Here is a 124,094-nt window from a genome sequence, read left to right as displayed (position 1 = left end):
AAGATTGTGGTCTCAACTGTGAGCGCATGCAGTCATACCGGCCCTAGGAGGCTGGCATATGGAGTTACCAATCGGTTAGAAAATCATCCCTTCATATGTCAAAATGACCACTGTAAGTTCCATTTTCCTTCTATGCCATTTTTGACCGTCATTGCGGCTCGGTAACAAGATCATACTTAAAAAATCACGCATTGAAATTATTCTTTCAATATTTTGAGCTCCCACAACCATTATACATAATTTAATCATTTTTAAAGGATGTAAACCCTTCCCATTGCAAAGCCTTTCTGCTAGCTTACCAAACCCTCACTAACTAAAGTAGCATCATCAATTACTATGGGACAACCACATTAATTGTATTAATTTTCGTACATCCATTGTAAATCGTTAATGCTGGATTTCGAGATTTTAAACCCTTAGAAGACAACTTTCAAAAGCTTTAGAGTAAATAGAAAGGGCCTTTTAGCACCTCTTTCCAAGAGATAGGAGTATCGTTCACTCTTTGCTCAATAAGAAAATGGAAACACATATTCCTTTAATTAGAAAAGCATAGATCATTAGTGATGTTCTCTTGAGAATCTCTTGTGAGAACAACAAAGAAAACATGAAATACTGTTTTTGTCAAACAAGCATGAATTAATCGTGATATTCTACGAGGAGAATCATACGCTTACCGGAAAACCATGACTGAGAGTCGTCTTAAGCATGGTCGGCTGGTTCGTTTTGTCTCCATCAATCTAGTGTTGTCTTGTGTCGGAATGGAATCGCAATTCCATTGTCAGAAGAAGATATACTATGTTATTTAGATGAGAAGAAGAGAGTGGAAGAATTAGGTGTGTATACTGAAGATGGGCATCTCAACTATGAGCTAGCGGTCATGCGGGCCGTAGCAGGCTGGCATATGAAGTTACCAATCAGTTAGAAAATCATCCCTTCTTAGAAAGAAAGAAGCGAGACAAATGGTGTTCTACGAAGATGATGAGTTTATGATTATCGGATGAGTTTATGGTAATTATCGGATGTGCTGGGATTTGGCATGTGGCATCAAATCAAGAAGTTGTCGGTGTTGCGATTACCTATGGGTGATAATTTTACTGCTAATAATCACGCTGAGTCTTTTGCGGGTTCGTGTCGCCCGTGATTATGGTGCGGGTTGTTGGCTGATTGCATAAAGGGTGTTGTCTGATTGCATAAAGGGAATTAGAATGTGAAATTACATATATATATATATATATATATATATATATATATATATATATATATATATATATATATTATTGTGTTCGTGGTAAAGCCTATTTGTAAGGCTGCTTCATATGAGTTGGAAAAAGTTGCGTATAATTTTGTAGTGGAATCGATTCTACCATGAAAGATTATAGCACTGAAATGTTTTTTTTTGTCTCTCTGTGTGTCCTATCCATTGTTGTTTAAATACATATACATCTATTGGTATGTTAATATATGTATAACATAGCATATGTATATATGGGTTTTAATGGATTGGTGCTGATAAGTTTGGTGTGAACCTCTAGTTATTAGTATATATAGTTACATCAATACCTTTACAGATTAATATCTTTGAAATGAGTTTTCTCATGCTAGTTTGGTTGTTTCAGTTGCAGACCTACCATCTTGTTTATCTTACTAGACGTGATATATAAAGTAAATCTTGCTTAATTTGAATCTATCTCGTGATATATAAAGTAATGCTTTTAGTACATTGTAATTTGTCTAGATAGTCTCAAAACCTTACCACCCCCAACCCCCACCCCGTGCGCACGACAAAATTCAACCTAAACGTGAGACAGAGAAGTTTCACATAGACATCGGAATTCTCACGCAAAGCAAACTAAGATGAACGCATCGTTTGTCAAAATGACCACTCCAAGTTCCATTTTTCTTTTACGCCATTTTTAATGGCCATTACAGTTCCATAACAACATCATACTTGAAAAATCACGCCATGAAATTATTCTTTCAAGATTATGAGCTCCCACAATCATCGTACAAAAGGTTATCATTTTTAATGGATGTAAAACATTCCCATTACAAAGCCTTTCTACTAGCTGACCAAACCCTCACTAACTAAAGTAGCGTCATCAATTACTATGGGACAACCGCATTAACTGTTTTCGTACATAAATTTTAAATCGTTAATGCCGGTTTTCGAGATTTAAAACCCTTAGAATACAACTTTCACAAGCTTTTGATTAAAGAGAAATGGCGTTTAGCACCTCTTTCCGGAAAATGGTGTTGAGCGACGATGATGAGTTTATGATTATCAGATGTGGTATCAAATCAAGAAGCTGTTGGTGTTGTGAATTCATATGGGTGTATTTTAATCTTTATGGTTTCATGATGGAAGGCTTGTTATGGAGAGCATTTGATACATTCCAGTTGAATGTTAGATAATTTTGTTTAATTGAGCCTCAACACTTTGAAACCATTAGAAATAATGGGATCTCCCCTGGTTAGTTATTTTTACAAAGACAATTGATATCTTTGAAATGAGTTTACACATGTTAGTTTGGTTGTTTCAGTTGCATACCTACTATCTTGTTTAGCCTACTAGACATGATATATAGAGTCAGTCTTGCGTGATTTGCATGTATCTCGTAGACGAATGCATACATATTCACTCTTTTATACATTGTAGGCTGTATACACCATCTCAAAACCATACTCCCCCCACGGAGAATGATTCAACCCAAACAAGAGATCAACAAGTCTCACAAAGACATGGGAACCCTCATGAAAAGCGAACTAAGATGAACGCATCATATGTCAAAATGAGCACTCAAAGTTCCATTTTCCTTCTATGTCCTTTTTGACGGCCATTGCGGCTCCGTAACAGCATCATACTTGAAAAATCATGCCATGAAATTATTCTTTCAAGATTATAATCATTATGCATAATTTAACCATTTTTAAAGGATGTAAAACCTTCCCATTGCAAAGCCTTTCTACTGGCCGACCAAACCCTCACTAACTAAAGCAACATTATCAATTACTATAGGACAATCATATTAACTGTTTTCATCCTTGTACATCAACTGTAAATCGTTAATGTCAGTTTTGAGATTTTAAACCCTTTGAATATAACTTTCTCAAGCTTTAGAGTAAGGAGAAAGGCCCCTTTAGCACCTCTTTCCAAGAGATAGGAGTATCACTCATTCTTTGCTCAATAAGGAAGTTTAAACACATATTGCTTTAATAAGAAAAGCATCGATCATTAGTGATGCTCTCCCGAGAATCTCCTGTGAGAACAACAAAGAAATCATGAAATACTATTTTTGTAAAACAAGCAATAATCAATCGTGATATTCCACGACGTGAATCACACTCTTACCGGAAAATCATGACCGAGAGACTTCTTAAGCATGGTCGACTAGCTTTCGTTTTTGTCTCCATAAATCTAGTGCAGTCTTGTGTCGGGATTGAATCGCAATTCCATTGTCACAAGAAGATATGCCATGTTATTTAGATGAAAAGAAGAGAGTGGAACAATTAGGTGTGTATACTGAAGATTGTGGTCTCAACTGTGAGCGCAGGCAGTCATACCGGCCCTAGGAGGCTGGCATATGGAGTTACCAATCGGTTAGAAAATCATCCCTTCATATGTCAAAATGACCACTGTAAGTTCCATTTTCCTTCTATGCCATTTTTGACGGTCATTGCGGCTCGGTAACAAGATCATACTTAAAAAATCACGCATTGAAATTATTCTTTCAATATTTTGAGCTCCCACAACCATTATACATAATCTAATCATTTTTAAAGGATGTAAACCCTTCCCATTGCAAAGCCTTTCTGCTAGCTTACCAAACCCTCACTAACTAAAGTAGCATCATCAATTACTATGGGACAACCACATTAATTGTATTAATTTTCGTACATCCATTGTAAATCGTTAATGCTGGATTTCGAGATTTTAAACCCTTAGAAGACAACTTTCAAAAGCTTTAGAGTAAATAGAAAGGGCCTTTTAGCACCTCTTTCCAAGAGATAGGAGTATCGTTCACTCTTTGCTCAATAAGAAAATGGAAACACATATTCCTTTAATTAGAAAAGCATAGATCATTAGTGATGTTCTCTTGAGAATCTCTTGTGAGAACAACAAAGAAAACATGAAATACTGTTTTTGTAAGACAAGCATGAATTAATTGTGATATTCTACAAGGAGAATCATACGCTTACCGGAAAACCATGACTGAGAGTCTTCTTAAGCATGGTCGGCTGGATTTCGTTTTGTCTACGTCAATCTAGTGCTGTCTTGTGTCGGAATGGAATCGCAATTCCATTGTCAGAAGAAGATATGCCATGTTATTTAGATGAGAAGAAGAGAGTGGAAGAATTAGGTGTGTATACTGAAGATGGGCATCTCAACTATGAGCTAGCGGTCATGCGGGCCGTAGGAGGCTGGCATATGAAGCTACCAATCAGTTAGAAAATCATCCCTTCTTAGAAAAAAAGAAGCGAGACAAATGGTGTTCTACGAAGATGATGAGTTTATGATTATCGGATGAGTTTATGATAATTATCGGATGTGCTGGGATTTGGCATGTGGCATCAAATCAAGAAGTTGTCGGTGTTGCGATTACCTATGGGTGATAATTTTACTGCTAATAATCACGCCGAGTCTTTTACGGGTTATGTTGCCCGTGATTATGGTGCGGGGTGTTGTCTGATTGCATAAAGGGTGTTGTCTGATTGCATAAAGGGAATTAGAATGTGAAATTACATATATATATATATTTTTTATTATTATTGTGTTCGTGGTAAAGTCTATTTGTAAGGCTGCTTCATATGAGTTGGAAAAAGTAGCGTATAATTTTGTAGTGGAATCGATTCTACCATGAAAGATTATAGCACTTAAATGTTTTTTTTTGTCTCTCTGTGTGTCCTATCCATTGTTGTTTGAATACATATACATCTATTGGTATGTTAATATCTGTATAACATAGCATATGTATATATGGGTTTTAATGGATTGGTGCTGATAAGTTTGGTGTGAACCTCTAGTCATTAGTATATATAGTTACATCAATACCTTTACAGATTAATATCTTTGAAATGAGTTTTCTCATGCTAGTTTGGTTGTTTCAGTTGCAGACCTACTATCTTGTTTATCTTACTAGACGTGATATATAAAGTAAATCTTGCTTAATTTGAATCTATCTCGTGATATATAAAGTAATGCATACATATTCAGCTTTTAGTACATTGTAATTTGTCTAGATAGTCTGAAAACCTTACCACCCCCAACCCCCACCCCGCGCGCACGACAAAATTCAACGAAACATGAGACAGAGAAGTTTCACATAGACATCGGAATTCTCACGCAAAGCAAACTAAAATGAACGCATCGTATGTCAAAATGACCACTCCCAGTTCCATTTTTCTTCTATGCCATTTTTGATGGCCATTACGGTTCCGTAACAACATCATACTTGAAAAATCACGCCATGAAATTATTCTTTCAAGATTATGAGCTCCCACAATCATCGTACAAAAGGTTATCATTTTTAAAGGATGTAAAACATTCCCATTACAAAGCCTTTCTACTAGCTGACCAAACCCTCACTAACTAAAGTAGCGTCATCAATTACTATGGGACAACCGCATTAACTGTTTTCGTACATAAATTTTAAATCGTTAATGCCGGTTTTCGAGATTTAAAACCCTTAGAATACAACTTTCACAAGCTTTTGATTAAAGAGAAATGGCGTTTAGCACCTCTTTCAGGAAAATGGTGTTGAGCGACGATGATGAGTTTATGATTATCAGATGTGCTGGGATTTGGGATGTGGTATCAAATCAAGAAGCTGTCGGTGTTGCGAATTCATATGGGTGATAATTTTACTGCTATTGTGGTTTTGTTTTGATAATAATCAGGTAGAGTCTGTTAAAGGTTCGGTTTGCCTGTGATTACGGTGCAGGGTATTGTCTGATTGCATAAAGGGAATTAGAATGTGAAAATACATAAATTTTTTTTATTGTGTTTGTGGTGAAGTCTATTTGTAGGGCTGCTTCATATGAGTAGGAAAAAGTAGTCTAAAATTTAGTAGTGGAATTGATTCTATCATGAAAGATTATACCACTGAATGGGTTTTGTGTGTCTTTGTGTGTCATATCAGTTGTTGTTTGAATCCATATACATCTAAAGGTATGTTAATATGTGTATAACGTAATATATCTGTATATGGGTTTGAATGGATAGTGGTGTTGATAAGTTTGGTGTGAACCTCTAGTCATTAGTATATATAGTTACATCAATAATTTTACAGATTAAAATATCCACAAAACACAGAAACAGAAATAGTATTTGATGTTTTAAAAGGAGAGCTAGATTAACATCACTCTGTCCAGGTAATATCCAAATCTCCCCAGTTATCCTCGGATACCCCTAAGGCCTTCCACACTGCTTTGGAAGCATCAACAATATTATTAGGGCAAGGGGGTTGATAGTCATGATCATCATCGCACCCCATAGTAGAGTCACACTCATCCACAACCATTGCCTTTACACTCCTCCCATTTCCATTGATGGTAATATACTTGTGGCACCTATCCCCTCCCTTGTACCATCCAGTTGACAGCGCCACAACTGGTGTGTCATCAGAGTGGTATTGGTTGTCACACTCCGACGGACCACCACCATCACCTCCCTTTTGGAAACTGTTTATTGTCAGTGTTGCTTTAGTATCGCCTGTCACTGGAGGCGAGCATGTATACGTGGTGTAAAACTTACCTTGGACACAACAATCCGAGTTGTTCTCACGGTTGCATTCTCCTGGAGGCGGTTTTCTTCCCCGGATACCACCACTTGGTTTGCATGTCTGAGCATTGATCTCCAATGAAGTTGTTGCCAGGAGAACCAAGAACAGAAAAAAACCCAAATTCTTCATTGCCTTTTAGATGTTGCTAGTTACTGTTTACAATGCTGTTGGATGAGTAGCAAGGCAAATGGGTTGTGCTAATATAGCCTTTTGCTTAACAAAGAGCCAAGATAATAGTCAACTCTGTTGTATTTTTTTTTTCAACTGAATGTTGTTCTACGCCAATAAAACATCCTTTGGATATTCACTTTCCCATTTAAGAAAACCAAGTTATTTTTAGTGCACGGACATACTACAATATTGTCCATTATGCTAGCTGCATGTTGTGTGTAATTTTGTCTCATTGTTGATTTATAAAGTATATCTAAAATTACAGCGACTATTATTTTATTTGGGGAAAATATTTTCCATTGATTCTGTAAAAATAATAGTTTCAAAATTTTACCAATCTAGCCGCATATTTGTCTTTTATATTAAACATGCAGGTAAAATCATGTTAGTATATATGATACTCCATATTGCTTAATTAGTACGTAACATTACTCATCATTCCACATAATTAACCATGACCTTATCATATTACGTTTTAACCTGGCCTTTGGTTCTTGCATCAAAGAAAATGTACTATATATCAAGCTGTACATATACATTTGGTACAAATATAGAAATACTGACATTAAGAGTCCTTTGGCTAGTATTCCACAGTTAATGTTCCACGCACGTAGGCTTTGATGCGGGTTGACACTTGCCGTTGAGATGGTGCGGTTTACTATTCAGTTTTCAATATTTGAAAATTTGATTCCAACTTGTTAGTTATCTTGTAATTATATTTTCTATCTCTATCATCTACGTTTGTTCTAGCAAATTTATAGATCTGAGTGTCTTTAAATATCACGGGCCGACACTAACTTAATACATAAAAACAGTGTATATAATTATCGTAATACTATTTCACCTTACGGTATACCATTTTTTGAACTAAAAATGTATCCCATAGTAAGTTCCCTTTTTTAGATTTATACGAATTGTCAAAAATATCCTATGAGTTATTAGCTTTCAATATATCTATTTACAATTTTTGGTTATATAAGCTTAATAAAATATTTTATAACAAAAATATAACCAACCACATTATTAATTCAAATTATGTTAATCTTTTAAAATGACAATTGCTAAATAGAATAATTATATTCGAAACATAAAGATCAGTTGGTGATGAGGGAGACACAAATAAATTATATTAATTTGTTTTAGAACGACATTGGATATATGGAAGAATTGTGTCGGGGTGAAGAACAAAATTGTCGCCAACGAATTGTTGTCGGTGCCATAGTGGGAGTAGGGTTGGTAGTGAATCTCATAATAAAATAAAAGATAATAAGAATTAGAAAAATACAAAATAATCTGTTAAGGACAATATACTATTTTAATGTCGGGTAGGAACGTATAGTGGTATAATAGAATATCAAAAAGATAGTCCAGGTGCAAAGGATAAAAAACATAATAGATATGAACAGATTACAAAAATAGAAATTTTGATCAAACCAATTAATATAATCTACTAAAATTTGAATACATGTTTATTTGGCATGGTTATTTAATACACACATGAGACCATTAACTATATACGCATGGTACAATCGAAAGCGTTAACTTATATAGACATACTTTCGCTGATCTACACTCCTACAATAAATTCTAACTTATTTAAATTTTGTTTAATATGATACAGAACCCTAAATTGAATCATAAAATTCTGACATGAAAGCCATGTTTTTTTTTTTCAAATTTCAAAATTAATATGCCAACTATCTTGTCTGAAATTTAGGAATACTTTTCAGGAGTTTATGTTCCGGTGTGATTCTCGATTTATTCAAATTTCGTTAAACTGATTATGTTTAAATTTCATTATCAATTCCCAACTATCCATGTGTGAATTTTGTTAATACCCTACAATACGTCAAGTTCCGTTTTTATTTTTGATTAATTCATAAGAATAAACTATATTTGACTGAATATGGTCGTGGCTCTTCTCTCTTTGTATGAGTATTTTAGTAGTAGTTTTTACTGGATTTAAGTTGTAGGCTGCTGTTTGAGGGTGAAGAACACTTCCGTGTTATTTTCTATAAAACAAAATGAACTTAAGGGTAATTCATTAAAAATAGGCAAACAAGTTTTCTATTTTAAATTGGATTGAATGTTTATATAATTAGACGATAGAACAATTAAGTTAGGTTATAGAGATCATATGTATAATTGTTAAAAGATGTATTTTAATCTTTATGGTTTCATGATGGAAGGCTTGTTGTGGAGAGCATTTGATACATTCCAGTTGAATGTTAGATAATTTTGTTTAATTGAGCCTCAACACTGTGAAACCATTAGAAATAATGGGATCTCCCTTGGTTAGTTATTTTTACAAACACAATTGATATCTTTGAAATGAGTTTACACATGTTAGTTTGGTTGTTTCAGTTGCATACCTACTATCTTGTTTAGCCAACTAGACATGATATATAGAGTCAGTCTTGCGTGATTTGCATGTATCTCGTAGACGAATGCGTACATATTCACTCTTTTATACATTGTAGGCTGTATACACCATCTCAAAACCATACTCCCCCCACGGAGAATGATTCAACCAAAACAAGAGATCAACAAGTCTCACAAAGACATGGGAACCCTCATGAAAAGCGAACTAAGATGAACGCATCATATGTCAAAATGAGCACTCAAAGTTCCATTTTCCTTCTATGTCCTTTTTGACGGCCATTGCGGCTCCGTAACAGCATCATACTTGAAAAATCATGCCATGAAATTATTCTTTCAAGATTATAATCATTATGCATAATTTAACCATTTTTAAAGGATGTAAAACCTTCCCATTGCAAAGCCTTTCTACTGGCCGACCAAACCCTCACTAACTAAAGCAACATTATCAATTACTATAGGACAATCATATTAACTGTTTTCATCCTTGTACATCAACTGTAAATCGTTAATGTCAGTTTTGAGATTTTAAACCCTTTGAATATAACTTTCTCAAGCTTTAGAGTAAGGAGAAAGGCCCCTTTAGCACCTCTTTCCAAGAGATAGGAGTATCACTCATTCTTTGCTCAATAAGGAAGTTTAAACACATATTGCTTTAATTAGAAAAGCATCGATCATTAGTGATGCTCTCCCGAGAATCTCCTGTGAGAACAACAAAGATATCATGAAATACTATTTTTGTAAAACAAGCAATAATCAATCGTGATATTCCACGACGTGAATCACACTCTTACCGGAAAATCATGACTGAGAGACTTCTTAAGCATGGTCGACTAGCTTTCGTTTTTGTCTACATAAATCTAGTGCAGTCTTGTGTCGGGATTGAATCGCAATTCCATTGTCACAAGAAGATATGCCATGTTATTAAGATGAAAAGAAGAGAGTGGAACAATTAGGTGTGTATACTGAAGATTGTGGTCTCAACTGTGAGCGCATGCAGTCATACCGGCCCTAGGAGGCTGGCATATGGAGTTACCAATCGGTTAGAAAATCATCCCTTCATATGTCAAAATGACCACTGTAAGTTCCATTTTCCTTCTATGCCATTTTTGACGGTCATTGCGGCTCGGTAACAAGATCATACTTAAAAAATCACGCATTGAAATTATTCTTTCAATATTTTGAGCTCCCACAACCATTATACATAATTTAATCATTTTTAAAGGATGTAAACCCTTCCCATTGCAAAGCCTTTCTGCTAGCTTACCAAACCCTCACTAACTAAAGTAGCATCATCAATTACTATGGGACAACCACATTAATTGTATTAATTTTCGTACATCCATTGTAAATCGTTAATGCTGGATTTCGAGATTTTAAACCCTTAGAAGACAACTTTCAAAAGCTTTAGAGTAAATAGAAAGGGCCTTTTAGCACCTCTTTCCAAGAGATAGGAGTATCGTTCACTCTTTGCTCAATAAGAAAATGGAAACACATATTCCTTTAATTAGAAAAGCATAGATCATTAGTGATGTTCTCTTGAGAATCTCTTGTGAGAACAACAAAGAAAACATGAAATACTGTTTTTGTAAAACAAGCATGAATTAATCGTGATATTCTACGAGGAGAATCATACGCTTACCGGAAAACCATGACTGAGAGTCGTCTTAAGCATGGTCGGCTGGATTTCGTTTTGTCTCCGTCAATCTAGTGCTGTCTTGTGTCGGAATGGAATCGCAATTCCATTGTCAGAAGAAGATATACCATGTTATTTAGTTGTCGGTGTTGCGATTACTTAAATGTTTTTTTTGTCTCTCTGTGTGTCCTATCCATTGTTGTTTGAATACATATACATCTATTGGTATGTTAATATCTGTATAACATAGCATATGTATATATGGGTTTTAATGGATTGGTGCTGATAAGTTTGGTGTGAACCTCTAGTCATTAGTATATATAGTTACATCAATACCTTTACAGATTAATATCTTTGAAATGAGTTTTCTCATGCTAGTTTGGTTGTTTCAGTTGCAGACCTACTATCTTGTTTATCTTACTAGACGTGATATATAAAGTAAATCTTGCTTAATTTGAGTTTATCTCGTGATATATAAAGTAATGCATACATATTCAGCTTTTAGTACATTGTAATTTGTCTAGATAGTCTGAAAACCTTACCACCCCCAACCCCCACCCCGCCGCACGACAAAATTCAACCGAAACATGAGACAGAGAAGTTTCACATAGACATCGGAATTCTCACGCAAAGCAAACTAAGATGAACGCATCGTATGTCAAAATGACCACTCCCAGTTCCATTTTTCTTCCATGCCATTTTTGATGGCCATTACGGTTCCGTAACAACATCATACTTGAAAAATCACGCCATGAAATTATTCTTTCAAGATTATGAGCTCCCACAATCATCGTACAAAAGGTTATCATTTTTAAAGGATGTAAAACATTCCCATTACAAAGCCTTTCTATTAGCTGACCAAACCCTCACTAACTAAAGTAGCGTCATCAATTACTATGGGACAACCGCATTAACTGTTTTCGTACATAAATTTTAAATCGTTAATGCCGGTTTTCGAGATTTAAAAGCCTTAGAATACAACTTTCACAAGCTTTTGATTAAAGAGAAATGGCGTTTAGCACCTCTTTCCGGAAAATGGTGTTGAGCGACGATGATGAGTTTATGATTATCAGATGTGCTGGGATTTGGGATGTGGTATCAAATCAAGAAGCTGTCGGTGTTGCGAATTCATATGGGTGATAATTTTACTGCTATTGTGGTTTTGTTTTGATAATAATCAGGTAGAGTCTGTTAAAGGTTCGGTTTGCCTGTGATTACGGTGCAGGGTATTGTCTGATTGCATAAAGGGAATTAGAATGTGAAAATACATAATTTTTTTTTATTGTGTTTGTGGTGAAGTCTATTTGTAGGGCTGCTTCATATGAGTAGGAAAAAGTAGTCTAAAATTTAGTAGTGGAATTGATTCTATCATGAAAGATTATACCACTGAATGGGTTTTGTGTGTCTTTGTGTGTCATATCAGTTGTTGTTTGAATCCATATACATCTAAAGGTATGTTAATATGTGTATAACGTAATATATCTGTATATGGGTTTGAATGGATAGTGGTGTTGATAAGTTTGGTGTGAACCTCTAGTCATTAGTATATATAGTTACATCAATAATTTTACAGATTAAAATATCCACAAAACACAGAAACAGAAATAGTATTTGATGTTTTAAAAGGAGAGCTAGATTAACATCACTCTGTCCAGGTAATATCCAAATCTCCCCAGTTATCCTCGGATACCCCTAAGGCCTTCCACACTGCTTTGGAAGCATCAACAATATTATTAGGGCAAGGGGGTTGATAGTCATGATCATCATCGCACCCCATAGTAGAGTCACACTCATCCACAACCATTGCCTTTACACTCCTCCCATTTCCATTGATGGTAATATACTTGTGGCACCTATCCCCTCCCTTGTACCATCCAGTTGACAGCGCCACAACTGGTGTGTCATCAGAGTGGTATTGGTTGTCACACTCCGACGGACCACCACCATCACCTCCCTTTTGGAAACTGTTTATTGTCAGTGTTGCTTTAGTATCGCCTGTCACTGGAGGCGAGCATGTATACGTGGTGTAAAACTTACCTTGGACACAACAATCCGAGTTGTTCTCACGGTTGCATTCTCCTGGAGGCGGTTTTCTTCCCCGGATACCACCACTTGGTTTGCATGTCTGAGCATTGATCTCCAATATAATGAAGTTGTTGCCAGGAGAACCAAGAACAGAAAAAAACCCAAATTCTTCATTGCCTTTTAGATGTTGCTAGTTACTGTTTACAATGCTGTTGGATGAGTAGCAAGGCAAATGGGTTGTGCTAATATAGCCTTTTGCTTAACAAAGAGCCAAGATAATAGTCAACCCTGTTGTATTTTTTTTCAACTGAATGTTGTTCTACGCCAATAAAACATCCTTTGGATATTCACTTTCCCATTTAAGAAAACCAAGTTATTTTTAGTGCACGGACATACTACAATATTGTCCATTAGTGCACGGACATACTACAATATTGTCCATTATGCTAGCTGCATGTTGTGTGTAATGTTGTCTCCTTGTTGATTTATAAAGTATATCTAAAATTACAGCGACTAGCCGCATATTTGTCTTTTATATTAAACATGCAGGTAAAATCATGTTAATATATATGATACTCCATATTGCTTAATTAGTACGTAACATTGCTCATCATTCCACATAATTAACCATGACCTTATCATATTACGTTTTAACCTGGCCTTTGGTTCTTGCATCAAAGTAAATGTACTATATATCAAGCTGTACATATACATTTTGTACAAATATAGAAATACTGACATCAAGAGTCCTTTGGCTAGTATTCCGCAGTTAATGTTCCACGCACATAGGCTTTGATGCGGGTTGACATGTGCCGTTGATATGGTGCGGTTTACTATTCAGTTTTCAATATTTGAAAATTTGATTCCAACTTGTTAGTTATCTTGTAATTATATTTCTATCTCTATCATCTACGTTTGTTCTAGCAAATTTATAGATTTGAGTGTCTTTAAATATCACGGGCCGACACTAACTTATTACATAAAAATAGTGTAAATAGTTATCCTAATACTATTTCACCTTACGGTACACCATTTTTTGAACTAAAAATGTATCCCATAGTAAGTTCCGTTTTTTAGATTTATATGGATTGTCAAAAATATCCTATGAGTTATTAGCTTTCAATATATCTATTTACAATATTTGGTTATATAAGCTTAATAAAATATTTTATAACAAAAATATAACCAACCACATTATTAATTCAAATTATGTTAATCTTTTAAAATGACAATTGCTAAATAAAATAATTATATTCGAAACATAAAGATAAGTTGGTGATGAGTGACACACAAATAAATTATATTAATTTGTTTTATAACGACATTGGATATATGGAAGAATTGTGTCAGGGTGAAGAACAAAATTGTCGCCAACGAATTGTTGTGGATGCCATAGTGGGAGTAGGGTTGGTAGTGAATCTCATAATAAAATAAAAGATAATAAGAATTAGAAAAATACAAAATAATCTGTTAAGGACAATATACTATTTTAATGTCGGGTAGGAACGTATAGTGGTATAATAGAATATCAAAAAGATAGTCCAGGTGCAAAGGATAAAAAACATAATAGATATGAACAGATTACAAAAATAGAAATTTTGACAAAACCAATTAATATAATCTACTAAAATTTGAATACATGTTTATTTGGCATGGTTATTTAATACACACATGAGACCGTTAACTATATACGCATGGTACACTCGAAAGCGTTAACTTATTATATATACATACTTTCGTTGATCTACACTCCTACAATAAATTCTAACTTATTTAAATTTTGTTTAATATGATACAGAACCCTAAATTGAATCATAAAATTCTGACTTGAAAGCCATGTTTTTTTTTTCAAATTTCAAAATTAATATCCCAACTATCTTGTCTGAAATTTAGGAATACTTTTCAGGAGTTTATGTTCCGGTGTGATTCTCGATTTATTCAAATTTCGTTAAACTGATTATGTTTAAATTTCATTATCAATTGCCAACTATCCATGTGTGAATTTTTTTAATACCCTACAATACATCAAGTTCCGTTTTTATTTTTGATTAATTCATAAGAATAAACTATATTTGACTGAATATGGTCGTGGCTCTTCTCTCTTTGTATGAGTATTTTAGTAGTAGTTTTTACTGGATTTAAGTTGTAGGCTGCTGTTTGAGGGTGAAGAACACTTCCGTGTTATTTTCTATAAAACAAAATGAACTTAAGGGTAATTCATTAAAAATAGGCAAACAAGTTTTCTATTTTAAATTGGATTGAAAGTTTATATAATAAGACGATAGAACAATTAAGTTAGGTTATAGGGATCATATGTATAATTGTTAAAAGATGTATTTTAATCTTTATGGTTTCATGATGGAAGGCTTGTTGTGGAGAGCATTTGATACATTCCAGTTGAATGTTAGATAATTTTGTTTAATTGAGCCCAACACTGTGAAACCATTAGAAATAATGGGATCTCCCTTGGTTAGTTATTTTTACAAACACAATTGATATCTTTGAAGTGAGTTTACACATGTTAGTTTGGTTGTTTCAGTTGCATACCTACTATCTTGTTTAACCTACTAGACATGATATATAGAGTCAGTCTTGCGTGATTTGCATGTATCTCGTAGACGAATGCATACATATTCACTCTTTTATACATTGTAGGCTGTATACACCGTCTCAAAACCATACTCCCCCCACGGAGAATGATTCAACCAAAACAAGAGATCAACAAGTCTCACAAAGACATGGGAACCCTCATGAAAAGCGAACTAAGATGAACGCATCATATGTCAAAATGACCACTCAAAGTTCCATTTTACTTCTATGTCCTTTTTGACGGCCATTGCGGCTCCGTAACAGCAAAATACTTGAAAAATGATTCCATGAAATTATTCTTTCAAGATTATAATCATTATGCATAATTTAACCATTTTTAAAGGATGTAAAACCTTCCCATTGCAAAGCCTTTCTACTAGCCGACCAAACCCTCACTAACTAAAGCAACATTATCAATTACTATAGGACAATCATATTAACTGTTTTCATCCTTCTACATCAACTGTAAAATCGTTAATGTCAATTTTGAGATTTTAAACCCTTAGAATATAAGTTTCTCAAGCTTTAGAATAAAGAGAAAGGCCCCTTTAGCACCTCTTTCCAAGAGATAGGAGTATCACTCATTCTTTGCTCAATAAGGAAGTTTAAACACATATTGCATTAATTAGAAAAGCATCGATCATTAGTGATGCTCTCCTGAGAATCTCCTGTGAGAACATGAAAGAAATCATGGAATACTATTTTTGTAAAACAAGCATGAATTAATCGTGATATTCCACGATGAGAATCACACGCTTACCGGAAAATCATGACTGAGAGACTTCTTAAGCATGGTCGACTAGCTTTCGTTTTTTTCTCCATAAATCTAGTGCAGTCTTGTGTCGGGATTGAATCGGAATTCCATTGTCACAAGAAGATATGCCATGTTATTTAGATGAAATGAAGAGAGTCACTACTAGAAAAACAGCCTTCAATGACGCGCAAACAATGACATACAGTGATTTACTATACGCAAAAGCGTGCGTCAAAAAAATAATGTCATCTCTTATAAAATTTGAAGGATATAAGACACGCATTTGTGCGTGCCCTGCAATTAGTGTTAGAAAAGAAAAAAAAAAAGAAATACGGAGGACGCCTATTATAAAATGTGTGTCATGTAAGTGTGTCGCTTTATATTTTTTTTAATGAAACGCGCGTTTTTAGCAGGAAATGAAATCCCCATAAATTAAAACCCCGCCTATGTGAAAAGTGAACCCCCCCCCCCCCCCTCCACTTCCAATCATCAAGAAAGAAGCCTAGGGTCTTCGTCTTCGTTCCTCTCTCTCTAACCTAAAACCCATCTTATTCCCTATAGCCTTTCTCGCCTTTACGTCTATTGGTGCCATCGCCACCACCATGTCGCTCTGTCTCCCTCTGTTTCTCAATCTGATGTCGCCGTGATACTTTATTCTTCCCGTACAACCAAATTGAGGATCTACGACTTCCCCAAAAATCCTTGTTGAATACATGCCTCTCGAATCAAATCAGGTAGAGGAGTTCTGTTGGTTCTGGCTCCGACGACTTTTATCAGGCGTTTGGTCTAGCATCTTTTATTACTTCATTTGAAATTGCAATCAACATTTGCCTCTTGTATTATTCACATAATACTTCATGAATGAAATTGATTGGTTGTAACAGTGGCTCCTATGGCCCTATTCAACCCTATATCGTCGGTTCTCCTAAAAAAATTAAAGTCCCCATCCTATCTGGAAGCAATAAACGAACAAGAACCTTTCTTCTTCCTTTTCATTGTGTGTTGTTTCTTCTGGATGCTTGGTTAATTCTGATAATCACGACTTCCATTTTTTTTCTCTCAGGTATCTTTATTTTCTCTTATTTCAATGACTGCACAATGATGCAACGCTACAAAGGAACATCATTTGGGGAGCTAGATCCTCATGTTTTGCAATTGCAGATTCTGCTTTTAGGTTATCTCCTCTCCCCACCTCTTCATTTTATAATGAATGTATCAGGGCAATGGTTAATGAAGGAAAAATCAATTCGATATTGGTCTGTGGTGAAAGTGGGGCAAACTACTAAAATACTTATGCATCAATCAGGTACTTTACATGTTAAGAGATTTCTTGGGCTTATGTATGTTTCAATTTCTATGCAACTTCCCAAAATTAATCTAGCGAAACTTCTAGGGTTTATATTTTTTAGGTTATTTGCAGTGATTAGGTTAATTTACTCAAAGTTTTGATTAAGTTTTTTTTATCATCATGTCCAGGTCCGTTCTCTACTGTGTTCATGTGATTCTTATAATCGGTAAATAAATATGTAATAAAGAGGAAACTAAATGAAAAAAATTCTTTTGGTTTCTGCATATATTTCAAGTAGAGCTCAATTTATGGATTTTATTTTGCACTTCCTGCATCTATTTCCAGTAGAGCTCAATCTATGGTAAAATCTATTTCATTTCAACTTTTACCCTCGTGAGTGAAAATGAGAATGTTGATTGATTCTTCAATGGATTCAGCTACAAAGTTCATGTCTAAATAGATTCTTGGATCCTTAATGACAATCACAGAAACAACGCATTTCAGATGTTTTACATAAATTATGACACAACTGCTTATTTATGAAAATGACCATTATGCCCTTGTCTCTTTCGTCTTCTTAATCTCCTTCATCTTCCTCCACAAGAAACCTGAAACCAAATGAAATCCTCAAAAGTCAAACCAACAAAATCAAAACTCAAATAAAAAAAGAACATAGCAAAAATAAAAAACAAATATTGGGATCTGTTATTGAAGAAGAAGTAGTACTCAAATGGATAAAATTACAAAAAGAAGAAAACTAGATGAATTCTCAAATGGACAGTAAATAGACTGTAGCTGGTATCTTTGTAGTGCAATTACCACTTTGAATTGTCTAGTCTAGTAATCAGATTGTCATGCTTAACCTTGTGTTTATCTTTTTCAGGCCAAACAACACCTTGCATTCTTCAAAGCATTCTGACCAATATACCCTTCACAACATTTACCTTTTTGTCCTTCGTCTTAAGACTTTATTTTGACTTATGTTTGAGTTACACACTAACCCATAAGCTTAAACTCCCTGCCTGATACCCTGTTAACTGTAAGCTTTACTAAAGTAATCAACTTTTTCACATATTTTGAGCTGGAAAGCATAATAGCTGCTATTGAGGACTTTTTAGAGAAAAATATGCTTGGACAAGGTGGGTTTGGGCCCGTTTACAAGGTAACAAAGAAACTATTTTTTTAGTTAATTTTCTTCACAAGAGGTCCCAAACAGCCAATTATAAGTGCTTTATTATAGGGTAAGCTTCCTAGAGGCGAAGAAATTGCAGTGAAGAGGTTGTCAAGCCTCTTTGGACAAGGTTTGCAAGAGTTCAAAAATGAGGTTATGCTTATTGCTAAACTTCGGCATTGAAATCTTGTTAGACTATTGGGATATTGCATCAGGGGAGAAGAACATATTCTTCTTTTCGAGTACATGCCAAATAGAAGCCTAGATACATTTATATTTGGTTAGTTCATTTCTCCATTCATATGCTTAATTATATTTGGTTATGCTTTAATTCTGAATTTGTCTGTCAGTGATGAGCTTGAATTGAATGGTTTCGCTCACCCCAACTTACTAAAACCCAAACGCACATTAATGTTTGAGAACGGCGATGTCAATCTTGTTGCAACATAGGTTATCACTCTCACTCTCATCTTTCTTAATAGGAGAAAACTTTATTACTGATAGTACACTGCTGACTGTTGTGCTGTAATACAAATAGAAATAGCTAATTTGTTTATTGTAAATCCTTGCTATTTGAAAAGTCTATAGCAATGTAATAGAAACACAAGGCAAATTTCACTGAAAAAAAAATTAGTTATTGCTCGTTTAAGGGGTAGGGAGTTCAAGTGTGGTGTGAATTCCATAAACTTTTTATATACTAATATTAAACTTAGAAGAAGTGTGGTGTGCACACTTCTAAATTAAAAATGGGCATGTATATATTACCTAAATCAATCATTCCTTGATGTGAGTGCTATCCTACAAAACTTTCCACCTTCGAGAGTGGTCTCTTTTGGTATTGTGTAATATAGTAAATTAGTTATTTAACCACTTGATTTATAAATGTTTTGTTAAGATATATCATTTGACTTATTTCAGCTTTGTTGTTTTTGCTTAAACATCTAAAATGTTTACCTTTACAATTAAATCTGCATACATGCATGATGATTTCCACCCTCCTTTCATATATTTATATTATTTTTCCACTACTTGTGGATTCCACACTCCCTTCCAGTTTTCTATTCGGGGCTTTTGGCTCCCACTCACCTTTCATATATTCTACTTATCTTTCCATCACTTGGGTTATGTTTTACTTATTTTAATTTCATTATATTGATAAAAATATAATATAGTGTTTGTAACAGTATAAGTATATTAATATATTAACCATCTTAACTTTTAGTTCTTATGATATGGGTTTGATTTTTTATAGGTTTTGACAGAAAAATTCAGAATTAAACATAACTAACTTTTTTTATATTAAGATAAAGAAAGGTCATCATGATGCTGAATTTTTCCAATATTGGTTTTGCATTGCAGACAGCATGGTACAAGGGAATGTAAAGAAGTTACATTGGAAGGGAGAGTTCAGTTTGATTTACTTCGGGTCATTTCTTCTAATAAATGTTATTGAACAACTAAGTTGATATGTGGGGATAACTATAAGGTTTTGATTCATTGTCTTATTTTCTGCAGGCTACGCAAAGAGATAATCTTATATACTATTTAGGTAGGTAAAGGTTCATATTTATCAATTGCATTTAACAACATATATATATATATATATATATATATATATATATATATATATATATATATATATATATTGTGAATTAGTGACTTAATGAGATGCACTATACATACAGGAACTTCCACTACAGTGCACACAATTCAAAACATGTAAGTAAGAGGTAAAATTCTAATTTTAGTTTTGTTTTTTTATACAAACATGGTCATGTTTAGTTACATCTGGTAGAGTGTTAGCCACATAATTAAGAGTCGCATGGGAAGGTGCTTTAAATAATTGTAAACCACACCACACGTTAAGGTCCAATTACATACTTCATCATATCAGGTGTTGTAATTATTAATTGTTTGTATGATGAGGCTAATTCATCTAGTTGAATGCAAGGGTGTTAAGGTTAAAATCATACGACCCTTCTTTTATTTGTTAGATAAATTGAGACAATATATAATCCCCTACTATCTATTCATATATATCTCCTATTGGGAATCAAAATGAATCTAATCAACATTTATGTTTGTTGGGCAGGAAAAAAAAGTTAAACAAATATAAGGAAGAAACATGTGCAGGTTCTGACAGCTCTAACAACCTCCTCCTTCCATGCCTTGCAGCCTCTGAAAGTTCCTGCATTCAGGTTATTCTCTTAGAAAGGAAATTGTCAAAGGAGAATTTAGTGATGAGTTTCTTTTAATGTTGTACATGTTTTGTTTTCTATAATAAATATTATGTAATGTTAGCAACATGTTACATTTACTTGCTATTGGAATGATTATTTGTATTTGACATATTAGGGCAATGAATAATCTTTATTGTTTATGATATTTTATTTTGTATGATGAGACTTTTAATGTGTTATTTAATTTGAAAACTAGTAAATCTATCAAAAATATATAATTTTAAAAACATTTAAAATTATGACACGCAAAAATGTGTGTCGTCCTTCTTTACGACAGGGACTTCCTTCATACGCATTGCGTGTCATAAACACGCGCGTCGTAAGGTTACGACACACAAATGCATGTCGTCCTCCTTTATGACAGGGCCTTCCTTGATACGCATTACGTGTCATAACTGCGCGTCGTAAATGCGTGTCATAAATGCGTGTCGTAAATGCGCGTCGTAAATAGGCGACGCACAAAAGCGTGTCGTCTCTACTCTCTCGTTATGACATGGCCTTCCTTGACACGCATTTGCGCGTCGTCTGAGCGTTTTACGACATGCATTGCGCGTCGTAAAAGGTTGTTTTCTAGTAGTGAGTGGAACAATTCGGTGTGTATACTAAAGATTGGGGTCTCAACTGTGAGCGCAGGCAGTCATACCGGCCCTAGGAGGCTGGCATATGGAGTTACCAATCGTTTAGAAAATCATGCCTTCATATGTCAAAATGACCACTGCAAGTTCCATTTTCCTTCTTTGCCATTATTGACGGTCATTGCAGCTCCGTAAAAAGATCATACTTAAAAAATCACGCATTGTAATTATTCTTTCAATATGATGAGCTCCCACAACCATTATACATAATTTAATCATTTTTAAAGGATGTAGCCCTTCCCATTGCAAAGCCTTTATGCTAGCTTACCAAACCCTCACTAACTAAAGTAGCATCATCAATTACTATGGGACAACCACATTAATTGTTTTAATTTTCGTACATCCATTGTAAATCGTTAAAGCCGGTTTTCGAGATTTTAAACCCTTAGAAGACAACTTTCACAAGCTTTAGAGTAAATAGAAAGGGCCTTTTAGCACCTGTTTCCAAGAGATAGGAGTATCGCTCACTCTTTGCTCAATAAGAAAGTGGATACACATATTCTTTAATTAGAAAAGCATAGATCATTAATAAAGAAAACATGAAATACTGTTTTTGTAAAACAAGCATGAATTAATCTTGATATTCTACGAGGAGAATCATACGGTTACCGGAAAACCATGACTGAGAGTCTTCTTAAGCATGGTCGACTGGATTTCGTTTTGTCTCCATCAATCTAGTGCTGTCTTGTGTCAGAATGGAATCACAATTCCATTGTCAGAAGAAGATATGCCATGTTATTTAGATGAGAAGAAGAGAGTGGAAGAATTAGGTGTGTATACTGAAGATGGGCATCTCAACTGTGAGCTAGCGTTCATGCGGGCCCTAGGAGGCTGGCATATGAAGTTACCAATCGGTTAGAAAGTCATCCCTTCTTAGAAAAAAAGAAGTGAGACAAATGGTGTTCAGCGAAGATGATGAGTTTATGATTATCGGATGTGCTGGGATTTGGCATGTGGTATCAAATCAAGACGTTGTCGGTGTTGCGAATACCTATGGGTGATAATTTTACTGCTATTCTGGTTTTGTTTTGATAATAATCACGCCGAGTCTTTTACGGGTTCGTGTCGCCCGTGATTATGGTGCGGGTGTTGTCTGATTGCATAAAGGGAATTAGAATGTGAATATATATATATATATATATATATATATATATATATATATATATATATATATATATATATATTTGTTATTGTGTTCGTGGTAAAGTCTATTTGTAAGGCTGCTTCATATGAGTTGGAAAAAGTAGTCTATAATTTTGTAGTGGAATTGATTCTAACATGAAAGATTATAGCACTGAATGTTTTTTTGTCTCTCTGTGTGTCATATCCGTTATTGTCTGAATAGATATCTAAAACATTCCCATTAGAAAGCCTTTCTACAAGCTGACCAAACCCTCACCCACTAACTAAAGTAGCGTCATCAATTACTATGGGACAACCGCATTAACTGTTTTCGTAGATAAATTTTAAATCGTTAACGCCAGTTTTCGAGATTTAAAACCGTTTGAATACAACCTTCACAAGCATTTGATTATAGAGAAATGGCATTTAGCACCTCTTTCCAAGAGATAGGAGTATCGCTCAATCTCTGCTCAATAAGAAAGTGGAATTACAAATTGCTTTAATTAGAAAAGCATCAATCATTACTAATGCTCTCCTGAGAATCTCTTGCAAGAACAACAAAGAGAACATGAATTACTGTTTTTGTAAAACAAGCATGAATCAATCGTGATATTCTAAGAGGAGAAAGACCCTTACCGGACAAGCATGACTGAGAGTCTTCTTAAGCATGGTCGACTAGCTTTCGTTTTGTCTCCATAAATCTTATGCGGTCTTGTGTCGGAATGGAATCTCAATTCCATTGTCACAAGAAAATATGTCGTGTTATTTAGATGAGAAGAAGAGAGTGGAAGAATTAGGTGTGTATACTGAAGATGGGCATCTCAACTGTGAGCTGGCGGTCATGCGGGCCCTAGGAGGCTGGCATATGAAGTTACCAATCGGTTAGAAAATCATCACTTCTTAAAAAACAAGAAGTGAGACAAATGGTGCGAAGATGATGAGTTTATGATTATCGGATGTGCTGGGATTTGGGATGTGGTATCTAATCAAGAAGCTGTCGGTGTTGCGATTACATATGGGTGATAATTTTACTGCTATTGTTGTTTTGTTTTGATAATAATCAGGTAGAGCCTGTTACGGGTTCGGGTTGCCCATGATTATGGTGGGGGGTGTTTTCTGATTTTATAAAGGGAATTAGAATGTGAAAATACATAATTATTTTTATTGTGTTTGTGGTATAGTCTATTTATAGGGCTGCTTCATATGAGTAGGAAAAAGTAGTCTAAAATTTAGTAGTGGAATTGATTCTATCATGAAAGATTATACCACTGAATGGGTTTTGTGTGTCTCTATGTGTCATATCAGTTGTTGTTTGAATCCATATACATCTAAAGGTATGTTAATAAGTGTATAACGTAATATATATTTATATGGGTTTGAATGGATAGTGGTGCTGATAAGTTTGGTGTGAACCTCTAGTCATTAGTATATATAGTTACATCAATAATTTTACAGATTACAATATCCACAAACACTACAAGAATAAGCATGTATAGGGACGAGATCTATAAGGACGACATTTGTCGTCGCTATTGGCTACCTATAGGGACGACATGTCGTTGTCAAAGAGTTGATGAATTTTTTTTGACTTTTGAGGCTACAGCGACGACTTCTCGTCTCAGTGTGTTAAGCGGGAAAGGATGTGGATTTGGCGCGTTCTTGAAACACCTGTACCCACGACTTGTCGTCCCCATAGCTTTCTATGCCCAAAATTAGGAGAGCATCCCCCTTCGTTTCATTCTTTCACGCTCAATCATCAGTCTCTTTTTCTCTCGATCGATCAATCAACATTTTTCTCCTGGCGACTTCCTGACCGACGATTAGCTTCAACACCGACGATTTTAACTACCGGCTTCATTTTCACCTCCGGTTATAAATTCTAACGAATACAAGCCCCACTCCAGCGACCTAGGTTAGTGCTTAGTGTTCAATTATTCAGAGCCTCTTCATTCCATCATCTACAAATCAGGCTTTCGGACTTGGGAGTACAGGTATTCTCCATTCATTTCTCATTATTTGTTATGTGTTTTTGAATTCGTTATGTTTTAATGTAGTCTGGAGTCATATGATCATCATAATCCCTGAATTTTTCTTTGTTGGACATATTAGAAGTACGTTTGGATTATGTTCGGTTGAGCTTAACAAATTAGAAACGTTTATGATTGAGCTTCATGAACATGACATGATTTGCCTGATAGAAATCACTCTCTGCTCGAATGATTCTTACTTCCTGATAATCAAGCTAACATGCATATAAAATTAAACTTGAAAAATTCATCTGGTATCTACATTAATATCAAATCAATTCGTGGAAATTCGAATAGCTCCAAGTCCTTTCTCTAACCCTAAAATGCGTGTCTTCTGGTAAGTCCACTGATTTAGTGTTTGAGTATTATCAAACAGTAAATTTCCCGTTGTTTTTCAACTCTTACCTGTTAACATTACAATGCTATGAAAAAGACACCAAATGTATTGGTAAAATTCTTTAACATGTTTTAGTTACTACCAAATATGATTCTAACTCTGAATTCCATGATTGTTGTCAAGATACATATAACTTCTAATACATCAAAGAGGAAGCAATCAGTTTGATAGATTGGTTCACTCCATATCATGTAAGTCCTGCTTTATATTTATCCAATCCTCCTGTAAATTATACATAAACGATAAAACAATCAGTTTGATAGATTGTTTGTTTAACCAGGAGAGGGGTAAAATTGGAACTTCGGTGTCCCCAATGTGTTCATGGGATCATAGCTGATCCACAAATTGGCTGGAGTTTTGATGAACTTCTATCAGGGGATTAATGTTGTCGATCACAAACTTCAAGCATTCTCATTGGTCCCTTTACTACCTTTCTCCAAAACACATTCAAGGTACTATGTTATATCATCTTATGAGGTCATTTGTAACTTCTTATAAATGGTCATTTGTAACTTCACATTTAAAGCAACTCTTTGTGTCTATATGTATTAAGAGCCTGCACTTATGATCTAGGCCGTGAAAGCTCAACATTCTACTCAAGGAAAAGGAGGCACTGTCATGCAGGTTTTTATAAAAACCTCCATAAGTTTCTATATCTTGTAATCTTGATTTGTGTTTCTTTTTTATAATATTGTGTTTGTATGTTTGTTTGATTAGGTTGAGCTTCGTGATGTTGATAGTGGAAACAAAGTCAATGCAAAATTTCGTACAGATGAGACAGTTAAAAGTACACAAATTTTAACTTTCTTGTATAAATTAACACAATCAAAAACATTTAATAGTGTTCTCACTTCTCATATCTTTTAATTGTTATATAGAAATATTTGTTGAAGCCAAATCTTTCACATACCTATACACAGATGAAGAAACCAACAACATTGTGTGTTGTTAGTTTTTTGTGCTTGCAGGTGTGTGGTGTTGATGACAACTTTGTTGTTATCAACCAGAAAGGGTAAAATGGTAATTTCACATTTTAAATTTCTTTGTGGTTGCAGGTGTGTGGGCAGGGGTAAGTAACTCGTAAATATCCACAAGGGTATTTTGGTAATTCCACGTGGGGGATGGTTTGTAACATGTAAAGCGTATTTTTAGTAATTTGACAGATAGTTGCTCTTCAAAGAGCCAAAAGGAGAAACATGGAACGTTTAGTTTTGGCATGTGGTGGTGAAGCTGTTAATTATGTGGACGATTTAGCCCCTGATGTTCTTGGATGGGAAGAAAGGTATACCTTTGTTGAGAATGTAAGACATCCAAACTCTTGCACAATCTTAATTAAAGGTAATTAAAATTTTCATTTTTTTATTTTAAAAATCTTAATTCAATTTTGTTTTTTTAATGGTGATAATTGTTTTATTTTATATTATTATTAAAGGACCAAATGACCACATGATTGCACAAATCAAGGATGCTGTTAGAGATGGCCTGTGATCAGTAAAAAACACCATTGAAGATGAGGTAGTTGTTATAGTAAGAACACTGTTGACTTTTTGACTTTAATTAAATTAAGCTTTATATATGTAAAAATTATATTTTCTAACATATTTATTATTTAATATGTATTTCAGGGTGCTGGTGCTTTTGAGGTTGTTGTCAGACAACATTTGATTAATGAAGTGAAGAAAACTGTTAAAGGGGGTAAATTGGACAATTTATTCTCATCATTTGTAGCTTTTTTAATCCATGTGAACCAAGTGTTAATTAGTTTTATATATTTTTGGTGGTCATTTTTGTCACACCCCGAAAACCAGAGGCGGAAACATTTCCGGGGTTGACTCCACGTTGAGTATCAAATCTAATGTACATAGTAATCACAGTAAACAGCCATTACATTACATATATTTGAAAGTTTACATTTGGTTCAAAAGGTAAATTGTACAAGAGTTATACATATATCATATGAACAAAAGTTGAGACGAGTCTTCTGAGCACTCCGTCTTCACCAAAAGATATCGTCGGGTACCTGTCTAACTTGGACCTGAGAATACAAGCAGTTTGAAAATCAGCATAAAGCTGGTGAGTTCATAAGCGGTTTTGTTTTATGAAAATGTATCGGTTTCCTTTAGTTTTCCAAAAATGTTTGTTATCCAAGAAAATCTCATATTTTCTTATGTAAAGTTAGTTTGGTTATCTTTCGTTACAGTTCAGTTACGCGTTATATGTTAACCCCAGGAAAATCCCATATTTTCCTAAAAGCAAGATTGATTGAATAACACAGAGTATAGTTTAATACACAAAACTATATATTGAGGATCATGGGATTACTATCCCGAATTAGATATGAAATACTTTGATATACACGAATTGTAGATAGAAAGTAGTTTGAAAACCTTGGGATTATCATCCCGAACTAGTTACAAGATCGTTTGATATACTTGAAATTATAGATTGAAAACCACGGGACTACTATCCCGAACTAGATATAAGATTGTTTGATAAAACCATGGGATCACTATCCCGAACTAGGTATAAGATAGATGGATAAAGCCATGGGATTATTATCCCGTACTAGATATAGTTTCAAACCATGGGATTAGCATCCCGTACAAGATATAGATTGAAATCATGGGACTATCATCCCGTACTAGATATAAGATATATACATACTGAAAACCATGGGAATAACATTCCACACTAGATACAAGTTCGATAGACTGAAAACCATGGGACTACCATCCCGGACTAGATATAAATTCTAAAACCAAAGCTGTGAATAAACTTATATTAATACATATTGTGAGTCAGGTAACCATGCTGATACGACAACGAGACCTCCTTGACGTTTGTCAGACGTCGGACGATATCCAGAATTTGTCACCCCAGGCGTGCCCGCCTAACTGTAGCTAGCAGTTAAGGTGTGGGATTGTCAGTCCCGAATAGATCCATTCACGAATTCCTCGCTCTCCCTCCAGGAGACTCTGGTTACACTTCCGGGGAGGATTTACTGATCATCCATAAAGGGTAGTGACGAACTCACAAGCTAGTACTAAACTATTCACAGGGTTCTCATACGATATCAAACATACAAAAGATTATGAAACATAATACATTGAATATAGATACATACAATGAAACTATCTGGAAATACAATCAAATGATACGGAGATAAACTGAATCAGACATAGTTTATCAAATAACTTTATACACATATCAGTACATGATAAAATGAACGCTAAAGACCCCAAATTATTCCCATAATAATTTGATTAGTTTGGTTATTTTCTTAACTAAAATCCATTTAGTTGTAATTGATAAATCATCCCTTATGCTCAGCATAATACATACGGAGTAAAAGTGTTTATAAATTTGCCAGATATTATTTGAAACACATCAACGTTATGTTTTTGAAAACAATTATAGTTTGCTTGTATTCCCCCCCTGAAAACATTGAAAAACACGGAAAAAGCGTAGGGGTATGAACTCACCGGACGAGAAACGTGACGATTTCGGACGCTAAACGATGGTACGGGACTTGCAAACGCACAAGGTTCCTAAGTATAATACAAAGATACACATTTGTATCTAATTAGGACTTAGATTATTTAATTGTTAGGGACCAACACTTTTAGTCGCGGAAACACCCCATTACAAGTGTTTGGAGGGACCCGGGTGGCGTTTGGGGACACATATAGCTAGGATATTGAATTGGGACTTCAAGAGTAAACTCTTTGGGGAGTTTACGGCCCTAATGACCCCCTCCCCATGAGTTTACGGCCGTAAAATCATGGTGGGGTGATTTATGGTGCAAATTGGCTTGAAACACTTAAGGGAAAATTTCAAGGTTTGGTTTAAGGGCTTGGAATGAATTTTAAACACCAAATGACTTACTTAAGGGAGTTTACGGCCTAGCATAGGTCTCATGGCCGTAAACTCCTATATACCCATGAATAATTGTGTTATTGATTCCAAACAAATCACATGTGATTGCTAAAATTGTTCCAAGGCCTTACATGAATTTTATGGTACTTTTGAGGTGTTTTTGGAGTTTACGGCCTATGAGACCCCCCTCATGCCCGTAAACTCTCCTAGAGAGGGATTCATTATGTTTTAAGGCCAAAAACTTGTTTGTAAACACTTCTAAAAATTATTCTAAGGCTTTAGGGGTGTTAAAGTGGCTTTCTAACACCTTAAATTGAATTTACACCCAAGGTTGAGGAGTTTACGGCCCAAGTACATGCCTTGGCCGTAAACTCATGTAAATCCCCCAAAATTTATGTTTAAAGTGTTCCAAGGCTAAAGCAATTATTCTAGAAGTCATATCCATGTCTTGTTGAGGTTTAGGAAGGGTTTAAGGGCTTAAAAACCCTATAATTATGAGTTTACGGCCTAAACACCATCCTTGGCCATAAACTCATATACAAGTCTCCATATTATAGTTTAAGGCATTGTAGGTCCATTCCATAAAGCCATCTATCCATATCTAAGGTCCAATTGTGGTTTGGAAGGGTTTTATTGCTCCAAAAACCCATTTCATATGAGTTCACGGCCTAGGACTATTCCAGGGCCTTAAACTCATGAATGTGGTCCTATTCCATGTTTTGAACTCGAATTTGAAGGCTAGGGAGGTTACATATCAAGTTAGGGAAGGTACCTCAAAGATTTGGAGCCTAAAATTGATGATTTGGACCCTTAAACTTGGATTTTAGGAGAGAGGTTAGAGAGAGAGTAGAGAGAGGAAGAAAAAGCTTCAAATGAATGTTTAAACACGTTTATATAGGTCCTAAAACTTGGACACGGTGGAATTCTACCCGATACCGGCCTTAAACGGGTTTTAGGTCGCACCCGATTAAGTTTCCGTCACCCGGCGGGGACGTTTCTAAGCTTTTTAAAATAAATGTTTTTGGGCTAGTTTCATGAGTTCCTAAAGGGTTTGGACACTCATTGGATTATAATAAACATATAAATTTATTTAATTTAACCCAAAACGGAAACGAAACAAATTGATTAACAGCGTATTTTACGGGTAGAACGGGTTTTTTCGACAATGGAAAACTTCGGGTTGTTACAATTTTAGCGTGCTCAGCTTAGTGTTCAAGCTTTTGCGGATTCTCTTCTTATTGTGCCAAAGACACTTGCTGAAAATTCTGGACTTGATACACAAGACGTCATAATTTCTTTGACTGTAATTCCCATTATACCCTTGGTCTCTCTTTTCTTTTTTCCTTTCTTTTCATATAATAAAGTCTCTCTTACTTAATTTGATTAGGGGGAGCATGATAATGGGAATGTTGTTGGATTAAATCAACACGCAGGCGATCCAATTGACCCTCAGATGGAGGGCATTTTCGACAATTACGCTGTCAACCGCCAAATCATCAACTCAGCGTATACCTATAAAAACTTTTGCTACTTTCTTATTTTCCTTTTTTTAAGTTAAATGTAGAAAAAAAAGAGAATAAATATATAGCTTACCATTTTTTTTTGTTTTGTAGATCGGTGATTGCATCACAACTGTTAGGAAGAAGTTATCCGTGCAGGGCGTAACATGAAAAAGCCAACTTAAGGTGTTTGTTTGTTTAGATCAAGCACAAAGAAATTTAAAATGTGAAATTATCTTGTTTTTTAATAGGGTTTGAGCATGTTTTTGGTAGCCACATTGGCATTGCAAAAAAGTTGGGGAAATATTTTTGTAGCGAAATTTGTTCAATAAGTATGCATAGTGTTTCGTGGTAGATTTGTTATTTATTACCACAATCCATAGATATTTAATGGACATTTTTTTTGTTATTTGTTGTTTTAAGTTATTTCATTGAAATGAAAACATAGGGATCTATACAGTTGTAAATTTACTGATTTATCAATTTTGTGATGTGACAACTACACTTGTAAATTTACTGATTTATCAATTTTGTGATGTGACAACTGAGAAAATATAGAGAAACAAAGAGTTGTATGGGCATACCTATAGAGACGACATGTCGTTTCTATAGGTATATCTATAGAGACGACATGTCGTCTCTAAAGGTGCATCTACCACGACAACATACTGTTGCTAAAGAGTAAGGGGAGTCGATTACATCTCTATCTATGGAGACAACATGTTGTGTTTATAGATATACCTATAGAGACAACATGTCGTCTCTATAGCTTCATCTATGGAGACCAACAAAGTGTAGCGACGAACAAGGATAGGACGACATGTCATCTCTAAAGGATACCTATTGTGACGATATTTATAGCGACGGCCGACGGCCAAAAAGATCTGCTGCGACGGGGCTATGAGGACGAGAGTTGTAGGGACGACATGTCCTCCCAGACACCTATTGGGACGCCTTTTTTAACCTATAGAGACGACATTTGTTGTCCCTAAAGGTCCTGTTTCTTGTAGTGAAATAACAGAAACAGAAATAGTATTTGATGTTTTAAAAGGAGAGCTAGATTAACATCACTCTGTGGACAGGTAATATCCAAATCTCCCCAGTTATCCTCAGATACCCCTAAGGCCTTCCACACTGCTTTGGAAGCATCAACAATATTATTAGTGCAAGGTGGTAGATAGTCATGATCATCATCGCACCCCATAGTAGAGTCACACTCATCCACAACCATTGCCTTTACACTCCTCCCATTTCCATTGATGGTAATATACTTGTGGCACCTATCCCCTCCCTTGTACCATCCAGTTGACAGCGCCACAACTGGTGTGTCATCAGAGTGGTATTGGTTGTCACACTCCGACGGACCACCACCATCACCTCCCTTTTGGAAACTGTTTATTGTCAGTGTTGCTTTAGTATCGCCTGTCACTGGAGGCGAGCATGTATACGTGGTGTAAAACTTACCTTGGACACAACAATCCGAGTTGTTCTCACGGTTGCATTCTCCTGGAGGCGGTTTTCTTCCCCGGATACCACCACTTGGTTTGCATGTCTGAGCATTGATCTCCAATGAAGTCGTTGCCAGGAGAACCAAGAGCAGAAAAAAACCGAAATTCTTCATTGCCTTTTTGATGTTGCTAGTTACTATTTACAATGTTGTTGGATGAGTAGCAAGGCAAATGGGTTGTACTAATATAGCCTTTTGCTTAACAAAGAGCCAAGATAATAGTCAACTCTGTTGTATTTTTTTTTTTTCAACTGAATGTTGTTCTACGCCAATAAAACATCCTTTGGATATTCACTTTCCCATTTAAGAAAACCAAGTAATTTTTAGTGCACGGACATACTACAATATTGCCCATTATGCTAGCTGCATGTTGTGTGTAATTTTGTCTCATTGTTGATTTATAAAGTATATCTAAAATTACAGCGACTATTATTTTATTTGGGGAAAATATTTTCCATTGATTCTGTAAAAAATAATAGTTTCAAAATTTTACCAATCTAACCGCATATTTCTCTTGTATATTAAACATGCAGGTAAAATCATGTTAATATAATTGATACTCCATATTGCTTAATTAGTACGTAACATTACACATCATTCCACATAATTAACCATGACCTTATCATATTACGTTTTAACCTGGCCTTTGGTTCTTGCATCAAAGTAAATGTACTATATATCAAGCTGTACATATACATTTGGTACAAATATAGAAATACTGACATTAAGAGTCCTTTCGATAGTATTCAGCAGTTAACGTTCCACGCACACAGGCTTTGATGCGGGTTGACACGTGCCGTTGAGATGGTGCGGTTTACTATTCAGTTTTCAATATTTGAAATTTTTGATTCCAACTTCTTAGTTATCTTGTAATTATATTTCTATCTCTATCATGTACGTTTGTTCTAGCAAATTTATAGATTTGAGTGTCTTTAAATATCACGGGCCGACACTAACTTATTACATAAAAATAGTGTAAATAATTATCCTAATACTATTTCACCTTACGGTACACCATTTTTTGAACTAAAAATGTATCCCATAGTAAGTTCCCTTTTTTAGATTTATATGGATTGTCAAAAATATCCTATGAGTTATTAGCTTTCAATATATCTATTTACAATTTTTGGTTATATAATCTAAATAAAATATTTTATAAAAAAAAATATAACCATCCACATTATTAATTCAAATTATGTTAATCTTTTAAAATGACAATTGCTAAATAAAATAATTATATTCGAAACATAAAGATAAGTTGGTGATGAGTGAGAAACAAATAAATTACATTAATTTGTTTTATAACGACATTGGATATATGGAAGAATTGTGTCGGGGTGAAGAACAAAATTGTCGCCAACGAATTGTTGTGGGTGCCATAGTGGGAGTAGGGTTAGTAGTGAATCTCACAATAAAATAAAAGATAATAAGAATTAGAAAAATACAAAATAATCTGTAAAGACAATATACTATTTTAATGTCGGGTAGGAAGGTATTGTGGTATAATAGAATATCAAAAAGATAGTCTAGGTGCAAAAGCATAAAAAACATAATAGATATGAACAGATTACAAAAATAGAAATTTTGACCAAACCAATTAATATAATCTACTAAAATTTGAATACATGTTTATTTGGCATGGTTATTTAATACACACATGAGACGGTTAACTATATATGCATGATACACTCAAAAGCGTTAACTTATATATACATACTTTCGCTGATCTACGCTCCCACAATAAATTCTAACTTATTTAAATTTTGTTTAATATGATACAGACCCCTAAATTGAATCATAAAATACTGACTTGAAAGCCATGTTTTTTTTTCAAATATCAAAATTAATATCCCAACTATCTTGTCTGAAATTTAGGAATACTTTTCTGGACTTTATGTTCCGGTGTGATTCTCGATTTATTCAAATTTCGTTAAACTGATTATGTTTAAATTTCATTATCAATTCCCAACTATCTATGTGTGAATTTTTTTTAATACCCTACAATACGTCAAGTTCCGTTATTATTTTTGATTAATTCATAAGAATAAACTATATTTGATTGAATATGGTCGTGGCTCTTCTCTCTTTGGATGAGTATTTTAGTAGTAGTCTTTACTGGATTTAAGTTGTAGGCTGTTGTTTGAGGGTGAAGAAGACTTTCATGTTATTTTCTATAAAACAAAATGAACTTAAGGGTAATTCATTAAAAATAGGCAAACAAGTTTTCTATTTTAAATTGGATTGGAAGTTTATATAATTAGACGATAGAACAATTAATTTAGGTTATAGAGATCATATGTATAATTGTTAAAATATGTATTTTAATCTTTATGGTTTCATGATGGAAGGCTTGTTGTGGAGAGCATTTGATACATTACAGTTGAATGTTAGATAATTTTGTTTAATTGAGCCTCAACACTGTGAAACCACTAGAAATCTTGGGATCTCCCTTGGTTAATTATTTTTACAAACACAATTGATATCTCTGAAATGAGTTTACACATGCTAGTTTGGTTGTTTCAGTTGCATACCTACTATCTTGTTTAGCCTACTAGACATGATATACAGAGTCAATCTTGCGTGATTTGCATGTATCTCGTAGACGAATGCATACTTATTTACTCTTTTATACAGTGTAGGCTGTATACACCGTCTCAAAACCATACTCCCCCCACGGAGAATGATTCAACCCAAAAAAGAGATCAAGAAGTCTCACAAAGACATGGGAAGCCTAATGAAAAGCGAACTAAGATGAACGCATCATATGTCAAAATGACCACTCAAAGTTCCATTTTCGTTCTATGCCCTTTTTGATAGCCATTACGACTCCGTAACAGCATCATACTTGAAAAAATCATGCCATGAAATTATTCTTTCAAGATTATAATCATTATGCATAATTTAACCATTTTTAAAGGAAGTAAACCCTCCCATTGCAAAGCCTTTCTACTAGCCGACCAAACCCTCACTGACTAAAGCAACATTATCAATTACTATAGGACAGTCATATTAACTGTTTTCATCCTTGTACATCAACTGTAAATCGTTAATGTCAGTTTTGAGATTTGAAACCCTTAGAATATAACTTTCACAAGCTTTAGAATAAAGAGAAAGGCCCCTTTAGCAGCTCTTTCCAAGAGATAGGAGTATCACTCATTCTTTGCTCAATAAGGAAGTTTAAACACATATTGCTTTAATTAGAAAAGCATCGATCATTAGTGATGCTCTCCCGAGAATCTCCTGTGAGAACAACATAGAAATCATGGAATACAATTTTTGTAAAACAAGCCTGAATCAATCGTGATATTCCACGACGAGAATCACACGCTTACCGGAAAATCATGACTGAGAGACTTCTTAAGCAGGGTCGACTAGCTTTCGTTTTCGTCTCCATAAATCTAGTGCAGTCTTGTGTCGGGATTGAATCGCAATTCCATTGTCACAAGAAGATATGCCATGTTATTTAGATGAAAAGAAGAGAGTGGAACAATTAGGTGTGTATACTGAAGATTGGGGTCTCAACTGTGAGCGCAGGCAGTCATACCGACCCTAGGAGGCTGGCATATGGAGTTATCGGTCGGTTAGAAAATCATCCCTTCATATGTCAAAATGACCACTGCAAGTTCCATTTTCCTTATGTGCCATTTTCGACAGTCATTTCGGCTCCGTAACAAGATCATACTTAAAAAATCACGCATTGAAATTATTCTTTCAATATTATGAGCTCCCACAATCATTATACATAATTTAATCATTTTTAAAGGATGTAGCCCTTCCCATTGCAAAGCCTTTATGCTAGCTTACCAAACCCTCACTAACTAAAGTAGCATCATCAATTACTATGGGACAACCACATTAATTGTTTTAATTTTCGTACATCCATTGTAAATCGTTAATGCCGGTTTTCGAGATTTTAAACCCTTAGAAGACAACTTTCACAAGCTTTAGAGTAAAAAGAAAGGGCCTTTTAGCACCTCTTTCCAAGAGATAGGAGTATCGCTCACTCTCTGCTTAATAAGAAAGTGGAAACACATATTCCTTTAATTAGAAAAGCATAGATCATTAGTGATGTTCTCTTGAGAATCTCTTGGGAGAACAACAAAGAAAACACGAAATACTGTTTTTGTAAAACAAGCATGAATTAATCGTGATATTCTACGAGGAAAATCATACGCTTACCGGAAAACCATGACTGAGAGTCCTCTTAAGCATGGTCGACTAGATTTCATTTTGTCTCCATCAATCTAGTGTTGTCTTGTGTCAGAATGGAATCGCAATTCCATTGTCAGAAGAAGATATGCCATGTTATTTAGATGAGAAGAAGAGAGTGGAAGAATTAGGTGTGTATACTAAAGATGGGCATCTCAACTGTGAGCTAGCTGTCATGCAGGCCCTAGGAGGCTGGCATATGAAGTTACCAATCGGTTAGAAAATCATCCCTTCTTAGAAAAAAAAGAAGTTAGACAAATGGTGTTCAGCGAAGATGATGAGTTTATGATTATCGGATGTGCTGGGATTTGGCATGTGGTATCAAATCAAGAAGTTGTCGGTGTTGCGAATACCTATGAGTGATAATTTTACTGCTATTCTGGTTTTGTTTTGATAATAATCACGCCGAGTCTTTTACGGGTTCGTGTCGCCCGTGATTATGGTGCGGGGTGTTGTCTGATCGCATAAAGGGTGTTGTCTGATTGCATAAAGGGAATTAGAATGTGAAATTACATATATATATATATATATATATATATATATATATATATATATATATATATATATATATATATATATATATATATATATATATATTAGTGTGTTCGTGGTAAAGTCTATTTGTAAGGCTGCTTCATATGAGTTGGAAAAAGTAGCCTATAATTCTGTAGTGGAATTGAATCTACCATGAAAGATTATAGCACTGAATGTTTTTTTTTTGTCTCTTTGTGTGTCATATCCGTTGTTGTTTGAATACATATACATCTATTGGTATGTTAATATCTGTATAACATAGCATATGCATATATGGGTTTGAATGGATTGGTGCTCATTAGATTGGTGTGAACCTCTAGTCATTAGTATATATAGTTACATCAATACCTTTACAGATTAATATCTTTGAAATGAGTTTACACATGCTAGTTTGGTTCTTTCAGTTGCAGACCCACTATCTTGTTTATCTTACTAGACGTGATATATAAAGTAAATCTTACTTGATTTGAATCAATGTCGTGGACTAATGCATACATATTCAGCTTTTAGTACGTTGTAATTTTTCTAGAGAGTCTCAAAACTTTACCACCCCAACCCCCACCCCGTGCGCGCGACAAAATTCAACCCAAACATGAGACCGAGAAGTTTCACATAGACATCGGAACCCTCACGCAAAGCAAACTAAGATGAACACATCGTATGTCAAAATGACCACTCCAAACTAGGATGAACACATCGTGCGCGCGACAAAATTCAACCCAAACATGAGACCGAGAATTTTCACATAGACATCGGAACCCTCACACAAAGCAAACTAAGATGAACACATCATATGTTAAAATGACCACTCCAAGTTCCATTTTTCTTTTATGCAATTTTTGATGGCCATTACGGTTCCGTAACAACATCATACTTGAAAACTCACGCCATGAAATTATTCTTTCAAGATTACGAGCTCCCACAATCACCGTACAAAAGTTTATCATTTTTAAAGGATGTAAAACATTCCCATTACAAAGCCTTTCTACTACCAAACCCTCACTAACTAAAGTAGCGTCATCAATTACTATGGGACAATCGCATTAACTGTTTTCGTACATAAATTTTAAGTCGTTAACGCCGGTTTTAGAGATTTAAAACCCTTAGAATACAACTTTCACAAGCTTTTGATTAAAGAGAAATGGCATTTAGCACCTCTTTCCAAGAGATAGGAGTATCGCTCACTCTCTGCTCAATAAGAAAGTGGAATTACAAATTGCTTTAATTAGAAAAGCATCAATCATTACTGCTGCTCTCCTGAGAATCTCTTGCGAGAACAACAAAGAGAACATGAAATACTGTTTTTTTAAAACAAGCATGAATCAATCGTGATATTCTAAGAGGAGAAAGACCCTTACCGGAAAACCATGACTGAGAGTCTTCTTAAGCATGGTCGACTAGCTTTCGTTTTGTCTCCATCAATCTTATGCGGTCTTGTGTCGGAATGGAATCTCAATTCCATTGTCACAAGAAAATATGCCGTGTTATTTAGATGAGAAGAAGAGAGAGGAAGAATTAGGTGTGTATACTGAAGATGGGCATCTCAACTGTGAGCTGGCGGTCATGCGGGCCCTAGGAGGCTGGCATATGAAGTTAACAATCAGTTAGAAAATCATCCCTTCTTAAAAAACAAGAAGTGAGACAAATGGTGTTGAGCGAAGATGAGGAGTTTATGATTATCAGATGTGCTGGGATTTGGGATGTGGTATCAAATCAAGAAGCTGTCGGTGTTGCGACTTCATATGGGTGATAATTTTACTGCTACTGTGGTTTTGTTTTGATAAGAATCAGGTAGAGTCTGTTACGGGTTCGGGTTGCCCGTGATTATGGTGGGGGGTGTTGTCTGATTTCATAAAGGGAATTAGAATGTGAAAATACATAATTATTTTTATTGTGTTTGTGGTAAAGTCTATTTGTAGGGCTGCTTCATATGAGTAGGAAAAAGTAGTCTAAAATTTAGTAGTGGAATTGATTCTATCATGAAAGATTATACCACTGAATGTGTTTTGTGTGTCTCCGTGTGTCATATCAGTTGTTGTTTGAATCCATATACATCTAAAGGTATGTTAGTAAGTGTATAACGTAATATATATTTATATGGGTTTGAATGGATAGTGGTGCTGATAAGTTTGGAGTGAACCTCTAGTCATTAGTATATATAGTTACATCAATAATTTTACAGATTACAATATCAGAAACAGAAATAGTATTTGATGTTTTAAAAGGAGAGCTAGATTAACATCACTCTGTCCAGGTAATATCCAAATCTCCCCAGTTATCCTCGGATACCCCTAAGGCCTTCCACACTGCTTTAGAAGCATCAACAATATTATTAGGGCAAGGTGGTTGATAGTCATGATCATCATCGCACCCCATAGTAGAGTCACACTCATCCACAACCATTGCCTTTACACTCCTCCCATTTCCATTGATGGTAATATACTTGTGGCACCTATCCCCTCCCTTGTACCATCCAGTTGACAGCGCCACAACTGGTGTGTCATCAGAGTGGTATTGGTTGTCACACTCCGACGGACCACCACCATCACCTCCCTTTTGGAAACTGTTTATTGTCAGTGTTGCTTTAGTATCGCCTGTCACTGGAGGCGAGCATGTATACGTGGTGTAAAACTTACCTTGGACACAACAATCCGAGTTGTTCTCACGGTTGCATTCTCCTGGATGCGGTTTTCTTCCCCGGATACCACCACTTGGTTTGCATGTTTGAGCATTGATCTCCAATGAAGTTGTTGCCAGGAGAACCAAGAACAGAAAAAAACGAAATTCTTCATTGCCTTTTAGATGTTGCTAGTTACCGTTTACAATGCTCTTGGATGAGTAGCAAGACAAATGGGTTATGCTAATATAGCCTTTTGCTTAACAAAGAGACAAGATAATAGTCAACTCTGTTGTATTTTTTTTTTTTTTTCAACTGAATGTTGTTCTACGCCAATAAAACATCCTTTGGATATTCACTTTCCCATTTAAGAAAACCAAGTAATTTTTAGTGCACGGACATACTACATTGTTGTCCATTATGCTAGCTGCATGTTGTGTGTAATTTTGTCTCCTTGTTACTTTATAAAGTATATCTAAAATTACAGCGACTATTATTTTATTTGGGGTAAATATTTTCCATTGATTCTGTAAAAATAATAGTTTCAAAATTTTACCAATCTAACCGCATATTTCTCTTGTATATTAAACATGCAGGTAAAATCATGTTAATATAATTGATACTCCATATTGCTTAATTAGTACGTAACATTACTCATCATTCCACATAATTAACCATGACCTTATCATATTACGTTTTAACCTGGCCTTTGGTTCTTGCATCAAAGTAAATGTACTATATATCAAGCTGTACATATACATTTGGTACAAATATAGAAATACTGACATTAAGAGTCCTTTCGCTAGTATTCCGCAGTTAACATTCCACGCACATAGGCTTGATTGCGGGTTGACACGTGCCGTTGAGATGGTGCGGTTTACTATTCAGTTTTCAATATTTGAAAATTTGATTCCTACTTGTTAGTTATCTTGTAATTATATTTCTATCTTTATCATGTACGTTTGTTCTAGCAAATTTATAGATTTGAGTGTCTTTAAATATCACGGGCCGACACTAACTTATTACATAAAAATAGTGTAAATAATTATCCTAATACTATTTCACCTTACGGTACACCATTTTTTGAACTAAAAATGTATCCCATAGTAAGTTCCCTTTTTTAGATTTATATGGATTGTCAAAAATATCCTATGAGTTATTAGCTTTCAATATATCTATTTACAATTTTTGGTTATATAATCTAAATAAAATATTTTATAAGAATTAGAAAAATACAAAATAATCTGTAAGCACAATATACTATTTTAATGTCGGGTAGGAACCGTATTGTGGTATAATAGAATATCAGAAAGATAGTCTAGGTGCAAAAGAATAAAAAACATAATAAATATGAACAGATTACAAAAATAGAAATTTTGACCAAACCAATTAATATAATCTACTAAAATTTGAATACATGTTTATTTGGCATGGTTATTTAATACACACATGAGACCGTTAACTATATATGCATGATACACTCAAAAGCGTTAACTTATATATACATACTTTCGCTGATTTACGCTCCCACAATAAATTCTAACTTATTTTCAATTATATTTAATATGATACAGACCCCTAAATTGAATCATAAAATACTGACTTGAAAGCCATTTGTTTTTATCAAAAATGAAAATTAATATCCCAACTATCTTGTCTGAAATTTAGGAATACTTTTCAGGACTTTATGTTCCGGTGTGATTCTCAATTTATTCAAATTTCGTTAAACTGATTATGTTTAAATTTCATTATCAATTCCCAACTATCTATGTGTGAATTTTTTTTAATACCCTACAATACGTCAAGTTCCGTTATTATTTTTGATTAATTCATAAGAATAAACAATATTTGATTGAATATGGTCGTGGCTCTTCTCTCTTTGGATGAGTATTTTAGTAGTAGTTTTTACTGGATTTAAGTTGTAGGCTGCTGTTTGAGGGTGAAGAACACTTTCATGTTATTTTCTATAAAGCAAAATGAACTTAAGGGTAATTCATTAAAAATAGGCAAACAAGTTTTCTATTTTAAATTGGATTGGAAGTTTATATAATTAGACGATAGAACAATTAATTTAGGTTATAGAGATCATATGTATAATTGTTAAAATATGTATTTTAATCTTTATGGTTTCATGATGGAAGGCTTGTTGTGGAGAGCATTTGATACATTACAGTTGAATGTTAGATAATTTTGTTTAATTGAGCCTCAACACTGTGAAACCACTAGAAATCTTGGGATCTCCCTTGGTTAATTATTTTTACAAACACAATTGATATCTCTGAAATGAGTTTACACATGCTAGTTTGGTTGTTTCAGTTGCATACCTACTATCTTGTTTAGCCTACTAGACATGATATATAGAGTCAATCTTGCGTGATTTGCATGTATCTCGTAGACGAATGCATACTTATTCACTCTTTTATACAGTGTAGGCTGTATACACCGTCTCAAAACCATACTCCCCCCACGGAGAATGATTCAACCCAAACAAAAGATCAAGAAGTCTCACAAAGACATGGGAAGCCTAATGAAAAGCGAACTAAGATGAACGCATCATATGTCAAAATGACCACTCAAAGTTCCATTTTCGTTCTATGCCCTTTTTGACAGCCATTGCGACTCCGTAACAGCATCATACTTGAAAAAATCATGCCATGAAATTATTCTTTCAAGATTATAATCATTATGCATAATTTAACCATTTTTAAAGGAAGTAAACCCTCCCATTGCAAAGCCTTTCTACTAGCCGACCAAACCCTCACTGACTAAAGCAACATTATCAATTACTATAGGACAGTCATATTAACTGTTTTCATCCTTGTACATCAACTGTAAATCGTTAATGTCAGTTTTGAGATTTGAAACCCTTAGAATATAACTTTCACAAGCTTTATAATAAAGAGAAAGACCCCTTTAGCACCTCTTTCCAAGAGATAGGAGTATCACTCATTCTTTGCTCAATAAGGAAGTTTAAACACATATTGCTTTAATTAGAAAAGCATCGATCATTAGTGATGCTCTCCCGAGAATCTCCTGTGAGAACAACATAGAAATCATGGAATACTATTTTTGTAAAACAAGCATGAATCAATCGTGATATTCCACGACGAGAATCACACGCTTACCGGAAAATCATGACTGAGAGACTTCTTAAGCAGGGTCGACTAGCTTTCGTTTTTGTCTCCATAAATCTAGTGCAGTCTTGTGTCGGGATTGAATCGCAATTTCATTTTCACAAGAAGATATGCCATGTTATTTAGATGAAAAGAAGAGAGTGGAACAATTAGGTGAGTATACTGAAGATTGGGGTCTCAACTGTGAGCGCAGGCAGTCATACCGACCCTAGGAGGCTGGCATATGGAGTTACCAATCGGTTAGAAAATCATCCCTTTATATGTCAAAATGACCACTGCAAGTTCCATTTTCCTTCTTTGCCATTTTTTACGGTCATTGCGGCTTTGTAAAAAGATCATACTTCAAAAATCACGCATTGAAATTATTCTTTCAATATTATGAGCTCCCACAATCATTTTGTATAATTTAATCATTTTTAAAGGATGCAGCCCTTCCCATTGCAAAGCCTTTCTGCTAGCTTACCAAACCCTCACTAACTAAAGTAGCATCATCAATTACTATGGGACAACCGCATTAATTGTTTCAATTTTCGTACATCCATTGTAAATCGTTAATGCCGGTTTTCGAGATTATAAACCCTTAAAAGACAACTTTCACAAGCTTTAGAGTAAATAGAAAAGGCCTTTTAGCACCTCTTTCCAAGAGGTAGGAGTATCGCTCACTCTTTGCTCAATAAGAAAGTGGAAACACATATTCCTTTAATTAGAAAAGTATAGATCATTAGTGATGTTCTCTTGAGAATCTCTTGGGAGAACAACAAAGAAAACAAGAAATACTGTTTTTGTAAAACAAGCATGAATTAATCGTGATATTCTACGAGGAGAATCATACGCTTACCGGAAAACCATGACTGTGAGTCTTCTTAAGCATGGTCGACTAGATTTCGTTTTGTCTCCATCAATCTAGTACTGTCTTGTGTCGAAATGGAATCGCAATTCCATTGTCAGAAGAAGATATGCCATGTTATTTAGATGAGAAGAAGAGAGTGGAAGAATTAGGTGCGTATACTGAAGATGGGCATCTCAACTGTGAGCTAGCGGTCATGTGGGCCCTAGGAGGCTGGCATATGAAGTTACCAATCGGTTAGAAAATCATCCCTTCTTAGAAAAAAAGAAGTGACACAAATGGTGTTCAGCGAAGATGATGACTTTATGATTATCGGATGTGTTGGGATTTGGCATGTGGTATCAAATCAAGAAGTTGTCGGTGTTGCGAATACCTATGGGTGATAATTTTACTGCTATTCTGGTTTTGTTTTGATAATAATCACGGCGAGACTTTTATGGGTTCGTGTCGCCCGTGATTATGGTGCAAGGTGTTGTCTGATTGCATAAAGGGAATTAGAATGTGAAAATACACACACACACACACACAGATATATATATATATATATATATATATATATATATATATATATATATATATATATATATATATATATATATATATATATATATATATTATTGTGTTCGTGGTAAAGTCTATTTATAAGGCTGCTTCATATGAGTTGGAAAAAGTAGTCTATAATTTTGTAGTGGAATTAATTCTACCATGAAAGAATATAAAACTGAATGGTTTTTTTGTCTCTGTGTGTGTCATATCCGTTGTTGTTTGAATACATATACATCTATTGGTACGTTAATATCTGTATAACATAGCATATGTATATAATGGTTTGAATGGATTGGTGCTGATAAGTTTGGTGTGAACCTCTAGTCATTAGTATATATAGTTACATCAATACCTTTACAGATTAATATCTTTGAAATGAGTTTACACATGCTAGTTTGGTTGTTTCAGTTGCAGACCTACTATCTTGTTTATCTTACTAGACGTGATATATAAAGTAAATCTTGCTTGATTTGAATCTATCTCGTGGACTAATGCATACATATTCAGCTTTTAGTACGTTGTAATTTGTCTAGATAGTCTCAAAACCTTACCACCCCCAACCCCCACCCCGTGCGCACGACAAAATTCAACACAAACATGAGACCGAGAAGTTTCACATAGACATCGGAACCCTCACGCAAGGCAAACTAAGATGAACACATCGTATGTCAAAATGACCACTCCAAACTAGGATGAACACATCGTGCGCGCGACAAAATTCAACCCAAACATGAGACTGAGAAGTTTCACATAGACATCGGAACCCTCACGCAAAGCAAACTAAGATGAACACATCGTATGTCAAAATGACCACTCAAAGTTCCATTTTTCTTCTATGCCATTTTTGCTGGCCATTACGGTTCCGTAACAACATCATACTTGAAAAATCATGCCATGAAATTATTCTTTCAAGATTACGAGCTCCCACAATCATCGTACAAAAGTTTATCATTTTTAAAGGATGTAAAACATTCCCATTACAAAGCCTTTCTACTAGCTAACCAAACCCTCACTAACAAAAGTAGTGTCATCAATTACAATGGGACAACCGCATTAACTGTTTTCTTACATAAATTTTAAATCATTAACGCCGGTTTTTGAGATTTAAAACCCTTAGAAAACAACTTTCACAAGCTTTTGATTAAAGAGAAATCGCGTTTAGCACCTCTTTCCAAGAGATAGGAGTATCGCTCACTCTCTGCTCAGTAAGAAAGTGGAATTACAAATTGCTTTAATTAGAAAAGCATCAATCATTACTGATGCTCTCCAGAGAATCTCTTGCGAGAACAACAAAGAGAACATGAAATACTGTTTTTGTAAAACAAGCATGAATCAATCGTGATATTCTAAGAGGAGAAAGACCCTTACCGGAAAACCATGACTGAGAGTCTTCTTAAGCATGGTCGACTAGCTTTCGTTTTGTCTCCATCAATCTTATGCGGTCTTGTGTCGGAATGGAATCTCAATTCCATTTTCACAAGAAAATACGTCTTGTTATTTAGATGAGAAGAAGAGAGTGGAAGAATCAGGTGTGTATACTGAAGATGGGCATCTCAACTGTGAGCTGGCGGTCATGCAGGCCCTAGGAGGCTGGCATATGAAGTTACCAATCGGTTAGAAAATCATCCCTTCTTAAAAAACAAGAAGTGAGACAAATGGTGTTGAGCGAAGATGATGAGTTTATGATAATCGGATGTGATGGGATTTGGGATGTGGTATCAAATCAAGAAGCTGTCGGTGTTGCGACTTCATATGGGTGATAATTTTACTGCTATTGTGGTTTTGTTTTGATAATTAACAGGTAGAGTCTGTTAAAGGTTCGGTTTGCCTGTGATTATGGTGCGGGGTGTTGTCTGATTGCATAAAGTGAATTAGAATGTGAAAATACATAATTTTTTTTATTCTGTTTGTGGTAAAGTCTATTTGTAGGGCTGCTTCATATGAGTAGGAAAAACTAGTCTAAAATTTAGTAGTGGAATTGATTTTATCATGAAAGATTATACCACTGAATGGGTTTTGTGTGTCTTTGTGTGTCATATCAGTTGTTTTTTGAATCCATATACATCTAAAGGTATGTTAATATGTGTATAACGTAATATATCTCTATATGGGTTTGAATGGATAGTGGTGTTGATAAGTTTGGTGTGAACCTCTAGTCATTAGTATATATAGTTACAGCAATAATTTTACAGATTACAATATCCACAAATAACAGAAACAGAAATAGTATTTGATGTTTTAAAAGGAGAGCTAGATTAACATCACTCTGTCCAGGTAATATCCAAATCTCCCCAGTTATCCTCGGATACCCCTAAGGCCTTCCACACTGCTTTGGAAGCATCAACACTATTATTAGGGCAAGGTGGTTGATAGTCATGATCATCATCGCACCCCATTGTAGAGTCACACTCATCCACAACCATTGCCTTTACACTCATCCCATTTCCATTGATGGTAATACACTTGTGGCACCTATCCCCTCCCTTGTACCATCCACTTGACAGCGCCACAACTGGTGTGTCATCAGAGTGGTATTGGTTGTCACACTCCGACGGACCACCACCATCACCTCCCTTTTGGAAACTGTTTATTGTCAGTGTTGCTTAAGTATCGCCTGTCACTGGAGGCGAGCATGTATACGTGGTGTAAAACTTACCTTGGACACAACAATCCGAGTTGTTCTCACGGTTGCATTCTCCTGGATGCGGTTTTCTTCCCCGGATACCACCACTTGGTTTGCATGTTTGAGCATTGATCTCCAATGAAGTTGTTGCCAGGAGAACCAAGAACAGAAAAAAACGAAATTCTTCATTGCCTTTTAGATGTTGCTAGTTACCGTTTACAATGCTCTTGGATGAGTAGCAAGACAAATGGGTTATGCTAATATAGCCTTTTGCTTAACAAAGAGACAAGATAATAGTCAACTCTGTTGTATTTTTTTTTTTTTTTCAACTGAATGTTGTTCTACGCCAATAAAACATCCTTTGGATATTCACTTTCCCATTTAAGAAAACCAAGTAATTTTTAGTGCACGGACATACTACATTGTTGTCCATTATGCTAGCTGCATGTTGTGTGTAATTTTGTCTCCTTGTTGCTTTATAAAGTATATCTAAAATTACAGCGACTATTATTTTATTTGGGGAAAATATTTTCCATTGATTCTGTAAAAATAATAGTTTCAAAATTTTACCAATCTAACCGCATATTTCTCTTGTATATTAAACATGCAGGTAAAATCATGTTAATATAATTGATACTCCATATTGCTTAATTAGTACGTAACATTACTCATCATTCCACATAATTAACCATGACCTTATCATATTACGTTTTAACCTGGCCTTTGGTTCTTGCATCAAAGTAAATGTACTATATATCAAGCTGTACATATACATTTGGTACAAATATAGAAATACTGACATTAAGAGTCCTTTCGCTAGTATTCCGCAGTTAACATTCCACGCACATAGGCTTGATTGCGGGTTGACACGTGCCGTTGAGATGGTGCGGTTTACTATTCAGTTTTCAATATTTGAAAATTTGATTCCTACTTGTTAGTTATCTTGTAATTATATTTCTATCTCTATCATGTACGTTTGTTCTAGCAAATTTATAGATTTGAGTGTCTTTAAATATCACGGGCCGACACTAACTTATTACATAAAAATAGTGTAAATAATTATCCTAATACTATTTCACCTTACGGTACACCATTTTTTGAACTAAAAATGTATCCCATAGTAAGTTCCCTTTTTTAGATTTATATGGATTGTCAAAAATATCCTATGAGTTATTAGCTTTCAATATATCTATTTACAATTTTTGGTTATATAATCTAAATAAAATATTTTATAACAAAAATATAACCATCCACATTATTAATTCAAATTATGTTAATCTTTTAAAATGACAATTGCTAAATAAACTAATTATATTCGAAACATAAAGATAAGTTGTTGATGAGTGAGAAACAAATAAATTACATTAATTTCTTTTATAACGACATTGGATATATGGGAGAATTGTGTCGGGGTGAAGAACAAAATTGTCGCCAACGAATTGTTGTGGGTGCCATAGTGGGAGTAGGGTTGGTAGTGAATCTCATAATAAAATAAAAGATAATAAGAATTAGAAAAATGCAAAATAATTTGTTAAGGACAATATACTATTTTAGTGTCGGGTAGGAACGTATAGTGGTATAATAGAATATCAAAAAGATAGTCTAGGTGCAAAAGAATAAAAAACATAATAGATATGAACAGATTACAAAAATAGAAATTTTTACCAAACCAATTAATATAATCTACTAAAATTTGAATACATGTTTACTTGGCATGGTTATTTAATACACACATGAGACCGTTAACTATATACGCATGATACACTCGAAAGCGTTAACTTATATATACATATTTTCGCTGATCTACACTCCCACAATACATTCTAACTCATTTAAATTTTGTTTAATATGATACAGACCCCTAAATTGAATCATAAAATACTGACTTGAAAGCCATTTGTTTTTATCAAAAATGAAAATTAATATCCCAACTATCTTGTCTGAAATTTAGGAATGCTTTTCAGGACTTTATGTTCCGGTGTGATTCTCGATTTATTCAAATTTCGTTAAACTGATTATGTTTAAATTTCATTATCAATTCCCAACTATCTATGTGTGAATTTTTTTTAATACCCTACAACACGTCAAGTTCCGTTATTATTTTTGATTAATTCATAAGAATAAACAATATTTGATTGAATATGGTCGTGGCTCTTCTCTCTTTGGATGAGTATTTTAGTAGTAGTTTTTACTGGATTTAAGTTGTAGGCTGCTGTTTGAGGGTGAAGAACACTTTCATGTTATTTTCTATAAAGCAAAATGAACTTAAGGGTAATTCATTAAAAATAGGCAAACAAGTTTTCTATTTTAAATTGGATTGGAAGTTTATATAATTAGACGATAGAACAATTAATTTAGGTTATAGAGATCATATGTATAATTGTTAAAATATGTATTTTAATCTTTATGGTTTCATGATGGAAGGCTTGTTGTGGAGAGCATTTGATACATTACAGTTGAATGTTAGATAATTTTGTTTAATTGAGCCTCAACACTGTGAAACCACTAGAAATCTTGGGATCTCCCTTGGTTAATTATTTTTACAAACACAATTGATATCTCTGAAATGAGTTTACACATGCTAGTTTGGTTGTTTCAGTTAAATACCTACTATCTTGTTTAGCCTACTAGACATGATATACAGAGTCAATCTTGCGTGATTTGCATGTATCTCGTAGACGAATGCATACTTATTCACTCTTTTATACAGTGTAGGCTGTATACACCGTCTCAAAACCATACTCCCCCCACGGAGAATGATTCAACCCAAAAAAGAGATCAAGAAGTCTCACAAAGACATGGGAAGCCTAATGAAAAGCGAACTAAGATGAACACATCATATGTCAAAATGACCACTCAAAGTTCCATTTTCGTTCTATGCCCTTTTTGATAGCCATTACGACTCCGTAACAGCATCATACTTGAAAAAATCATGCCATGAAATTATTCTTTCAAGATTATAATCATTATGCATAATTTAACCATTTTTAAAGGAAGTAAACCCTCCCATTGCAAAGCCTTTCTACTAGCCGACCAAACCCTCACTGACTAAAGCAACATTATCAATTACTATAGGACAGTCATATTAACTGTTTTCATCCTTGTACATCAACTGTAAATCGTTAATGTCAGTTTTGAGATTTGAAACCCTTAGAATATAACTTTCACAAGCTTTAGAATAAAGAGAAAGGCCCCTTTAGCACCTCTTTCCAAGAGATAGGAGTATCACTCATTCTTTGCTCAATAAGGAAGTTTAAACACATATTGCTTTAATTAGAAAAGCATCGATCATTAGTGATGCTCTCCCGAGAATCTCCTGTGAGAACAACATAGAAATCATGGAATACTATTTTTGTAAAACAAGCATGAATCAATCGTGATATTCCACGACGAGAATCACACGCTTACCGGAAAATCATGACTGAGAGACTTCTTAAGCAGGGTCGACTAGCTTTCGTTTTTGTCTCCATAAATCTAGTGCAGTCTTGTGTCGGGATTGAATCGCAATTTCATTTTCACAAGAAGATATGCCATGTTATTTAGATGAAAAGAAGAGAGTGGAACAATTAGGTGTGTATACTGAAGATTGGGGTCTCAACTGTGAGCGCAGGCAGTCATACCGACCCTAGGAGGCTGGCATATGGAGTTACCAATCGGTTAGAAAATCATCCCTTTATATGTCAAAATGAACACTGCAAGTTCCATTTTCCTTCTTTGCCATTTTTTACGGTCATTGCGGCTTTGTAAAAAGATCATACTTCAAAAATCACGCATTGAAATTATTCTTTCAATATTATGAGCTCCCACAATCATTTTGTATAATTTAATCATTTTTAAAGGATGCAGCCCTTCCCATTGCAAAGCCTTTCTGCTAGCTTACCAAACCCTCACTAACTAAAGTAGCATCATCAATTACTATGGGACAACCGCATTAATTGTTTCAATTTTCGTACATCCATTGTAAATCGTTAATGCCGGTTTTCGAGATTATAAACCCTTAATAGACAACTTTCACAAGCTTTAGAGTAAATAGAAAAGGCCTTTTAGCACCTCCTTCCAAGAGGTAGGAGTATCGCTCACTCTTTGCTCAATAAGAAAGTGGAAACACATATTCCTTTAATTAGAAAAGTATAGATCATTAGTGATGTTCTCTTGAGAATCTCTTGGGAGAACAACAAAGAAAACAAGAAATACTGTTTTTGTAAAACAAGCATGAATTAATCGTGATATTCTACGAGGAGAATCATACGCTTACCGGAAAACCATGATTGTGAGTCTTCTTAAGCATGGTCGACTGGATTTCGTTTTGTCTCCATCAATCTAGTACTGTCTTGTGTCGAAATGGAATCGCAATTCCATTGTCAGAAGAAGATATGCCATGTTATTTAGATGAGAAGAAGAGAGTGGAAGAATTAGGTGCGTATACTGAAGATGGGCATCTCAACTGTGAGCTAGCGGTCATGCGGGCCCTAGGAGGCTGGCATATGAAGTTACCAATCGGTTAGAAAATCATCCCTTCTTAGAAAAAAAGAAGTGACACAAATGGTGTTCAGCGCAGATGATGACTTTATGATTATCGGATGTGTTGGGATTTGGCATGTGGTATCAAATCAAGAAGTTGTCGGTGTTGCGAATACCTATGGGTGATAATTTTACTGCTATTCTGGTTTTGTTTTGATAATAATCACGGCGAGACTTTTATGGGTTCGTGTCGCCCGTGATTATGGTGCAAGGTGTTGTCTGATTGCATAAAGGGAATTAGAATGTGAAAATACACACACACACACACACACACATATATATATATATATATATATATATATATATATATATATATTATTGTGTTCGTGGTAAAGTCTATTTGTAAGGCTGCTTCATATGAGTTGGAAAAAGTAGTCTATAATTTTGTAGTGGAATTAATTCTACCATGAAAGAATATAAAACTGAATGGTTTTTTTGTCTCTGTGTGTGTCATATCCGTTGTTGTTTGAATACATATACATCTATTGGTACGTTAATATCTGTATAACATAGCATATGTATATAATGGTTTGAATGGATTGGTGCTGATAAGTTTGGTGTGAACCTCTAGTCATTAGTATATATAGTTACATCAATACCTTTACAGATTAATATCTTTGAAATGTTTTTACACATGCTAGTTTGGTTGTTTCAGTTGCAGACCTACTATCTTGTTTATCTTACTAGACGTGATATATAAAGTAAATCTTGCTTGATTTGAATCTATCTCGTGGACTAATGCATACATATTCAGCTTTTAGTACGTTGTAATTTGTCTAGATAGTCTCAAAACCTTACCACCCCCAACCCCCACCCCGTGCGCACGACAAAATTCAACACAAACATGAGACCGAGAAGTTTCACATAGACATCGGAACCCTCACGCAAGGCAAACTAAGATGAACACATCGTATGTCAAAATGACCACTCCAAACTAGGATGAACACATCGTGCGCGCGACAAAATTCAACCCAAACATGAGACTGAGAAGTTTCACATAGACATCGGAACCCTCACGCAAAGCAAACTAAGATGAACACATCGTATGTCAAAATGACCACTCAAAGTTCCATTTTTCTTCTATGCCATTTTTGCTGGCCATTACGGTTCCGTAACAACATCATACTTGAAAAATCATGCCATGAAATTATTCTTTCAAGATTACGAGCTCCCACAATCATCGTACAAAAGCTTATCATTTTTAAAGGATGTAAAACATTCCCATTACAAAGCCTTTCTACTAGCTAACCAAACCCTCACTAACAAAAGTAGTGTCATCAATTACTATGGGACAACCGCATTTACTGTTTTCTTACATAAATTTTAAATCATTAACGCCGGTTTTCGAGATTTAAAACCCTTAGAAAACAACTTTCACAAGCTTTTGATTAAAGAGAAATCGCGTTTAGCACCTCTTTCCAAGAGATAGGAATATCGCTCACTCTCTGCTCAATAAGAAAGTGGAATTACAAATTGCTTTAATTAGAAAAGCATCAATCATTACTGATGCTCTCATGAGAATCTCTTGCGAGAACAACAAAGAGAACATGAAATACTGTTTTTGTAAAACAAGCATGAATCAATCGTGATATTCTAAGAGGAGAAAGACCCTTACCGGAAAACCATGACTGAGAGTCTTCTTAAGCATGGTCGACTAGCTTTCGTTTTGTCTCCATCAATCTTATGCGGTCTTGTGTCGGAATGGAATCTCAATTCCATTTTCACAAGAAAATACGTCTTGTTATTTAGATGAGAAGAAGAGAGTGGAAGAATCAGGTGTGTATACTGAAGATGGGCATCTCAACTGTGAGCTGGCGGTCATGCAGGCCCTAGGAGGCTGGCATATGAAGTTACCAATCGGTTAGAAAATCATCCCTTCTTAAAAAACAAGAAGTGAGACAAATGGTGTTGAGCGAAGATGATGAGTTTATGATAATCGGATGTGATGGGATTTGGGATGTGGTATCAAATCAAGAAGCTGTCGGTGTTGCGACTTCATATGGGTGATAATTTTACTGCTATTGTGGTTTTGTTTTGATAAGTAACAGGTAGAGTCTGTTAAAGGTTCGGTTTGCCTGTGATTATGGTGCGGGGTGTTGTCTGATTGCATAAAGGGAATTAGAATGTGAAAATACATAATTTTTTTTATTCTGTTTGTGGTAAAGTCTATTTGTAGGGCTGCTTCATATGAGTAGGAAAAAGTAATCTAAAATTTAGTAGTGGAATTGATTCTATCATGAAAGATTATACCACTGAATGGGTTTTGTGTGTCTTTGTGTGTCATATCAGTTGTTGTTTGAATCCATATACATCTAAAGGTATGTTAATATGTGTATAACGTAATATATCTCTATATGGGTTTGAATGGATAGTGGTGCTGATAAGTTTGGTGTGAACCTCTAGTCATTAGTATATATAGTTACATCAATAATTTTACAGATTACAATATCCACAAATAACAGAAACAGAAATAGTATTTGATGTTTTCAAAGGAGAGCTAGATTAACATCACTCTGTCCAGGTAATATCCAAATCTCCCCAGTTATCCTCGGATACCCCTAAGGCCTTCCACACTGCTTTGGAAGCATCAAAAATATTATTAGGGCAAGGTGGTTGATAGTCATGATCACCATCGCACCCCATAGTAGAGTCACATTCATCCACAACCATTGCCTTTACACTCCTCCCATTTCCATTGATGGTAATATACTTGTGGCACCTATCCCCTCCCTTGTACCATCCAGTTGACAGCGCCACAACTGGTGTGTCATCAGAGTGGTATTGGTTGTCACACTCCGAAGGACCACCACCATCACCTCCCTTTTGGAAACTGTTTATTGTCAGTGTTGCTTTAGTATCGCCTGTCACTGGAGGCGAGCATGTATACGTGGTGTAAAACTTACCTTGGACACAACAATCCGAGTTGTTCTCACGGTTGCATTCTCCTAGAGGCGGTTTTCTTCCCCGGATACCACCACTTGGTTTGCAAGTCTGAGCATTGATCTCCAATGAAGTTGTTGCCAGGAGAACCAAGAACAGAAAAAAAACCGAAATTCTTCATTGCCATGTAGATGTTGGTAGTTACTGTTTACAATGCTGTTGGATGAGTAGCAAGGCAAATGGGTTGTGCTAATATAGCCTTTTGCTTAACAAAGAGCCAAGATAATAGTCAACTCTGTTGTATTTTTTTTTTCAACTGAATGTTGTTCTACGCCAATAAAACATCCTTTGGATATTCACTTTCCCATTTAAGAAAACCAAGTAATTTTTAGTGCACGGACATACTACAATATTGTCCATTATGCTAGCTGCATGTTGTGTGTAATTTTGTCTCATTGTTGATTTATAAAGTATATCTAAAATTACAGCGACTATTATTTTATTTGGGGAAAATATTTTCCATTGCTTAATTAGTACGTAACATTACTCATCATTCCACATAATTAACCATGACCTTATCATATTACGTTTTAACCTGGCCTTTGGTTCTTGCATCAAAGTAAATGTACTATATATGAAGCTGTACATATACATTTGGTACAAATATAGAAATACTGACATTAAGAGTCCTTTGGCTAGTATTCCGCAGTTAACGTTCCACGCACACAGGCTTTGATGCGGGTTGACACGTGCCGTTGAGATGGTGCGGTTTACTATTCAGTTTTCAATATTTGAAAATTTGATTCCAACTTGTTAGTTATCTTGTAATTATATTTCTATCTCTATCATCTACGTTTGTTCTAGCAAATTTATAGATTTGAGTGTCTTTAAATATCACGGGCCGACACTAACTTATTACATAAAAATAGTGTAATTAATTATCCTAATACTATTTCATCTTACGGTACACCATTTTTTGCACTAAAAATGTATCCCATAGTAAGTTCCCTTTTTTAGATTTATATGGATTGTCAAAAATATCCTATGAGTTATTAGCTTTCAATATATCTATTTACAATTTTTGGTTATATAAGCTTAATAAAATATTTTATAACAAAAATATAACCAACCACATTATTAATTCAAATTATGTTAATCTTCTAAAATGACAATTGCTAAATAAAATAATTATATTCGAAACATAAAGATAAGTTGGTGATGAGTGAGACAGAAATAAATTATATTAATTTGTTTTATAATGACATTGGATATATGGAAGAATTGTGTCGGGGTGAAGAACAAAATTGTTGCCAACGAATTGTTGTGGGTGCCATAGTGGGAGTAGGGTTGGTAGTGAATCTCATAATAAAATAAAAGATAATAAGAATTAGAAAAATGCAAAATAATCTGTTAAGGACAATATACTATTTTAGTGTCGGGTAGGAACGTATAGTGGTATAATAGAATATCAAAAAGATAGTCTAGGTGCAAAAGAATAAAAAACATAATAGATATGAACAGATTACAAAAATAGAAATTTTTACCAAACCAATTAATATAATCTACTAAAATTTGAATACATGTTTACTTGGCATGGTTATTTAATACACACATGAGAACGTTAACTATATACGCATGATACACTCGAAAGCGTTAACTTATATATACATACTTTCGCTGATCTACACTCCCACAATACATTCTAACTTATTTAAATTTTGTTTAAAATGATACAGACCCCTAAATTGAATCATAAAATTCTGACTTGAAAGCAATGTTTTTTTTTTCAAATTTCAAAATTAATATCCCAACTATCTTGTCTAAAATTTAGGAATACTTCAGGACTTTATGTTCCGGTGTGGTTCTCGATTTATTCAAATTTCGTAAAATTGATTATGTTTAAATTTCATTATCAATTCCCAACTATCCATGTGTGAATTTTTTCAATACCCTACAATACGTCAAGTTCCGTTATTATTTTTGATTAATTCATAAGAATAAACTATATTTGATTGAATATGGTCGTGGCTCTTCTCTCTTTGGATGAGTATTTTAATAGTAGTTTTTACTGGATTTAAGTTGTAGGCCACTTGTTTGGTTGTTTCAGTTGCATACCTACTATCTTGTTTAGCCTACTAGACATGATATCTAGAGTCAATCTTGCGTGATTTGCATGTATCTCATAGACGAATGCATAGATATTCACTCTTTTATACATTGTAGGCTGTATACACCGTGTCAAAACCATACTCCCCCCATGGAGAATGATTCAACCCAAACAAGAGATCAAGATGTCTCATAAAGACATGGGAACCCTCATGAAAAGCGAACTAAGATGAACGCGTCATATGTCAAAATGACCACTCAAAGTTCCATTTTCCTTCTATGCCCTTTTTGACGGCCATTGCGGCTCCGTAACAGCATCATACTTGAAAAATCATGCCATGAAATTATTCTTTCAAGATTATAATCATTCTGCATAATTTAAGCATTTTTAAAGGATGTAAAACCTTCCCATTGCAAAGCCTTTCTACTAGCCGACCAAACCCTCACTAACTAAAGCAACATTATCAATTACTATAGGACAATCATATTAACTGTTTTCATCCTTGCACATCAACTGTAGATCGTTAATGTCAGTTTTGAGATTTTAAACCCTTAGAATATAACTTTCACAAGCTTTAGAGTAAAGAGAAAGGGCCCTTTAGCACCTCTTTCCAAGAGATAGGAGTATCACTCATTCTTTGCTCAATAAGGAAGTTTAAACACATATTGCTTTAATTAGAAAAGCATCGATCATTAGTGATGCTCTCCTGAGAATCTCCTGCGAGAACAACAAAGAAATCATGAAATACTATTTTTGTAAAACAAGCATGAATCAATCGTGATATTCTACGAGGAGAATCACACGCTTACCGGAAAATCATGACTGAGAGACTTCTTAAGCATGGTCGACTAGCTTTCGTTTTGTCTCCATCAATCTAGTGTTGTCTTGTGTCAGAATGGAATCGCAATTCCATTGTCAGAAGAAGATATGCCATGTTATTTAGATGAAAGGAAGAGAGTGGAACAATTAGGTGTGTATACTGAAGATTGGTGTCTCAACTGTGAGCGCAACCTATGAGCGCAGGCAATCATACCAGCCCTAGGAGGCTGGCATATGGAGTTATCGGTCGGTTAGAAAATCATCCCTTCATATGTCAAAATGACCACTGCAAGTTCCATTTTCCTTATGTGCCATTTTCGACAGTCATTGCGGCTCCGTAACAAGATCATACTTAAAAAATCACGCATTGAAATTATTCTTTCAATATTATGAGCTCCCACAATGATTATACATAATTTAATCATTTTTAAAGGATGTAAACCCTTCCCATTGCAAAGCCTTTCTGCTAGCTTACCAAACCCTCACTAACTAAAGTAGCATCATCAATTACTATGGGACAACCACATTAATTGTTTTAATTTTCGTACATCCATTGTAAATCGTTAATGCCGGTTTTCGAGATTTTAAACCCTTAGAAGACAACTTTCACAAGTTTTAGAGTAAATAGAAAGGGCCTTTTATCACCTCTTTCCAAGAGATAGGAGTATCGCTCACTCTCTGCTCAATAAGAAAGTGGAAACACATATTCCTTTAATTAGAAAAGTATAGATCATTAGTGATGTTCTCTTGAGAATCTCTTCGGAGAACAACAAAGAAAACATGAAATACTGTTTTTGTAAAACAAGCATGAATTAGTCATGATATTCTACGAGGAGAATCATACGCTTATCGGAAAACCATGATTGTGAGTCTTCTTAAGCATGGTCGACTGGATTTCGTTTTGTCTCCATCAATCTAGTGCTGTCTTGTGTCGAAATGGAGTCGCAATTCCATTGTCAGAAGAAGATATGCCATGTTATTTAGATGAGAAGAACAGAGTGGAAGAATTAGGTGTGTATACTGAAGATGGGCATCTCAACTGTGAGCTAGCGGTCATGCGGGCCCTAGGAGGCTGACATATGAAGTTACCAATCGGTTAGAAAATCATCCCTTCCTAGAAAAAATGAACTGAGACAAATGGTGTTCAGCAAAGATTATGAGTTTATGATTATCGGATGTGCTGGGATTTGGCATCTGGTATCAAATCAAAAGGTTGTCGGTGTTGCGAATACCTATGGGTGATAATTTTACTGCTATTCTGGTTTTGTTTTGATAATAATCACGCCGAGTCTTTGATGGGTACGTGTCGCCCGTGATTGTGGTGCGGGGTGTTGTCTGATTGCTTTAATTAGAAAAGCATCAATCATTACTGATGCTCTCCTGAGAATCTCTTGCGAGAACAACAAAGAGAACATGAAATACTGTTTTTGTACAACAAGCATGAATCAATCGTGATATTCTTAGGGGAGGAAGACCCTTACTGGAAAACCATGACTGAGAGTCTTCTTAAGCATGGTCGACTAGCTTTCGTTTTGTCTCCATCAATCTTATGCGGTCTTGTGTCGGAATGGAATCTCAATTCCATTGTCACAAGAAAATATGTCGTGTTATTTAGATGAGAAGAAGAGTGTGGAAGAATTAGGCGTGTATACTGAAGATGGGCATCTCAACTGTGAGCTGGCGGTCATGCGGGCCCTAGGAGGCTGGCATATGAAGCTACCAATCCGTTAGAAAATCATCTCTTCTAAAGAAACAAGAAGTGAGACAAATGGTGTTGAGCGAAGATGATGAGTTTATGATTATCGGATGTGCTGGGATTTGGGATGTGGTATCAAATCAAGAAGCTGTCGGTGTTGCGACTTCATATGGGTGATAATTTTACTGCTATTGTGGTTTTGTTTTGATAATTAACAGGTACAGTCTGTTAAAGGTTCGGTTTGCCTGTGATTATGGTGCGGGGTGTTGTCTGATTGCATAAAGTGAATTAGAATGTGAAAATACATAATTTTTTTTATTGTGTTTGTGGTAAAGTCTATTTGTAGGGCTGCTTCATATGAGTAGGAAAAACTAGTCTAAAATTTAGTAGTGGAATTGATTTTATCATGAAAGATTATACCACTGAATGGGTTTTGTGTGTCATATCAGTTGTTTTTTGAATCCATATACATCTAAAGGTATGTTAATATGTGTATAACGTAATATATCTCTATATGGGTTTGAATGGATAGTGGTGTTGATAAGTTTGGTGTGAACCTCTAGTCATTAGTATATATAGTTACAGCAATAATTTTACAGATTACAATATCCACAAATAACAGAAACAGAAATAGTATTTGATGTTTTAAAAGGAGAGCTAGATTAACATCACTCTGTCCAGGTAATATCCAAATCTCCCCAGTTATCCTCGGATACCCCTAAGGCCTTCCACACTGCTTTGGAAGCATCAACACTATTATTAGGGCAAGGTGGTTGATAGTCATGATCATCATCGCACCCCATTGTAGAGTCACACTCATCCACAACCATTGCCTTTACACTCATCCGATTTCCATTGATGGTAATACACTTGTGGCACCTATCCCCTCCCTTGTACCATCCAGTTGACAGCGCCACAACTGGTGTGTCATCAGAGTGGTATTGGTTGTCACACTCCGACGGACCACCACCATCACCTCCCTTTTGGAAACTGTTTATTGTCAGTGTTGCTTAAGTATCGCCTGTCACTGGAGGCGAGCATGTATACGTGGTGTAAAACTTACCTTGGACACAACAATCCGAGTTGTTCTCACGGTTGCATTCTCCTGGATGCGGTTTTCTTCCCCGGATACCACCACTTGGTTTGCATGTTTGAGCATTGATCTCCAATGAAGTTGTTCCCAGGAGAACCAAGAACAGAAAAAAACCTAAATTCTTCCTTGCCTTTTAGATGTTGCTAGTTACTGTTTACAATGCTGTTGGATGAGTAGGAAGGCAAATGGGTTGTGCTAATATAGCCTTTTGCTTAACAAAGAGCCAAGATAATAGTCAACTCTGTTGTGTTTTTTTTTTCAAGTGACAGATATTCTTCTACGGCAATAAAACATCCTGGGCATATTCACTTTCCCTTTTAAGCAAACCAAGTAATTTTGAGTGCGCGGACGTACTACAATATTGTCCATTTGGTGCATGTTGTGTGTAATTTTGTCTCATTGTTGATTTATTTAAGTATATCTAAAATTACAGCAACTTTTCTTTTATTTGGGGAAAATATTTTCCATTGATTATGTAAAAATAACAGTTTCAAACTTTTACCAATCTACCCGCATATTTCTCTTGTATATTACACATGCAGGTAAAATCTTGTTAATATAATTGATACTCCATATTGTTTAATCATAACATTATTCATCATTCCACGTAGTTAGTCATGACCTTATCATATTTCGTTTTAACCCTTTCGTTCTTGCATATACATTTGCTACAAATATATCAAGCTGTACATATACATTTGGTACAAATATAGAACAATTGATATTAAGAGTCCTTTGGCTAGTATTCCACAATTAACATACGAAGGCTTTGATGCGGTTTGGCACGTGCCGTTGAGATGGTGCGGTTTACTATTCAGTTTTCAATATTTGAAAATTTGATTCCAACTTCTTAGTTATCTTGTAATTATATTTCTATCTCTATCATCTACGTGTGTGCTAGCAAATTTATAGAGTTGAGTGTCTTTAAATATCACAGTTCGACTCTAACTTTTTACCTCAAAATAGTGTAAAAATTTGTCCTAATATTATTTCACCTTACCGTACCCCATTTGTTTGCACTAAAAGTATATCCCATAGTAAGTTCCCTTTTTTTAGATTTATATAGATTGTGAAAAATATCCTTTGGATTATTAGCTTTCGATATATCTATTTACATTTTTTTGGGTTATATAAGTTTAGTAAAATATATTATTACAAAAATATAACCAACTACATTATTAAATCCAATTATTTTAATCTTTCAAAATGACATTTTCTAAATAAAATAATTATATTTGAAACATATTCTTATGTTGGAGATGAGTGCGACACAAATAAAATATATTAATTTGTTTTATAACGACATTTGATATAGAGCAGAATTGTGTCGTGGTGAAAAACAAAATGGTTGCCACCAAATTGTTGTGGTTGCCGTAGTGGGAGTAGGGTTGACGGTGAACCTCAAAATAAAATAAATAATAATAAGAATTAGAAAAATACAAAATAATATGTTAATGGCCACATACTCTTTTTATGTCAAAAAGATAGTGTGTGTGCAAAAGAATAAAAAAGATAGCGGTGTAATAGAATATCAAAAAGATAGTGTGTGTGCAAAAGAATAAAAAACGTAAAAGATATGAACGTATTACAAAAGAAGAAATTTTGACCAAAGCAATTAATATATTCTATGAAGATTTGAACACATGTTTATTTGGCATGGTTATTCTACACACACGCATGAGGCCGTTAACTATATATGCATGATACAGTCAAAACCATTAACTTATAGATACATACTTGCACTGATCTACACTCCCACAACAAACTCTAACTTCATTAAATTTTGTTTAATATGATACAGACCCATCCGTAGCCCTACAGAAACATGCACTGTTAGACCTCAAGATCTTGTATCACAAGGTCCAACCCTTAGCCCATCAGTCTCTACCAGTTCTATCCACAATTCCCATAACCACCCGAGCTCGCCCCCGAATATCTGATCGGTCAATCACCTCTGGTCCTGATCCTCACCACAACCCTGCGAACTAGCCTTCCCTAGTCCAAATCACTCGAGAGAACCCATGGACGCTACGACTACCATGCAATCTTACAACACTTCCCACAACATCTGTTCATTAGTGAATGCTACGGCTCCCTCGTATTCTTACAACACTTTCACCTTGACTGTCCATACACATCTCAATGTTGAGCACCCACGCAGTCTATCCTCCTAAACTGAACTCAAATACTGACTAGGAAAAAACCTGGTTCCCTCCCCTGAAGTCTGCAATATGACGTCAGAAAGACGCGTTCCAAATGCTGGGGAGTTTCCCGAACTCCCATCCCACGATATCCGATACTCAGTCGGCCCCTAAGGCCGCCTTTCCTCCCAAAAAGGGGAATGTGAAACGCATCCTCGTCTCACACTCGCTTTTGTCTAAATGATTCTCCCCCACTTAGATTCGACTAAATCCGTTTGGCACATGAAAATTGAAAGATTCCTAATCCTCATTACATTCCAATGTTCACCTTGTTGATGACCGGTGCTTGCCAAAGCTGGAACACCATGAATAACCCTGCACAAACGGCACACTACCTGAAATCCAGCTAACACTTCTTGTATCCCAACTACATCAATGACTTCAAACACTTAAAAGTGACAACACGTTTAGATCTCGGAGTCCAACGAACAGATAGTCTAAGAAAAACCTCAGCGACAACTCTCGCTTCCCCTGGCAATCCCGATGACTCTTCCAAACAAAATACCAAGGCTACTGAAAACTAGATATAACTCCCTCGCTCAAGCCCTTGGACCAACCTCGAAAATGACTGGTGCAGGTGTACTCACTGATCCCCCCTGACCGTCAGACAGTCGACCTCCTTGTTGTCCACCTGAACACAACGAAAATATAACAATCCTTGAAGACGTGGCCAAACTTGCTACACCTGTGGCAACCCATATCATTAAACAGATTCTAACAACGACTCGAAACAATCACAGTATACGCGGAAACCGCTCCACGAGGTACATCCACTCGCGGATCCCTCAAGATTCATCGTCATGTTGAAAGGCATATGTCAACCCTTGCTATCCCTACAATAGCAGAAATCCGACTAGAGATCCAACTCATCACGATTCCCCAAGCGATACAATTACCCGATACCCATCGGAAATGGCCGAAGATAGCGTAACCACAACATCAGAAGGGTTCCTGACCTCCTCCTCCTCCTGTGGTACCCTGACCACCCTGAGAACATAATGTAGCACCTCATTTCGATCCCAATGACAGTCCACATCCTTGAAACGAAACTTCATCGCGCAAATCCAACGAGCGTCGCGTTGGATCCAACCCTACTGGCTTCTCGAAACTTGATCCAAACTCTTGGGTCTCCGCTCCAGGCCCTCCAATCAATTTGCCTGAGCTGAACCTCTCTCATTGAGGTACTCTTAATCGATCTTCCTTCCTCAACTCTGAGGTCCATATCATTCAGGGTCTCGCACCCTGATCCCCTTACTAGCTCAATCGTCCCGGCTATACTGCAATAGCTTGAGCAATCTCTGCTCTAAACGTGGCTACAACTATCCCTGAGACTTGGTCTCCGAACCCGAATGGGAAAATAGATTGCATAATCAACCCTTGCCGCCTGCTACAAGAGATCCAAGGTGAACTCGAAATCCTACCAGTCCTTCCACTAGCTAGCTCACCATCGGAGCTAAGACCACACCCTGATCCCACTCATGCGTGCTCATCCTCATTCTGCAAAGCAACTGTTCCCACGATCAAGGCATAACCAAGAATTCCCCTTCCCATAAGCTTCTCAGATTTTCCATGACTCTCACTGATTCGAGTATGGATCCTGTGCTTTCAGTAGTACAGGTCCAATACTACCTTCCACACCTATCCATACTTTCCTCAACAATCCTCCTGAATCCTCTAAGTCGCTTACTTCACCGAGACACTAATTGTCTGCTAAACAGCAAGACAATCTCTACCATAGCACCTCCTAGGCTCCCCCTAGGTTCCCAACTTCACCGAACTGCCCCACTAAGCTCATTAGAGCAAATCCTAGGCATTCCTAGGTTCCCAACCTCGCCCGACCCTCAGCTGCTGAAAGATTGCCAATATTGTCAACTAGCTACCTCATGAATATAGCCACATGTAGCAGAGATCAGATAATCCTTCAAGTAAAAGACCCATCCCTAGAACGGTTGGACTCAGACAAGAGCTGCGCAATAGGGTCAAGTTCATCACTCTGAGATTATCCATTCTGTGCTATATGTGACTTGGCATATTCACCTGATAGCTAACTCACATTAATAAGAGTCCTACAAAGCACAAAGCAAGCAACATTCAGGTAATCGGTAAATCTAACCAGCATACACTAGACAAGTCAGTCTATCCTCACATCCAATCTGCATCTAGGTAACATCTGTCACTAATCTCATCCTAGGCTCTCCATAGGGTAGTCTCCAACCTGCGAAGTTATCATCAGACAATCATTCCACGTACCACAACCCATGATGTCTACATCCATCCATTCTCGTTGTCGGGTGTCATTGTGCATGCAAATTCTACACAGAATAGGAAACGAGTCCTAACCATAAACAATTTTTTAAAACACACACTTAACAGTTACAAATACCAATTATCATTCTAATTCCAACATGACATCCAATATCCTCATGGCTACAAGTACCACATATCAGGCCAACCTATTGCTGACTACTCAACACTAGCATGCAAGTCTACCAGCTCATACAACATATAAAGGCATCTCCCCTAGCCCTAACTAGCATGCGATTCGCAGATTCATAAACCAAATCCTAACAGACAACATATGTTAGTATTTTGGGGAAACTTACTTGAGCTCGGCCGATTGCATGCACCACGCCCTTTCTTGTCTTATAAAATCCTTACTCGAAAACCTCTTTCTTTTGAAAACTTTACAGATCCTCAGTTTGAGTCCAGACTCACCCGAAAGTATGTCCGAATACCTCAAACCAAGGCTATGATACCAACTTGTAACGACCCGAAAATCAAGGGTAAAAATTTCATTTTTAATATAACCCAAAATAGATATCATTTATTCCAAACATATCAAATCATCATTAAGTAAAACATTTATCAGAGTTCATCCCAAAATCATTCATAGCGGAAATCATAGGTGTGTGCACTGCGATCAATCCGAGCCCTTCCCTTCCAAAACGATGATACCTGAAACAATAAACAAAACCTGTACGCACGAAGCTTAGTGAGTTTCCTACAACATACCATACCCACAAATCCACATAACATATATCCTGTTAGCTATAAAAGCTACCTGTATCACATAAGCCATGCATACATAAAACCTAGGAAAGCCATGGGATATCCCACATGGTGTTACTTCTAATGTCATGGACTACCCCACATGGTCTCTACCTAGGACTGCCGTGGGCTACCCCACATGGTATTGCATCTAATGCCATGGGCTACCCCACATGGTCTTTACCTAGGATTGTCATGGGCTACCCCACATGGTCTTACATCCAATGCCACGGGCTCCCCCCGGGTCTTCCATGCAAGTATCACAAAGACAACTAGCATAACACATATCATATAATCGCTAGCATACCACTTAGCAATGAGCTAACTACCATACCACATATCTCTACTACAACTAGTGTACCACATAACATAAAATGGGCCGACCTTGGTGCCTTACAGCCATTGGTATGGTGAGAAGACTCACCTTGAATGCAGAAGCTTCCTGAGGAAATCCTTAGTTGCTGCCCCCACCAGTTACTCGAGCTGTCACTACTAGTCAACATACCCAATTAGCAATTGGGTCCCTTACCATAATCCTTGGTCCATGCATGGGGTAAAATAACCATTTTACCCCTGTCCAATATGATCCAAAACTAAGGGTCCAAACCCAAAACAAAGCCCAAACATTATAATGTCCATAAGACCATCAATGGCCCAATTTTCCAAATTGGGCCTAGACCTTTCCAATGGACTTTATACTAAGGCCCAATACTTTCCCTAGTGAAAATCCTGACCCAAATGGCCCACGAAGGCCCACAGCAACCTAGTCCAAGAATTGGCCCAAACCCAGGCCCATAATGCGAAGTCCATTTCTATATTGGGCCACAAGGCCCACTAGGCCCAACTATTCCATTATTGGCCCAAAGATGCATTCAGGCCCAACTATCAACAACTCCAGGCCGAAAACCATTAGGGCCCAAAGGTTCGAAGTCCACAAAGGACCAAGTCCTCTTGAGAGCATACGCCCAACGTACCTCTTCTATACGCTTAGCGTACAAAGCAAATGAACTGTATGCGCAACGTACTACATAGTACGCCCAGCGTACAAGAAGCTCATGCACAACATCCATTAAGTGCTTAATACTTGATCCAATAATTCCAAATCATAGATCTGAGCTATACTTAACATCTAAACCCATAAAGTCACTGATTTGGTGACTTTGCATGCCCCAAACAAACCTAAACTCCAAAAATGGCATTCTACTTCCATAAAAGTGACCCTAACTCAAGCATGAATCCATTAAGATCATCAAGATGGCAACTTTCTGCCTTAGGGACTCAAATAGCATCAAGGGTGGCAACCCCAAGCCTAAAAACGGATTTGCAAGCATAAAGCTCCATTTTTGGGACCAAAAGATCCAAAAACTCAACATAGAAGATCTAAGCATTCAATGGTCAAGTTCAGAGCTTTATACCTTCATTAAGCTAAGAGTGAGTCCTAAAAGCCAGATCCATAAGCTCCTCCTTGATTCCCATCCTTGCATCAATCTCCAACTTCTTGAAAATAGGTTAAACACCCCAAAAATGGACTCCATAAGCTCAAAATGCCACCATGGATGCTATAAGACGATTTCTAATGTTTAGAGGGGTGGAGGCTGAATATGTTAGGGTTTGGTTAGGAAATAAGGGGTTTAAATAGGGTCCAAGACCCTAAAATAGGGTTTTGATCTGACGGAATTACACCCAGCGTAATTCTGGTACGCCCAGAGTACTCCAGAGAACCTTCGCGACCACTCCTGGTCATTACGCCTAGCATAACCCAAAGTACGCCCAACGTACTCCGCTAAGCCTAAAACTACTAAACTTCCGAAAGCCATAACTTCTTTGTTATAAATCCGTTTTCAACGATCCTTATATCCACGGAAAGGTGACGAGAAGCTCTACACTTCTAACAACTCAAATTTTCCTTAAGACCTTCCGAACAAAACCCATTATCCATAAAACCCGAACTGACACTTTACCAAATTAACCCTAGGCTCCAAAACACAACTCGAACACCCGAAACACTTCTAATACATCACCTGCACCTAAATGGGACTAGATCTTACCTTCTCTAGAGCCATACTCCTTATGAAGACCAACCTTCGGCCCATAGCCTTAGACTAGACGTCAATTCGGAACTGAGCATTACAATCAATCTTATGCAGTCTTGTATCGGAATGGAATCGCAATTCCATTGCCACAAGAAGATATGTCGTGTTATTTAGATGAGAAGAGAAGAGTGGAAGAATTAGGTGTGTATACTAAAGATGGGCATCAAAACTGTGAGCTGGCGGTCATGCAGGTTGACACGTGCCGTTGAGATGGTGCGGTTTACTATTTAGTTTTCTATAAAACGAAGTGAACTTAAGAGTAATTCATTAAAAATAGGCAAACAAGTTTCCTATTTTTAATGTGATCGGAAGTTTATATAATTAGATGAAAGAACCATTAATTTAGGTTATAGAGATCGTATGTATCATTGTTGAAAGTTGTATTTAAATCTTTATCGTTTGATGATGGAAGGCTTGTTGTAGAGAGCATTTGATACATTACAGTTGAATGATAGATAATTTTTTTAATTGGGCCTTAACATTGCGAAACCATTAGAAATCAAGGGATCTCCCATGGTTAATTATTTTTACAAACACATTTAATACGTTTGAAATGAGTTTACACATGCTAGTTTGGTTGTTTCAGTTGCACACCTACTATCTCATAGACGAATGCATACACATTCAATTTTTATACGTTGTTATATGTCTACAAACAGTCTCAAAACCATAGCCCCCCCCTCCCCCAAAAAAAAAGAATGTTTCAACCCAAACATAAGATCAAGAAGTCTCACATAGACATGGAAACCCTCACGCAAAGCAAACTAAGATGAACGCATCATATGTAAAAATGACCACCCCATGTTCTATTTTCCTTCTACGCCATTTTTGACGACCATTACGACTCCGTAACAACATCATCCATGAAATATCACGCCATGAAATTATTCTTTCAAGATTATGAGCTCGAACAATCATTGTACATAATTTAATAATTTTAAAGGATGTAAATTAAACCCTCCCATTGCAAAGCCTTTCTACTAGCCGACCAAACCCTCACTAACTAAATAGCACCATCGATTACTATAGGACGGCCACATTAACTGTTTTAATCCTTGTATATCAATGGTAAATCGTTAACACCGGTTTCGAGATTTTAAACCCTTAGAAGAGAACTTTCACAAACTTTAAAGTAAAGATAAATGGCCTTTCAACACCTCTTTGCAAGAGATAGGAGTATCGCTCACTCTCTGCTCAATAAGAAAGCGGAAACACATATTTCTTTAATTAGAAAAGCATCAATCATTAGTGATGCTCTCCCGACAATCTCTTGCGAGAACAACAAAGAAAACATGAAATACTGTTTTTGTAAAAAACAAGCATGGTTATTTTATATACACACACATGAGGCCGTTAACTATGTACGCATGGTCTGCTAATACCGTTTACTTATATATACATACTTGTGCTGATCTACACTCCCACAACAAATTCTAACTTCATTAAATTTTGTTTAAAATTATACAAACCCCTAATTTCAATAGAAACAATTCTGACTCGAAAGACATGTTTTGTTTTGTTTTGTTTTTGAATTTTAATATTAGTATCCCAACTATCCTTTCTGAAATTTAGGGTTACCTTTCAAGACTTTAAGTTTCTCGATTTATTCAAAAATCATGTAATTGATTATGTTCAAATTTCATTATCAATTCCCAACTATCCATGTGTGAAATTCTTTAATACCCTACAATATGTCAAGTTCTGTTATTACTTTTGATTAATTCTGACACTTTTTTCTTTGCTTTTTTTTTTCAAATTTCAATTTCAATATCCCAACTATCCTCTATGAAATTTAGGAATACCCTTCAAGACTTTTTGTTCCGGTGTGATTCTCGATTTATTCAAATTTCATTAAAGTTATTATGTACAAATTTCATTATCAATTCCCAACTATCCACCTGTAAAATTTTTGAATACCCTACAATATGTCAAGTTTTGTTATTATTTCTAATCAATTCCGAAGAATAAACTATATTTGATAGAAAATCAAAAAGATAGTCTAGATGCAAAAGAATAAAAAACATAAAAGATATGAACATATTACAAAAATAGAAATTTTGATCAAACCAATTAATATAATCTACAAAAATTTGAATACATGTTTATTTGGCATGGTTATTTAATACACACATGAGGCCGTTAACTATATATGCATGATACACTCAAAAGCGATAAACTTATATATACATACTTTCGCCGATCTACACTCTCACAATAAATTCTAACTTATTTAAATTTTGTTTAGTATGATACAGATCCCTAAATTGCATCATAACAAGTCTGACTCGAAAGCCATATTTTTTTTTCAAATTTCAAAAATAATATCCCAACTATCTTGTCTGAAATTTAGGAATACTTTTCAGGACATTATGTTGCAGTGTGATTCTCGATTTATTCAAATTTCGTTAACTGATTATGTTCAAATTTCATTATCAATTCCCAACTATCCATGTGTGAAATTTTTTAATACCCTACAATACGTCAAGATCCGTTATTATTTTTGATTAATTCATAAGAATAAAGAATATTTGATTGAATAGGGCCATGGCTTTTCTCTCTTTGGATGAGTATTTCAGTAGTAGTTTTTACTGGATTTAAGTTGTAGGCTGGTGTTTGAGGGTAAAGAACACTTTCATGTTATTTTCTATAAAACAAAATGAACTTAAGGGTAATTCACTAAAAATAGGCAAACAAGTTTTCTATTTTAAATGTGATTGGAAGTTTATATAATTAGACGATAGGACAATTAATTTAGGTTATAGAGATCATTTGTATAATTGTTAAAAGATGTATTTTAATCTTTATGGTTTCATGATGGAAGGCTTGTTGTGGAGAGCATTTGATACAATACAGTTGAATGCTAGATAATTTTGTTTAATTGAGCCTCAACATTCGGAAACCATTAGAAATCATGGGCTCTCCCTTGGTTAATTATTTTTACAAGAGAAAATGACAAAAATAGCCATTTATACTAATTACATTACAAAAATAGCCAAAAAAAATCGAAATTGCAAAAATAACCCTCAATTTCGCAGATGGAATTGCCCCATCTGCGAAATGACCATTCCATCTGTGAAATGAGTATTCCATCTGCGATTTCCCCTAGTTTTGACTATATAAACGGTTTTTTTTCTCCATTTTTCACCCTTCTCTACACAAAAACTCTATCTGTGGGCTTTTCTCGCGATTTTGGCTAGTTTTTGAAGAAAATGGAGGATTATGTCAACAATCCCACAAATATGGTTAGATTTTAACTCTTTTAATGTTTTAACTTTTTATTATTTTATCATTTATTGTATTATTTAGTGTAAAAAAATAGAAATTATAAAGTTTTGAAAGAGTAATTTTGTTGTGTTTGATAGTTTTAATATTTCTTTAGTATACTTGAACTTTAAATGCTATTTTGTTAGTGGTTGTTTGAATGTACAAGTAGAGACTGCGTAGAGTGTGCATCTGGTGGTTTAAATTTAAATAAATTGTTAGAATAATGTTTACAATTTGTTATTTTTGTTGTTTGTTTAGTTGTTGTATAACTTGAAAACTTGTATATATTCTTATCGTATAATTGTTTATATAAAGTGAAAAATAGTTAAATTACAGTATGTGCAAAATAGTCGTTTGTATATATATTTGTCGTATAAGTATAACATTTGTATAAGTTGAAAATTTGTCGTATATATTGTTAGAAATTGTTTGTATTTGTCGTATAAGTTGAAAATTTGTATATATTTTTCGTATAACTTGCAAAATTGTTAATTTGGTTGTCGTTTTATTTGAAAAATTGTTTGTTTATACGGTTATACAATGTTAGTTTATATAATTAGAAAGATAAAAATTGTTTATATATTTGTCGTTTAAGTTGAAAATTTGTTTAATAAAATGTTTATATAATTATATATGATATTGTTTTTTATTGTAAATATATTTGTTGTATAACTTGGAAAATTGTTTATATATGTGTATGTTATTGTTTTTTATAGTAAATATATAAATTATTAATTAAGAATTTGTATTTGCATTACTAATTGTTTATGTACTTATTGCAGTTCATAATCATATATTTTAAAAACAAAATATTTTTTAGTTCTCTAAATTGTTTTTGTGTTTTTTTTTTTTTTTGCAGCATGATTTTAGTTTTATCAATATGAAATCAATTGTGAACTTAAAAGGCTCGGGCGGTAATATATGAGAAGTATTTGAAGTTTTAGATGGTGTCAGTCGTCCCATTTTCAGAGATACTGTATTTGGTTATTTTATGGATGTCCCTCGTTTAATTACAAGGGGACGCATTGTTGTTCCATCAAATGTTCCTTCATCGGATCCGGCCGGACCCTGTTTTATCTCCAGATAGAATAAAACGATTATATTTTCGAGTAGGCAATACGAAAATGGTTTATGGGCCGGAAGAGTTTTGTTTGATAACCGGCTTCAATTTTGGGGAGTATCCAAAAAACATTGGGAAAAAAGCGTCGAAAAAATTATTAACTAGTAAAAAAAGATGTTTATTGCGTGAGCGGCTATTTCCAGACCATACCAATAGTTCGGTGAAAATCGGCGACCTGAAACGTTTAATTTTAAATTGAACATTCTTAGAAGTTGACGACGTTGATGCAGTTAGAGCATGTTTGATATACATTTTGTGTGAAGGTTTTTTGGGAAAAGAAATTAATGATCGGGTGCCACAAGATTGGTTTTTTTTTGCTGAGAATTTGGATCTCTCGAACATGTATATTTTGTTTACGTTAAAAGTTTTATTTTATTAAAGTTATAATTTATATAAAAACCAATTTTGTTTTTTTTTGTTAGTTTCGCTTGGGGTAGCTATCTTTGGGATTTTACTTATGTTGACCTTGAGGATACATGGAACAAAATAAATAATTATTTATCACTTCCTGAGCGTCGTCAAACTTTAAAGTACTCCGTCTCAGGATTTACGGCTCCAATAAGGGTATACAAATTTTCTTATATTTAAATTGTTTTATTGTTATGTTTTTTATTTTAATTTTAACTTTTATTACTGTAATTGTAAAAAATTGTAGATATGGATATATGAGATGATTCCGGCTGTTCGTGCATGTGGATTAGTATTGAGAAAAAATAAAGACATGCCTCGGATGAAACGATGGAGTGAAACAAAAAAATTGAAATGGGTTGACGTGAACAAGATTTTTTCAAAGCTACAGGTTTATAAATTTTTCGTTTATTATTAATAAACTTGATTATTATACTTTTATGTGCATTTTTAATATGTTTGATCTTTTAGGAGGGGCAACCACCAAGACAAAACATGTTACCGAGTGATGGTGAGATGACATCTTCTTATTATATGTCATTTCAAGAGTATGTATATGGTGAAGGGAAACCAGTTCCATCCCGAGTACGGGACCATTTTAGGAGACAAGACGAATCTTCGTCTAGTATGTCGTCGAGTGGTCGCTCTCATGGTAGAGGTAGGGGCAGTGGGAAACACAACCTAGACGAGGTGTTGAATTGGCTACATGCACTGGAGCAGCAAGTGTTTATGAACCGACAACCTATAGAGGTTTTTGTTGAAGAAGTGAATAATGAAGAAAATTGGAATAACATAAATTTTGAGGAGCCTGTAGTATTCGAAAGAAAATTTGATGAACGGGTTAGTTACACGCTACATTATTTTTTAAATTTTATTAACATATATGAATATTTGTGTTTGTATTTTATATTTAAAAATATAGGTTGTACAAGATGAAGTGATGAATAAAAACAATACAACTGAAAATATTCTTGGTGATATTGAAGACGACAAGGTTGTTATAGATATTACCTTTACGATTTTAATAATTACTTTTTAATGTGTCTTTTGTTATTAAGTAAAAAGTTTTATTTTTAATGTAGGTGTTGGAGGAGAGGAATGACTATGCGGGGAACAAATTTGATGATGATGTGTTTGATGTAAATGATTATAGTGAAGTTAAAGAGATTCTTATACTTACATTAATTTATATTTTGTTTTTAGTAGATTGAATCATTTTTTTAATTAGAGATTATTGTTTATTAAATTATGTGTCTTTCGTTATTAAGTATAAAGTTTTATTTTTAACGTAGGAGTTGGAGGAGAGGAATGACAATGCGGGGAACAAATTTGATGATGATGTGTTTGACGTAAATGATTATAATGAAGCTAAAGAGGTTCTTATACTTACATTAATTTATATTTTCTTTTTAGTATATTGAAACATTTTTATAATTAGAGATTATTGCTTATTAAATTAGGTGCCGGACGAAGATGAAATAATAATTACGGGAATTGTAGATTATTTTGATGAGTATGGTGTTGATGGCAAAGAAGTTACACCCGATAAACCGAGGAGTCGAAAACCATCACAATATTTGTGCCCTCCTTACACCGAGGTATTCGTTTTATTTATAAACTCATAATTTTATGTCTATGTGAATTATCTGAATGATAGAGATTTAAACATTTGAATATTGTTTTTAGTTGCACACGACACCGAAGCAAAAAAGAAGAGAAAAAAGAAGGTTGATATCAAATCAACAAGCCGCGTTCCTCCTCCAGCTTTTGGTGTTGCTCACGACTTCTCCATGTTGTGCCTGCAACCTTACGTAGCAGGCGGTGAGGTTGTCATCCAAAATTATTTATTTCATTCATATGATGTCCAGCATCGTTTGTTTAATTTCGTGTTAGATAGAGATTTTTGGAGCTCATTGTTTGGGCATACACACGACGGATGGTTGGAGTCATCAGTAAATTAACTGTTAATTTATTATTTTAAAAGTTAATTGGTTTTTAGTCAATAACAAAAGTATCATGATTTTGTGCAGCATATAACCATTTGGTACCGACTATTGATGGAGAGACGGTTTGAGGGCGACCGACAAAAGTATCATGATTTTGTACAATAATATCGACATACAATTAGGGGATGAATTCATCCCCTAATCATTGGCTATTTGGGGAACTACGATTAGCGTCAATGGAAGTGCATATTTATGACAGTCTTGGTAGAGGGGCTTATGAAAAATTTAAATTTGAAGGAATCTATTCCAAATTTGAACGTCGGGTGGCAAATTATTTGGACAAGATTAAGTATTGGTCCCGGAGGAACATCCCAAGGATTCCATTGAATATACAATTCATTTATGAAGAAAATGTTCCCCAACAAAGTAGTCATTTGGGAGATTGTGGTGTTTTTGTTTGTATGTTTATGGATCAATTCGTTTCAAGTCAACCAATACGTGTTCTTATTGACCCAAAGAACGCAGCTTTAGAGTTCCGTCAACGGATGGCAAAAATTTATTGGGGGTCTAGTCTTGGTCCTATGTAGTTGGATTATATAATTGTATATCTAAATTAATGTTGGATTTGATTATTAGTTTATTTTTACAGTTTCGTCAACGGATGGCAAAAAATTTAACGTTACGACAATTACAACAAATTAATGACCTACTAATAACTTATCAATACATACAACATAAGAACGACTACAACATTTGTTTTAACGTTACAAGTATACTATTCTAAACATAAGTACAAATACAACAATTTATTGACCTAACAACTTCAAAACCATAAAAACAATATTAAAAAGCTTACAACTTGTAAACAAGAACTGCCAAGAACAACACCCAACTACAAACCAACGCTATCTTTAACTTCTTATTTTCTGATTGAAAGAGCTTATTAGAGTTAGCTACTTTAGCTATTACCATAGATTATTGGTCCTTCTCTTCATCAACCCAACTGATAAACCCGCATTTTGGTCCCTGTTAAATTTAATATTGACAGTAAAAAATAAATTTTTGTCATGTAAACACAAGGGTTTAAATTTGAATGAAGTTAACAACATGATACCAAATATGGGCAAGCGCAAAACAATCTTCCTGGTTTTTAGTTGTACCCGAAATCCTAACGATACGTTCTCCTCCGCAATTGCAGTATGCCATTAGCCTTCTTTTTCTTTTAAATCGGAGTTACTTTCTCAGTTAAATTTTTCACAATGAGTGACAGCCATTTATTGAAGAAATCATATTACAGACAATTCTTTTTGACTATGAAATGAACTAGTTTGACTATGGATTCAAAAGGTTGAACTACGAAACCCAGACAAGTACATTGCGCTGTCTTGTCTTTTCTTGTCGATGTATGATGTTTAACTATGAAATGAATTGGTTTGACTATAAATTTAAAAAGTTGAACTATGAACTGCAGTCCAGTACATTCTGTAGTATTGTCATGTCGGTCAGTGATTTTTGACTATGAAATGAATTGGTTTGACTATGAATTTAAAAAGTTGAACTATGAACTGCAGACAAGTACATTCTGTAGTATTGTCATGTCCGTCAGTGAAATTTGACTATGAAATGAACTGGTTTGACTATGAATTAAAAAAGTTAAACTATGAATTGAATAGTAGAGATACAATATTTTCTATTTATAATTGCATTTGTGTGATATTGCATTTATGTGATGATTGTAGAACACTTTCATTGGTTTTGAAAAAGAGTACTTACACGAAAAGAAGCTTTTCTCAGCTACCAATATTCTTGCATAACCTTCAAAGAACAAATCCTAATACCTTCACAACCATTAAGAAAACCGATACCAACCGCTTTCAATTCTGTTTTGTGGCTTTAGGTTGCGTGGTATAACATACTTCTTTTATTGAGTTATATAATATTTCATGGTAATGTATCTCGATTACTTTTTACTTATCACTAATATATGTTCGTTTTTATGTAGATTTGTACCTTCCTTAGGTGCATGATACCGCTGATATATGTGGGTTATTTACCCCTTCTTGGGAGCTATCTGACAACAATGTACTTTGCAGTAGCTTTAGATGGAAATCATGAACCACTACTCTTAGCAGTTGGTTTGGGAACCTTAGAGTGTGAAGAATCATGGAGATGGTTCATGATGAGGTTAAAAGATTGTGTAGGTGAGGACATAGAGGTTGGTTTCATAAGCAACCTATGTGATAAAATAGACTTTGGTGTTCAGATTGCCTACCCGGATTCCTATCATGGATATTGTCCTAAAGATATAGCTCGAAAAATATATGAGTCTGTCGGACATAACAATACGGAAGTCGAATCGTTGTTTTGGAAGTCATGCAATGCATATAGCGTTGATGAGTTTTACTTGTGTTTGGAAAGGTTGCAAAGTACATGTAGGAAACCACCTTTCTGCACCTTGCTTAGGAGTCCAATTTATTGGCTTGACGATATACCGATTGCAAAATGGACATGAGCATTTTTCTCAAAAGTACGTTACAATGTTAAATCGATTGACGTCCCTGAAATTTTGCAAATTATATCCACACGTGAGTTTCCTATAACAACGATAATTGAGTTAATCACTACGTCGATACAATCAAAGTATGGTGAACGGGCTGAAGTGGCGGGTAAGGGAGATTGTTATATTTAGTTTTTTTATTGTGCTATTATTTTTATTAAAATATCAAATTTTACAAGGAGGTTGTCTGGTGGGTTAACCCCTTACGTTGAGAGTAAGGTTCAAAAACATCTCAACAAGTCTTATAATTGGAAGGCAAGACGTTTATATGGGGATACATTTGAAGTCGATGACAATTTTGCCACCACCAACGTACAACTTGAACGAAGGGTATGTAGTTGTGGTAAATGGCATAAAAAGCGGTATACCATGTGGCCATGCTATAGCATGTCTAAGAACCCGTACATCTGAATCCATTCACAGAATGGTTGATTAAAAGTTCACTAATTTTGTGTATCGACTTGCATATGGATCTGAGTTGGTGAATACTATACCATCACATGTGCATTGGGAAATACCAAATGAAACGATGATCCTGTTACCTTCCTCAATGCAGTAGTTATTCATGTAGCACCTTTATATTTTATGTAGTATTATGTATTAGTTTTTTATGTACCCCGTTTTTATTTTAGTGTCGTGTTACGTATAAGTTATTCCTGTACCATGTTTATATTTTATGGCGTATTATGTATTAGTTATTTATGTACCCCATTTATATTTTATGGCGTATTATGTATTAGTTATTTATTTTATGTCGTATTATGTATTGGCGATTGAGGAAACAACATACATTAAAAGAAATGGACATTTATTAAATAGTAACAAAACACACATACAACTACAAGCAACTTAAATAACGAAAAACAATTAACTTAACCAACATGCATATTAAAAATACGGGACATTCATTAAAAGATTTCATGCATCTAAGTGGGTAAACTCGCTACCATCATATTCAAAACGGTATAGTTCCAAAGCCACCTGTCGTAGAATGTCTTCATCCGTATTTGCATGTTCATTATCCAACTCGTTATAAATACGTTGAAATTGTTTCACCTTTATTTTCAAATCCAGAAACTTCGCTTTGACATCTCTTCTTCTTCGATATTGAGTACGCCCCATTAAATGGTGAAACAAATGACATACACGAGACCAAAATGATCCAGCACGAACTTGTGGGGGACCTGGTGGAAAATCCTCCCCTACAGTTATAATCCAAGCTTGAACCAAAGCGACCTCCTCTTCGTTCCTCCATATATGTGGTGAGTCCATAATTGCAAGGGGGGAAGTAATACGATACAATTACAACATATATTAAAATCTATTTATAACGACTCCTTATTTTCCTGGTGCAATGGCTTGTCAATTCAAGTAGCAATGTATTGTGTTGTCATTCGACGGGGGATGACTTGTCAAATCGAACAGTGATCTGTTGTGTTATAAGTATAGTACACTGCATTCGTCAGTTAATTTTGACTATGAATTGCAGACATATTAGAAGATTGGACTGCGATTTTGTGTAGAAACTACTATAAATTGACATTAAGTTAAATAAATAGTTTACTAAACAACCAATACAGCTGTTCAAATATTGTTTTTTAGATTCTACTCTCTTTGTTTCAATCAAAATGAGTTCTATATCATGGAGCAATGAAGAGTTCTTGGTTCTTACACATGCTTATATTCATGTGTACGAGACAAGCAAGTTGAACGATCCAATGTTTTGGAGCCGTTTAACCAATATTTTCAATGCTGAAAACCGAATGGCTACAAGAAATGATCGTGACGAACTATACATCTTAGCAAGATGGTATGAAATGAAAACCGAAGTTCTATTGTTCAACGATCTGTATACCAAAATTGACGACACCCGTTTAAATGCTACTGAGGAGGTCATCTTGGAAGCTGCTAAGGAGGAATACAAGTCATTAAGTAACGGGTTGGAATTCCAGTTTGAAGCCCTTTGGAATATTTTGAAATATATCCCGTTTGTTTATAATCTATTTTAGTTTATTATGTGAGTACTAGGTTATTTTCATGTACTAGGTTATTTTCATATATTTCGTATGTATTTCATATGTATTTCGTTTGTTTAAAATCAATTTTAGTTTATTATGTGAGCAACTCGTATGATTAATTTGAATTAATAAATGCCCATTGCATTAGTTTTCACAATACATTAGAATACATTACTAACAAGAATTCCATGAACCATTACAAACATTACAACAATTACATGAAAAACAATGACATAATACAAACAAAGCATTAAAGTAAAACACAAGTCCATGGGTTATTCTGAACAGAAATTAGAGCGGTCTACATGAAATACTGTTTATTTTTAACAAACTTCCAAACTTCCTCATATTCGAAGTCTCTGCCGTCATGCTCACAGATGTAAAAATCTGTAACAACTTCCAAGAAATCTTCTTCGTCCCGATAACGAACATTGTTATTTTTCGCATAATTACATGCTCGATTGAACCATGTCACTTCTTCCTTTACATCCATCCACTTAGTAACAACATCTGATTTTTCTCTTTGTTGTCCTTCTCCCATCTCATGGTTAAACAAAGATGTTATGCGAGTCCATTCATCACCAATTAGGCAATGCGAGGGAGCAAGTAATGATACACCATCCTGAACACTTAGCCATCATCGTGTAAGAACTAAAACCTCGTTTGTCGTCATGGCCTTTCAGAATTGGAACCAGGTACTTCATTCGAAGAACTCGCTACATTCGACGACATTTCTAATAATGGGAGTTCGTTTCGTTTAGGTGATTTGGGTGTTTGGTTTTTAGATCTTAAACATCTATTTATATAAATAAATACAGGACTATGAATTAAAACTTTGACTATGAAATGGTTACATTTGGACTACGATTTTCAGCTTTATGCAGTGATTTATCATGTCAAACTGTCATTTATGTCTTGTCACTTAAGGGTTCCACTACGATTTGCAGGTTACTGCAGTGACTTGTCATTACTGTCTAGTCATTTCAAAGTTGGACTTGTCATTACTGTCTAGTATGTATAAATACCACTTATAGCATAAGTTTATTACAATGTCGACTTTATTATGAGTTCCTCACACAAATTCGAAGTTTGCTCATGCAACAAAGTAGATTGTTACTACCCTCTTCAGCCGGGCCATATATGTCACATGAAAATTTTGAAGAATTGAAGAAGGCTGAAGAACAACAAGAAGATGACAAAGAGTCATCCCGACTTCTCACTCAACTTGCTAATGATATTGCATCGGAATGCAAACAAGCTCAAGAATGGATAGACCTCAATAAAAACAAAATCAAAGAGCATAAAGATTGGATAAAAAAAGAGTAAGAAGGCAATCAAAATGACTGAAAAATGGCTTGCTGAGAAGGATGAGCAATTGATACACATTATGGTAACAAAGGATCGTTTGGAAGACAAAATGAGAATTAGGGATGACTATAAACAATGGAGAAAGAGAAGTACCCATTTCAGTTCCCTGAGTTTAAAAATTAGTTACAAAATTGTTGTAATATTATCATGATACATATTAGGTTGCAAAAGGACCGTTTGTTGTTTTTTTTAAATAACAAGTTGTAATTGTTAAAAAAATTCTGCAAGCTACATTTTATAATATAAAGGCTTCATTAATTGTTATAATTAACAAACTAAACTAAAATATGAAAGCATGGCAATGTCTTGTAAGATTTAATAAAAATATTACAATACATAATAAGTTAACAACTCGTCGTTAGTCTTCATTTCAAGGTTGTTTTATATCAAAATCAACGTTATAGGTTTGTGAGCAACTCGCTGAACCACCAATATTAAATGCCATTTCTGCAGTAGAAATTATGTGGCGTGCTCCACTACCGGACGCCCTTCCAGTACAATTATTTCTTGTGTGTTCTATTTGACCACATGTAGAACACTCTTTTATATTTGGACCCTCGCCTTGGGATGGAATGCAGTCTGTGTTTCTTGGCCTGCCTGGCTGACGTTTATCCATTATTGGTGGCTTAACAATCATTTAATCATCGGGGATCTCCCATTCGGATGGCTTTGGCAGAGGGTTTATTGATTACTCATATGTTTTCCTCAGTGTTTCGGTAAAGTAAGCATTTAATGCATACCTCGAGCAGTCTTGGTAATTGTTCACTGTTAAACATCTTATGACATGACCACAAGGTATCCCATCAAGTTGCCAATGCCTACATGTACATGTCATATGTTGGAAATCAAGAATCACATTTTGTGACCCCTTTTTGACCTTGCATTTTGTATTTGAGATCATGTCAACATCCCATTTACTAAAAGTTTTCTTGTTTTCTTTTACAACTTCATCCGCCCAAGGGGTAATTATTGTTGTTGCTTCTGCTATAAAAACAGCCAAAATGAAGAAGTTAAGATCAATAACATCAAAATTAATAAAACATTAATATTAAAAATTTACTTAACACCTGCAAAGTTACGTCTTTGAAACCACCATTGTTGCATTGTAGCATGAAAAAAATCGATTAACATAAGTATTGGCACCTTACGTGCGTGTCTAGATAATGCATTTATAGACTCCGCACTGTTGGAAGACATAAGATTGTATCGGTTCCCTTTAAAATGTGCCCTTGACCAAGTTTCTAGATTTATACTTTTTAATTACTCCCATACTGGTTCTTTTGTCTTTTTCATAACATCCATGGCAACATCAAAAGCATCAACTGTGTACGCCTTACACGCCTCCCAAAAAATTTCTTTAACCATCTTACTCTTGTCGAATCTTAGATACTATGTTGAAATACAAATGGACACCACATATTCCATGATGAGCGTGAGGAAAAATGTTGGTAACGGATGTTGCTATAGATGGAGACCTATCAGATATAATTGTAAGCTCCTGCATATTTCCTATGCAATCACGTAGTTTTTGAAAAAACCATGTCCAAGAATCGGTACACTCATTTTTGCATATACCATATGCAACCGGTAATATTTGGTTTTGTCCGTCCTTAGTAACTGCAAGTAACATGGTACCTTTGAACTCGCCCTTTAGGTGAGCTTCATCTACTACTAGGGTCGGTTTACAAAAATTGACAAAAGCACGTACCTACAATACATTGTATATCTATTCAAATACACCAAAATAAATATTAAAAAATTAATATAATATTATAATACTAACCGAGCAACCGAGTGCGACGTACAAAAACTCAAAGCGATCATCAGCATCTGTTTTAATATGTGTGACAGTACCCGGATTATGTTTGGCCAAGTTGTGACAATACGCCGGAAGTTTGGTAAAAGAATCCTCTTTCGTACCCCTTAACGACAACAATGCATATTGCTTCACACGCCATGCCTGATGGTATGAGATATTGATATTCAATTGAGCATTCATATCATTAACAATATCTTTTCCCCGATAAACTCTACTATAGTCTTCAGCCAAAACATCAGCAACATATTCACCCAAAACATATTTGTTTGCTTGTCGATGATTAGGTTGCAAAAATGTTGAAGAACATGTGTGTACATCAACAAATTTATTCACTTGGAAAAGTTCATCATAATTTTTAATTGCTTTTGCTCTTAGTAACCAAGAACAATTTTTCGAAACACACACAGCTTCATACCTTGATTTGGTGGATCTACTTGTCCTCGTCTGGAAACCTTCTCGAAGACATTTTTTACCAATACACCGCTTTAAAAGTTCTTTGTTCTTAAATATACTCTCACATTGAATCTTTTGAAGATTCATGTCTACCATCTGTGTTGGGATATCTTCATTAATATCAACTGGGCATGCTGGTACAGGGGGCATACCGTGAAAAAGGTTATCGGGAAACTTAGCTTTAACTTCATCACCCAACTCATCTCTATCGGAATTGCTTTGTAGCTCGATTATATCTAAACGTACATCACCAACATCAACATAATGCCCGTAAACATGATTTTTTCATTTTTTTGACTTGAATTTTTTTTCTTTTTAGTTTTATCTACCACATGCCTATTCATAACTTTAACTTCTTGTTCGGCAACATCATCACAACAACCACCCACATCATTAAGATATGTACCAACATCATCATCACCAACAGACTTGTAATTCTCAGGATCCACATAGTGAATAGGTGAATAACTAACATTAACATTTTCAGCAACACTGTGAAACTGAGGTACACTAGGAGTATTGAAAGTACCTATCGGATCGTTGCTCCCTTTATAACTGCATAAATTACCAACAAGTTGGTTTCCAATTTCACCACCCCCATTAACCTCCTCAACTTCATCAACCACCACAAACACTTTCACAACCCTTCCTCCACTACATTTTGATTACGTTTATCAACATTCTAACATCCATGTCTTCAGTTATAGCTATATAATAATTTAATTCAGGATGGTGGAAACGAAGACTAATTCTATATTTGTCTAACAAACCAATTTTGCTTCTTACCAAAGGTACAAAATCACTATAACTAATATACTCAGAAAATATCAAAGCAAATTCAGAAATACCTCCCTGTGGACATACGTATTCCAGATTAGTTCCATTAACTTGCCATCTCCCACCGGTTACAAGACAAACCAAATATTCAATCATTTTTTAGAGCAAATTTTAGAGAAACTTCCTAAACAAATAACAACCAAAATGATAATTTTCTACAAAACTTTTTATATAGCAACATGATTTCGTAGTCAAACCAATTGATTTCATAGTCAAACTAAAAAAAAGACAAAAAAAATCACAATTTCGTAGATGGAATGAGAGTAAATCGCAGATGGGGCTATTCCATCTGCGATTTTACCCTACATTTTCAATATATATAGAGAAAAAAAATTAAAAAAAAAACCACCTGCGAATGTACAAGCAGCTAAAGCACAATTGATATCTTTTTTGTTATTTTTGTAATGTAATTAGTGTAAATGGCTATTTTTGTCATTTTCTCTTTTTATAAACACAATTGATATCTTTGAAATGAGTTTACACATGCTAGTTTGGTTGTTTCAGTTGCAAACCTACTATCTTGTTTAGCCTACTAGACGTGATATATAGAGTCAATCTTGCGTGATTTGCATGTATCTCGTAGACGAATGCATACATATTCACTCTTTTATACGTTGTAGGCTGTATACACCGTCTCAAAACCTTACTCCCCCCCTTGAGAATGATCCAACCCAAACATGAGATCAAGAAGTCTCACAAAGACATGGGAACAATCATGCAAAGAAAACTAAGATGAACGCATCATATATCAAAATGACCACTCCAAGTTCCATTTTCCTTCTATGCCCTTTATGACGGCCATTGCGGCTCCGTAACAACATCATACTTGAAAAATCACGCCATGAAATTATTCTTTCAAGATTATGAGCTCGCACAATCATTATGCATAATTTAATCATTTTTAAAGGAAGTAAAACCTGTTAGAGAAAGGCATTGAAAACATGAAGAAAGAAAGAGAGATTCTAGTGCAGAAAATGTAAACCTTTTTTATTTATCACCCAATCGAAAAATCAAATGTTACAACACAATACATACATATTTATACTAGACATGATGACAGTTAATGTTGGTTATTAACGAACCAATGTAACCCCTTTGTGAACCGTTGAACCCCTTTGAGAAGACACCTCTTCAAGATACTCATTAATGGCACCCCTTCAAGGAACGATTCAATTTAATTTGTAACTGCTTGTCTACCATAATGTTACATAATACCCCTAGAAGTCTAGCTTATTTTCAACATACCCCCCTAAGCTAGACTTGTACAATCACCAAACATAATCTTCAACAATTTGAAACCTTCAAACTTCCATCATAGAAATTTTCAAAACGTTTCCTGCAATTTTCTTTAGCAAGAAATAAAACCCACCAAGATCTTTTGACTTGGTTGCATACATCACACACACAAACATCAATCTCACCAAGATCTTTTCACTTGGTTAACAAACCTTTTATTAATCCCACCAAACAAACATCCATTCATTTTGCAACATCCAAGACTTCCATTTTCTTGTCCTTTCTGTAATTTAATAACCATTAAACCCAATCCTCCCATGCTTTGAAAAGTTACATCCCATACCATGCTTGTATAAGATATATATATATTGTATTTTAATACCTTTCTTCTTTTGTTCCATATCAACAAGATATGCCCACGTGATTCTGCAAATATTTGACAACACATATATCTTCCTCTTTTGGCATCCGGACAATAATACCCCTTAATCCATTAATGACGGTACTTGCACCCCATTTTTTTTTATCACCCAATACATCCTCACTTGTTACCCTAGTATATTTGGTGCAGTTTTTTTTTTTTTTTTTTTTTTTTTTGAAGACATAACATATCGATACCATGTATTGCAATAAACCACATGCCATGTATCTGATCTTCTTATGATACCGAGAAGAAACACCAACAATCTGGAAATAATGATCGCTCAAAAAATATTCAACCAGGTCTCCCGATAATCCTCTGTTTTCTTTTCTGCAAATCTTCTTCCCTATTCTAAAGGAAACCAAAGGACTCTCTCCATGGGTTTTATCCATTTCTTACCATTGATTCCACCACAAACCCTCATTTCTTTTTCCTCCTATTTTCTGCTTCTCAATTTCTTTCTCCTCCTGTTTCTGTCTTAAATGCATGCTTTCTTCATTCCTTCTCAACCAACCAGGCTCTGATACCACTTTGTTGGAGAAAGGCATTCATGAAGAAAGAAAGAGGGATTCTAGTGCAGAAAATGTAAACCTTTTTTATTTATCACCCAATCGACAAATCAAATGTTACAGACACAATACACACATATTTATACTAGACATGATGACAGTTAATGTTGGTTATTAACGAACCAATGTAACCCCTTTGTGAACCGTTGAACCCCTTTGAGAAGACACCTCTTCAAGATACTAACCGTTGAACCCCTTTGAGAAGACACCTCTTCAAGATACTCATTAATGGCACCCCTTCAAGGAACGATTTAATTTAATTTGTAACTGCTTGTCTACCATAATGTTACATAATACCCCCTAGAAGTCTAGCTTATTTTCAACAAAACCTTCCCATTGCAAAGCCTTTCTACCAGATGACCAAAGCCTCAGTAACTAAAGCAACATCATCAATTACTATAGGACAATCATATTAACTATTTTCATCCTTGTACATCAATTGTAAATCGTTAATGCTGGTTTCGAGATTTTAAACCCTTAGAAGATAACTTTCACAAGCTTTAGAGTAAAGAGAAAGGGCCTTTTAGCACCTCTTTCCAAGAGATAGGAGTATTGCTCACTCTCTGCTCAATAAGAAAGTGGAAACACATATTGCTTTAATTAGAAAAGCATAGATCATTAGTGATGATCTCCTGAGAATCTCTTGCGAGAACAACAAAGAAAACATGAAATACTATTTTTGTAAAACAAGCATGAATCAATCGTGATATTCTACGAGGAGAATCACATGCTTACCGTAAAACCATGACTGAGAGTCTTCTTCAGCATGGTCGCCTGGATTTTGTTTTGTCTCCATCAATCTAGTGCTGTCTTGTGTCGGAATGGAATCGCAATTCCATTGTCACAGGAAGATATGCCATGTTATTTAGATGAGAAGAAGAGAGTGGAAGAATTACCTGTGTATACTGAAGATGGGCATCTCAACTGTGAGCTGGCGGTCATGCGGGCCCTAGGAGGCTGCCATATGAAGTTACCAATCGGTTAGAAAATCACCCCTTCTTAGAAAAAAAAGTGAGACAAATGGTGTTCAGGGAAGATGATTAGTTTATGATTATCAGATGTGCTTGGATTTGGCATGTGGTATCAAATCAAGAAGCTTTCGGTGTTGCGAATACCTATGGGTGATAATTTTACTGCTATTCTGGTTTTGTTTTGATAATAATCAGGTCGGGTCTTTTACGGGTTTGTGTCGCCCGTGATTATGGTGCGGGGTGTTGTCTGATTGCATAAAGGGTGTTGTCTGATTGCATAAAGGGAATTTGAATGTGAAAATACATAATTTTTTTTTTATTAGTGTTCGTGGTAAAGTCTATTTGTAAGGCTGCTTCATATGAGTTGGAAAAAGTAGTCTAAAATTTTGTAGTGGAATTGATTCTACCATGAAAAATTATAGCACTGAATGGTTTTTTTGTGTCTTTGTGTGTCATATCGGTTGTTGTTTGAAAACATATACATGTAATGGTATGTTAATATCTGTATAACATAGTATATCTATATAAGGGTTTGAATGGATATTGGTGTTGAAAAGTTTGGTGTGAACCTCTAGTCATTAGTATATATAGGCACATCAATAACTTTACAAATTACAATATCCACAAGAAACAGAAACATAAATAGTATTTGATGTTTTAAAAGGAGTGCTAGCACTACAAGAAAGGTTAGCATTACCGGCGACACAAGGCAATAGCGGCGACATGTAATTGACGCGTTACAGGTCGCCGCTATTGCCTGGTGAAACCGCTAAAGGTGTCGCCGCTAATGCTAAGTTACAGCGATCCGCGTCAAACTAACCCCATCCGTCCGATTTCTTTTCAATCCAACGACTGTAAAGGAAAGCAAAAAGACGCGCTGACTTTTCCCCCCACTGGTCGCCACTATTATCCTAGTGTCGCCGCTAATACGCATTCGTCGCGACTATTGCCTGTCGCCGCTAATGCGCGTTCAGATATCCCATTCCAGTTTACCTTTCTGCGATTTCTTTTCTGCACTATTCTTTCTTCTCTCGTTTTTCTCTCCTTTCTTTCTTCAATCTCGCTTATTTCTTCCGACTTGGTGGACTAGGAAGTGCCTGTTGGGACCGGTGCTAGCCCCTCCTTCCCCCAAGACCGCCACATCCCCAGAACCGGCGACCTTGAGCTACATTCTGAAATTGCCCCCAATCAAGGTCGAATTCCTCCTCTTTTTTATGATTTTTCTGTTTTGGTGTTAATTTCGATGATAAATTGTTAGTAATTTTCAATTTTGTTGAGTGATAATGTTTGTATTTTGAGATATAAAGTGGTTGTACATTTTGTTGGATTATTTTTATTGGATTGTATGCATTTTGTTGGATTGTATGTTTTTTCAGGTTTGTGGGAATTTTATTATGCATTTTGTGTATGTTTTTTAATTTATGATTAGATTACATTAGCTTAAAAATGAAATTTGGCATGAATATATACATTTGTTGGATTGTAATTTATGTTTATACCACATTGCCTTAAAATGAAATTTAGATGTATAAATTTGTATGAAATTGGAATATGCAAATTGGATGTATACATTTAGCTTAATTAGGTTATTAATAGCAACTTACTTCTAGTAATGTATTGTAGATGGTTTCAAAGTGCTTAATTTTGTTAGTGACTTAATGTTTGGCTTTAATTGGATGAAATTGGCTTAATTGTAATTTATGTATAAATTTGGCTTAATTGTATGAAATTGGATGAAATTGGAATATGCAAATTGGATGTATACATTTGGCTTAATTTAAAAAAAACATTAAAAAAATAATAAATTAATTGTAAAATCAACTTAAAGTAGTTTTAAAATCAAGTTAACGTTAATATTAAAATAAAATAAAATTAGTTTAATAAATTAAACTAATAACAAAAAAGAAAATATTAAATTAATTAGAAAATGAAATTAATTTACCTTTAGAATCAAATTAAGTTACCTTTATAAAATCAAATTAAATCAATTATAAAACCAACTTAATAGCAATATACTTTTAATGACTTAATGTTGGTCATTACAACTTTAACTTTACTTAGGTTATTAATAGCAACGTACTTCTAGTAATTTTAATTTAATTATAGAATAAAATTAAATTAATTAAAAAAAACATTAAAAAAATAATAAATTAATTGTAAAATCAACATAAAATAGTTTTAAAATCAAGTTATTGTTAATATTAAAATAAAATAAAATTAGTTTAATAAATTAAACTAATAACAAAAAAGAAAATATTAAATTAATTAGAAAATCTAATTAATTTACCTTTAGAATCAAATTAAGTTACCTTTATAAAATCAAATTAAATCAATTATAAAACCAACTTAATAGCAACATACTTTTAGTGACTTAATGTTGGTTATTACAACTTTAGCTTTAATTAGGTTATTAATAGCAACGTACTTCTAGTAATGTTAATTTAATTATAGGATAAAATTAAATTAATTTAAAAAAACATTAAAAAAATAATAAATTAATTGTAAAATCAACTTAAAGTAGTTTTAAAATCAAGTTAATGTTAATATTAAAATAAAATAAAATTAGTTTAATAAATTAAACTAATAACAAAAAAGAAAATATTAAATTAATTAGAAAATCTAACTAATTTACCTTTAGAATCAAATTAAGTTACCTTTGTAAAATCAAATTAAATCAATTATAAACCCAACTTAATAGCAACAGACTTTTAGTGACTTAATGTATTGTATATACTGTCAAAGTGCTTAATTTTGTTAGTGACTTAATGTTGGTCATTACAACTAAAGTATCCCGTCTTGGAATACTTTTTGAATCATCAATTTTATGAATAATGTTGCTTCGATACGGGAGATATTCCTGATGATAATTTCGTAATTATCGACACAGAAAAAGAAGCGTACCTAGATGATCAACTCATATATGCTTCGCAAGCCAAACAAGTGTTCTACATCTGTGAGCATGTTAATAATCGAAGAAACTAAAACAACAACCCTCGTTGTGTCGTCGAGCATGTTAATCATAGAAATATTTGGGATCTACCATCCGACAATGCTCGTGTCCAAAATGCTTACATTGACTCTGTCCAAGATGTCGACAATGTGGAGGCCGAAAATGTTGACATAGTTCAAAACAACTCTTCATCTGGAGCTAGACTTTTTATCGACTTCTCACAATACTTTCAAAACAATGTTGATGTAGCCCGAAACAATGCTGATTATGACGATGAAGACGAGACTGAAGTACCTCCGCCAACGGGAAGAATCGATAATGTTTCCGATGAAGAGACTGATTATGATGATGGCGATTCTGATTATGATACCGATGAAGAAGACATTGAAGTATATGATGAAGATTCTGATTAAAAAAATCAATTTTTTTTTGTAATAGAAACTTTATTTGAAATGTACCTTTAATTCATATTGTTTGTCTAACTTTTATTTATGTTGTTTGTCTATATTGTATATCTTACAATTTCGTAGGGTAACTAACTTTTATTCATATCGTATTTCTATATTGTACATCTTGTAATTTAGAGGATGCAGATGAGGATTACTTGGGAAATACTCTTGGCCATGATGGCTGATGCTATGGGGCTTGGACATGGAAGTGATGGAGCCGGGGATCCACCACCTCAAGGAGGCTTTAGTCGTGGTCAGCACGAACAGGATGGTGGGTTTTATTATGATATATATTAACTATTTTTATTATTTTATAATAAGTTATCGAGACTAATATTTTAATTGTATTTTTTCAGCCAAGCTTCCCAAAAAAAAAAGCGGCATGTCAAAAAATATCGAGTTGGGAAAGTTGATACGGGCAAACAAGAGAAAGCCCGTAGATCTAGATTTCAACAGGGAGATCACATATTCCCCTGTCGGGAAGCGTGGTAATTGGTTCACACATGAAATTGGGAGGTATTTGTGGAACAATGTCCCTTTCAACGTATCTGGTTGGGACAATGTTTCCCCCGCCTTAAGGAACGCAGCAGTTGTACATTTAAAGGTAACTTGGATACAATTTTAAGTTTAGTTGTGATTGTTATTTAATTAACTAAATTTTTTGTGTTTTGCAGAATAAATTTGATTTGGATAAGGTTAACATGGATCCGGAGCGTGCTCAATTGTTGTGGAGCATTTATTCGAGTTTTGCAAAAGTTTACAGAGGCCAAAAAAGTAAAGCTCATTCTTATTTTAATGAAATCGGGGGGCCTGCAGATATCCCAGCCGCATTAAACAACCCCCCCTAACGGTATGTCACATAAAATTAGGCGAAGGCAGTCGAACATTTTCAAATGCCAGAATTTTTAAGGCGTTCGGCGTCAAACAAAGAATGTCGTGCAAAACAAGTAGTTGTAAACAGAGGGGGGTCGAGCTCATATAGCAATGCATGTTTCAAAGAAGTAAGTTATGATATATTTAAATACTTATTTAAAGTATGAGTAATCTAATTTTTAATGTTAAATAGGATATCAATCGAATCAAAGTTTGTCGTAAGGCTAATTCCAATCGTTAAGGGGTATTTTATAGTCCAGCAGTCGAGCAACAATACGCAAGTGGTTAATTTGTATTTTTCATATAAGTGTTTATATCGTCAAAGGTATTTAGTAATCTAATTTTTATGATTATTATTATTTTTTTAAAATACAAAATGCTTTACTCGAGGAGATAAACCAACGAACCCAAGCTACTTCTGAGGCAAGCGGTCTAGCACCAACTGATATAAAAGATTGTTTTGAAAGAATATTGGGTGTTCAACGCGGATATATAAGAGACATTGGGCGTAAACCCCTTACTGTTGTGTCCATGTACGATCAGGAACAACCAATGACACAAGAACAACCACAATCACAGGTAATTGTTAGTAAATGGTATGATGGAAAGTAGATGTATGTGTAAGTGTATTTGATATGTTGATATTTTGATATTTTGTAGAATGGTATAATTAATTATAATGTTATTCTTATATGTTGTTAATATATTTTGTTTTCTTTATAGTTGAAAATGCTGCAAACAATACTAAAGGACCCGACCTGTTCTGCAGCATTGGAAGAGTGGTTTCGCTCATTGCCGCCACCAAATAATGATGGAAATGATGATGAGGACGAGTAGTTACTTTAGGATTTCATGAAATGTTTTGTAATTTGGAAGAATACTCAATGTGGTATGGATTAATATTTTGGATTGATTGTATATGTATTAATATTTCTATAAAAAGTTATCAGATTTTACAAATGCTATATGGATTAATATTTGGATTGATTATAAATTTAATGTTAAATAAATAAATTAAAAAAAAATAAAAAAATCAAAAGAGTATTAGCGGCGACATCTTTTGTGGCGACATGTACTTATTAGCGACGACAATGTATTAGCGGCGACACGTAGTATTAGCGGCGACTGGAAGTATTAGCGGCGACAAGAAACGTATTAGCGACGAAGCAATACCGGCGACGCATTTGCAGCGACATGTCGCCGCTAAAGGTATTAGCGGCGATGCGCCTAACCTTTAGTGGCGACAAGCGTCACCGTTGTTGCCCAATCTTCTTGTAGTGATAGGTTAACATGCATCACTCTGTCCAAGTAATATCCAAATCTCCCCAGTTATCCTCGGATACCCCTAAGGCCTTCCACATTGCTTTGGAAGCATCAAAAATATTATTAGGGCAAGGTGGTTGATAGTCATGATCACCATCGCACCCCATAGTAGAGTCACATTCATCCACAACCATTGCCTTTACACTCCTCCCATTTCCATTGATGGTAATATACTTGTGGCACCTATCCCCTCCCTTGTACCATCCAGTTGACAGCGCCACAACTGGTGTGTCATCAGAGTGGTATTGGTTGTCACACTCCGACGGACCACCACCATCACCTCCCTTTTGGAAACTGTTTATTGTCAGTGTTGCTTTAGTATCGCCTGTCACTGGAGGCGAGCATGTATACGTGGTGTAAAACTTACCTTGGACACAACAATCCGAGTTGTTCTCACGGTTGCATTCTCCTGGAGGCGGTTTCCTTCCCCGGATACCACCACTTGGTTTGCATCTCTGAGCATTGATCTCCAATGAAGTTGTTGCCAGGAGAACCAGGAACAGAACAAAACCGAAATTCTTCATTACCTTTTAGATGTTGCTAGTTACTGTTTACAATGCTGTTGGATGAGTAGCAAGGCAAATGGGTTGTGCTAATATAGCCTTTTGCTTAACAAAAAGCCAAGATAATAGTCAACTCTGTTGTATTTTTTTTTTTCAACTGAATGTGGTTCTACGACAATAAAACATCCTTTGGATATTCACTTTCCCATTTAAGAAAACCAAGTAATTTTTAGCGCACGGACATACTACAATATTGTCCATTATGGTAGCTGCATTTTGTGTCTAAAACTATTACAGCGACTATTATTTTATTTGGGGAAAATATCTTCCATTGATTCTGTAAAAATAATAGTTTCAAATTTTTACCAATCTAGGCGCATATTTCTCTTGTATATTACACACGCAGGTAAGATCATGTTAATATAATTGATACTCCATATTGCTTAATTAGTACGTAACATTACTCATCATTCCACATAATTAACCATGACCTTATCATATTACGTTTTAACCCTTTGGTTCTTGCATCAAAGTGAATGTACTATATATCAAGCTGTACACATACATTTGGTACAAATATAGAACAATTGAAATTAAGAGTCCTTTGGCTAGTATTCCAAAATTAACATTCCACGCACGAAGGCTTTGATGCGGTTTGACATGTGCCGTTGAGATGGTGCGGTTTACTATTCAGTTTTCAATATTTGAAAATTTTATTCCAACTTCCTAGTTATCTTGTAATTATATTTCTATCTCTATCATCTACATTTGTGCTAGGAAATTTATAGATTTGGGTGTCTTTAAATGTCACGGGCCGACACTAACTTATTAATTCGAATTATTTTAATCTTTTAAAATGACAATTTCTAAATAAAATAATTATATTCGAAACATAAAGATAAGTTGGGGATGAGTGAAACACAAATAAATTATATTAATTTGTTTTATAACGACATTTGATATATGGAAGAATTGTGTCGGGGTGAATAAACAAAATGGTTGCCAACGAATTGTTGTGCGTACCATAATGGGAGTACGGTTGATAGTGAATTTGATAATAAAATAAAAGATAATAAGAATTAGAAAATACAAAATAATCTGTTAAGGGCAATATACTATTTTAATGCCACAGAGGAAGCGTATAGTGGTATAATAGAATATCAAAATAGTGGTATAATAGAATATCAAAAACATAGTCTAGGTGCAAAAGAATAAAAATATAAAAGATATGAAAAGATTACAAAAATAGAAATTTTGACCAAACCAATTAATATAAGGGGCCTGATTCTTCCACGGCGTACTTTTATGCAAACACTGAAAATAAATTATAAAGACACTTATGCCCCTAATTACAAATAAATACTATTAAATTCAGAAGATTATAGTTGTCAAATTAGCCCCAATGTGGTTGACATCCCCATGAGCACCATCAACGAGGATCTCGTCTAAACAAAATACACAAAATATGAGCTATTGCTTTGGTGGTGCCGGAAAGGGCAGCAAGGTGAAGGAATTCATCGTAAAATACCATAGGTAAGGATTAAGATGTAAAGACCCCACAGTGGGCTTAGTTTCAACAGCAACGATAGCTTTATTCTCCTCCACCGGTGAAGGAATTCACTGGAAAACATCGTTGGTAAGTGGAGCCACCGTGACTTAGTTTCATCTGTGGTGGTGGGTTTCTTCTCCTCCACCGGTGAAGGAATTCGCCGGAAAACACCATTAGCCTAGGTTCTTAGTTAAGTTCGACTAAGTCTACATCTTCCTCGTCACAACGATTTGGGTTTATCTGAACCAACGAAAGACGTTGATTCCACACTTGTTCATCAATTTTCAGATCATCTTTTGTTAAGTAATTCATCTAATTGTTCAGAAAGTGTTTATCCAGTGAATACAACAAAAATCGTCAAAAATCACAATTCTAATAATTAACATTTAGCTTATGAAAATGAAATTGGGCAAGTTTTCTAACACTTTGATGAGAATGTGTCGTATACTTAGAGAATGTGAAATTAATATCAGAAACAATTTTGAAGATGAAAAACAAGCTTCAAGATAAACCTGGGATCTATCCCTTCAATATTTATTAATTAAATAGAAGGGTATAAATGTCAATACATAGTTATTTTATTTTCAGTGGATGAATAAAAACTGAATGTGTCAATATTTATTAATTAAATAGAAGGGTATAAATGTCAATACATAGTTATTTTTAGTGGATGAATAAAAACTAAATGTGGCAAAATCAGCGCCCTTAATATAATCTACTAAAATTTGAATAAATGTTTATTTGGCATGGTTATTTAATACACACATGAGGCGGTTAACTGTATCATGCATAATCTACTAAAATTTGAATAAATGTTTATTTGGCATGGTTATTTAATACACACATGAGGCGGTTAACTATATATATGCATGATACAATCAAAAGCGTTAACTTATATATACATACTTTCGCTGATTTGCACTCCCACAATAAATTCTAACTTATTTAAATTTTGAATAATATGATACAGACCCCTAAATTGTATCATAACAATTATGACTCGATAGCCATGTTTTTTTTTCAAATTCAAAAATTAATATCCCAACTATCTTGTTGGAAATTTAGGAATAATTTTTAGGACTTTATGTTCCGGTGTGATTATCGATTTATTCAAATTTCGTTAAACGGATTATGTTCAAATTTTATTATCAATTCCCAACTATCCATGTGTGAAATTTTTAATACCCTACAATACGTCAATTTCCATTATTATTTTTGATTAATTCATAAGAATAAAGAATATTTGATTGAATAGGGCCATGGCTTTTCTCTCTTTGGATGAGTATTTCAGTAGTAGTTTTTACTGGATTTAAGTTGTAGGCTGGTGTTTGAGGGTAAAGAACACTTTCATGTTATTTTCTATAAAATAAAATGAACTTAAGGGTAATTCATTAAAAATAGGCAAACAAGTTTTCTATTTTAAATGTGATTGGAAGTTTATATAATTAGATGATAGAGTCAATTTCAAAACCATACTCCTCCACCCCCCCCCCCCCCCCCCCCCCCGGGGAGAATGATTTAACCCAAACATGTGACCAAGAGGTCTCACAAAGACATGAAAACCCTCATGCAAAGAAAACTAAGATTAATGCATCATAGTCAAAATGATCACTCCATGTTCCATTTTCCTTCTATGCCTTTTTTGATGGCCATTACGGCTCCGTAACAGCATCATACTTGAAAAATCACGCCATCAAATTATTCTTTCAAGATTATGAGCTCGCACAATCGTTACGCATAATTTAATCATTTTTAATGGATGTAAAACCTACCCATTGCAAAGCCTTTCTACTAGCTGACTGAACCCACTCTAACTAAAGCATAATCATCAATTACTATAGAACAATCATATTAACTGTTTTCATCCTTGTACATCAATTGTAAATCGTTAATGCCAGTTTCGAGATTTTAAACCCTTAGAAGATAACTTTCACAAGCTTTAGAGTAAAGAGAAAGGGCCTTTCAGTGATTAGTGATGCTCTCTTGAGAATCTCCTGCGAGAACAACAAAGAAATCATGAAATACTATTTCTGTAAAACAATCATGAATCAATCGTGATATTCTACGAGGAGAATCACACGCTTACCGGAAAATCATGACTGAGAGACTTCTTAAGCATGGTCGACTAGCTTTCGTTTTGTCTCCCTCAATGTAGTGTAGTCTTGTGTCGGGATTGAATCGCAATTCCATTGTCACAAGAATATATGCCATGTTATTTAGATGAAAAGAAGAGAGTGAAAAAATTAGGTGTGTATACTGAAGATTGGCATCTCAACTGTGAGCAGGCAGCCATACCGGCCCTAGGAGGCTGGCATATGGAGTTACCAATCGATTAGAAAATCAACCCTTCATATGTCATAATGACCACTTCAAGTTCCATTTTCCTTCTATGCCATTTTTGACGGCCATAACGGCTCCGTAACAACTTCATTCTTAAAAAATCATGCCATGAAATTATTCTTTCAATATTATGAGCTCCCACAACCATTATACATAATTTAATCATTTTTAAAGGATGTAAACCCTTCCTATTTAGCACCTCTTTCCGAGAGATAGGAGTATCGCTCACTCTCTGCTCAATAAGAAAGTGGAGACACATATTGCTTTAATTAGAAAAGTATAGATCATTAGTGATGCTCTCCTGAAAATCTCTTGCGAGAACAACAAAGAAAACATGAAATACTGTTTTTGTAAAACAAGCATGGTTATTTTATACACACACATGAGGCTGTTAACTATATATGCATGGTCCACACAAAACCGTTAGCTTATATATACATACTTATACTGATCTACACTCCCACAAGAAATTCTAAGTTCATTAAATTTTGGTTTAATATGATACAAACCCCTAATTTCAATAGAAACAATTCTGACTTGATAGACATGTTTTTTTTTTTCGAATTTGAATATCAATCTCCCAACTATCCTCTCTAAAATTTTGGAATACCTTTCAAGACTTTATGTTATGGTGTGATACTCGGTTTATTCAAAAATCATTCAACTGATTATATTCAAATTTCATTATCAAGTCACAACTATCCATGTGTGAAAATTTTTAATACCCTACAATATGTCAAGTTCCGTTATTATTTTCGACTAACTTTTAAGAATAAACTATATTTGATCGAATAGAGTCGTGGCTTTTCGCTCTTTGGATGAGTATTTCATTAGTTTTTACCACATTTAAGTTGTAGGCAGGAGTTTCAAGGTAAATAACACTTTCATGTTATTTTCTACAAAACAAAGAGAACTTAAGAGTAATTCATTAAAAATAGGCAAACAAGTTTTCTATTTTAAATGTGATTGGAAATTTATATAATTTGATGATAGAACAATTAATTTAGGTTATAGAGATCATATGTATTATTGTTAAATGTTGTATTTAAATCCTTATGGTTTCATGAGGGATGGCTTGTTGTGGAGAGCATTTGATACATTACATTTCAATGTTAGACAATTCTGTTTAATTGGGCCTCAACATTGTGAAACCATTAGAAATCACTTTTTTACAAATGCTAGTTTTGTTGTTTCAGTTGCACACCTACTATCTTGTTTAGCCTTCTAGACGTTATATATAGAATCAATCTTGCTTGATTTGCATCTATCTCGTAGATGAATCCATACATATATTCACCTTTTTTATGTTGTAAGTTGTCTACGCATAGTCTCAAAACCATACTCCCCCATCATAAATCATTAGTGATGCTCTCCTGAGAATCTCAGACCAACAAAGAAAACAGTAAATATTGTTTTTGTAAACTAAGCATGACTCAATCATGACATTCTATAAGGAGAAACGTACTTACCGGAAAACCATGACTGAGAGTCTTTTTAAGAATGGCCAACTAGCTTTTGTTTTGTCTCCATCAATCTTGTGCAGTCTTGTGTCGGAATGGAACCCAATTCCATTGTCACAAGAAGATATGTCGTGCGATTTATATGAGAAGAGAAGAATGGAAGAATTAGGTGTGTATACTGTAGATGGGCATCTAAACTTTGAGCTGGCGGTCATGCGGGTTGAGATGTGCCATTGAGATGGTGCGGTTTACTAATAAATTTTCTATAAAACGAAGTGAACTTAAGAGTAATTCATTAAAAATAGGCAAACAAGTTTCGTATTTTAAATGTGATTGGAAGTTTATATAATTAGACGACAGAACAATTAATTTAGGTTATAGAGATCATATGTATCATTGTTTTCATGCCCAAGAAGGGTACAGATGACCTAATTTTTTATAAGAACTCTAGAACTGATACATACCTTTCTCTTTGATAATTTCTTTCAAGATGACTATTGTTTAGCCATTTAGGGATATCAACAGCATCGTTGTCTCCGCTACCATAGTGTAATAAACAAAGCACCGTTGAAGGCCCTTCATCATCTTCCACTGCCCTTACTTCCTCCAGTGACAATTTTGAACTCGATGGGGAGAGGAAATGAGTCGCCAATGAGAAACCCTAAACCGCATATGTTTACAACTGTATATGAATGATGGGCCTATGTATACGTGAAGACACAGGTGAGGGGTGGAGAAGGTGGCAAGTCAGAAATTAGGGCTTTAGCTGAGATCTTTTTAATTACATCCTGGGAGTTGTCTATAGAGTTGGAATTATGTTTCACCCCATTGAGTTGTCTTCTTCTTTGTAAGATTCTAATCTCCTAAATGATAAGGAAGAGCATATCTAAGGGCTGACCCGCCCATTGCTGCCATCTTCTTTCCCCGAAGCCACCATTGTGGCGTCTTCCGTCTTTGGAGCCACAGTTGTCGCCCTCTTCCTTCCCTTAAGCCACGATCTGGAACCTGAGAGAGAGAGAGAGAGAGAGAGAGTAATGGAGAAATGGAGATAAATTTGTCAAAAAAGCCCGAGTCTCGATTTTGTGTTGAGGGGAGGAAGAGCGACGATGATTTTTGTAGGGAAAAGAACACGCCTAGGGCAAATGAAGGGAAACAAAGAATGCGGGTTTTCTAATTTTTTTGGATTTCCTTTTCCCGTTGTTAGCTAGTTGCTAAAGAGGAGCCACGTGTTTGTAAAATTATAAAGCGACATTAATAGATGACACACGTTTAAAATAAGCGCCCTCCATGTTTTTTTTCTTTTTTTGTGAGACACTAAATTTAGGGCACGCAAAAGTACGTGCCCTATATCATTTAAATTTAGGGAGATCTGACATTATTTTTAGGACACATGTTTTTGCGTATCGTAAATCTGTGCGTGTCATGGTTTGTGCGTCATTAAAAGGCTATTTTCTAGTAGTGAGGTGACCCTTTAGAAACCAGAAACTAAAAACTACCTCGAATATCATAGAAAATCCTAATGACTAAGTGACCGTATGACACTAAGACCATACAAATGATAACGAGTGTTCTTGAAAAGGATGGCAATGAGTTGCATTTTTAGAAAAAGTTTTATATATGTTTTACAATTATAGTTTATAAAAACATGGTCTTATGAATATTTCATGCATCCAACAATTCATGTACCCTTTTCTAAAATTAATATAACTTTTTATGAGGTTCTTTAGGTGCCAAATAAAACTTCATTTATTTATCATTATCCGTGATCAATTGTAAACAAAAATCCGGTATTTTAAAGTTTAGTCGTAGATCGGTGTTAAGAACCGATAATGGTCTTAATAAAATTTCATTTTATAATTAAGACTTGGAGTTTGGATGAGTAATAACATCATTATTTTAAATCTCCTTTTAACAATCAAAATCTTATGACTTAATGAATTTATAGAATAAACTCATTTTATTTTGTAAACTCAATTTTACGCATCTTATGATAAAAGTCATATTTTGATAAACAAAAACTTGAATGATCATACTTATGTTTTAAATCTCATTTGGCATGCATAAAATATAATATCAACACCAATATCATATATTAAGTTTCGACACAATATCATATATTAAGTTTCAACACAAAAAATAATCACTGGTTTATTATTTTTCGGTATAACGCTATAAATTGATTTTAGTCTTTGTAATAAAAACTCCTTATTTATTATAAACTCATGAAATTTATATAATGTTTAACCATCTTTTAAACCATTTCAAATATTTTAAATTTGGGTATTTATAAGTTTTACAATAAAAATATTTTCAACAAAAAAATATTTTTTAACCCGTAACCGGTAAAAACTTTTTTATAAATATCAATTTATAAACATCTTATGTTATCTTCTAAATATTTTTTACTCAAACTTCAATTGATATTATCTTATTTTAAAATGTCATTAGACATGTAAAACTCATTTTCATACACAAAACATAACATACAATAACATAAAAATAAACATCACATGCATGCATTTTAATGTGTATAAATGAAGCCATGTCTAGTAATAATTTTTGTGAGTCGTCACACGAATTATTAAGTCTTTCCTAAAGGACTTAAGGGAAACTTCAAAAGGTCTTCAATTTCCTACTTGCAAAGTCAACTATTGATTGCAAAAGGACTTCAAATCTTCATGTTGGGAAAGTAGCAAGACTTAAACCATTAAGACTATAATTAAGTCCGAAACCAAAAGTAGAAGCTTATGGTTGGGATTATGGTCTTAAATGGTCAAGTCATCTTCAAGGAGGTTATTTCTTCATCTTTTTACATTTAAAAGGAATACAACTAGTCTAACTGTTTTATTACAACAAACCAACAAATGAAAAAAATACTTATTTATCTATTACATCTTATAAATAAATAAATATGAACCAAACACAACACAAAGGTCAAAATGGCTTGTTTATACACTACAACATATCAAATATTATAACAAAAAACTTTTTCTTTTTTCTAAGGAAACTTTTATATAACCAAAAGGCATGAAAAATGGTTATATATGAAAATAAACAATTTTAACCAAGAAGTTGCCAAAGAAGACAAATGTAATTTTTCTTAACCAAAAGAAATCCATGTTTGTTTTCCAAAAGCCAAAGATTATCAAACATAAAAAATCATTCTAACATATAAAAGATGACTCTGATACCACTAAAGGGTTTTGATACAAAATATAAGTTAGCTTTTCATAAAAACTAGTCAATAGAAGCGTTAAAAATAACAAGTTTATTTTTAGTTGATAATAAAACCAAACCATTATGGAACCATTTATAGATGTTATAATGAAATAAAAACAACCAACAATTTTTTAGAATGACAACCTTTGAAGCCTTTGAACCCACTTGGTTTTGGGGTGTTGATGAGGATAGCAAAAAATCAAAGAGCCTGATTTTCTCTATGTGTATTCACCATCAAGATTAAGGCACTTGGAATGCAAATTCCTTCTTGTATTCTTGAGTGTCTTAAGCCTTTAAATTCTTAACTCAAACAAGAACTAAAGGAGACGACTCAAAAAGTCTTTAAACTTGTAATAATCTTCAAAAGACAACAAGAAGAGAGAGTAGAGAGTTAGTTTCGTCCATGTGCTTCAAGACAAGTATTAAGTCCAAAAAACTAGCCAAAAACATGCAAGACACATCCTTTATATACTCCATGCAAAATAAGGGCTTTATAATAAAACACTCTAAAGTATTTGTTGCCTTTAGAACCATGGGGAGACAAACCATGGAGGTTTTCAAGCAAACTCCATTCTTTTATATATATTTTGGCCATATCTTCATTTATAAGAAAGATTCTTCAATTTTATAAAATAAAAGCTTATAAAATATAAAATGTCTTTAGGTAAAAGACAAAAGAATCCAACTGCTCCAAAAGGTTGTGAATGACTTATTAATCCATACCATATGAAATAATAACTAGTTATACTCTCTTATAATTGTTATTTTGATAAAACAATAATTATTCCCTTATTAAAATAGAAGAATTGATATTATTTATTAATAATGACATTAATAATAAATATAAAAAATGTGCCAACATGATAAATGTGTGACCCTACAGGATCATATATTATTAACAATGTCACTCAATAATGATTCTTGGGCATGTAGATTAAACAACAATCTCTCCCTCCTCAAAGTATCCAATACCTCCGTTAGATGCTCTGCATGTTGTTCCTAGGTCTTCAAATAAACCAAATGTCATCAATAAACACAATCACAGACTGATCCAACATGGGTCTACATATACGATTCATGAGATCCATGAATACGGCTGAAGCATTGGCGAGCCCGAAGGGCATGACCATGAACTCGTCTTGACCATATTGAGTCCGGAAGGCCGTCTTCTGCGTATCCTCCTTTTTGACCCTCATCTGACGATAACCCGATTGTAAATCAATCTTGGAAAACCAAGACGCATCGTGAATCTGGTAAAATAAATCGTCAATCCTTAGGAGTGGATAACGGTCCTTCACCATTAGCTTACTTAGCTCCCGGTAATCGATACACATCTGACGCGACCCATCCTTATTCTTCACGAACAAAATTGATTCTCCCCATGGTGAGCTACTCTCCGAATGAATCCTTTATCAAACAGCTCCTGTAGTTGACGAGAAAACTCTTGCGTATTTTGAGGAGCTAACCGAGAAGGTGCCTTGGCTATCGGAGCCGCACCAAGAACCAAGTCAACCCGAAACTCCACCTGCCTCTCTGGAGGCACTCCAGGCAAATATTCCGGGAATATATTTGGATATTCTCGAACAAACAGTACATCATCCACAATCGCCATACCTTTCTCCCAGGTATCCATCACATAATCCAAAAATACAAAACAACCCTGTTGAAGATAGCGCATGGCCCTAGCTGTTGAACATAAAATCGGCCTGAGCTGAACACCATCTCCCTGAATCACCAACTCTCCCTCACTTAGGGTTTGGATACACACCAACTGCTGCTCACAATCAATCATTGCCCCATTGGGGCCCAGCTAATCCGTCCCCACAAGACACAACCCTGATGAACCCCGGATACTCGCACAAGACTCTCATCAACAATTTCAACCTCTAACGGACAATCTAGCTCCCCCGGAGAATTGGCAAAAATCTTCCTAAGTGCAAGAGATACAAAAGATCGGGTAGCCCCCGAATCAAACAAAACTAGAGAAAAGATACCGTTCACATGGGACAACCCAGTCACCACATCAGGTGTTGCACAATCCTCCTTGGCTGTCAACTGAAAATCCCTGCTCCTCACAATAGGCGCATCCGCCTTGCCCTGGCGGGCATCCGTTATCCTCAATATTGCCAGAACAAGTGCTACAACTGGTCCTGCCGCTACTTGACATGGACAATCGGCCTTTTGTGGCCTCTGTGATTACAATGGAAGCAAATCAGACTCGGTTCCTATGTAGTGGTTGTGCAATCCCGACTAAAGTGCCCAGTCTTATCATGCTTGTAGCACCATGAACCACCACCCCTGCAAGCCCATCGTGTGTCTTGTCACACTTGCCACAGTTTCCCCAACCCTACAAGCCTCTAGATCTCGAATCAAAATCCTTGGGCCTCTTTCCCGAACCCTCTAAAATCTGTACCTAATCCACATCCCTTTTCCTCTTTATCTCTAATTCAATCTCCTTCTCTCTGGCTCGCACTATCATATCATCTACTATCTTGCAACAGGTTCGTCTCAGAAACTGCCTGATATTGCTCCTCAACATTTCATGGTATCTCTCCTTCTTCATGTCCTTGTCTGCCACATACTGCGGAACCAATAACGCCCTCTCACGGAAAATAGAAGTTATCTCTGCCACGCTCTCGGTAGTCTGGAGAAGGTACTGAAACTCCCTCGCCAACTATTAGACCTAATCATAGGTGCAAACTCAACCCGAAACATCGTCACAAAATCCTCCAAAATCATAGGAAACAAGTCTGACCTTTGTCCCTTCGGGGCAACAACTAGTACGAAAGGCGTTTGTGACATCCGCTAACCAACGCATGCTAGCTCTAGAGACCCACATACCCGAAACTCAAAGAAAGTCAAAGTGCGAGCTCCCATCATAGCCACCATCTTAGAACGAAAAGTGCCTATTCACTCATCCAGAATCTCCATGATACCCTCTTTGAAAGTACCGAAGATCATAGGAGTTTGCTCAAGAATACTGTGGGTAATCTATAATGAATTGAACTCCCAAATTTGATCATCCATATGTCCAACCCCAGAGCCCATGCCTAAACCATCACTAGCACCAGAACAACTACCGGATCCTCCTCGAGTAACCACCATACTTAAAATAGACCACTTAAACCATCAGAATATATATATATATATATATATATATATATATATATATATATATATATATATATATATATATATATTGAGGAATTCCATACTCTACAAGCTTCCTGGTATCATCGTGGTTTTCCTAGACTCGAGTACATATCCTCTGCTTCCAGTTGTATGGGCTCATCACTGGTACCAACACCGGCACCCCCATCTGCAGTAGACCCTCCTAAGGTGACCACCATAGTGAAAAATAAATCAGATAAACCATCAAAAAAAAACACTCGAAAAAGAATCTCACACTCTACATGTAACAACGCAAATTTTTCAAACAAATTTTTCATTTTAAAAATAAAGTATTTCCATTCAAAACAAGGCATAAATAATTTAAGTGTCTTGTCAAATACAAATTGTATAAATCCCAAGATCATAAAACATCCTTCAGTGTGTGTCGATCACGCCGGCGCCTTCCCACGGTCCTCGCTAGTACCTGGAACACATACATAACATCTGTAAGCATAAATGCTTAGTGAGTTCCCCAATATACAACTTACGCACATACGCCTTTCCAGGCCCTGACCTTCCGGTCATCAACACAACGCCTTCCGGCCTATAACATAATCGCCTTCCGGCCCATAACATACATAGCACATATAACAAACAGCTTACCACATATAGCATACATATCACATATCATATCTGACCTTCCGGTCACACAGTCAAACCCTTCCGGGTACAGTATAGTGAGAAGACTCACCTCGTGAATGCTGAAAGCTAGCAAACCCTGAAATCACTCGTGCACAATCCGACGAGCTACAACCTCCCTATAACATCACATATCTCTCATTAACACTTATATATTCTAAGCGTGACTATCCCTAAGAAGTCAGACTTAGGTCAACTCTGGTCAACGGTCAACGGTCAACGGTCAACTCGACCAGACTCGGCGAGTGCCATGGCGACTCGGCGAGTCTAGACGTCCTCCAACTCTCTGAGATTCCCTATCTACTCGTCGAGTATCCTCCTTGACCCGACGAGTTACTCCTGGAAGAATCGCGGGGCCACCCCGACTCAACTCGCCGAGTCTGAAGAACAGCTCGACGAGTTCCAGTCAATCTCCAAGCTACTCACCGAGTCTGTTCATCGGACTCGGCGAGTCCATGCCATGCAGTCGATCAAACTGCTTCCTGAGATAAGTATTGTCCCGAAATACACAAGCATGGGACCTTCCGGACCTCTAAGGTCCTAATACAGGGTTATAATCGTTTGGGTAACAAGGTACTAATCCATCTAATCACCAAATGGGTTCCATAACCCTAAATCCATGCACACATCAACATAACAGAAAAATATCCGAAATATTACCTGAATAACGCACTCTCTGTGTCCCCAAACCGCAGAACTCGAATCCCTTGCTGTTCCTTTAGCCAAAACTCTTCTCCTCCTTGCACAACAATTTCTTCAAGGCCCTAATATCCTTCAATCTTGCTCTAGATGCCCACAGCCGTTTAGGGTTCTTCTCAGTCGACTAAAGACGGACAATGACGGCCTATAAGTGCATTATATATGTCCCAAACCTGAACGCTTAGGGTTTTCGCTAAACAGCGTAGACTCGCCGAGTCCATATCTGGACTCGTCGAGTCCAGTCGCGAACCCGCGACCAAGTCTGCGATCCTACTCGGCGAGTCTAGGCGCCAACTCGCCGAGTCCCCTCTTAAATCACCCCAAAAACATAATTTAACAATACCTGAGATTCTGGGCTGTTACAACTCTCCCCCACTAGGATTAGACTTCGCCCTCGAAGTCTCGCTCTGAAAATAGTTTCGGATGCTGCTCCCGCATCTCACGTTCCGGCTCCCAAGTCATTTCTGATCCCTTATGGTGTTGCCACTGAACCAACACCAGAGGTACCTCCTTGTTCCTTAGAACCTTGATCTTCCGATCCCTGATGGCCACTGGTCTCTCAGCATAGTTCAGGCTCGCATCCACCTGAATATCCTCCAATGGAACCATTGCCGACTCATCGGCTATGCACTTCCTCAATTGCGATACATGAAACGTGTTGTGGATCTGTTCCAACTCCGCTGGCAACTCCAACCGATAGGGTACCCGGCCTATCCCTGCAATCACACGAAATGGCCCAATATACCGGGGCCCCAACTTGCCCCTCTTCCTGAATCGAATCACTCCTTTCCAAGGAGAGACCTTCAGAAGAACGAAGTCGCCGACTTGAAACTCAAGCTCGGATCGGCGCCTGTCTGCATAACTCTTCTATCGGCTCTGGGCGGTCAATAACCTCTGTCTAACTTGCTGAATCTGCTCTGTCGTCTGAAGCACGATCTCTGTGCTACCCATCACTCTCTGTCCCACTTCTCCCCAGCAAATGGGGGTCCGACACCTCCTACCATACAACAGCTCAAAAGGTGGCATACCAATGCTCGAATGATGGCTGTTGTTGTAGGAAAACTCTGCTAAGGGCAAGTATGCATCCCAGCTACCCCCGCAGTCTAACACACACGCTCGAAGCATGTCCTCCAGCGTCTGAATCGTCCGCTCGCTTTGACCGTCTGTCTGGGGATGGTATGCGGTACTAAAATGCAATTTAGTACCCAGCTCCTCATGAAATTTCTTCCAAAACCTGGAAGTGAAGCGCACGTCACGGTCTGAAACAATCGAGATCGGCACTCCATGCCGAGATACCACTTCTCTCACATATATCTCCGCCAACTTCTCCGTTGAAGAACTCTCGCTGATGGCAAGGAAGTGTGCACTCTTCGTCAACCTATCCACAATCACCCAAATTGCATCAACTCCCCTGGCAATCCTCGGCAATTTGGTGATGAAATCCATAGTGATCTGTTCCCACTTCCACTCGGGGATCTCCAATGGCTGTAACTTGCCATGCGGTCTCTGGTGCTCGGCCTTAACCCTACGGCAGGTCAAGCACCTCTCAACGAACCATGCAACGTCCCTCTTCATACAGGGCCACCAATACTCTTTCCTCAAATCCAAATACATCTTCGTAGCACCGGGATGGATCGAGAATTTCGATCTATGAGCCTCTTCCATCAAAGTAATACGCGTACCACCCACGAACGGTACCCAGATCCGACCCTGAAACGTCAGAAGCCCTCATCCATCCTTAACGAACTCTGAAATTAACCCAACGACCCGTTCTTTCTTCTGTATCTCTGGTCGTACAGCCTCGGCCTGTGCCCCACGAATAGCATCCAATACTGGAGTCATCACAGTCAGTCTCAAGCATACATCTCGCAATGGAGTGCTCTCCGCCCTGCGGCTCAACGCGTCGGCTACCACATTAGCCTTGCCTGGGTGGTACAGGATCTCACAATCATAATCCTTGACGACATCCAACCACCTCCTCTGACGCATATTTAGGTTGGGATGATCCATGAAATATTTCAAGCTCTTATGGTCCGTGTATATCGTACATCGAACCCCATACAGGTAGTGACGCCAAATCTTGAGAGCGAATACTACTGCCCCCAACTCTAAATCATGCGTGGGATATCTCGCTTCATGAGGCTTCAACTGCCTCGACGCATACGCTATCACATGACCCCTCTGCATCAATACTGCACCCAGTCCCGAAATCGATGCGTCGCAATATACTATAAAATCTTCCATCCCTTCCGGGAGAGCTAATACCGGGGCTTCGCACAACCTCTGGCGAAGTGTCTCAAAGGAGGTCTGCTGCTCGGGCCCCCATGAGAATGCAACACCCTTCCGGGTCAATCGGGTGAGCGGCACTGCGATCTTGGAGAAATCCTTAATGAATCTCCGATAATACCCTGCCAACCCAAGGAAGCTCCTGATCTCAGAGGGTGACTTCGGCACCTCCCAACTCATCACCGCCTCAACCTTGGCCGGATCGACCAATATCCCTTTCTGATTAACAACATGTCCTAGAAATTGGACCTCCCGCAACCAGAAGTCACATTTGGAGAACTTTGCATAAAGCTTCTCCGACCTCAATACCTCAAGGACCTCCCTCAAATGCTCCTCATGCTGCTCTCTAGATCTCGAATACACCAGAATGTCGTCGATAAATACAATCACTAACCGATCCAACATCGGCCTGCATACCCTGTTCATGAGATCCATGAACACAGCAAGGGCATTGGTGAGCCCGAAAGGCATCACCACAAACTCATAATGCCCATATCGCGTCCTAAACGCTGTCTTCTGGACGTCCTCATCTCGTACTCTCACCTGATGGTACCCTAACCTCAGATCGATCTAGGAAAACCAAGATGCTCCCTGCAACTGATCGAATAAGTCATCGATCCTCGGTAACGGATAACGGTTCTTGACCGTCAACTTGTTCAACTCCCGGTAATCAATGCACATCCGGTGTGAACCATCCTTCTTCTTGACGAACAGAATAGGTGCTCCCCACGGCGAACTGCTCGGCCGAATGAATCCCTTCCCCAGCAACTCCTGGAGCTGCGAGGACAACTCTTGCATCTCTGGAGGTGCAAGACGATAAGGCACCTTAGCAATAGGCGCGGCCCCCGGAACTAGATCGATACCAAACTCTACTTGCCTCACAGGAGGTACTCCCGGCAGCTCCTCGGGGAAAACATCTGGAAACTCGCGCACCACAGGGACCTCCTCAACTGACTTCGGTCTCTCGGAAACCTCCTGCGTATCCATCACATACGCCACAAAACCCTTACAGCCCTGCTGTAGACACTGCCTCGCCCTAGCGGCCGAGCAAAAAGCAGATCCCGAACGGGTACCCTCGCCGTACACCGAAAGAACTCCCCCACTATGGTCTCGTATAGTCACCAGCTGACGCTCACAGTCGATGACATCGCCGAATCGGCTCAACCAGTCCATGCCCACGATGATACAGACATCACCCATCGCAATAGGAATCAGGTCAATCGGGAATTCGACCCCGAAAATCTCTAACACGCATCCCCGGAGAACCTCCGTGGCATAAATCACTTTCTCGTCAGCTATAGAAACTCTCAAAGGTCGACTCAACGACTCACGACTAACGCTGATATGCTGACTAAAGGCTAAAGATACAAAGGACCTACTCGCACCCGAGTCAAATAACACTAAGGCAGGCACAGAGTTCACAAGGAAAGTACCTACGCATATAATAGCATAAGCATAATATCTCGACATTAAAAATAAATACATGAATTACAGCATACCTGCCACAACATCGGGCGCAGCGCGGACCTCCTCCGCAGTCAGCTGAAAGGCTCTCCCACGAGCCCTCGGGGCCTCGACCTTCACCGGTCGAGTCTCAGTAGTCCCGGCAGTAGGTGCAGATCCTTGACGAAGCTGAGGGCACTCGGCCTTCCGATGGCCGGTCTGGTTGCAATGAAAGCAAACCATAAACCCCTTCGGGCACTCCCTAGCAATGTGCCCCTCCTTGCCGCACTTGTAGCAAGCACCAGCTCGACACGCCCCATCGTGACCCTTGCCGCACTTTCCGCAAGTGCGGCCCTTCGGGCCTCCCGTCCTCGAATCGGCGGACTTGGTCCGCTTGGCTGCCGGCTGAGACTGAGCCGGCCGCCGGTCCACCTGCTGAGACTCGGCCTCCTCCCTGGCCTGGGTCTCCAACTCGATCTCACGCTTCCTGGCATTCGCCTGAAGCTCAGTAAAAGTATGATAGGTGGAGTTCGACACAAACTCCCGGATATCCCTCCTCAAAACACCCAAGTACCGGCTCATACGAGCCTGCTCTGTGGACACCAGCTCGGGGCAGAACATCGCCCTCTCATGAAACTTCCGCGTGATCACCGCAACAGAATCAGTACCCTGCTTGAGGGTTAAGAACTCTTGAACCAATCGTTCCCTCTCCACCGGGGGAACGTACTCGTCCCTGAACATAGCAGTGAACCCCTCCCATGTCACCGATGTAATCTCTGCCAAAGTGAAGTTCGCCGTCACGAACTTCCACCAGTCCTTCGCTCCCAGACGGAGCTGGTTCAAAGCGAACCGTACCCTCAGGTGCTCCGGGCATGAACAAGTGTAGAAGCACCCCTCTATATCCGCGATCCACCTCATCGCAGCAATCGGATCCTGCGTCCCATCGAACTCAGGTGGCTTCGTGTTGCTGAACTCCCGGAACAGCAACGAGTCACCCCTCTGTGGCCTGGCAGCGGCCACAGCTGCGGTAGCTGCAGCGACTGCAGCTTCAGTCAATGCGGCGTACCGCTCATCAAACGTCTCCATCAGGGTGGTCTTAATAGACCCAAACATCTCCGGGATCTCAGCCCGGATCGCCGCCGCTACCTCCTCGTGAATCATCTGACGAATCTCCTTGTCACTCACACCGCTCGAACTCGCTCCGTGGCGTGGTCTAACCATGATGTCTCTGAAATACAACATAAAACTATCAGAGACTCCATCGAGTGTAATCGCACTCGATAACGCAACCCTACTCAATCTCCGATATCCAGGGATTCTTACTTGGGTTTCCCACTGACCCGGTGTCTTCGGTAGTACGGGCCCAATACTACCGACCCCACCGCATCAGCATTCATCCCAAATCTTCCTCTCCAAACCCCGGATAGTGAGTACTCTACTTCTGTTATGCACTATCTACCCGCACACTAACAAAGCATCTCATATCGGCAAACTTCCCTAGACTAAGGCATCACAAATCAGGCCACTCTAGTCCTATCATGAATACCTAGTCTTCTAGCATGCATAACAATTCATATCATATAATATTGTAAGGTATTTTGGGGATCTTTACCGTTCGGGCGCTGACTGATCGTACACACTGCTTCTTTCTTGCTTACCACAAAACCATTTACAAAAGTTTATGCCCTTATTTAAAAAGTTTCCTCAAATCCTCGGTCTGAGTTCAGTTACCCCCGAAGGTGCACCCGAATCCCTCAAACCAAGGCTCTGATACCAATTGTAACAACGCAAATTTTTCAAACAAAATTTTCATTTTAAAAATAAAGTATTTCCATTCAAAACAAGGCATAAATAATTTAAGTGTCATGTCAAATACAAATTGTATAAATCCCAAGATCATAAAACATCCTTCAGTGTGTGTCGATCACGCCGGCGCCTTCCCACGGTCCTCGCTAGTACCTGGAACACATACATAACATCTGTAAGCATAAATGCTTAGTGAGTTCCCCAATATACAACTTACGCACATACGCCTTTCCAGGCCCTGACCTTCCGGTCATCAACACAACGCCTTCCGGCCCATAACATAATCGCCTTCCGGCCCATAACATACATAGCACATATAACAAACAACTTACCACATATAGCATACATATCACATATCATATCTGACCTTCCGGTCACACAGTCAAACCCTTCCGGGTACAGTATAGTGAGAAGACTCACCTCGTGAATGCTGAAAGCTAGCAAACCCTGAAATCACTCGTGCACAATCCGACGAGCTACAACCTCCCTATAACATCACATATCTCTCATTAACACTTATATATTCTAAGCGTGACTACCCTAAGAAGTCAGACTTAGGTCAACTCTGGTCAACGGTCAACGGTCAATGGTCAACTCGACCAGACTCGGCGAGTGCCATGGCGACTCGGCGAGTCTAGACGTCCTCCAACTCTCTGAGATTCCCTATCTACTCGTCGAGTATCCTCCTTGACCCGACGAGTTACTCCTGGAAGAATCGCGGGGCCACCCCGACTCAACTCGCCGAGTCTGAAGAACAGCTCGACGAGTTCCAGTCAATCTCCAAGCTACTCGCCGAGTCTGTTCATCGGACTCGGCGAGTCCATGCCATGCAGTCGATCAAACTGCTTCCTGAGATAAGTATTGTCCCGAAATACACAAGCATGGGACCTTCCGGACCTCTAAGGTCCTAATACAGGGTTATAATCGTTTGGGTAACAAGGTACTAATCCATCTAATCACCAAATGGGTTCCATAACCCTAAATCCATGCACACATCAACATAACAGAAAAATATCCGAAATATTACCTAAATAACGCACTCTTTGTGTCCCCAAACCGCAGAACTCGAATCCCTTGCTGTTCCTTTAGCCAAAACTCTTCTCCTCCTTGCACAACAATTTCTTCAAGGCCCTAATATCCTTCAATCTTGCTCTAGATGCCCACAGCCGTTTAGGGTTCTTCTCAGTTGACTAAAGACGGACAATGACGGCCTATAAGTGCATTATATACGTCCCAAACCTGAACGGTTAGGGTTTTCGCTAAACAGCGTAGACTCGCCGAGTCCATATCTGGACTCGTCGAGTCCAGTCGCGAACCCGCGACCAAGTCTGCAATCCTACTCGGCGAGTCTAGGCGCCAACTCGCCGAGTCCCCTCTTAAATCACCCCAAAAACATAATTTAACAATACCTGAGATTCCGGGTTGTTACACTACAAGCTTGCTGGAGTTGGGTTTTGTATACTATAACATCCCATGGTGCACATACAACCATAAAGCTTTGGATCTATATTTTCTCTAATGATACATGTATAATAAAACAAGTTTTAGACATACCTCTTGATGTTGTTGATGTAGCTTGGAAGACTTTGGGCTTTAAGAACTTAGTGCCCCAAGTGTTGCACCTCAAATGGAATCACAACACATCTAGGACAGAGGATGACATTTTAAGAGAGAATTCCATACACCAAAATCATTCATCTTTCTCTAAGAATAGAAGCACACAAAATTAATCATGAAGTAACATATTTATATGTAGGATACCAAAGGTCATGGGTAAAACCCAAATCCATATGCATGGGTTCTATGATCCATGGTTCATGTGGCCCAACTGTTTATGTATCCATACATAAACTTAGTCCAATATGGATCATAAGCCCAACACATATAAATATAACCAATTACCATAATTAGTCCCCATTGATTTAATTAGTCTCTTTTGATCAATAAATTAATTCCAAACTAATTCTTGATCAATACTAATTAAATCATATGATTTCATATTAATATATTAGAACTTATAATATATTAATAAATCATATAAAACCTCTTCTCAAAAGTCTATCCTAACAAGTTGTCCTGATGATATGCAACCCAAATGGACCATACTACTCTCGGGTCGAGTACATACGAATAATAGTTATGGGCTTAGATATCTAATTCAATAGTCTCCCACTTGGATAAGTCTAAAACTATTATTACAAATACGACTCCAAAATCCCGACTAGCAATTGTAGCTCTTAAAAGCCGCTGTCGAACTCTGACCTAGTTAATGACGCATCCATTAGATAAGGGATCGTATATTCCTCCATTCTAGATATCATATGGACTGAGACATGGATTATAATCATTCTCTCTCTCCATTTATTGTTTCCCAATTTCCGATTTATGATGATCGACTAATTGAACAAATCAAATCAGTCTAGGCTCGACCGAGCACTTGGGGTTGTCATCACTAAATCATCGAGGGGCCCATAGATATCGCTTTTATCCCTCCAAGGGCTCATGAATACTATAGCTATGTCTAAAACACCTAGACAAACTATAGACCCATTCATGATAGTCTTGCCTTAATACCTACTTCCAAAGTATGATCGACTGTTGACAGCTTGAATAACCTAGTTATTCAGGAAGTCAAAACATGCAAAGTGAAACACAAGAATAATACTAATCCTATATGGCCCCAAAACTTTTGAGTCATATTGATTACTCATTATTCATTGTATAATGTTTCAAATAATCAACTTAATACTTGAACTAAAACAATAGTTGTCCCAATGTACAAGCATGCACACTATGTTTACCTATGGTCCTTTATTTGTGGAATAGATCAATCGAAAACATTTCAATGATGCTTATTTCACAATTCCAAATCCTTATGATAAGTGTAAGAATACAAGATTCTTTGCCATTTACTGAAATCTATTAGATTTTAAACATATATGCAATGATCCTCTTGTAATGACTATGTACAAAAGTCACAAAGGCTTGGCAACAGACATTACAAAGTATTCCAACGGAGAGCAATTCCATGGAAACAAAGTCTCACGTTCAAAGTACATTCCTTTTAACATCCTTCTTGCATTTAGTTTTCTAATCTTACACAGATTTAACGAATAACTTCCACCTATGGAAACATTTCCATATTCTCATTTTGACTATCACTTCTGAACAAGAGTTGCCACTTTTCAGAATATGTCAATATGGTCCTTTCAAAATTACACTATACTTCCAACTGTTCATGAGCAACCAATCTTTGGTAAACCTTAGATTGTCCTCGACAACTGCTTAATCATTTTAGTCATTCACAGTTCTGGTCCTTTTTCCCTCTTAATGCCCTAGGCATTTGGAAAATTCAAAACACACATAAGTATTATAGCATATGCAATCAATCCTATACCCGAATCATATGAGATATGATTCATAATATTTCACATAAAGACATGATACTTTACCAGTCTTTTGCTATAATGTCTCTATTTGCCATTTCTCACAATTTGGACAATGAAGAGGGATGTCATAATCATAATTGAATTTTGAGAACGCAATTAACATTTCCATATATAGAATTTCCTTATGTTGAACCATTCCATCATAACATTCATATATATACTTGTCTAAATTTGATTAAAATCTCAATGTAAGCTTTTATAATTGGGATGAAGTATAATTTCCTCTCTGTTAATTATAGCAAAACACCTTTCCAAACCCTACAACTTTGCAAATTGAAACTTTTGTTTTCTATAATTAACATTGCTAACTTGCATTACTTAACGTAATAAACATGCTCCCACTAACATGATGATTATATCCTTATTAGCATAACACTTATGCTCCCACTAGCTTTGACATGTATCCAGAAATCAGCTGGACTTCTAGAAATCAATACTTATTGACTTTCTTTCCAAAGTTCATATTTCTAAGACTTGATGCTCTGATAAGTCTTTACAAGAATTCTCAAGCCCATACACTTTTTCAGATTAAATAGTACATGTGTGTGTTTGAAGATTTTAGAACTTAAACTAATAAGTCCCGAATATTCAAACTATTTTCCATTTCTCACAATTCAAACTATGAAAAGGGATGATGTAATCATAATTAAATTTGAGAATGAAAATACACAACTGCTAACTCTAATCCTTTAAAATCTACTTAGTGAAAGCGTTTCCTCACCATCATTTTCATGATTTGGAAAAACCCTTATGACACTTAGATTTTTATAGTGTATGTGTTCCTATCCATATGAACTTGTCAAAACCATAATCACAAGACAAGGTTAGTGACAAATCCAAGCTCATATGGACTGAACTTGTTCAATCTTAATTTCTTGCTATCCAGCAGCACAAGGGCCTACCAGTGCTTCCAGGTTGTTGTGCAAACAATTGAGAACTCATAAAACTCACAATCATAGTCAACTTTAACTGGAATGGGCATAGAAATAAGAAAATGTCAACACGATAGGTTACAAACCTCAAGTCCTGTGCTAGTGATTATCGATAGGTTTACTCTTGATTAGTTCTTGAACCTTTTCAAGATCTTTAAGACTCCCACTGACCTCTTGACATATAAGATTCTCTATGTCAAGACCATTTCTTGACAAACAAATATTCAAGAGTTAGTGCAGATTCTTATCAAGATGAACACTTCACATAATCGGTCTTAGCTGGTCTTTCTTGACAAGTGTTATAAACCTTTTAAAGATTATGCCAGTCAAGTTACAATATGGGAGTATGACTCTATGACTTGTTTTTTGGAACGAAGTATGATTCATCTTTTGATCTAACCATTTCAACAATTCACGATGCCCCTTCTAGTCAAACAAATGCACTAAGATGTCCTTAGAGGATCAATTATGATATAGTTTCTTAATCACTAAGATAATCATAAAACATGATACTGCAAGTACTCTCCCATCTTTTCAAATTGGAGAAACTTTTATCTTTCTGCCTAATTTGATTCTTCTTATTCGTTTTGCCATACATTGAAACTTTTCCAATGTTTTAGAATTACACTTAAACTTGTAAGCATAACCATATTTACTAAACTTTAGTAAATCATGACGAATAGTCTTATCGATCTTTGTGGTGGACTTGATCAGTGCACAACCAAGCGTAGCCAATCCCCTAGTCCTTCACTTGACTCATATATACATGTGAACAAGGAGTTAGTCTTAATTTCCCAAAGATGAAACTTCACATTCATCACGTAATACAATGGAATCAAATCGATTTTCCAATATTGCTATCAATGGAATTATATAAACAACAATTTTTTCACAAATGCCATTGTAAGGAAACTTAAAATAAAAATAAAAAAAACTTTTCCTTTATTTAAAAATTTTCGGAAAAACTTTTCCTTACAGTGCAATTACAAATGAAAAACATGTTGTTATCTATCCCTAAGCAATCTATCATGACTCTTAAGCAGCAGCTCAAAATTCTGATCATCAAACGATGCGATCGAAATCCATCTCTTCACAATCAGAATTAGCTTACTCTTCCTTTAAGCTTCCTTTCTTTTTTCTTCGATTCTACAAAACATCAAAATGCAACCTAGTCACATCATGTAATAAGAATATCCAAATAGGAACTTCATAGAGTTAGATAGTGGACTTTACCTGAAGCATAGTCAAATTCTTTAACTTTTACCATCCTAGTGAACTTTCAAGTAAACAGGGCAGCTTCGCAACCAATGCTCCCTTTGTTGACAATAGAAACATATGGACTTTTGGGTAATGGTACACGGGACTATCTCAAACTTAGACTTTCTCTTTACCATTAGGTCAACCAGGTTGACTATGGCCGATCTATTTCCATCAGGAAGAGAAGACTTTTTTGGACTTCCAATGCTTCCATTGTCAATGTCCATGTAAGTTTGGGAAGTAGATCTGCCAATCAAATTTGCCTTTCCAGTGCTCCAAATCATTGTTGATTCAGCATCGTCAAGCAAATAGGTAAGATCAATAAGGGTCATGTCGTGATCTGTCACCAGGGAGTGACTAAAGAACCCATTCAACAACCAACTTCCTCGAGACTTCGACACCCAACCTTCCCAGCTTGTCAATATGTGACTTCATCTCCAAGATGTGAGCATATATAGACATTGCTTGCCAATAGGGATTGAGCGACCTTGAACTTTTCAAGAACTTGTGGGTTAGGGAGAATAATTGGAGGAGGTAGAGGAAGTGAAGTATGATTTCCAGTCCCATTAATGCACGATAAAGGGATCAATCTTTCACCTTGATCGCTATGTAGGATATCATCTTCATTAGGAAAGCTTTATCCAAAAGGATAATGAAGACTAGAGTTGTCTGAACTAGACATCTATGAGGGAGAAATTCAAGCAAGTTGATTTAAGTCCTTAATATAACACCCAATATGAAATATTAAGGCTAGGACCCAACACAATATTTAACAAATTAGAAGAGGGGTGCCATAATCCAATTTGCAAAATATTTAAAGGTAGACAAATGACGATTTACCAATTTCCACCATGAAAAACGAAATTTAACATTAGGTTTTAAATGAATTGAAATTCCTAGATCCTTTGAGATTCATTGGACTATTTAATGGCATGTTTAAATCTCGATTGTGCCCTTCAATTTTGTGATTGGAATGCCAAGGATCACAAACAAGGATTGAATAACCATGAAAATTAGCTTAGTACACTTAATGTTACAACCACCAAATCAGTGTACTCACTAACCACACATGCTCCACTAATCTATGATTAACATCAAGCTACCCTTTGCCACACATTGTAAGTCCCAGATTAGTATGCCGGTTAACCAAACACGCTCCACTAACAACTTAACAAGGTGCAAAGTGCAATTTCATAGGTTAGCACCAAATTCACATTTTCCTAAAGTAACTAAGACTGGGATTTTAATAAAGTTTAGTTACTTTATATTGATCATTATACTTTTAATGAAGGGAGAATTAATGTCATGTCCTACCCGTTCAACTAACAACCCTCCACCAGTCAAGGAAACGGTAAGTGAGATTGGACACCCATTAAACTGCCATTTTATAGGCAGTAACCTTATACCCCCTTATAGACTGGCTTTGTGAATGAGTCCTAATAACGGTAAGACTGACTTTGTTCTTATATATATATATATATATATATATATATATATATATATATATATATATATATATATATTAGACTTTTAATATCATAATAGCATAAGGGTTGAATTTTAACTTTTAAAATTCTAAGTGTTGGAATTAAAGTATACATGGGGGGGGGGGGGGGGGTTAACTTTACAAATTCCAAAACTTGAGGGCAAGTTTTGAACAATTCAAAAAAACTTTTCGTTTCCATAACTTATGAGTTTAATATGGTTTTGAGGATGACTTTTCAAGTTCCATTACAAGTTATGGAAGACATAAAACTATTTTATGATGACATTTAAAACAAGACCTTTCATTTTTTATAACCTATGAGCTTTAAATGAATCTTTTAAAAAGAAAAACTCTTCATTTCGCATAACTTGAGGACAAGTTATGGAGTTCGCAAAAACCATTAAGATAAATTATTCCAATTAACGCAATAATCAAATAATTTTTCAATGATCTAGATCAAACCCATAAGTAAAGATAATTCACATCAACAATTTTTCAAAAATTAGCTAATCATAAATACTAATACAAATCTTGAAACTTTGACAATTATCTTGTTTTTCGATGAGGCTAATCGTTACCATAGCATCAAAATCAAATTTTATGAACAAAAACATTTTGTGGTAATGATCCTAATCCAAAACAGGCCAAAAAAATACAAAAATATGCATCCAGGACAGCCAACTCATCAAGTTCCTTGATGCACTCGATGAGTCCAAGAGTATCTTCAAGCAACTCGTTGAGTCACCTAGTGGACTCGGCGAATCTTATTGTCATAATGCAGAAAAAATGATTTTTTTGCTTTGAAAACCAATAATTACATCAAGTATAATAGAAAACAACCCATGTCTCTGATACCACTATTGGGTTTTGTATATTACAACATCCAATGGTGCACATACAACCCTAAAAGCTTTGGATCTATGTTTTCTCTAATTATACATGCATATAGTTTCCAAAGCTTTAAACCTACAACTAGCATACAAATAACATATGTATAATAAAACAAGTTTTAGACATACCTCTTGATGTTGTTGATGTTGCTAGGAAGAATTTGGCCTTTAAGAACTTAGTGCCCCAAGTGTTGCATCTCAACTGGAATCACAACACATCTAGGACAAAGGATGCCATTTTGAGAGAGAATTCCATACACCAAAATCGTTCATCTTTCTCTAAGCATAGAAGCATACGAAATTGATCATGAAGTAACATATTTATATGTAGGATACCAAAGGTCATGGGTAAAACCCAAATCCATATGCATGGGTTTTATGATCCATGGTTCAGGTGGCCCAACTGTTTATGTATCCATACATAAACTTAGTCCAATATGGATCATAAGCCCAACACATATAAATATAACCAATTACCATAATTAGTCCCCATAGATTTAATTAGTCTCTTTTGATCACTAAATTAATTTCAAACTAATTCTTGATCAATACTAATTAAATCATATGATTTCATATTAATATATTAGCAGTTATAATATATTAATAAATCATATATAACCTCTTCTCAAAAGTCTATCCTAACAAATTGTCCTGATGGTATGCAACCCAAATGGACCATGCTACTCTCGCGTCGTGTACATACCAATAATAGTTATGGGATTAGACATCTAATTCAACACCTGGTACCATTGTGACTTTCCTTGAATCGCGTACGGATCCTGTACTTCTAGTAGTACGACCCCGTACTACCTTATACATCTATTTGTACTTTCCTTAAGGATCACCCCGATACCAATTGAAGGTCTATATTTGATCGGATACAATTCAAGTATAAATAAGAAATGTAAAACTAATCTAAGAAAAATAATCAACAGAAAGTAAATAATATAGAAGTTCTCCAAATTGTTCCTTTCACCAGGAAAAGCGGTTATGACTTCACCAAGAATATGGGTTTGTCACAAAGACGACGTAAGGTGTTATGTATTGCGTCATTGTGATTATTTAGTTAGTCCTTTTGTATTTGATATTAGGGTTGTCCATGTCGTCTCATTAATTACGGTTAGAGTCTTAATAGTGCATGCATGCACCGTAGATCATTAACGTTTTTGAAATAGAAACTCTTGTAAACCCTAGCATGCCTCTATAGTTGAAATTCTTCATTGAGTTCATCTGACGCGTGACTTTTAATCATTCAGCATTTGTTTTATCATCTCTGTGTTCTTTATTTACCTGTTTGAATCTTGTCGATCATTAAGGATTTTAATCATATCAATTGGTATCAGAGCAGGAGACTGTGTAATCCATATACATCTTCTCTGTTAAAAGAAGCTATTAGGGTTTCTGTTGATATTAAATCCTTTTAAGCTGTCATCTTCGTGTTCTTGACGCTGTGATTGTGATTTAAATATTACCCTAAGTTTTACACGTCTGATTCATATATTGGTTCCAAAGATCTTCTTAAAGATGTCGCATGGTGATTCTCAAATCAATTCCATTAGCAACATTAGGTCTACAACTAGGATTCCCATTCTCTTTCCTAGCGACTATGAAGTCTGGGCACTTCACTTTGAAGATTACGGTTTAGGTTTGGAAGATAATGGATACTTGATCTGGCAAGTTATTACTGTTGGAAATTTTGTTCACTCTGGAACAAGAAGGGAGATTAAAACTCAGACTGAACTCAATCAACTTCTTCTTGATGTCAAAGAAGTTCCTCAAGATGAGAAAGACAAACTGCAAAGCAACATCAAAGCAATGAGAATCATTAGATTTGCATTGCAGGCTAATACATTTCGTCTTGTTAGCACTTGTGATACTGCAAAAGCCATATGGAAGAGCTTAAAGAGCTTTACTCAATAGACGTAGATCTGGAGCATTCAACTCAAAACCTATTGTTGTCTGAATTTGGTGCATTTTGTACAAAGGCTAATGAAAACCTGAGTCAAACGTTCAATCATTTCAATCATCTTTTAAGCCGAATGATGAAGCATGGGATTCGACACGAAGTCATCGAGCAGAAGGTAAGATTTATGAATGATCCAAGGTTAAAATGGATGGTAGTGGTATCGAAAGTGAAAGCCCACGAACAGTTCAGAAACTATTCCTTAGAAAAGTTGCTAGGGATCTTGAAGTCACACGAAAGTGAAGTTACTAAAGAAACTAAAGTTGTGTCAGGCATGGGTTCATTGGCTATGGTTGCAAAGAGAAACAAAGTTAATGAGGATGATTTTGAGTCTAACCTTTCTGACTGCGAACTCAGAAATGAAGAGTATGCTCTAATGGTGTCAAAAGCTAGGAGATTTGCAAAGAAAAATTTTCCTTCCAAAAACCGAAATTGGCAGGGAAGCTATAGTTCAGAAAAGGTGAAAGAGGATAAAGTCAACAACTTCCAGAAAGAAGAAGATAAAAAAGAGAAGAAGGTTGCAGGTGATTCGCGATATGATTGCAACTACTGTCACGGTAAGAATCATTTAGCAAAAGATTGCATGCTAAGAAGAACGAACGAGAAGGAGGAGGGAGAGGATGATGAGGCGTATCATCTTCGCAAGCTTGAGGAAATCAAGCAAAAAAAGAAAGATGATAATGTTATGCCTGTTCTGGTTGTGCATGAAAATAATGATGAAAACGAGTGTGGTGGAGTGGAAGTATGGTCCACTGATTCCAAAGATGAAGAAGTCAGAAAACCCACTCATGGAAAGAGCTTGGTGGCAAAAAGAGAGCCGCATGTGAGTCGAAGATGCTTTGTGGTGACAAATGTAATGTCACAAATGTGAGGGTACACAACAGATGATGGAAAGGGAGATGCGGATGAATGAAGGGATGTCAACTGCTTCACTGCGAAGCCAGTTCTTACACAGATCAGCGAATGTGATCAGTTGATCAATAAGGTACATTCTATTCTTGAATCTCTTAATATTCTAGTATCTAATTATGAAACCGACTTAAATGATTTAAAATTCATCTTTTCAAGTATAAGTGAAAGTTTGAAACAAACTCGCATATCAAACGCTAACATGACCGATAAAATGAGCAGGGTGTCATCATAAAGTGAGGAGCGGAGAATATGGATTGAGAAGATTGAGTCCGAGCTTTCTAGGTCAAGGGATGAGTATATTTATTTACAACAAGATAATTTGAAGCTTTTAAAACAAAGAAACATTTCTTGTTTGATTTCTCACTCAATTGCATTTAGATTGTGAAATTGGTAAGAAAATTCATAAAATGATCTTGCCATTTTTAAAATTAAAGGAAGATGAAATTGATGCTAATTGTTTTCAATGTGAATCTATCGTTTCATCAGATGAAACTTCTGAAGCCTATAAAATTAGACTAGACAAAACTGAATCATACATTAAGTCCAAGGATCACATGGACACGTTGAGACAATTACATGATGAAAATGACAAATTAAAAATCAAAACTGAGAATGTACAAAAATTTGATTCGTTGAGTTCAAAATTGAGTTCAGACAATAAATTAAACGTTGAAAATATGTCTGAATTCAATGAGGACACTGAAATGAGTGAATATCTGTAGAAGATGAGGTTGATTGTTCGCAATTCCTTCAAGAGGAAAATGAAAAGGCGAAAGTTCTCATTTCAGAAAATTCAGTTGAATTCGCTCGTATTTCTCAAAATGAACCAAAAACATTAAAAGTGAAAGCAACTGTTTTCCCTATGGTCCAAACTGTTCCCAATCAAGTGTTTGCCACAGGAGGACTAGACAAAAATAAAACATTTGAACTTACGTCGCTCGTTAATGAAAAATACAAAGATGGTTGTGCTGAATTCTTTTGGTCTGCACCAATAGGCAATGCAGATGAAACGAAGGGTTTGTCTGAAAGAACCTCTTGGAAAGTTAAAGGAAGATATGTAGCAGAACTACTAGACAATCTTTTGGATTTTAAAAAGGGTAGCCCAAGTGGCACCAAGGAAGTTCAAAGCGAAACCAAACCTCAGTCGGCAAAGAACAAACCTCATGTGAAGAAAGCGAAACCTCAAGTGAATATTCACAAGTCAGCTGAACAACTTGCTGAGCAAAAACGTTTGAGGAATCAGAGATATCAGAATAATCTCAGTGAGAGGAAGAATTTTTGGCAATCTCAAAATTCCAATTACCTTCGCAGAGAAAAATCTTCAAATCAGAGTACGAAAGCTCTTTCGCAAGCAAGTCCTAGTCAGTGTTCGCATTGTCACTCCTGCAGATTAAAATCAAACTTCGTTCAAAAACCCTCTTTTCCTAAGGAGCATATTGAGAAACCAAGATCTCATTCCACATTTGTATCACCCAAGGATGTTAAAGGAAAGGGAAAGATAGTCTCGAATCCTAAAGCGTAAACTAAGATATCGACTGCTAACCCTAAGAGAGTTAAGAGAGAAGTTGTCAAGAATCAAGCTAACAATAAACAAATCCAATCTGATTCTGAAGAAACGAAAAAGCAATAAAATCAAAGTTTTCACAATAAAGAAGAAAGATCAAACAAATCTAATTAAACGAACCTACATGGTTGATCTCTCTATTGCTTATCCAATATCTGTAAAAGGCTCATAAGGACCCAAACATCTTTGGGTCCCTAAATCTACTTAATTCTTGCAGTTAATTCATGATGATAAGTTTGACACTGAATGGTATATTGACAGTGGATGTTCATGTCACATGACGGGAAGAAATGAGGAGCTAAGAGAATATAGAGAACTGAAGGATGGAGGTGTTGTGAAGTTCGATAATAATGCACTTGGAGAAATCAAAGGTTACGACATGATTACTAATGGCAAATTCTCGATTCGTAAAGTGGCGTATGTGGAAGGACTACAACACAACTTGATAAGTGTTTCAGAGTTGGTTGTTGTTACAAGATTGAAGGTCTCGTTTGATGATGAAGGATCATAAATTATCGAAAAGTAGACAAAAACAGTGCTGCTTAAATTAAAACGCAAAGGCGAGATGTATCCATTAAACATCAATATAATACAAAGGAAGCCTTCTATATGTCTACTTACTAAGGCTGCTATAGACAATAGTTGGTTGTGGCATAGGAGACTTTCGCACCTCAATTTCAAAGATATCAACAAGCTGGTTCTTGGTGATCATGTGCGAGGTTTTCCCCTCTTGAAGTATGACAAGGATCATCTATGTGCCACCTGCGAATTAGGAAAGCAAAGCAGGAAAAGTTATCCAACAATAGTGAACACAAAGGTTATTAAGCCACTCGAACTTCTTCACATCGATCTTTGTGGTCCATTTGAAATCGAGAGTATTG

General features: G+C 35.8%; 5 protein-coding genes and 3 pseudogenes across 5 annotated transcripts; 1 reads left to right on the top strand and 7 right to left on the bottom strand.

Annotated features, from left to right (window-relative positions):
- Positions 1–6,231: 6,231 nt before the first annotated feature.
- Positions 6,232–6,973, bottom strand: LOC128133825 (kiwellin-1-like). Its single transcript, XM_052771348.1, has one exon. The coding sequence runs from the start codon at positions 6,906–6,908 to the stop codon at positions 6,357–6,359; it is 552 nt and encodes a 183-aa protein (XP_052627308.1). The 5' UTR covers positions 6,909–6,973; the 3' UTR covers positions 6,232–6,356.
- Positions 6,974–12,482: 5,509 nt separating this feature from the next.
- On the bottom strand, positions 12,483–13,164 carry LOC128133439 (kiwellin-1-like; annotated as a pseudogene).
- An 18,412-nt stretch (positions 13,165–31,576) lies between these two features.
- On the bottom strand, positions 31,577–32,209 carry LOC111890344 (kiwellin-1). The gene has a single exon (XM_023886469.1). It carries the CDS (start codon positions 32,207–32,209, stop codon positions 31,577–31,579), a length of 633 nt encoding a protein of 210 aa, XP_023742237.1.
- Positions 32,210–39,079: 6,870 nt separating this feature from the next.
- On the bottom strand, positions 39,080–39,570 carry LOC128133438 (putative ripening-related protein 1). The gene is made up of 2 exons (XM_052770885.1): positions 39,475–39,570; positions 39,080–39,391 (listed from the first exon to the last, which is right to left on the bottom strand). The coding sequence occupies exons 1-2, from the start codon at positions 39,568–39,570 to the stop codon at positions 39,080–39,082; spliced, it is 408 nt and encodes a 135-aa protein (XP_052626845.1).
- Positions 39,571–46,243: 6,673 nt separating this feature from the next.
- LOC128133437 (kiwellin-1-like) lies at positions 46,244–47,038 on the bottom strand (annotated as a pseudogene).
- Positions 47,039–53,634: 6,596 nt separating this feature from the next.
- Positions 53,635–56,306, bottom strand: LOC128133824 (kiwellin-1-like). The gene is made up of 2 exons (XM_052771347.1): positions 56,287–56,306; positions 53,635–54,181 (listed from the first exon to the last, which is right to left on the bottom strand). Exons 1-2 carry the CDS (start codon positions 56,304–56,306, stop codon positions 53,635–53,637), a joined length of 567 nt encoding a protein of 188 aa, XP_052627307.1.
- Positions 56,307–59,296: 2,990 nt separating this feature from the next.
- Positions 59,297–92,169, bottom strand: LOC111890341 (uncharacterized; annotated as a pseudogene).
- Positions 92,170–120,816: 28,647 nt separating this feature from the next.
- On the top strand, positions 120,817–123,724 carry LOC111890346 (uncharacterized). Its single transcript, XM_052770884.1, has 5 exons — positions 120,817–121,103; positions 121,182–121,560; positions 122,084–122,285; positions 122,372–123,000; positions 123,431–123,724. Exons 1-5 carry the CDS (start codon positions 120,817–120,819, stop codon positions 123,722–123,724), a joined length of 1,791 nt encoding a protein of 596 aa, XP_052626844.1.
- The last annotated feature ends 370 nt before the right edge of the window (positions 123,725–124,094 follow it).

The sequence above is a fragment of the Lactuca sativa genome, chromosome 4 (assembly GCF_002870075.4).
Source record: "Lactuca sativa cultivar Salinas chromosome 4, Lsat_Salinas_v11, whole genome shotgun sequence".
In the NCBI taxonomy this organism is placed as follows: domain Eukaryota; kingdom Viridiplantae; phylum Streptophyta; class Magnoliopsida; order Asterales; family Asteraceae; genus Lactuca; species Lactuca sativa.
The sequence above is the reverse complement of the archived record's forward strand: the minus strand, read 5'-3'. Positions and strand labels throughout refer to the sequence as shown.

Coding starts and splice junctions, on each gene's coding strand:
- LOC128133438 (XM_052770885.1), bottom strand. CDS start 39,570: ATGCTCAAACATGCAAACCAAGTGGTGGTATCCGGGGAAGAAAACCGC. Junction 39,392..39,474: donor CTCGGATTGTTGTGTCCAAG/GTAAGTTTTACA, acceptor AGTTTCCAAAAG/GGAGGTGATGGTGGTGGTCC.
- LOC111890346 (XM_052770884.1), top strand. CDS start 120,817: ATGAAGCATGGGATTCGACACGAAGTCATCGAGCAGAAGGTAAGATTT. Junction 121,104..121,181: donor TGCGAACTCAGAAATGAAGA/GTATGCTCTAAT, acceptor TTGGCAGGGAAG/CTATAGTTCAGAAAAGGTGA. Junction 122,286..122,371: donor ACAAAAATTTGATTCGTTGA/GTTCAAAATTGA, acceptor GAATATCTGTAG/AAGATGAGGTTGATTGTTCG.
- LOC111890344 (XM_023886469.1), bottom strand. CDS start 32,209: ATGAAGAATTTCGGTTTTTTTCTGCTCTTGGTTCTCCTGGCAACGACT.
- LOC128133825 (XM_052771348.1), bottom strand. CDS start 6,908: ATGAAGAATTTGGGTTTTTTTCTGTTCTTGGTTCTCCTGGCAACAACT.
- LOC128133824 (XM_052771347.1), bottom strand. CDS start 56,306: ATGAGACATCTTGATCTCTT. Junction 54,182..56,286: donor ATGAGACATCTTGATCTCTT/GTTTGGGTTGAA, acceptor ATGGCAATGAAG/AATTTCGGTTTTTTTTCTGT.